General features: G+C 45.1%; 2 protein-coding genes across 2 annotated transcripts in view; both read right to left on the bottom strand.

Moving 5' to 3' along the window:
• Positions 1 to 44,952, bottom strand: part of LOC144115702 (cytochrome P450 4V2-like) — a 48,977-nt gene extending 4,025 nt beyond the window's left edge. The window contains exons 1-10 of the mRNA XM_077650175.1: positions 44,115 to 44,952; positions 42,848 to 42,957; positions 41,310 to 41,398; positions 25,238 to 25,437; positions 20,109 to 20,178; positions 19,079 to 19,205; positions 17,468 to 17,674; positions 14,568 to 14,741; positions 9,360 to 9,426; positions 7,615 to 7,794 (exon numbers count right to left, since the gene is read on the bottom strand). Of these exons, the coding sequence (XP_077506301.1) occupies positions 7,615 to 7,794; positions 9,360 to 9,426; positions 14,568 to 14,741; positions 17,468 to 17,674; positions 19,079 to 19,205; positions 20,109 to 20,178; positions 25,238 to 25,437; positions 41,310 to 41,398; positions 42,848 to 42,957; positions 44,115 to 44,361 (1,471 nt within the window). The 5' untranslated portion in view covers positions 44,362 to 44,952. The remainder of the gene's footprint in view (positions 1 to 7,614; positions 7,795 to 9,359; positions 9,427 to 14,567; positions 14,742 to 17,467; positions 17,675 to 19,078; positions 19,206 to 20,108; positions 20,179 to 25,237; positions 25,438 to 41,309; positions 41,399 to 42,847; positions 42,958 to 44,114) is intronic.
• A 16,806-nt stretch (positions 44,953 to 61,758) lies between these two features.
• Positions 61,759 to 142,251, bottom strand: LOC144115701 (cytochrome P450 4C1-like). The gene is made up of 11 exons (XM_077650174.1): positions 141,962 to 142,251; positions 99,417 to 99,526; positions 88,787 to 88,875; positions 87,262 to 87,455; positions 76,652 to 76,721; positions 74,314 to 74,440; positions 72,596 to 72,799; positions 70,616 to 70,789; positions 68,605 to 68,671; positions 66,041 to 66,220; positions 61,759 to 63,881 (listed from the first exon to the last, which is right to left on the bottom strand). The coding sequence occupies exons 1-11, from the start codon at positions 142,194 to 142,196 to the stop codon at positions 63,712 to 63,714; spliced, it is 1,620 nt and encodes a 539-aa protein (XP_077506300.1). The 5' UTR covers positions 142,197 to 142,251; the 3' UTR covers positions 61,759 to 63,711.
• Between the last annotated feature and the right edge of the window lie 1,928 nt (positions 142,252 to 144,179).

Genomic DNA, 144,179 nt, shown 5'->3' with positions numbered 1-144,179 from the left:
TCCTAATGCATGGCCTACGGATAGACCAGACCTGACCGGGTAGGCCAGTACTAAGCTTACAGCTTGAAATTAAGTTACCAGGGTCTAAATACAGGGTTAATTGGAGAGACATGGAGAGGCCTTACCTCTACAGTGAGAGCAGTCAGGCTGATGATGATGATATATGCTTGCTACTGAGGTGGTGCAGTGTAAACAGCACCTGCCGGTGCCGTAATTATGATAACCGTTAATATAATAAACTTCCCAGCCCCCAAAAAATTCCTAATGCATGGCCTACGGATAGACTAGTCCTGACCGGGTAGGCCAGTACTAAGCTTACAGCTTGAAATTAAGTTACGAGGGTCTAAATACAGGGTTAATTGGAGAGACATGGAGAGGCCTTTCCTCTACAGTGAGAGCAGTCAGGCTGGTGATGATGATATATGCTTGCTACTGAGGTGGCTCAGCATAAACAGCACCTGCCGATGCCGTAATTATAATAACCGTTAATATAATAAACTTCCCAGCTCCCAAAAAATTCCTAATGCATGGCCTACGGATAGACCAGACCTGACCGGGTAGGCCAGTAATAAGCTTACAGCTTGAAATTAAGTTACGAGGGTCTAAATACAGGGTTAATTGGAGAGACATGGAGAGGCCTTTCCTCTACAGTGAGAGCAGTCAGGCTGGTGATGATGATATATGCTTGCTACTGAGGTGGCGCAGCATAAACAGCACCTGCCGATGCCGTAATTATAATAACCGTTAATATAATAAACTTACCAGCTCCCCAAAAATTCCTAATGCATGGCCTACGGATAGACCAGACTTGAGCGGGTAGGCCAGTACTAAGCTTACAGCTTGAAATTAAGTTACCAGGGTCTAAATACAGGGTTAATTGGAGAGACATGGAGAGGCCTTTCCTCTACAGTGAGAGCAGTCAGGCTGGTGATGATGATATATGCTTGCTACTGAGGTGGTGTAGCATAAACAGCACCTGCCGGTGCCGTGATTATGATAACCGTTAATATAATAAACTTCCCAGCTCCTCAAAAATTCCTAATGCATCGCCTACGGATAGACCAGACCTGAGCGGGTAGGCCAGTACTAAGCTTACAGCTTGAAATTAAGTTAGGAGGGTCTAAATACAGGGTTAATTGGAGAGACATGGAGAGGCCTTTCCTCTACAGTGAGAGCAGTCAGGCTGGTGATGATGATATATGCTTGCTACTGAGGTGGTTCAGCATAAACAGCACCTGCCGGTGCCGTGATTATGATAACCGTTAATATAATAAACTTCCCAGCTCCCCAAAAATTCCTAATGCATGGCCTACGGATAGAGCAGAGCTGAGCGGGTAGGCCAGTACTAAGCTTACAGCTTGAAATTAAGTTACCAGGGTCTAAATACAGGGTTAATTGGAGAGACATGGAGAGGCCTTTCCTCTACAGTGAGAGCAGTAAGGCTGGTGATGATGATATATGCTTGCTACTGAGGTGGTGTAGCATAAACAGCACCTGCCGGTGCCGTGATTATGATAACCGTTAATATAATAAACTTCCCAGCTCCCCAAAAATTCCTAATGCATGGCCTACGGATAGAGCAGAGCTGAGCGGGTAGGCCAGTACTAAGCTTACAGCTTGAAATTAAGTTACCAGGGTCTAAATACAGGGTTCATTGGAGAGACATTGAGAGGCCTTTCCTCTACAGTGAGAGCAGTCAGGCTGGTGATGATGATATATGCTTGCTACTGAGGTGGTTCAGCATAAACAGCACCTGCCGGTGCCGTGATTATGATAACCGTTAATATAATAAACTTCCCAGCTCCCCAAAAATTCCTAATGCATGGCCTACGGATAGAGCAGAGCTGAGCGGGTAGGCCAGTACTAAGCTTACAGCTTGAAATTAAGTTACCAGGGTCTAAATACAGGGTTAATTGGAGAGACATGGAGAGGCCTTTCCTCTACAGTGAGAGCAGTAAGGCTGGTGATGATGATATATGCTTGCTACTGAGGTGGTGTAGCATAAACAGCACCTGCCGGTGCCGTGATTATGATAACCGTTAATATAATAAACTTCCCAGCTCCCCAAAAATTCCTAATGCATGGCCTACGGATAGAGCAGAGCTGAGCGGGTAGGCCAGTACTAAGCTTACAGCTTGAAATTAAGTTACCAGGGTCTAAATACATGGTTAATTGGAGAGACATGGAGAGGCCTTTCCTCTACTGTGAGAGCAGTCAGGCTGGTGATGATGATATATGCTTGCTACTGAGGTGGTGGAGCATAAACAGCACCTGCCGGTGCCGTGATTATGATAACCGTTAATATAATAAACTTCCCAGCTCCCCAAAAATTCCTAATGCATGGCCTACGGATAGACCAGACCTGAGCGGGTAGGCCAGTACTAAGCTTACAGCTTGAAATTAAGTTACCAGGGTCTAAATACAGGGTTAATTGGAGAGACATGGAGAGGCCTTTCCTCTACAGTGAGAGCAGTCAGGCTGGTGATGATGATATATGCTTGCTACTGAGGTGGTGTAGCATAAACAGCACCTGCCGGTGCCGTGATTATGATAACCGTTAATATAATAAACTTCCCAGCTCCCCAAAAATTCCTAATGCATGGCCTACGGATAGACCAGACCTGAGCGGGTAGGCCAGTTCTAAGCTTACAGCTTGAAATTAAGTTACCAGGGTCTAAATACAGGGTTAATTGGAGAGACATGGAGAGGCCTTTCCTCTGCAGTGAGAGCAATCAGGCTGGTGATGATGATATATGCTTGCTACTGAGGTGGTGTAGCGTAAACAGCACCTGCCGGTGCCGTAATTATGATAACCGTTAATATAATAAACTTCCCAGCTCCCAAAAAATTCCTAATGCATGGCCTACGGATAGACCAGACCTGAGCGGGTAGGCCAGTACTAAGCTTACAGCTTGAAATTAAGTTACCAGGGTCTAAATACAGGGTTAATTGGAGAGACATGGAGAGGCCTTTCCTCTACAGTGAGAGCAGTCAGGCTGGTGATGATGATATATGCTTGCTACTGAGGTGGTGTAGCGTAAACAGCACCTGCCGGTGCCGTAATTATGATAACCGTTAATATAATAAACTTCCCAGGTCCCGAAAAATTCCTAATACATGGCCTACGGATAGAGCAGACCTGAGCGGGTAGGTCAATACTAAGCTAACAGCTTGAAATTAAGTTACCAGGGTCTAAATATAGGGTTAATTGGAGAGACATGGAGAGGCCTTTCCTCTACAGTGGGAGCAGTCAGGCTGATGATGATGATAAATAAGGGTCTAAAATACGCCGAACTCTTCAGAAAAATAAAAACGATTTACCTGAGAGCACACTCTGTTAGAGCACTGGTGCTTCCCTGTAACCCTGACTTATTCAATGCAGGCAATTCATGTTTAAAAATCTTCGAACTTATCGCTGCTTTGAAAAGCAATAGGCGTCGACAGCGCCTAGAGGTTTCTTAGCAACTGAATGTTGGTCGCACTCGATGTGAGGCTCATCACATTGATCAAAAGAAACACGTCGGCAGACGTTTTTCTTTTCGAGAATACATAGAGGCACAAAGCAGGAGCGGCCGAATGTCCGTTATTGTGACTGGGGCTTATGAATGCCCTACGTAATGTGTATCGGTATGTGTGAAGAGTGACGAGGCCTATACTTAATTTCGCCCAAACTATTTTTCATTTCCTCTTTAAGCTGTAATAACGGAGCGAATTACTCATTGTCATCCACCCGAGCACACCCTTACGGCAACGAATGAAAGCTATACAGCTTCCACAGAAACTTCGTAGTTAAACTAAATTCTTCCTGGCCCGGGGTTCTAACCCGAGACCCCCGCTACACCGGAGCAATCGCACTACCAACTGAGCTACCGGGACGGCTAGAAATGGTGGGGCGAGAGTAACTTGATCAGTAATGGGCCTGTCACACTAGGCTAACAGTCGGCCGATTCGGTCTGCCAAAACCATGTCGTCGTGATGTTTGGCTGTATGTCACACTGCGCCGACTAAAACAGTCGGCACTGTCGGCGTTGGCGCCCGGTCTCCGCCAACACCCATGTCACACTAGCGAGACAACGTGCGAGACGACCCGCCGACTTGGCCCTTTCTCGTTCTCACTCTTTTGTCATTTCCTGCTATGCGAAATTCATGGGCCTTGACGCTTCATTTATAACTCTTTTAAATAAATCCACCATAGTAAAACAAACTTCTTAACAATCGTGATTATGAACCTAGATTGAGTGCAGCCCAGTACTGGGCGGCACTTATTGCTGGGTCAGAAAGGCATGGCTCGAAAAAGAAATCCAGTCGCCAGCGGGTAAACAAGACGACGGGACAGATTATTTAAGGTTAAAATAATACAAAAATTCTTCACCATGCTGATTAGAACCAGGAACCTCAGGAATGAGAGGTTACTGCTATAACCATGACGCTATGGAGAACAGAGCAATTCGCCGGCTCCAGAACTGCTGATAAGTAGCAGTCCGCAGTGGGACACTCGCGACAGAAGTAAAGCTGGCGACCCATGTGCGAAAACTCGGCCGGCGCGCTGCACCGGTCGCTGCTTGCGAATTGCAGCCCCACTGCAAGCAGGGACACACAGAGCAGCAAGTATCGCTGCGCCTCTCGACTCAAGCACTCGAGCTCAAAGCGTGCGCTTTGCCACTCCCGCACCAGTCTGGTTACTGCTTGGCCTGGTGTTGAAGTTCGCACCATAAAAGACAAAATAGCCGTATTATCAGAAAGACCGCCTGCTATACTCGAGCAGCGACAAAGCATGCTTGCGCTAGTGATGCAGATGAGCCGCATTTGGCAGCAGCAGCAAGCGGATATCGGATGAAATTTGCTTGTATCGTAGTTATCACTTCAACCAGCACCTTGATATCGGCCAATGATCCTCAGAAATGATAACTTTTTGGACATTCATCTAAATCAGAGCTTGTTATGAACGTAAACAAAGAGTACCGTAGCGGAATCGTGTTCGTGTCTGGTGAGTGTTTTAGCTCGGCGACCGATATCGAGACGACACAGTCGGCAGGCTAGTTTTGTCGGCGTCGCGGGCGTCAAAGCATGTCACACTGCGAAGCCATCTGGTCGTCAGACGCGTTGGTGTCGTTGTCGGCCTAGTGTGACAGCTTGGTCTGCCACAGACACGGTCTGCCGACCCGGTCGGCCGATCATCGGTGTCGTTGTCGGGTCTGCGCCGGCGTCGTGTCGGGCTAGTGTGACAGGCCCTTGACGCGAAGGGGAAACAGTGTTGGTCAAATGTTTTAGGGGATTTCGCTAAACATTTGATTATCCTGTTTAAAGTATTCAACACTTGAAACGTCGATTCCTCAATTATAACGGTAGCCAAATTCTGAAAAGCAACGCTTGCATCTTGTTTTATTAAATGGCAAGGACCACAATTGGGTCCTTGTGCCCTCTCTCAACGTTACAGAAGCAGCGACAGTTGAAAACTTTCGCCCCTTGTTCCCCCGCAGCGCCCGCTTCCTACTTTACTTTTTTCAAGACTACCCTTAGAAAACTTGCTTCGAGACTCGCGTGCTCTTCAGACTTTCAATTACTTCTTGATGACTTTCTTTTCAACAGTTATTTGTTTTCTACATTACTCTTGATCGGCTGAAACACCAACGATAAATTATTTAGAACAGGAGCTTTTAAATTCTCTAAATTTTGGCCCAATATCACAAGACTGAAGAGCACGAAAGTTACTAGAAAATTGGATTTTTTTGCCGCCGCTGCGCTTACTTCGAGGGCAAGATGTACTTCCTATGCTTCAGTTTGAGATGGCGCAGTGTCGCAACCCCTTTTTACTATTACTGCTCAAGCTACAAGACAATTTATTTTTTTCACGTCCAATGTGTTCCGTAAGCTCTTTTGGCGATGGTTACGACAACTTACCTCTCATAGAACAGTAAATCTCCCCTCTTGGCGTTATGGGGGAACATTCTAAAGGGCGCTCAAAATCAGGCTTTGAATATCTTTAGCACAAATGCTTAGAATAAAAGGAAATTTTTTTGCATGTAGGTTAATAGACTTGTATACAACAACTGGGAGGATCATTAACACCAAATACCTTTTATTTATATAGTAATAAGGCTTTTAGTGAGTGCAGTTAGTGCGCATGTTTGAATTTTGTGGTGGCAATCGTATCCTATTCCTCTTGTTAAATTTCACGTAGCATGTCCGTGTTTCGAAATATTTGCTTTCAGATTCCAACTTAATCTGTCTAATTTCGCATGCAAATCGGTGATGGTCAGCAATTGACTTTTCCCATTTGTTCGCAGCTGCTGAGTGTAGTGTTTCAACTTCCAACGGTGATCTGTAGAGCTTATAACTGCTCCTCTTTCACATTATATATAAAAATCAAACATGAAGCAGCTGCATTGCTCCGGAGAGGAGATTAGCGCTAATCATCATGGTCTGCCATGTGACATAACGAAAATTGAGTTAGAGATATGGAGGGGAATATCCACGTAGACGAACCTGATACGAGAAGTTATACAAACTGAACTGTCTGCGAATGGGACTATTACTAAATTTTTGTTCTAAATATCCTGCTAGCAGCTCTGCCTATCACTTTTACTGAATTTGTTTACTTAGTGATTTACAACAAAGGTTATCCTTTCATTTTATTTCTGCCTAGCCGCATACACTACCTGTAACATCGTCTGTCGTATGTGAGCTTTGTTCATTTGTTTGCCTCTGAAAATTTCTGATTATAACTTTAAACGCCGTGTATAAATGTAGCATCTATAGCATAGCGTGAAATATCTCGCACGGGCCCAGCAGCTTTTTGGCCCCTATTTATAATGAATTCCCAGTGTTATGGACTGCAAAAAGTTTCAGTGACTTCGCATACTAAATGTCGTTCCCGGAAAACAACACAACAAAAGACCTTCCTTCGTTTATTCAAAATGAAAGGCTGAATGCTCACGTGACATTCTCCGCTGAATAGGGAGTAACAGACAGCTTTGGCATACCGTGTACCGGTTCACCGTGACCGGAGACCGGGAGCTCGCCCAACAGCAGTGCGCACGCGCTGATTGGTACCGATGCTGCACGCGTGCGCGCAGCTGCCCGGTACCAGGCGCCATCTCGCGCCCTCGAGATGACCTGCGCATGCGCACTGACGAAGAGTGGGCTCCCGGTACTCCTGCAACGGTAACGCGGTGCACGGTATGCAAAAGGTGTCTAATGAGACCTTAGCAATCTTGCACTAGCTAGAAGTATTTCGCTCTATGATGTTCATGACAGGGCTGGTTTGTTCGATGGCTTGAAGCGTGGAATAGAAGGCTGAAGAATAAACGCATGGCTAAGCAAAAAGGGAGGCGGCAGTCTGAGCAGTCTCGCCGTTTTGTGCGGCCTGCACTTGGGACTGCCTCTTAACCCACGCCAGGCCTGTCCTAGCGCTTCTTCAGTTCTAAATAAAGTGCTTCTTCTCTCGTCAAACCTCTGTACACCAAGAAAATATTGTTAGGACGTAACTGGAACCTTATAAGAAAAAAACGCGGTGGCTTGAATTTTCTGCGGCAAATGACTTCCAAGACGTGCACCATTCTAGTTCATGGCGGCAGTATGAAAATGAACTGTGTTGGTAGACAGAGCACAAACCTATGCAATTCTTCGGGCCTCCTGAGAACGGTAGGTACGAGAAGGGGTGGCGAGTGGTGAACTCTTCCGTGAGGAATCTCTCCGGGATGAATGACTCCGGGTCTTTGAAGTATTTTGGGTTTTTGTGCAGGCTGAACAAGTTGATGAAGCAGTTGACACCTTTCGGAATCCTATATCCATCTAAAAGGGGACAAGAAGGCAGGGAGAATGTCATTTGTACCATACTCGTCGTGGTATTTCGGCAGGCCTAGGTGGGCATCATTTCACGGTCTTTTAACACAGAATTGAGCTTCAGAAAACGTTTCACCTGTATTATCAATCAAAACTTTTTTCCAAGATGTCTCTTGCCTGCTGAGTCGAAATGTATTGCTTTCACTTGTTGTAAATCGGAGGTAGTCCTACATGTAAAAGCAACATTATTGCGATATTGAGCTGACAGTTATGATGGAAAAATCAATGGGTGTCAGGGGCTGTGACTGGCTGAATTATACCGAAATTTTTTGGCATGCACAACACATGAAATCAATTTATTTTGGAATCGAAAACACTCTTTGTGAACAAGAGGTTCCTTCTTATATTACTGGCGACAAATATTCTAGCTGCGGGAAATTCCCGACTGCCATATGCTGCATATCTTGGCGGTAATAATATTAAGTTTTGTTTCAGGCCCCAAGCATTCTGAAGTACAAGAAACCTAAAGGCTCAGAAATGCTGCAGTCCTTTAGCCGTCGTCATTTAGGCTTTTATTTTATTCGCAGAGAAAATTACCTCATTGCGCATTTCTTTTTTCGACCTTATGTGGTAATTATGCTTATTAAAACAGCAACTTTACCATCATTCGCATTATGTGTGGGAACTCTCGGCAACTAATTATGTTCAGAAATGTGGTTCATTCCTATTGGAAGCAGAGTGTGCAGCCGCCACCAATGTCGGCGTGTGTCTTGAAGGTCGCACAAACGCTTCCTTACGGCAGACTGTTCAGCCGCTAGCGCGTTCAACAAATGGTGGGCTTAACAGCACCATGACTATTACAGCTACTTGCAAAATTATACCTTGCGCTGGATGGCATGGTAGCTTTCGCGGGAAAGCGACTAGATTTTGTTGTTGGTTTTTGCAAATGGTTCTTTTTCGGGACGCACGCGCGCCTTAGGGCATTTTCTTTCTGGCTGCATTCTGATGCGCACGCGCGGCAGAACAGAAGGCCACACTCAAGTGGGATTACCATACAATGTCGTCTCAGAGTGAGAGGCAGCGCGCCCACTCGGTTCGCAGTAGCGTGCACAAAATGAAGCACGTTGAAGTCATATGCTCGAAAAACACCCTTTTTGTTTCAGTGCTTAAGATGTGCGTAATCCATTTGTTCTTGGGAATAATTTAAACTCAAAGGCGCCCACTCGGTTCGCAGTAGCGTGCACAAGGTGAAGCACGTGGAAGTCCCATGCTCGAAAAACACCCTTTTTGTTTCAGTGCTTAAGATGTGCGTAATCCATTTGTTCTTGGGAATAATTTAAAATCAAAGGCGCCCACCCAGCTGTTTGCATTGTAATCTTGTGACTGTATGCGTATGGAGTGTTTTAATAGCACAGTGCGCGAGAAACACGCTGGCAGCGAAAGCCACAGATGCGAAATAGGAAATTTCACGCGCCTGGCAGATAGGTGGTTTCTTCTCTTCGAAGTTTAAGTTGTGTGCCGGTTCTGGGAATGCCATCCATGAAAAAAAAGGGATGTAAACACTTTCAACATACCAATCACCAAGTCTTCTTCCAGGTGCCGCCCAATGAGAGGTATCGAAGGGTACAAGCGCAGAGTCTCCTGCAAGCGAAAAAAGTTCCAGTTTCTATGGAGTTTTATTACATATTATATCCTGCTAACAGCCAAAAATTTCTGTCGAATTATATGCTGCTTGTCTAATTGTTGTCCTAGAGATGCAGCAGTTGCATCTTGCTTGCGGTACTTCGTGAACCTGCTCCTGAGCTAGCGCTTAAACTTTTATTGCCGCTTATTTTTTGGATTTGTGCAACTGACACATCACGCACTCGTTTTCCTCACTTTAAGTATGAGACGGAAGAAGACGGGCAGGTGGGAGGCCAGGAATCGTCATCCTCTGTCATGTTTTTTTAGAGGGGTTTCGAAAGGGGTGGACGACCTCCACCGGCTTGTATTAGGTGGCTTGTGTTAGGATTTTGCCAATTTTAACAAATGCAGTATTACGCCATATACCTCATTCTAAAACATGCAGCCTTCAAATCAAAGAGAAATCTAAGGTGGCTTTTAGCGCAACACAGTAATGGCATAGGTCTCAGCAGTACGACGCATGTGGTACTACATGTTGTCACGGTGTGAGCCTGCAAGAGCTTTCGGCTAGCAAAAAATTTGGTCCTATCACGGCCCCTTGTTTGGACACTTCGATAACCATACGACGTTACCACAAAACGGTGGATTGCTTGGCGAGCCGGCCATGTTCTCAACATGAAAGGCGAAAGAAGTGCATTAGTTTCCTCTTCTGGGTAGTCTAAATTTCTTTACGCCCTTCACGTTGACGCATGTGGTACTGCATGTTGTCACGGTGTGAGCCTGCAAGAGCTGTCGGCTAGCAAAAAATTTGGTCCTGTCGCGGCCCCTTGTTCGGACACTTCGATAGCCATACGACGTTACCACAATACGGTGGACTGCTTGGCGAGCCGGCCATGTTCTCAACATGAAAGGCGAAAGAAGTGCATTAGTTTCCTCTTCTGGGTAGTCTAAATTTCTTTACGCTCTTCACGTTGACGCATGTGGTACTACATGTTGTCACGGTGTGAGCCTGCAAGAGCTGTCGGCTAGCAAAAAATTTGGTCCTGTCGCGGCCCCTTGTTTGGACACTTCGATAGTCATACGACGTTACCACAAAACGGTGGACTGCTTGGCGAGCCGGCCATGTTCTCAACATGAAAGGCTAAAGAAGTGCATTAGTTTCCTCTTCTGGGTAGTCTAAATTTCTTTACGCTCTTCACGTTGACGCATGTGGTACTACATATTGTCACGGTGTGAGCCTGCAAGAGCTGTCGGCTAGCAAAAAATTTGGTCCTGTCGCGGCCCCTTGTTTGGACACTTCGATAGCCATACGACGTTACCACAAAACGGTGGACTGCTTGTCGAGCCGGCCATGTTCTCAACATGAAAGGCGAAAGAAGTGCATTAGTTTCCTCTTCTGGGTAGTCTAAATTTCTTTACGCTCTTCACGTTGACGCATGTGGTACTACATATTGTCACGGTGTGAGCCTGCAAGAGCTGTCGGCTAGCAAAAAATTTGGTCCTGTCGCGGCCCCTTGCTTGGACACTTCGATAGCCATACGACGTTACCACAAAACGGTGGACTGCTTGGCGAGCCGGCCATGTTCTCAACATGAAAGGCGAAAGAAGTGCATTAGTTTCCTCTTCTGGGTAGTCTAAATTTCTTTACGCTCTTCACGTTGACGCATGTGGTACTACATATTGTCACGGTGTGAGCCTGCAAGAGCTGTCGGCTAGCAAAAAATTTGGTCCTGTCGCGGCCCCTTGCTTGGACACTTCGATAGCCATACGACGTTACCACAAAACGGTGGACTGCTTGGCGAGCCGGCCATGTTCTCAACATGAAAGGCGAAAGAAGTGCATTAGTTTCCTCTTCTGGGTAGTCTAAATTTCTTTACGCTCTTCACGTTGACGCATGTGGTACTACATATTGTCACGGTGTGAGCCTGCAAGAGCTGTCGGCTAGCAAAAAATTTGGTCCTGTCGCGGCCCCTTGCTTGGACACTTCGATAGCCATACGACGTTACCACAAAACGGTGGACTGCTTGGCGAGCCGGCCATGTTCTCAACATGAAAGGCGAAAGAAGTGCATTAGTTTCCTCTTCTGGGTAGTCTAAATTTCTTTACGCTCTTCACGTTGACGCATGTGGTACTACATATTGTCACGGTGTGAGCCTGCAAGAGCTGTCGGCTAGCAAAAAATTTGGTCCTGTCGCGGCCCCTTGCTTGGACACTTCGATAGCCATACGACGTTACCACAAAACGGTGGACTGCTTGGCGAGCCGGCCATGTTCTCAACATGAAAGGCGAAAGAAGTGCATTAGTTTCCTCTTCTGGGTAGTCTAAATTTCTTTACGCTCTTCACGTTGACGCATGTGGTACTACATATTGTCACGGTGTGAGCCTGCAAGAGCTGTCGGCTAGCAAAAAATTTGGTCCTGTCGCGGCCCCTTGCTTGGACACTTCGATAGCCATACGACGTTACCACAAAACGGTGGACTGCTTGGCGAGCCGGCCATGTTCTCAACATGAAAGGCGAAAGAAGTGCATTAGTTTCCTCTTCTGGGTAGTCTAAATTTCTTTACGCTCTTCACGTTGACGCATGTGGTACTACATGTTGTCACGGTGTGAGCCTGCAAGAGCTGTCGGCTAGCAAAAAATTTGGTCCTGTCGCGGCCCCTTGCTTGGACACTTCGATAGCCATACGACGTTACCACAAAACGGTGGACTGCTTGGCGAGCCGGCCATGTTCTCAACATGAAAGGCGAAAGAAGTGCATTAGTTTCCTCTTCTGGGTAGTCTAAATTTCTTTACGCTCTTCACGTTGACGCATGTGGTACTACATATTGTCACGGTGTGAGCCTGCAAGAGCTGTCGGCTAGCAAAAAATTTGGTCCTGTTGCGGCCCCTTGCTTGGACACTTCGATAGCCATACGACGTTACCACAAAACGGTGGACTGCTTGGCGAGCCGGCCATGTTCTCAACATGAAAGGCGAAAGAAGTGCATTAGTTTCCTCTTCTGGGTAGTCTAAATTTCTTTACGCTCTTCACGTTGACGCATGTGGTACTACATATTGTCACGGTGTGAGCCTGCAAGAGCTGTCGGCTAGCAAAAAATTTGGTCCTGTCGCGGCCCCTTGCTTGGACACTTCGATAGCCATACGACGTTACCACAAAACGGTGGACTGCTTGTCGAGCCGGCCATGTTCTCAACATGAAAGGCGAAAGAAGTGCATTAGTTTCCTCTTCTGGGTAGTCTAAATTTCTTTACGCTCTTCACGTTGACGCATGTGGTACTACATATTGTCACGGTGTGAGCCTGCAAGAGCTGTCGGCTAGCAAAAAATTTGGTCCTGTCGCGGCCCCTTGCTTGGACACTTCGATAGCCATACGACGTTACCACAAAACGGTGGACTGCTTGGCGAGCCGGCCATGTTCTCAACATGAAAGGCGAAAGAAGTGCATTAGTTTCCTCTTCTGGGTAGTCTAAATTTCTTTACGCTCTTCACGTTGACGCATGTGGTACTACATATTGTCACGGTGTGAGCCTGCAAGAGCTGTCGGCTAGCAAAAAATTTGGTCCTGTCGCGGCCCCTTGCTTGGACACTTCGATAGCCATACGACGTTACCACAAAACGGTGGACTGCTTGGCGAGCCGGCCATGTTCTCAACATGAAAGGCGAAAGAAGTGCATTAGTTTCCTCTTCTGGGTAGTCTAAATTTCTTTACGCTCTTCACGTTGACGCATGTGGTACTACATATTGTCACGGTGTGAGCCTGCAAGAGCTGTCGGCTAGCAAAAAATTTGGTCCTGTCGCGGCCCCTTGCTTGGACACTTCGATAGCCATACGACGTTACCACAAAACGGTGGACTGCTTGTCGAGCCGGCCATGTTCTCAACATGAAAGGCGAAAGAAGTGCATTAGTTTCCTCTTCTGGGTAGTCTAAATTTCTTTACGCTCTTCACGTTGACGCATGTGGTACTACATATTGTCACGGTGTGAGCCTGCAAGAGCTGTCGGCTAGCAAAAAATTTGGTCCTGTCGCGGCCCCTTGCTTGGACACTTCGATAGCCATACGACGTTACCACAAAACGGTGGACTGCTTGGCGAGCCGGCCATGTTCTCAACATGAAAGGCGAAAGAAGTGCATTAGTTTCCTCTTCTGGGTAGTCTAAATTTCTTTACGCTCTTCACGTTGAGGACGTCATCGCATTTTTATTGTGGCAATAAATCGCAGTGACGTCGTTTGCCAGCGTTGACGTGGGTGTGGCTGGCGCCAAATATGAACAATTCGGCTTCATTGAAAAGGCATTTTTCTTGACTATCAGATGAATTTGGCTGGTTTTAATGGGGCTGTGTTGACGCCAATTTCGACTGGCGCAGTCGACTTACCCTCTAGAACACCTGCATTTTGACCGAATACTTTTAAAAGTCTGCTGAACTAGAAACTTGCCGAAATAAGTGGGTGTGTCCTGGAAAGCGGTACCTATATTTTAGATAACGCAGAAAAATTGTTTGAGCATTTTCAAGCTGGAGAGAGTAGAATGGCCGAGAAATTTTGGAACAGCTCCTTTACTGCGTAGCTGATGGCCAAACGATTCTCCACGGAATCAATTTCTAGTCCAGGTTCTTAAGGCATCTTAGAGAATTTTTTTTTCAGACTGCACACTTACGGGCATGAACCAGTGCGAGATGAACCATGTATGACCCAGTAACTACAGGAATCGCTCTAAGTTTTCTAGAAATATATTTTTCAAATCGCTCCCTCGTTCTACTATGGCCTACTATACCTCATAAACGGCTCAAAGGAAAGTGAAGTAAAGAAGTATGGAAATGAGTCAGGTATGATAGATTCACTATTAACAAAAAGTAAGGAATTTCTTCTTGCAGCAAAAGAGCGTGCGCAGAGCTAGCTTTGCGCTCTCGAGTGATCTCTTCGGGAATGCACGAGACATTAGTGCAAGAATCGCTGGCCGCGATTTCCCGTAATACCATCAATATATATTGGTGTCTATATTATCGCTTATACATAGCCTCACGATCACTGAAAGCTTGAAGAGCAAAAAGGTGAACTCAGACCATAGTCTCTTTCACACCGTGAAATTTTGCCAGCGCACAAGACCAATCAGCGTCAGCCACGCAAGAAGCTCCTCAGAGGTTGAAGATTTCGCACGTACCTTGATGCAGCACTCGAGATATTTGAGCCGGTAAACATCAGCCTTGGTGACGTCCCTGTCGCAGTCGGAGCCGAACACTTCGTCCAGCTCTGCGTGCACCTTGGCCTGTTTCTCCGGGTGCAGTCCCAGCAGATAAAGGGCCCAGCTCGTGGTCGACGTCGTGGTGTCGTTGCCCTGCAGCAGACACCATTGGAAATTAGCCGTGAGCCGATGCGATAAATCAAAAGGTAACCTGAAGAGATCTGTGCACCATTGTGCATCTCGTGGAAAGCCATTGTCGTCATCATAATCAGACATTGAGAATATCGGTTCACCCCCCGCCGGTTGCATCAAGGCAAATGGACCTTAGACGTTAGAATTGTCTGGAAGTCGTCTCTCTTGACTTGAAAGCCGTATCTCTTGGAAGGACGGAGACGGCAAAAGAACGAACGGGCAAGGGTGAGCAGTGTATTAATGAGGATGGGCCGAAGAACACGCGCCAGGCTGGTGGTGACAGATGCATGCACCGATTGCCCCAAAGCCTGTGATAATCTGGAACTTTTCGTTTTCTCCGGCCCCGTTGCCATTCGATCCCCTGATTGTACAAACTATTGACCTTCAAAGTAGCGGGCCTGGCTAGCCTCGGACCATGTGACGGACAAGTTGGCTCAGCTGATTCGGACGGATCATATTGTGTACGCTTAAGCCTTTTAAACACTTTGTACGCCCCTGTGCACAAAGCGAACTCGCAGCATTTCATAAAAATGACCAATATCTAGCACTGATTTCATTTTTTTCAGGCAATGACGTTGGGCTCAGTCTACAATGTGCGCAAGATGGTCACGGTGAGGCATAAAATTATTTCACATCAAATAGTAAAATTGCACTCCAGGACTTTAAAGCTGTTTCGACCCCAGGTTAAAAACAAAAGCCGTATAGACTTTTATTGATGGCTTCCTAAATATCTCTCAAATGTGGTACGCTTGCGTAAAGCAATATTTACAACATATAAAAAATTGCATTAGAACTAAAAATTCTTTCAAAGAGTATTATGAGGCTGGTAACTGACGCAAAAAGCTGATAACTTGAACAGTTTTTTTAAAGTTATTCTTCCCTCACGAAAATGGGCCCCGTCGAACTGTACACACGTGCTTGTAAAAGCACATAGAACACAACAGGCGCCTATTAACGAAATATTAAAACACACTGTATGGTATGTTGGATAATTCGGTTGATGTTCAGCACGAAAAAATGGGGTACTTAGGTGCACAGTTATTCATTTGTCGGCACTTAAAACAAGTAGGACACATGTGTCCCACTGTCTGTAAATATCTTTTTTTCTTTGTAAGTATACCTTTCCCTTTGCGCGCACGTCACTTCTTGAAATGCTCGTGAAGATGCAAATCAACTTGGCATAAAGTCTCCGGCGGGATTCGGCACTGAGCTTACGATGAAGGTCTCATTCCATTTAGTTCAAGTTTACACACATTGTTGCATGTCACAAAAAACACCCATGTTTTTGAGAAACGCACCACCAGTGGATTGTATCACGCTTGGGTCAGCAATACGAGGGCGAACTTGTCTTGTGGTGAGGTCAAAGCGCCAGCAGCAAAATGACCTGGCCTTCTCGAACGTAAATCCGTTTTGCAAGCAAACTAGAAAATTTCTGGCGGTTTAGCATTGCTACGCACGGAATATTGTGAGCAAGCAGCTTTTTGAAGGCGGACACCACCGCCACGTACCTGAAGCGTGATCGAGGTATCCACTGATCCTGGGATCCAGCTACGCGCCTTTCTTTTCCTCAAAGTGAACGGATTCTTCATCGTTGTCAACGCCAACGCCAATGAACGCCGGCGAACTATTGCTCCAGTGCCGCATTGCGGCCAAAACGTTGTCAATGCAAACGCAAGCAGCGCACATCTCTCGGTCACCTCTGCCACTTTGCTCACAGCTCGATTGAGGTGCCCACAGACCCGGGAGCCACTTATGCGCGTATCGTTTCGTGACTTTTGTGCACAGATGGAAGCTGATGAAGACTACGGCGTACAGTGCACAGCACAAGAGTGTGTTGCAGTTGAACACGAGACGTCATCGGCTGCGCATATAGCCTAGTGCTCTCATGCCGTCGCTAGCGAAGCTGTTCTGTTCGCGCCGCCTCGGGTTCGAAAACAAGTCGCGGCAATATTTATTTTGCTTCTGCGGGTACCTGAGAGGCTTCAGTCAGACATCGGCTTTTCCACGATTGCTAGTGAAATAGCGTCATCGCACTAAAAGCGTGCCTTATAGCCCGGGGAGTGAAAGTAAAAATGATCACTAACAGAGGCTAAATTTCCGCGTGATTGGTGAGAAGGCTCCATATTTGCTGAAAAAACTGCTTATAATTACAAAACTGGGTCGTCCGGAGCAGGGCGAAAAAAAAAAACTAAACGAAGAGGGGGTGGAGGTTTCCCATTCTCTAAAGTGGCAGTGAAATGGGCAAAAAGAATCTAAAAAGGAAAGATATAAAAACTGTCGACAGGCGTTTATGGGCTCATTACATTGTGACTCTCTATTTATTAGACAAAAATCTCCTTAGCACAAAATGCATTCCTCTGAAACACTGGAGTGTTTCCTAATAAAAGAAAATCCTGTCCTTTCGAACGTTGTTCAGAAGTGTCACTGTGAACAAGAGGCAGCATAGAGCCTTTATGAGACAACCGAAGCGCAAGCCTGGCTTCAAGCTCCAGAAAAATGCGACTGCGCGCCTTTGCTGGCCACGCAGAACAAGCCTTACGGAGGATTTGAATGATCGCTTTACTAAACCTACTGGTTCACCGCGAAGGCATCCGTCATTGTGCCGGCGCATTCTCAGTCACCAAGGGACGGCCGCTAGTCGGCATCTATTTGGACCAGAAGGTTCACAGGAAAACATAATTACTTACTCCGAATATTATTGTGTCGATATCTTTTTTGACCTCGTCGATGGTGTAGCTGCTCTCTTCGAGATGCTTCCTGAGCAGGTAGTCAAGGATTATGGACTCCTTTCCAATCGGCTGGTTCCCGCCCTCGCAATCTTTGTCCTCGTCCTCGTCACCGCGATCTTCATTCAGCTCCATCTGTTGTAGCTTTTCTTTCCTCTTCTGCATGACCTTCGTGTACACAAAACGAGAGGAAATGCTGTTATATGTACACCTCAAATCTACTTATGCAATGCGCCCTGTATTATTGTGAGAAAAGACTCCTTGCTAAACAGGGAGAGTTTGTGGGAATAGACTCCTGTTTAGACTTCCGCTAAACAGGAGTCTACTCCCAAAATGATTGTTAGTTTATATGAATAAATTTCAGAACCTCTCGGAAGCATATATCATCCCGTGTTATTTTTTCGCGACAAATGGTGTTCCCAAAGCAAACTAAATACTTTTTACATGCCAGTACGCATCGGTTATTAAAAATGCTTGTAATAGATAGCTCTGGGTGAACTGCGAACGCATGGACCTCTTCAGCATCCCCCAAAATCTGAGCAGACTGTCGTATTTCTTCTCGTATCCGTCGAAATGAGGCTGTCTAAACTGGGCATGCAACACTGTGAGTGTTCTTCAGCAGCCGCACACTGTAAAAGAAAAGCCAGTGAGCAAGGTACAAGCCGCACTTTTTTCTTTACAAGTACATAAGCATTCATAAAAGCCAATGCTATTTAAATCGCCTTCGATGAAGTGATTACGTATGCCCCCTTGTTACAACTGCGCATAAAAAAGTAGCCTTCCGGGCGTTACTTGACGAATGCCGCTAATAATAAATGGGAAGAGAACTCGGGAACAGTTTGCAAATTCTTCAGCACGTAAGACTTGGGTGCGATTCTCCAGAAAACAGGTTATTTTAACTCATTATTATGGCGACTGAGCGGGTTCTGGTTAAATGAATTGAAACCTGATACTCCAATGCCCTCTGCACCTTTTATTTCGTCTACAGAAAACAATAATAAATTTTACTCGTGGCTTGCTCTTGACACGAGTTCTCACGAGAGAACCTTGATACCAGTGGACGTAGAAGAATTTTCAACATATCTTCTCATCAAATCACTGCGTGGTTCAAGTTTTTGTTGACGTATTCAGCTTGATTTTTGTGCGTGAGATCTAATATTCATTGGCCGTGACTTCTGCTCCGCTCATAATCAGTGGAAGCTGCGCAAGCGTCGGCCTCTCCAAGGTGAACTTCAGTACGTACAGCTTTCCAAATTTTGCATTTCTTTTTGTAACAGAGAAGAGGCGCACATCCACACTTCCAGCCACCTACGCTTCGTTTTTATGCGCCACAGCATTGTTGCGTATGAGTAAGAAGAGAGTATTCGAAATGCGAACTAGCTACTTCGTACACCTTATTCAAAGCAAGTTATTGTATTGTATTTATGTTTGTCAATCCATAAATATGGTACAACCCTAGAAACGCGTGTGGTGAAAATGCGAAGCTTCATCGCATACCGTGCACTTGGGTTTTAGGCTAGAATCCACTCTGTCGATATTTGAATTTCCATTCGAAAAAAATGTCATACTTACCGAAAGGCTGAATTTCTCCATGTCAAGAAGGGTTTCCTTGAACATTTTGCCTTCGTACGTGAGGTCATATATTTGTTGTATCCACGTCCAGGGCCTGAACCCGCGTACGGCGATCAAGAAAGACAACCTGACAGCGAAATTGTATCATGAAAATAAATTTTATTTGCAAGCACACAATCTATGGAATCACGTAAATTCGGTAAAAATAATGCTTCATTCGTTTTTCCACTACAAAGCCTTTCAAACAGTAGCGATCAAAAAGGCTTAGTAAACACTGTCATTCAATACGTCTCTGCGTGTTCTGGCGGCCCAATCCAAAGCTTATTTTAAGGCTTTCATTTGGTGGCAATACCACTTTCATATTCGTACAACTGATCGGGAAATCATGTAAGCGCTATGGTTACTCTAAAGTTTTATTAGCGAAGTATTTGGTGCTAAAATTTCATTCTGTAGTAGTTCACCAAACTTGAGGCTGCTACTCTCCCGTTCGTGTTCACATAACGAGGGAGCAGGTAAGGAGACAAGCAGCGGCCTTACGCATGCCTTATAGATATGCGAATTCTTCGCCTGAACGCTGCGAACGTATTGTTTCTAGAGACAGCTCCATAGCGATAAAGTTCGTTGGTTTTGCGACTGCACAATGTTTCCGAACGTAGAGTATATTTCAAATGCTCACTATAAGAGGCGTCTCGCTAAAAGAATGTTCTTTCTTTGTAGGGTTTTTCACGACTGCTCAGTGTTCTCGTGTGTATACACTTTTCTAATCATTTCCTTCTAAATATATCCTTATTAAAAGAACGATTTCGTTGACTTTTTTTAGAACCTGCATAGAACTGCCAATAAATTTGATGGTTTATGCATAATCTAACAAAGGTCTTTCCTCCTTATTGAAGGCTCACTCTTCTCTGTTCGACTGTTTTTCCGGCTAGAGCTTTATTCACAGCACTCGTTTAGTAACTTGCTGTCGAGAAGACCGGGGCTGTTTAGTTCGAAAACTTAAATACGTTCTCATCACTTGAAAAAATCTTACCTGTTGAGGTTTTTACCGAAGGGATTCCCTGTGTCAGTTTGCATTCCTAGGACCGTTCCCATAGACACTCCTGCGAAAAAATAAGCAGCACATATAAAATGTAAGAAAAATGACACATAATTTTGTATTTTTTGAGGACATAATTTGAAATAGGAGTTATGCATAGACAGGAGTCCTGAAAGTATTAAAGCCTGTACTGTGAAGTGGCGGTGTTTGCGACCAAGAGTAGAGCCTGAATTAAGAGAAGAAGGCGTCCAAGAAGTGGATAGCTTTCGTTTTCAAGCAAGGTAGAAACATGCTTGTTTCCAAACTGCATGATTGATTCGTATCTTTTCGCTGATTCCTACCGCTTCGCGCTAATCAGTTTCTTTGAATTAATAATTATTTTTCTAGGGTGGGGGAGGGGTTGTGTAAGAATTAGTAGAAGACAAAGAGGGAGCATATTTTGCTTTATCATGAAAAGCGACAGCGCAAAAGGAAAGGGACGACAGCAAAGAAACTTAGATCACAGGAAAGACGCGGACTCTATATTTTTTACATTTATATATTTTTATGTCGATCTATTTTAAATAATATATGAAATCTATATTAAGGATTTTTTTGCCGCACGGCTTCCGTTCAGTCATAGCACTACACGATCGGCGTGCAGTTACAAAGAATTTAGTGCGGGCAATTTAAGGAACCTCTTGTTCAATCGGGGAGCTTAAGAAATCCAAGACCAAGTTTTGCGACCAGTACTCATGAAAGGCCATTCGGCTTAGATTACAACCAAGTATTCTAGAAAAGGTAGGTAGTAAGGGTAGGTAGTTCGAATTTCTGTATATTTTGCGACCTCGTTTGATGTCTACCCTTTTCAGTGATCTTTTTTACCCAAGCGGGTCTTTAAAATTTTTATACATATCTAGGGACGTGCGAATTTTCCAAATATACCAATAGCGAGTCGATTATTTCCCTATTCAGTTCGCTGAACAAATCAAAAAGCTCACGATCAAAATTATTCGGAACGAATCGAATATGTGGTTTTCGAGTATTTATTCAATAGCTGCTACGAAATTTGAACAACGCATCCAGTAGTTTTCTTTGACCATTATTTCGAAAACACGATCACTCCGACGTCGCACAGCATACTTCCGCGATCGATCAGCATGAAATGGATGGTTTAGCACCGCGATGTCCATATATGGCCCCCAAGATTCGGCAATCAGTCAGTGCTCTGGCATGTTCATCAAACTAGCGGGCCTCTCCTTGATGGCCGTTCCAGTAATCCATGACTCGTACGTAGCGTTCGCCCCTCTCATCTACTAAGAGGCGAGGATAGTTTATTTGCTTATGATGTATTCGTGGAGATCAATGTTGCGTCCTTCGACAACTGTAGCTGTATCTCCTTCAGTTATAGCGCTATATCGCAGCGCCGTCGGTCGCGCGTAACTATTTCGAACGGTTTTTCGTTTTGTACGAATATTCTCCCAGATAGCGAGTGTTCGCAAAGCATTGATTTTATGTCCGATGTGATTCGGCTACTAATCAATTTGTATTTGATTCAGTTTGCAGCTCTATTATTCGCAATCGATTGGGTAGCAAATCTACACTATTCGCACGCGGTTCGGTTTTGGAAAAGGTCCTAATCGCACACACCTACAATTCTCTAACCTTCAACGCTGTGGAAAGGCGAGAACTAGTTTCTTTACTGCTCAGTCTTGTCTAGAATAAACCGCTTGTGCGCTTAATTGTTTTTATTTTAATCATTGTAAACGGTGGCGTGAAGACGTGAAGTGAGTGGTTGATCGCTATGATAGCCGTGTCTTGGGCTAATGAAATGGTGTGACAACACCAGGTAATCGTACGCAGATATTGTGAAGAAAGCTCTCATTACTGATTCAGTTAAGAGCAAAACTTTGTTGTTATGTGTTCACCGTTGAAATACAGCCGCCATTAGCTGTTTGTCGTCATCATCATCAGCAGCAGCAGCCTGACTACGCCCACTGCAGGACAAATGCCTCTCCCATGTCTCTCTAATTAACCCTTTTCTTTGTCAGTTGCGGTCACTACATCCCCGCAAACTTCTGAAAAAAAAACTCCGCGGGTCGATGCAATTGCATAATTAGACCTGGGGTGCGGCATAACCTCGGTAACCAGAACTGACAACGTATCCTTCACCAGAGCAGAATTTGGCAACCCTCGTGTTGTACTTGGCCACAACCTTCTTTGAACAAACCAATTAGCTGCCTGTGCTCAGCGGTTTATACACACCGGGTGGCGTTATACTGCTAGCAGTGCTTGAAAATAGGTTTTTTGTGTTAGAAGCGTGCTTTCTCCGGCACAGCATTATCAGCGATGGAGTGCATTAGAATACAGTTAATACTTGTTAACTATCGGGATGGTTAACGAATAGTAGCTAACATTTAGCTATTACACTTAGTCTCCTTATTTATTGAGAGGCTTGTAGCCCCTCGCAAATAATGTCCATATCAATTTTGAGGCACCAATCTCCTCAAAACGCCATTATCGCTTCCGCTGGACCACAAGGATTTCTGGGGCTGCACAAGGATGAAGTCGAAACTGCGCGGCCGAAAACAGCGCTATAGCCACGCCTTCGAGCGCGTGTCACAAAGCGGTGCGCATGTCACGTGCTTTTTGTCCGCTCACCGGTCTCACCCGAGCACTCCGAACCACAAAGTAGGGAACTCAGAAGTTTCACTGCCGAAAAAAATTAGGAGGAACAGTTAAGCTCCGCCTTAAGAGTATGACGCCATAACGTTAATGAGTTGATGCCCATATATGCGGAATTGGTCATTCTTCAAATCTACAATCATAGGTTTCCTGGGACTCTTCTCAGCACTCCTCGCGCAAAGTTGCACCGGCTAAGGGAAGCGCCACTGCGCTGCAATGGCAGGTGCTGCCACCGGTGGGTCTTGTGCGACCCAAGTTGCTCTCCCTGAGCAACCTCTCGTGGTTAGTCATTAATTTATCCGCCACCTACCACGGTGGTCAGTTTGCTCACAATCCGATGGGCACGTTGTGATGACGACAACAAGGTCAGGTAGCCTAAGTGGCCTACCTATGTTGCTTCTCCAGAGGGTGAGCACCTGGGCCACCCTACGCCACCCTCACAGCGCCGACGACGAGGCCAACGACGCCATAATTTCTGTAGTATACGAGAGCCTTAACGCTATCGCGTTAAAAAATGCTGGAGGATGTGACGCTGTACTCTTACGCGATGACTAAGAATAAACTGAAAGGAGATGTTGCTTTCGATAATTCCAAAAGAAACGGCTTGCTTTTACTGGCTATGGCGGGATGGTTGACACCAGAATATGCTACCGAGAAAAATTTGATGCCACAGACGATACACGTTGTTGCTGCATGCAATACAAGAAAATTATAGAACTTTTTGCTACCCAGTGAAGAGTCCTCTAGCCCACAATACGTGATGCCTCCAGATATCTCATATGCTGTATGGTTTAAAAATGGCCAGCGTGTTGTCAACTTTTAAGGAGTGCCAAAAAGTAAAAAGAGGTCAGAGGATTCTTGGAAGATAGCGAAAAAGTAGTTTAGATAAGGGGAGAAAGAAATTTACCCAGTAAATTCAAAGACAGTTAGCACATTAGAAAATAATAGCAACGTGAGAATTATCTGGCGTTTCGGTGGAAAGGGAATGTTAATTATTATGTATCTATGTCCATATCTATTCAATGCTCAGTGTGACACCATTGCTAAATCTCATAGAAGCAAATTCTTCTTTGCTCAATGGAATAACCGTTTAGGTAATATGTGTGATCAGGATTCTATAGAGGAAGGATTCAAAAGATAATTTCTGCGGTGGAACACCGACAGTTTCCGAATTTTTTTTTTTTTTGCTAGCCGCATACGCTGTAATTTCGCTCGCTCTGGTCCTTCTTCTAAGGGTAACAGCGCTGGCGCAGCGCGGTTCGCGTTTCGTGACCATCAAGAATGAAGTCCCGGAATGGAGTGTTATTGCTTTGCTTCTCCTGTTTAACGCTTTTGTGACGGCCCTCTTCCTACGTCGCTTCTATGGATAGAAACATCGAAGCTATCACACAGATGGAAACAGACAAGAGCTCCTCCACGTTGCAGCTGTATTCAATAAGGCTGCTGATATATACACTTCGCTAATGCGCAGTGCACGCATAGCTTGTTCATAGCTTGTACAGTCGCGAGTAAAAAAGATTGTCACTATAACGTCACCGGAGCGGTGAAAATCGCAACGGAAGGCTGGCGCGGCGCCGTGCTTTGCGAACACACCTGGCACTATTGTTATCGGCGTGTTAGTAACCGCCGTGCCGAGCGCTACTGTCTGCCGCTCCTGTGGCACGCCACTACTACTACTACTACTAATAATAATAATCATAATATGAATTGGTTTTGAAGTTTGAAGGAAAGGAAATGGCGCAGTATCTGTCTCATATATCGTTGGACACCTGAACCGCGCAGTAACGGAAGGGATAAAGGAGGGAGTGAAAGAAGAAAGGAAGAAAGAGGTGCCGTAGTGGAGAGCTCCGGAATAATTTTGACCACCTGGGGTCTTCAACGTGCACTGACATCGTACAGCACACGGGCGCCTTAGCGTTTTTCCGCCATAAAAACGCAGCCGCCGCGGTCGGGTTCGAACCAGGGAACTCCGGATCAGTAGCCGAGCGCCCTAACCACTGAGCCACCGCGGCGGGGGAACGTCACTAGTGCTAATCTATCTTTACTCGCGACTGTACGCATTGCATCGGGATCTTGCATTCATAGATACACACAATAGAACAGAAATAGCTTTGTGCTACAAGCCATGCTACGAAATTGAAATGAAACTGGATGCAATATACAGTAAATGGTGAGGTTAACCACAGCGCTCTGCCAACAGCAGGCGACCAGATCTGACCACTGGCTGCCATTGGTAGCGATATGCAGCCAATGGTGAGGTCCGGTTGCCAACCACCCAATGGCCGAGTTGGTTGCCATAGACGCTTGAAAGCCGCGGGTACATCTGAGTTACAAATGACAGGGAACCGAATGGACTTGGAATGAAAAACGGAAAATGGACACCTTATAGAATACGGGCCCAGGTTGTCGATTGTCGTCCCATAATATTTATCTCGTGCAGAAAAGGAGCATATGCTTACTGCCAATGATGTCGAGCGTAAGATGCTGCATGAGCGGAAAGGCGGCCAGCGCTTCATCGGGCTTCTCGTCGATATGTTTCTCGAGGATCTTGATCAGCACGTTCCCGTTCTCGTTGAAATGACAGATGTAATTCTCCAGGACCCGGAAGTGGAACGCAGGCGTGAAGAGCCGCCGCTTGAACCTCCAAATATCGCCAGTCCTGAAAAAGGAAATTCCTCCACGTACAACCCACTGTAACAATGACTGTTTTCGTTTTTTTTTTGTGTGTTGCTGTTGTGCTCTACAAACCGATTCAGATATCGAGGTTCTTCTAGCAATTAGTAGCCAATATTTTAAATATAACTGAGAGGTTTTTATTGAGGGAAAGAAACTTGGAATTTAGGATATTTCAGTAGACGGCTGACAATTTTAGACCTCGCTAACTACTTAGCAGAAAATGCTAAGCTTGCCTGACTTATCGTATGTAATGATCTAAGAGCGAATCACAAATTCTTGGAAGCACCCTAGTGTAGGGTTTCTGTAATGCTAGGGACAGCATGCTCGTTCCGTTCTTTTGCGTGTTCTTTCAATTGTTAAGGTGCAAGGAGTAGGAAACTTTGGCTAGTTCCTGTTTCAACTAATTCATCGCACGAGGTGAGAGGAGGAGAACTGCTGTCTAATAAAAATGACGGATGATTTAGCGTAGTTAGACCAATGCAAGTTATGTCGTTCTTCTGCAGTGTGTGTGTGTTTTTCGGCGCTGCTGTTTTCCTTTGTCCGTGCTCCGGTTTCGCTTAAGCTCCTCCTTAAAGTTAACACGCGCCAGCTATAGTGGTTTATGCCCATATATGAGGAATTTGACATTCTCTACTTTACATTCACAGATCTCTTGGAGTCCGAATGCCACTTCTTAGCACTTCTGGCGCAGTGGTGTGTCGGTTAAGTGATGCGCCACTGCTTTGCGACGGCAAATGTTGCCACTGGTGGGGATTGGGAGACCCACGTTTCTCTTGCCGAGCAACCTCTCGCGACCAATCCACCAATCATTAAACAAGCTGCCGCGGTGGGCAGTTTGCTTAAAATCCGGTAGACAGGTTATCATGACGTCACAAGGTAAAGTGACCTATGTGGCCCACCTGCCACTTAGGGAGGCCACCTAGGGCAGGTTGCCCACAACCCGGTGGGCCCGCATTGTGACCTCACAGACAAAGGCTAAGCGGCTGCGTGGGAGCTCTAGTGCGCATGCTCTACAATGAATCATTCGTGCCCATGCACGCAGCCTCACAGGTTTTGGCGATGGCCTCACTGGCTGAGGCAAGGGGAAAAAGCTATTTGTTTTCGTCGGCGGTGGTTGGAATCCACCTCGTAGTTGAAGTTGTTTTGTCTAGATAGCGCTGCCATAACAACAAAACGACGCTCCGGTTCCCTTTCCTCCGGCTACTAAAGCAACAATTGGCTCTGACATATGGCCTGTCTGAACAATCATAGAGAGGTGTCGCAGCTTAATGTAACCAAGCCTTTAAAAGAGACGGAGTGTTCTACCCCAGCGAAACCAGCTGAGTGTTATTCAAGGTGGCGTGGCCTGGTCTGCAGTGTTATTTTTTTCGTTTTTCAATTAGTGCATACAAATTAGCTAACTTCTTAATTATTGGCTTGAGGACCAAACTGTCAATACAGAAGTTGAGATATGTTTTGAAACCAGCTAACAACGTTGTTTTCATCAAGGTAGGATTTACGTGGCTTCATTTAGTGGCCTTCAAAGAGACCTATCACGTGGCCAGCTGCTGCTGACATCTCTGCCCCAGTGTGCACGCAAAGCCTCATCGGGGAGAGCACTCCTGAAAAAAAAACTGGGATTTCGTCTCTGAGACGCGTCTCGGGACGTTGAAGTGACCCTGTTTGTCACGTGGAAGCTTTTTTTTATTGTGCGAGTTATGGTTTAGGGATGGTAAAAAAAAAACTACTTTAGCTGTAGCTTGGTGCAAACATTTCAGTCAGATGTTTTTAAAGACGATCTCTACAACTTGTCTTTTGATACTTTTTTCCTGAAGCCAATATTTTAGAAAGTTAGCAATTTGATTTGACTATTTAATAAAATTTGGAGACCGAAAAAATGCTGCAGAATAGGCCAGGTGACTCTCAAAAGAGCGCATCTGGTTTCACTGGGTCTGGGACATTCCATGTTTCCAGAAGCTTTGTTAGATTTAGCTGGGACACCTTGTTATATAAGAAGTTTTCTACCCCTGGCTGTGCCAGCAACAAAAACCGAAAGTCTTCGAGATTAAAACGAATACGGCACGACAACACATAACTACACCCTATCTTCAAGTACATCGAAAGAAAATTGTCGGGAAAATTTTTTGGGCCTTTGGGTTTTTCTTTGCACCTTTTTCCAGTTCCTTCCGAAAAAGTGGGATCTCTCCATGGTAAGTCATTAACTCCAAAGGCTTATGCCGACACCGCTTTGCCTTTCTCCTGCGAATGAAACGAAAGAACAGTTTTGCCTGCATGTGAAGTAGTAGGGCGTCATAGGCCATTGAAGGCGCGTAAAGTTTCATCAGGGCCCACTTGAAAAAACAATGGGCCCATTTGGATGATAACAGTCTTAAGGCTGATGTAGGAAAACAAAGGAAAAATCCGCGTTGGCCTCCAAGGCCGTTTAACGGAGCCGCGGGTGTGCAATGCGAATTTCAGCCGTTCTGCGCGTAGAGGAGCAAAGCCCAAAGCAAAGCCTAGCTCCATGCGGCAGTTCTTCGCTGTATTTTTTTAAAGGCCTCCTGTTGAGGGCTCGCCATTGCTTTTAAGTGTTCAAGAAGTGTAAAGGTGATAAAAACAAGGGAAGCCTATTGTTTTATCTAACCACTAAATTTTGAGAGAAAACAGCGGTCACAATGAATTTGTGGTTATCTAAGTTGTGCGGCAACAAAGTTGAGATTGACGTTGTTATCCCAGCTTTCGAAAGACAATTGTATTTTGATAACCTTAGCAGTCTGTTTGACGAAGCATCCTTCAATCAGCTATGCAAATTGAATTCTGAAGTTAAATTGTTTTTATCACATTTGCATACATGATGTGCGTATTATGCCTTGATGTGCACGTTTTGTTCAATGTTTGGAACTTTTATTCTTTTGTTCATTTATTTTACTGCATGGGGTGCGGGCCTTGTCAAGCCTTTTTTAAGGCTTTTTGCTTGCCGACCCCCCCCCCCCCCTCCCTCATCAACATCACTCCTGTCCAGTGGACGTTGGATGCTGAAAAATAAAGTTGACTTTGACTTCGACATTGTAGCTAATTTTAATAGTTACTGTGTGCTCTATTATTGTCACACGTGTTTGCCGTTCTTGTACTCTTGTAACCTGTGAAGTAATGATTGCGATGGCCGCTCCTCAGTAAAAGCCAACCTGTAAGGAGCCTGAACCCATGTCAAGCCGTTGCCGCGGCTTTTAGTCCTGTCTCCTACTCTCAAAAAGAAATAAAGAATTGAATTGAATTAATGTAGCCGCTCTTTTATCATTTCTTTTAACACTTACCTATTGTTGAACGTTCATTCCTGGGGAGCTTAACCTACTTAATTTTGCGCGATCTTCTTTCCAGGTACCTAATCAAGGTATTATACGGCTAAACGACCATTGGAATACTGATATGTGACGTCACCAGGTTTGTGACGCCTAGAGATAAAACCTGGAAAAAAGCACGCCACAGTGACGCCACAGAGCGTCACTCATTTCATTACGATGGTAGCAGAGAGCTCATGCGAAAGCGAAAAACGTAAAAATAACAAGAATTATACACCCAGCGCCTATTCTAAAATGAGGAAACTACGCCAATTATCTTCGCAGAAGCGCAGCTCAAGACCCTCAACTGCACTTTCACCGCTGTTCGCTCGCATTTTCCTTATGTCTCTTTTACTTTCACCTGTTGAAAGCTCGTTGCGAGGCAGTGTGTGCCATGTCGTTCTCTCACACATGCGCGAAGGTTGGCCAGTTGGTTCGAATTCAGTTCTACAACAACGCAAACGATTGTACAGGGGAAGCAAGACGAACAATACGGGGAGCGATCTGGTGGTGATCATTTTAAGGGACGCATAATATAAGCTTAGAAAACAGTGACAAAGACAGAAACACATAAAACCAGTCCAGTGTGCAAAAGTTGCGCAAAATTGTTTTTTTTTCTGATGGGGAGTAGGTGACTTTTCGCGACTTCAATCGCAACGACGACCGCAAGTGAACAGCAAAATTAACAAAATGGTGCAAATTCGCAACTATAAACAAAACAAACGGAACACATGGCGAAAAGCAAACACGTGTACCGCCATGCACAAGCGTCATCTAACCTTTATGTCGACCACTGTCATAGACGCTTAGCTCCATGTATTTTAGCTCCGCTGTATAGCCAGCGCTTGTGCGGTATTTCATTTCATCTTCCACCCTTGACGCTCATTTACATATCATTTAATTCTCTGGTCTCGCGTTCCATTTCGCAAACGTACCACGTTCTTTTAATATTTTTGAAGAACCTGCTAACTAGAACCATTTTGAACCATCTTTGGTAGGCACGTTTGTTTCCCTACGCGAGGGTAATTTTCCTTTTTTGCAGAAAACATAAAGACTAGTTAGAGTGGCTGACTTCAAGCTAAACCACCGTTATCGAGAGACGAACGCGTTCATGTGGCACGAATTCCCCCCCCCCCCCCTCTCCTCCCTTAGAGACGGCGAGCAGCTGTATGTGAGCTGCCACTGTCGGGCCAAGATAACGCAGCTCCACTTCGCCTTGAATGCTTTCCCCTGGCCAGCCTCGAAGCGAATCTCTCCAGACAAAAATACAAAGCGGTTGTTTCTCCGTCTTCCTTCCCAGAAGGCGACAGCAAAATAAAACTGTTTCCTCTTTAAAACAGGGGACGCGAAGCCTCGTAAGTGGTGCTGACCGCCGCTCTCCACCATTCTCAGAAGTGGTGGCCTTGGGCAGGTTTCACACGACAAAAGCTGCGAGGGCTTGGAGCGCCCGCTCCCCGAATCTCTCTTTCCCAAGTCCCTCATTACGCACTCGCGCCCAGCCGCTTGAATTGTCACGCCACGTGCAGCTCTTTTTTAATGTCTCGCAGCGCAAACTCAAGGTCGCCAGAAGCGTCGTGTGCTGCTTTAAGACCAGCGGGGCCGCTGTCGTAGAAAGGCAGTTTTTCTTTTGTCGACCTTTCGGCCCCTTTGTTTAATTCAAGTGCAGCTTTCCGTACACCGGGGACACGCCATAGGCGTACCCTAGCTTCCCACCTTGTTCGCGAAGGCAACTGGTGTTTCTTAGAGTAACACTACTGGAACGTTGTGGTGGGGCGCAGCTGCTCGAAAACATCGTCAAAGTTCCTGAAATGAGCCCTCTTTGGCTCATGAAAGTAGCATGGATCAGTCTAGCACGAACAAATTCCTTTTCTAGTTTCGAGGTTATAGAAGAAAGCGCTTGAAAGATAATACGTAGTTGCCTAACCAAACTTCTACGTTTCCAAGGCGTTTGTTTCCGGCTGTGAATAAAAAAAGAGCGGGTGATGGGCTTCGAAGGCAATCACAAATTCCCAAAAACTTTTCTTGGGGAGTTTTCTGCTTTACTGGAACAATTTCAAACACAGTACTCAGCGTTCGTAACGAAGTTGTTCCTAACTGTGCATCTCATCAGCACCAATGTGTTACGCGGAGGTCGCGCACATGCGATCCCTTGTACCGTTCTATTACATATATCGACACAAGGCAGTGAGACTCTCACACAGGACGGAGTTTTATTGCAACGTAATAGCCTTAGTGCATATTCTTAATAAATGTGAGGTCTCAGAAGTGATCAAGCACTTGTGTTTCACTTGCGATTTTGCCTAATACGAAAGGTTATAAACAAGAAGAAAAGCTGCTGCGTAAAGAAAAAAATCTGAACAAGGCAATGCCTTGGTGACATCAATATTAGAGGTCTTCCGACATGTTGAGACCCCCGATGGCGTAACATGGGCATCAGACTGGACGAGAACTGAACCACTGAAACGCAAACGAACAAAGATAAAAAATTAGCTGCATGATATACTGGCTAGATTTGTTTACTTTTTCAAGGAGCAGTCATTACGAAGTCGAAATGAAAATTACCTGCTCGAGTATTTCGTCTTTCTCAAATAAGATCATGTTTATTTTGCTCTTCGCATTTCATTGCACAATGACAGTCCATAACAAAACAAAAGTGTCCAAATAACGCGTTATCTGCGTACCCAATCGGGATTTAATGTCGTGTTGCTCCAACCGATTTTAATGACCACGCACCATGCCTCTTCAGAGCATTTGATTCAGAGACATCTAGCAACCATTATGCTTTGAATTTTGTGGAAAAAGCGGTTTTGTGTTTTTTTCTGATCTTTAGTCGGAGTGGGTGTATTTGTTTGCGCAGGAGATTGAATGACATGTCATAGTTTTGTCTTCATATTTTCCAACTCTCCGCCATGAGTTGGTATACCTGCCTGAAGAAATACCACCAACCCAAAAGAGCCCGCCACGACTGTCCTGTTGTACTGATGCTCCTTCAAGCCCTGCAACTATATATGTATGTTCTGTTTAGCCCCGTATGAAATTTGTTGCAATTGCAATTTTGTAGGAGCCTGAATGAAACCAACTTTTTATTTCGCGTAGTCTGACGTTGCGTTTCTTCTATGAGAGCACTTCAATACTGCCACTGTCCTGTTTCCGCCTTCCAGAGGTTGGCATGCAGTGTTAAGCATGCAGCAACAAATGCCAACGAAGGGCAGTCACGAGGAAAGGGAAGCTTGGCCGAGAAGAGTGCATCGCATACTTTTTCAAGCTCCACGTCTTCTTTTCCTCTTAACAGCATGCGCACAGTTAGACTCAGTCCTGCTTTATCCGTGCTCCCTTTGCTCAGAGACGGATCTACCTGCCCTTCTTGGCTCTTCACTCGATGACACGCATTATATAGATTATATGTTGACGCCACGCGATGTTTTCGTTACAAGCTTGGCCGAGAAGAGTGCATCGCATACTTTTTCAAGCTCCACGTCTTCTTTTCCTCTTAACAGCATGCGCACAGTTAGACTAAGCCCTGCTTTATCCGTGCTCCCTTTGCTCAGAGACGGATCTACCTGCCCTTCTTGGCTCTTCACTTGATGACACGCATTATATAGATTATATGTTGACGCCACGCGATGTTTTTGCTACCTAGAGATAATACCAAAGGCTCTGACGTGAAACACACGAAAAAAACGAAAAATTACAGGCAGGCGCCCGCCCTCACACCTGGCGAAGTTCCTAGAGTTTGGCCTGTAGCCGCCTGTTTTCTTCCTCGTCCCCTGTTGATTTTGTGTTTTTTATGTAGCAGTTAGAAACTGCGTTTCTTTGAGAAATTGCGTTGGTTTGATCACAGCTTTTAAAATCTGTGACTGCCATGCTGGTGCCAATTTCATCGAGTGAAAAAAGACAACTTCGATATGTCTTCTTGCAACAGCCTTAATAGTGGGCTTAAAAGCAGACGCGGCGGACGGCAGAGTAGTGAACTAGTTAGCGACGATTTGTTATCAGAATGAAGTCATATTTCGAAAACTAGAAGAAGAAATAGTATATATAAGGCGCCTTGTCTTTTGCGGTGCTAGCAGCTTGATACGCGATGCTCAAATGATGTAATATCTGGACTAATCATCACCCGATATTAACTTCGACATTATGCATGTGCAGTTATCTTTTCCTGTAACATAAAACGCTTTCTTTTTACCCAGTAGCAAAACGCCGTAAACGAAGCCGATGCCTTAGCCGAGCTAATCGTTATGCGTTCTACAGTTCGTTAAAACAGGTTCGCAAGCGAAGGCGAGTGGCTGTGCTGCGGTGGTGCAACAATTCGACTTTAAACCGCATTCCTGACATCGTTCATGACAAATGGAAGAAACAGGCGCCGAGCAATCCCACCTGGTGATGATTAAATATTAGAAGATAGCGCCAAAGAGCGTCATGTGTAGCCCGTCTGCAATTAGGCAGTCAAATGCACGCTTTCATGGCCCTCCCGCGAGCGCCTGCAGTTATGCTACTCTTCGCAACCAGCATGCAACGCTGCGGAGCTGCGAGCCTGAGCGTCTGGTAGAAGCGCGGCAGCATCGCTGGTACCCTAGCGAAATGTAGTCAGAATGGAATTCGAAACCCTCAGTGATACTACGTGCAATGCGCAGTCGTGATTGGATGCTATGTAATGGGCTGCCCAACCTTGTGTCACGTGTGCATCGCAGCTGGAAGCACGCGTGGTCTGTACGGTTGACGACGAAGCCGACAGGCAGGTCGGGGAAGGAAAGACCGTATCGGTATAGGCAACGGTGAACTAACAACAGCGGAATGGGCGCTGTACCAGCGAGAAATTTGTTGGGCCAACACTCCTATGGGATGTAATCAAGATGCTGTGGCGCTGCAGTCGCCAGCTGGGACTAACACCTTGGGGTAGGATCGACTGGATTGCAAGTAAAAAGGTTTTCCGAGGAGTTTTTTTATTCGCGCTGCACCTATGATGCCGTGACTTTGTTAACACAAGCAGAGTGCATCATATAGCTAGGGTCGCTTACGAAACGCTCTCATTCTGAGGACAGTCTCAAAACAGTCTCAAAGCCGGGCTGCTATTAGTCGGCCCTGGCCACGGTCACGGTGTGGACCGGACCGATCAATAGGAGCGGGCCTTCAATACGGTTTTGAGACTGTCCTCTGATTGAGAGCGTTCCGCAATTAGGAGCGGGCCTTCGATACGGTTTTGAGACTGTCCTCTGATTGAGAGCGTTCCGCAATTTGGCCCCAGAACACACAGGTATGAAATGTCATTTCAAAGCCGATGCATTTTTAAAGTACCCCATTATATGAGCGCCGGAGCTACCGCCGGGCTGGGACAACTGCGTGAGTGAGGCCCATAGAAGCAGTTGTACACAGAACCTTCCAAAATTAATTCCTTGTTTTACAGTGCACCTTTGAAAGTGGCTGTTAGTTATCGGCTCGCGAGTGCTTGCAAAGATAACATAAAAAGTATGTAACATTGTTTCGAAAGTGATACATTTTAAAATGTCACGATGAATGTGTGTTGTGATACCGCACATATGTTCCACATCTGAACGCTGTCAGCTGTGTGTTTCTCTCTGCAGCGGGCAAGCTTGTCGTTCGTGTAGTCCAACATGCTGCCTCGTGCGCTACATTTGCTTGCAAATAGAATCGTTCAAATTAGACAACCTAGACAGGTCTACATGAAAGACAGTACCCAAACAGCATAATGAGCGAACCGCGTACGGAAGCAGGTGACAGCATAGAAGATACCACCAGCCACCTTCGACGACTGCAACCCCATATGTTTATAGGCACGATGCTGGTCTATTACGCTTACGAATTACCAGCCACCTTCGACGACTGCAACCCCATATGTTTATAGGCACGATGCTGGTCTATTACGCTTACGAATTACGCGTCTTCGACTATCACAACTCATGCTGGTAATATGATGGCGGCCGCATTTTGTAAAGCTTCAGTTCGTTTTCGTTTCATTCAGCCCGGTGCCATTGGTCGCTGTTCCCGTTGATCTAAGGCTTGAAGGACGACGTCACACCTGGCGTTGTTCGTCGGCGCTACTTTTGCCTCTGGAATGAAACTGCGAGACGGTTACTGGACCAATGGTGGAGCGTGATGCCTGTCACTCGGCCGTATTGATGCGCCGGAAGCAGGCTGCTTGGTGGCGGCGCCGCGACCAGCCTGGTCGTTCTTGTGATTGGTGTTTTGTTTCCTCACTTCCTGTTGCTCTCGTCTCAATTGACGTCATGACCAAATGAAACGAACACACAGTCAAACCTTACAAAATGTGGCCTCAAACAGCTTTTGAAGTAGCGGCGACTAACTCCACATGAAGCCGATGTTGAAGCCTTCGTGCGACAGCACGGAGGTTTGTTCCAGTTTAAAAGCCAATGCGGATAGAGACAGTTTTATTTGCTGTCTAGCAGCCAAAGAGCTCTTGTATACGCGCAGCATGAGTACGCGGTCGTGCCGGTATAATGACCCAAGCCCGCATCATTAGTTGCCGCAAGAGAGTGAGGTTGGATGCTACGCATGAATTTTCGGCCAACAATGTTTGCCACCATTTCTTCCGTTTTCCTTTTCACACCCTGCACGGTTCGATTTCAGTTTTTCAGGATCCATTTAACTTCTCAGTACATTGATCCATACATCAAAATATGTACTGTGGGCATGTAAACCAAAATGTACTGTGTGCAGGTAAACGCTTACTATGTACAGCCAACAGCCATCCCAAATTTGTTTCGCGCGTGGGCGCAGTCCATACTTGACTCACCCCTTTGACGAATACAAGAAGTACTACAATAAGACGAACCTTGACCAGCCTGCTAAGAATACAGAAACGAGTAAAAGAAACTGTTGGGAATTGTGGTTTACAGCCAAGTCCAACAAAGAGAGGTGCCCTCTTAGAGTAATGATGTCAGAATATGCGTCTTGGTCGAAAACAGTTGCTATTGGTCTGTAAGGAAAATTAAATCGGTTGGAAATCAACGATTCATTTGTGAAGAATTCTAAAGGTCTCCAAGAGTTTTTTAGGAATTAATTCCACTAAGTGCATTACTGAAATATATATGTAGACATAAAACACATGCATTAATCACTCCTTCGAATTTCTTGCATGTGTGAAAGAAAACATTGCTTGTTTTGGGTCTATAGCATTTCACAGTGCCAAAGGGGTATCAGTGCCAGGGTTCATAGAATTGACAGATTTTTATCTAAACTCGGCCTAAGCTGAATGGAACCATGACGTGTATTTACAGAAGCGTGCTGTCTGTATAGGAGCCTGCATAGCTCTAGTTCTTAGCGATTTTTTTAGCTCATTTTTACAAGTAGCCACCTATGTTCAGGTTTGCCGACGATACTTAATTGTATTCACTATAGCCGAGCTAACGTCAAACGAGACGTTAAATTTATTTTATGCGATCAGCGTTTTAAACCGTTTCAGTTAACCCACGAGCCACCGCTTGACAACAGATTGCAGCTTCCAGATTTCATGTTGATATTTTCGGTAACCTACTTCAGTTGTTAACTGCCTCTGTCCTGTTCAGCCTCGCATAAGAAGCTTGCCAAAAGGGCAATAGTGAATATCCGCTTTACCAACGCCACGAAAAAACCATATCCTTTCTTGATATCTCGGGGCATCCGCTAAGTGCCTAATCGTCTTACTTCGGCTTGTTATCCCAAGGATCAGCTTTTTTAAGTAGTGGAAGTTTTATTGAAGAGCTATCGAAAGAGCACTTCTGTCCAGTGCATCGTAAGAATACAGACGGCGGTGATTTCTGCACGTGCAGAGCATTTCACACAGGCTTAAGAGGGTTCTCAAGAGGGCAAATGTGTGCTTGGTTACCTCTGACACAGACAAGTTTTCGAGGTTGTGTAGGATGACGTACCCGTTTCGCAGCTGCTCGAGGGAATGTAGGAACGCACGTTTGTGGAGTGCACAGAAGGCCCGTGGTGTAGCGTATTTCTTTTAATTTCATTTCGTGTCGTTTCATTTTATTACCTTAAAGGCCCCATTGATGGGGTATTGTAGGGAGAGCAACATTGGGCTACCAGTAGAGCATATCGCGGTGCATGGGAGAGGCCAGTTGTGCGCATGCGCCGTTACCATGGCAACCGAAGAGGAGCGAGGTGCGGCGTGCGCTTCGCCGTCACCGCGGCCGCGCGCCCGCTCCACCGTTGGAACCGAGCGTGACGTCACGCGGATGAGCAGTTGTGCGCATGCGCCGATGCCATGGTAACCAGAGACACCCCACAGCTGCGCCGCGTTCTTCGTCGCCGCCTCGCCGTACGCCGCTCTATCACCCGAACCGCGCGTCGCATGCGCAGGATTGCGTATAAAAGGCGATGTAATGGGCGTCTGTGTCACAACGTTTGACATGGATGCAGAGAAGGAGAGTCCAGCCGCTGCTAAACGGTGGCATAGACAAGGGAAGATTAACTCTTCCGATCCTAAGGTTGTCGCCTGGCGGTTGGCTACTCAACAAAAAGAGAATGAGCGTCAGAAGGCGAAGAGAGCAGCTGAGACGCCCGAACAGAGAGAGGAACGCCTTGCCAAACGTAGATGACAGACTGCCAAGCGTAATAGACGGCGCATAGCCGCCGAGGTGGAGCCTATAGAAGGCGTCAGTCAACGGGAACCAACAGAAGGGGATCTGAAGGCCCGTCGTGTGACTGATCACACCATTCGAGTTTCCGAAAAACAAGCTCAGCTCGGGAAACGTACCTCTCGCTACGTATATTCTGGCATAGCCGAGCTAAGCCACTGCCAATTTTTACATAAGGGGTGAGAAGTATTGAATTGCGATCGACTATACACAGGGCGTACAAGCAGAGCCTTAACGAACGACTGAAGGAACACAAGTGCAATGTGGCGCAACCAAAAAATGGTCACCTGTCAGAGCAATGCTGTGAATGTCCCTGCAAAATGTGCAAGCCCTTGTTCAGTGAGTGCATAATTGAAGATAGGAGTGAAGACTGGTACATTCGTGAGATAAAACAAGCATGCATGGTTCACAAGAAAGGAGCCGGGTGCATCAGTACACCGTCAGTTATTCTTTTGGAAAGGAAAGGGGTCACGCATGCGTTTGATTTATCCCGTCTTTGTTTTTGTGCTTGTTTAAGTAGATACAGTATATGGCTCCGTGTCATCAATAGAAATCAGACGCAAGTTAGAGCTGCGTCATGCCCTTCTCATGTCTCCGTCAGTTTTGTGCTTAAAGAATTTTTCATCAATATGAGCCTTGTTGAACACACGTAAGGTGGCCCGCAGAAATTTCCCCTATTGAGGCCAGAAAAGGGGAAAATTAAAAAAATTATTTACGCCTAAACAAAACAACCACCGGCTGAGAAATTTGATCCACCTTGAATATAACGCTTCGGGGATCCTATCTTGAATGCCTCCTGAGCATGCTTGGTGATGAACGAAAACATAGAGTTGCCCTTCAAAGGGTTAAATTCCGTTCCTGCGACAAAGTGCCTTGTTTAAAAACGACCGAAGCTCCAAATTTAACCTATACATTCTTATTGACTCTCTGTATCTACACAATTTCAAAAAGTATTGAATAAAGTTCCACATGAAAGACTACTTCTAAATCTATTCTGCTTGAAGGGGCCCTGAAACATCTTCCGAGGAGCGTACATGAACTCGCTCTATCACTTAATTCTGTTGTCGTGAATGCCTCAGCTGAATAATACACTTCTACACGCAGCAGACAAAACATAATCACACCCGAAAGTTGACCCGCCCTTTACGGCGAATTTCTGAAACTCTCGCTCCGCTCCATGTTGAGCGTCTGCGTATGTCGATTAAGAAACGGCCATTGATTAAGAAACAGCCATTGGTTAGACATTTTCGGACGTCGCGCAGCTACCATAGCCGCGGCCAGTCAGTCGCGTCGCTCCAGTGTGTCAGGACGCTCCGGCCCAATGGAAATTCCCGCGCGCGACGGCAGCCGGCGACTGAGCCGAGCGGGTGCGGCCGGCGGGGGAGCGCTGACCTTCCAGCGTGCAAAAAGTGAGGAGAGGAGAGGTAAAGGCGCTAATACGCTTAAGTTAAACTTTTACTACAACTTAGCTTCTAACAAACGCATTAAAAAAATTCTTGCTGGAGGATATTTGTGAAGAGGTGTCCTTGAACATTTCAGGGATACCACAACTTTCTTTACAGCCTCTTTCAGAACTCCTTGAAACAATAACCATTTGATAAAGGAATGGATTTCCAGTTTTTTCACTTACGGAGGGCAATTTATGTATCCTGAAAATTATTCCTCCCGCCTTTTGGCAGTTATTTAATGTATTACGTAAGGCACGATGCTTGCACCTTTGCTTTTTCTTACTTACACAGTTGTTCTACCTATAGATATTTCCTCAAAGTTGCGGATGATTTCGTAATCATCATCCCATCATTAAAAGAACTAAGGCTGACATAATATGAGTTCTTGCCAGGATTTAACCAAGTAGCAAGAGCTGGTTAAAGTCGGTAAATATTACCAAAACATGCTTGATTTCTTTTTATAGCAGGCTGTCGGACCTTAATGCGCTATTACCTTAATATCTTAATACCTGGCTACCTTAATACCATATTACCTTAATACTTGGCTATTACTATAATGCACAATCAAATGTGGTCATCTCATCTCATGAACATCGCTAATAAGGGCAACCGCACCCTTGTTTTTCTTAACGTGAATTCTACGATTTCCTTCTCGCTGCACAAATTACTAACATTTCAAAATTTTGTTCGTCCAAAACTAGAATACGCGTCAGCAGTACGGGAGCTGGAGCAGTCTGACCTTTCTTTAACCTTTTAAAAAGCAGCAAATCGCGCAATTCGTTTCTTTTGTTCTGATTACTGGTATTAAACTGGTGTCTCTGCTTCAAAATTTTGAGCCAACCTACCTGTGTCCCAAACATGACGGAACATTTCTTTCCCGAGTTTAACAATTTGATCTGCCTTCAGGGTCATAAATCATATCACCACCTCATAGCACTTCGACCCCAATAAGCAACATCAAGGGCATCTAATCTCTTGCTGCGAAAACCGCCGCTCATCGTTGGTAATTTTTCGTCAAAACATCTCGGCACTGGAAAGATCTGCCCCAGCGCCGTACACCATATAAACCCCCACCATGCCAAGAATACCATCGAGGTCGTTATCCTACCTGTCATGCCCATACCTCATGTGATGCATCATACGTGGGCCATTTCCGCAAATAATTAAATAAATACAAGTGAATTACCTTCGCTCAGTTACTTCCCTCTTAACATAAGGTTTCAGTTCAATTTGCTCAATCTGATGTTAACATCCCTAAGTGCACAGGCCGTGTCGGACCAGGCGTGCAACAGGCAACCTTCTATCCGGAGTGCAAATCTGATGCTTAAGCTGCAGACATAACGGGTGTTTCAGCGAATAGTTTGAAAAATTCTTAAATATAGGTTATTCGAGGCAAAAAAGAAAAACACTTCAAAAGAAAACTGCTAGTTTCGGCGGACATCATTGTGAAAGACGTGCTTATTAGTTACTGGTTAATTAAAAATTACGAATTATGTTTATATTTTGCGAAGTTTGGAGGGTTTTGTCAATGGCGAGTTTGTAGCCGCGGAGACGACGATGCCGTATTAGTTTTTAAAGCGAAGAATAACACGTTTTACAAACACTAGCAGCGCGAGAAGGTCTCGAGTTTTTTCCCGCGCCAAACCGAAAGACGGCGCATGAGGAGCGCCGGAAGCCTAGTGCGAACGCAACATCCGCTGATGACGTGTTGCAATGACGGCAGGTGCCAATTCGAAATGAAGTCGCTATTTCTCCTGGGTAGGAAGCTTCGACAAGCACCACTTGTAAAGTGGTAGAGTTCAATTACGCGTGCTTTCTTTTTGGCCCAGTTAAGAAAGGTACCTAAATGGTACCTTGCTGCATTTATTTCAGCCAATCGTTTTTCAAGGTGATCTAAACGTTTCGTACTTGCCTTTATATTCCCGAAATTGATATTGAAAAGTTAGCTAATTGATCATAACTAATTAACATTGCAGAAAGAAAAAATCCTGCCCACTAGACACACTACTCTAAACAGCAGTTTGTTGGTGTCACTTGCATAGGAAACTTCATCTTTTGAAAAACCTCGTTTGCATTTAGCTCCTACGCCTGGTATATAGTGCCGTATTTTCAGTGACGTCATCTTTTGTTTCCCTAGTTTTTACACACAGAAAAGAACGCAGCGCATTTTTAAGATAAGGTGCATTAGGTAGTATATGGCCACGACCGTTGTGGGCTAGTCCTGCATTGGTAGCAGATATGGTCATCCCTCTCGCCAGGCCTCTGAGAGGACACCGAAACTGAATGTTTGCATGCTACGGCAGGGAGAAAAGCTGAACAGTCGCAGAAATAACCTCTTGCGTCACAGCAGTCTTTACAGTGGGCGTTAAGCTTTGGTGTCGGCGTACAATACAATACACCTTTACCACTAAATCTGTTCTCTCTTTTTTGGTCCGTTATGCTCATTACATCAACCTTAAGAAAAATGTCGAAATTTAATCGACTTACGCTGTCACCAGGTTGTGTGGGCCCAGCCAGTTGGACAAGAAGCTGTACACGTATGGTTTCCGGTGGTTTTCCTTGCTCATCAGCAGGGTCTGCAGAGCGCAACAAAGGTGAGGGAATTGCCCATTCGGGACCAGCAGTACGACTAACAATGTTAAAGCAAGAAAAGCCTAATTTCTTGTTAAGCATGACAGAAAAAGTATATTGATAAGAAAAGCATGCTTTTCTTGTAGTTCCGCATCGCTCAAGCCTTGTGCTGATGAAGATCGCATAGTAAACTAAACACTTCTAAGATATTTGGAATCTGAATACGTGTTCACTACGAGAGTTACTTAAAGTAAGCGACTTTAGTAGGGAACACAAACACTACAGTAACCGCATAACTTCTTCAGTCCTGTCTTTCAAATCTAAAAAAAAAAACTTTTAGTGGCTTCGTTGAGCTCACCCGGGGATTTGTAAAGCTGTATAGCTCATGCATGGGTTAGCCTAGATGTTAACGCTAAAAAGACGCATCAGTTTTGGTGTCATTGGTATAGAAACTGCTACTGTAGCGTGTTACCAGGGGCAAAGGACAGTCTGCAAGAACGCCAAAAAGGCGCTGATGAAACAGCAATCTGACTAATTTTCATGGCAACCCGGGAAAATAAATAAATAAATAATAAATAAATAAATAAATAAATAAAAGAGTGCCAAAAGAACGGAAGGTGGAGTGTTCTAGTCGTCCTATTTTCTGCGCTATTTTAATGAAAGGGGACCGCTACCAACTGGGCCAACTTACTTTAATTCTACAGGAATCTGACGTCTTTGACATGTTAATTCCAGCACCAGGTCTAAAGCAAACAAGCTCAGCGAGAGGCTTGGACAATTATCGTGTGTGTACAAGTTGGTCTCTGAGGGACATTTGTCCTTTACGTCGATTGCTGCGCTACAGTATAGCATCAAAACAGCATCAGATTGCTGCGACGCAAGTCCGAGCGTTTGTACTGCTAGGGTGTATATCATATAAAAGGGCGCTTCCAGCTTAATGGCAGAATTCATGTTCCACAGCAGCACTAACTATCCAGGACATTTGCTGAGAGCAGTCGCTTTCGTCTCGCGTCCGGAACAAACTGCTTCCCGAAAACATATGATCATCGTTTACATAGAGAGACTGCGACATTTTTGCTGCCTCTGCTTAGTCCATGGGGTGGCTCTCCAGTAAGGTCAAAGTGCGATAATAATGAATCAAACTTCTGTTCTGCTGATGCAGAACAGTCACCGGAACAGCGGTGAATATTTTTCCTAAGCCCTTTGGTGAAAAAAAAAGACTTCTGCGGCCTTATTCGCAGAGCATTTTGTTATCATGATCAGACAGTGCCCGATCGCCGACTGAACTGCTTCCCTCTCGTATTCTGGAAGCAACAGTGATGATTCTCTGTGAATCGAACTCCGGTAGCCACCTATTCAGCACTAATCTGCGTCAAAAAGCATTGTTTTTGCACACGCAATCCTCGCCGTCCCATCTATCCGCACGTGCAATGCATGACCAGGCTGGGAGTTACCTCAGCCGCTTCGGGAGTGTGTACGACCACGACGGGCATCGGGCCGAGATAAACCTTGAATGTCCTCCACTGGTACTCTCGAGTCAGCTGGTTCACTATTGTCAGGAAGCCTGCGTTTTGAAAGAAGAAATGCGGCACATCACTCTTGTTTCATCTGTGACGCGGTCGGACGAATTCAGAATGAAGTGTTCAGGCCGCCGTGAGGAAGTACCGAAGTCTGTGAAGAAAGAATGCATTTTGCGCATTCGTTACTATGAGAGCACAGTTAACAATGACGCGAATTTGGCGGTCGTTTTCTGGCCACGACAAGTTCTCAATAGATTCGCTTAAGATCAACCTCATGAGAGCGGATCGAATAAAAAAATAGCGCTGACGCAGGTCGAGCCAACCATGTTTACACAGGTTCGCATCAAGCGGGCCCAGATCACAGCGTCCTCTTTCTTTGAGAGGAAGCAAGAGGGCGTGGCAATAAAAATTTAAAATTTTCACAGCGGCTCTTCGCTAAGCTGACTTGATCCGGCCGCGTAACTGACCGTAACCCGCCCGTTAAGATTGATCCTAATCCGCTATGCAGCTTGCAGAGCTGGTCAGGATTGGTCAGCCTACCACATTGAGGCGGGCTGACTCAGACCGAACCGATGCTGGCTCTGCTCGATGTGGTAGCGTTTACATGAACCCGATGAGCACTTTTTATTCAGAAATGTCGAACTGGCGCGCTCTTGTCGACTTCATGAATGCTCACTCAGTTACGTTCACGAACTGTAGCACTTTCCACCACACCAGCGCGTACATAACTGGTGTTTTTATTTGAAGAGGAGAATTGCAGACAGTAAAAAAACAAAAAAATGAAGGGGCTAGCTTCGATGCTCGTTAAATTCACAATGAACATAAAATAAAAAAAACACCCGCTCATGTTCAAAGAGCGCGAAACGCAGATGGAAAAATAATTCAAGCAAAAAGTCTGATCACTCTTAGGAGTCACACGTCTCTTGCCCAAAGCAGTGATAGCATAAAGTGACAAATCAAACTGAGACACAATGAAGATTAAAAAAAAACTGTAGTAAATGAGAATGAAGAGCACTTGTTTACAGAGATTAGGCAAAGGAAAAAGAAAATCCCTTAGTGATGTGTTGAAGTGCCAGTCTGAGGTCAGGCAAACCGCCACTTCTACACTCCATAATAAGTTACCATTCGGGCACCCGCTACAGCACGAAGGACGTCTCCTGTTTTTACAATCTGCAGGATGATCTCAAAAATTCCGACTCACCGACAGTAGCGTCCTTGACTCCCGTTGTTTTCCTCATGTTCCAGTACGCCTTTACGGAATACCAGAAAGGGATTCCGTCCCAGGGACCTGGCAGAGGTCGGAGGGCCACCCATATTTTCACCCACTCCACGACAGGTCTCGCCAAGAAGATGCATGCAGCGAGAAGGACCAAGAGCGGTGACACTCGCGCAAGTACGCCTAACTGAGACGACAGTGACGGTGACTCGGAAGTCCACAGCACAAACATGTCTTGCACGGTGCGTCGGAGTTCAGTTCCTTTGTTTTCCGTGTGACCCAGGAGCCGGAAGGACGCTTTGACGAACACCTTTCTGTGCTGCGAATTCGCCACCGGTGGTGAGCAGGTGGGCTAGTAGCGCCTACGATTGCTTTAATTTCGTGAAGGCACGAACAGACAGTGTTTCCTCTTGAGTACTCAGTGTGGGGGATGAAAGGTCGCCCGTGAGAAGCAAGCCGCTCGATGACGTTGCCGATAGCCTCAATGACACGCACGGAACATCCGCATGTGGGCTGTGCTAGCAGCAAGTTAAATGAAGCTACAAACGTGAACCGAAGATGCTCCTTGCCTGACCGCAGGTTCACTTGCCACGACTTACAACGCACTGGACTGCAATACACGTCCTGCTGAAGCACGAAGGACTATCTCCCGTGGAGTTTTATCGGCTTCTAGCACAACGTGCTACCTGTCTTAAACCCCTTGTCGTCCATTCTAGACGTCTATATGATGCTGTCCTCAAACGTCTGGCCCAAATTGGCGCCTTTCGCTAGCAGAAAAGGAGGTGCGCATATATGTCGAGACTATCCAGTTAGGGTGCTCTGTTTTTTTGAAGTACACGATTCGCCGTCGTGGTGTAAATACTCCACGGGGTTAGTGTGGAAAGGAGATCTTCGTACTTTCTCATGTTCCGGTTGGTTGACGTTAATCCGTTCTTTTTTTCTCATACATTCTTTTCCCAGTGGCTGCGGTCGCGCAGTAAGCTGGCGAGGGTCAGCGGTAATAAGAGCGGTTCCATTGTTTGTGTTTTTGTTGTTAAGGCATCGCCGCGAACGTGAGAAGAATGTTTTGCATGAAAGAGAGACATACGGAGACAAAAGGAAGCATGCAAAACACGAAGAGTCCGAGAGAGGAAGTGGTTCCAGGGTCAAACTCCGCAACGGCCAATTAAGTTGCCCGTTGACTCTCTGTTTCTAACAAGACGCACAAGCATCTCGTGAGCGGCCCGGGTGCATTGCGTTGCTGGAATACGTTGCTCACATTCGTGGACAATCTCTATTTGAGAGCTAAAGAGGGCTTTTGCTCTTGCTGGAAATAATTGACGTCAACGCGTAAGCTAACGTAACGTGCAGGCTTGGGACCATTCCGTGCTGTTAGAAGAAACCCCCGCAGCAGAAAGGAAGTTGTCGTTAACAGTGAAATCTTCTCATACTTGCAGGAAAGCCCAGTGTCCAATTTGAGCTTTTCTGCCTTTCAAGGAGCCCACGCCACGCCTACCTGACGTGGAAGCGAAGAGATCACATTAACGCAGTGGTTCGCTGGAAACGATTACACACGCTTTTTGCAGAGTGACGGAGTGAATGCTTGCTGAAAGCCTTTGTTTCTTAGGCTTTTAGAGAATCGCCGGTGTACGCGACGTCCGCTTTGTGCTTGCATGCTTTGCATAATGTGCTACACAGGTGAACACACTAGCGTTAAGTGCGCCAGAGTTACAAATTAGAAGTTGAAGAGGTCACGTGACACTAAGCTGTCATATCTAACAATATTTTTCGCGTACGTTCGCATGCATTCTCATGTGTAGAGATCGTCGGTTGCTTATATCCCGGGTGTTTCGCCTAAGATGTTCTGAAATGTTTAAAAACAGGCTTTTGGAGTTAGAAGATATTCGGCATAAAAGTTTCCACATCAGTTACCATCATCGCTGTGGCCCAACAAATTCTGGCTATGTCGAAGAGTTACGTGCACCGGAGGGGCTGCGTTGCCTGGAAGCTTCTCGAAAGCGCATGTGTTTTGGCCAGATGTAGCCAGAATTTGTTGCAGCGCAGCGCTGAGGCTAACTGTGTTTTCGAAATTCAAAAACTGATATGAATATAACTTGCCGCAGACTGCACGCCTCTCAATAAATAAGAAGACTAAAAATAATAGTTAAAAGGCTAAGTATAAAATATTAGTTAACCAGCAGTATTCTGATGCGTGACACTACTGAAAACGCTGTGCTGAAAAAAGCCCTCTTCTAACTCAAAAAGCCTACTTTTAAAAATTCTAAAACAGCTTGGGTGAAACACCCGGTTTGTACCGCCTTTGCCAAAGTAACTGATCAACAGAGTTTGCTTCTTGGCCGTATAGCAGGACTATAATGGGAGCATTTAAGCCCTAAGTCTACGTAAGGCGAAATAGAACCATTGTTCTTATTTTTCGGGACCTTTTAGGCCTTGGGAGTGCCGCAAAATCTCCACAGTACCACTGAGAAGCAAACCCAGTTGCTCGGTTACTTTCGGCAGAGGAGGTACAACGCTAAAACAAACAGCAGGATACATAGTGGGCCAATTGAGCTTCAAGAAGCAGAAAGATGCGGTTCTAAAGAAGACAGCAGTATAAACATATTCAGAAATTATTCAGCGGTGCATAAAAAGTGTCTTCGTAAATCATATCCACTGCATTTTATGTGACAAAAAGAGAGAACCGTTCAATGGTAGAGGCGTGACTAACAGACTGTGCATATCTCTTGCGGTGCTCACCTGAAGGGCGGTGGCTGACCTCCACCATTGCCGACGGAATTTATGCTTATACGGAGTTCATTGGGTATTCTTACTTCGCATTGCTTTGATGAGCTTTTCTTTCATAAATTCTGTTTGCAATCAAAATGAATACCACATTGTCGTTTCCTCACAACTTCACTGAGACACTCATATGATCCCGAAGTGAACAAAATCTAAAAATGAAGCGCTCCGTAGGTCAGGTTTCCCGTATTTTACCACTGTAGTGTTCGTTCACTATGAAATCATGTTTAAAGCGACATATTTGAGCCACTTTCCTTACAGTTCACAAACTCTCTCTTTAGTGAACTCCAAGAGACCTCAGGGAAATTCCGCTCAAGCGAAAATTCACTGAACCTAATATTCACGCATGAAATAGCACAGAGCGCAACGCACACAATTATGAAGGCTGATAAAAACTATTTAGTCGCTTACAAAAATCTGTACAAAGTAAGTCAACAAGATACCTCCATAGCTGACGCCATGCGTACGTATTTGCGCGATTTATTTGTAAAAAAATATTTTCCCGGATAAACAAATAAAAGCGCTTGTTGGTGTGACTGACCGAAGTTTGCCTATCGATTTCGATTTTCGGCCTCGCTATTGACGACAATGTTCATGAAGCAATGCCTCATTCGTGAGCTAGCCCATTTTTAGGCCACTCGATTTAGAGCTACTCCGATGGGACCAAACGGTATGTTGGAGCAGAAAATGAAATAAAAAAAGAAGCGCCAATAAATGCGCTTCTGTATTTATTCATGTCGAAATTGTGCAATGAATCCATCACCATCTACTTGAAATTACCTCCAAGAGTAAACTGACAGCTGATGATTGTCCAAAAAGAAAACCTTCACGGAGTTCACCTTTTATGAGCGACCCTGGCATGTGCTACAGATGGCAGAAATATCACGCCGCTACCGCGTCCGCTTGAAGAGTAGCTTGAAGTGCTACAGGCTCGGCGTGGAGTGCAAAAGTTTGTTAAACCGATTATAAAAACACTCTTGGGCCCAGCTAAGGTTTTCGCTCGTTTGAAATATGCACGATTATGATCTACGAACGAGCCCTGCAGAAGACACTTCTACGATATACGGTCCTCTGATTTCTTTTTATGGAATGAATAAGGAAACGGCCGGGGAGTGTTAAAAAGTTCATGATTGTGAAATATTCGTTAAACCGAGGTTCGCGCAGATGACAGCTTACTTTACGTGGTGTGTGATGGATCAAAACGGGAGTAACATTACCCCAATCGACTTGCCACACTGCTTGACTAGTGGGTTGCAATTCATGCAAAATCGGGCCACTGTCCTCTGACCAGTTCGCAATGAAAACTGATAGAATAGTTTAGCTATGTAATAAAACGAGCTTTTTATGGCTTTGGTAGCTGACCAGCTTCTTTTATATAGTGTTTTAGCTCCGATCTCATTTCATAGTATCAAGGTAACACTTGCCCGGTATTTAAAGCATTTCTTTTCCTTGGCATTAGTCAATGAACCACCAACCGCAAAAGTTCTGAGGCTAACGTATTGGGTCCTGAATTGGGCCGGAGACACACACTGCAGCAAAGGAACGACGCGAAATTTTTTCGAGCAATCTCTGCATGGATATTAGGGTTTCTCCTCAGCATATTTAACTGCTAAGCTAGTAAGTAGAAGCAACCACTGCAATCCAGTAAAGAGGCTTTGGCCTTGGATGTTTAGCGACAGGTGCTACTGGGCGCCGCACATGTTTTAATCTATCGCTCCGGCTTCGTTCACTGTCATTGCAATTAGAAATGCCCTAGCCATTCGTTAAGCGCAAGAAAGTGCATTACGCACAGGGCGCTAAAACGCAGAAACTATAGGTAAGGTGTATAAACGCTGGCTGTTTCATTATTTCTCTGGCGATTGTGAGGTTTGTTGAAGTGTATGCAGAGAGTAAATAGCGGCATTGCAAGTGTCAACCTGGCCATCGCAGGTTGGTTGAGGGAGTGCAAGTGCGACGTTTTTGAAAGAGGCGCCCACTTAGCTACGGCAGCAGTCTCGTCCAATTACTAGTGTAGCGCGTTATTTACATCGAAAACAACTGTCACGATTCTTTAGTTCTGTTAAAACATATGAATGGAGCCCACAGTAATTGAAACCAACAAAAAGCACAGGGGAATTTTTTATGGGTTTGGTTTTGACCAAAGAACTATACTAAGTGTCTAATCACTTTTGGATAGAAGATAAATGAACACATAGTAAAAAGAAAAGACAACCACATCTCGCCTGTGGAATCCAAACCTACGATTTCCACATGTCAAATACGCTGTTCTACCGAGCGAGGTACTGTATTCCCCTGTGCTACTTGGTTTCGGTGACTTGGCTTCTTTCACTGCGCTTACCTTTCGAGTGTATTTGTGTTTCGAGTAGCCTAACGTTGAGGGTGTTCACCAGTGCCATCCTGAATAATTCCAGCAGACGTGAAACCGCCTCGCATACGGCAGGTGCCAGGTAGAATATGGTTGAACGGCGAGGACGGCATCTATGCGAGACAGAGATTTATTCACAGAGAAAAGCAGAGAGTTAGGCCGTGTGAATCATTACTACTCTGCATTGCGGAAGGGAGAGAGGGGATGAAAGAAAGTTATGATGGGTGGCGATGTGGATAGAACAGAGAGGATAGTATAGCATGTAAGCACATCAGGAATGCGTCTAACCGCAACCGGAGTCCATATACGTTTGCAACAACCGTTTTATTCTGCCTAAGAGATGAAGACTGCCAAATTAGACCATCGTTAGGTGTTCAACAGGAGAGGATAGGGAAATAAGGGGCGCGTTAGGATATTGTCGTGTAAAGTGCGTCAGACACCCATCACCTGATACCGCATCATCACGTACGATGGAGCACGTCCGATCCGACAACAGCCATACCATGTTTCGTCTAAACAGGGCGAGGTAATTCCAACTCAGGTTAAATGGTATATGATGGTTTTATTCAGGCTTCGAAAACTCCCTGGTCTTCACCGGTGGTCCTTGTTAAAGAGAAGGATGGTACACTACGCTGCTATGTAGTCTAGAAAAAGTGAAACACGGGTATTGAAAAACACGTGTACCCTCTGCCATGAATTGGCGACTCGAAGTACAAACACCGGATTGTCAAGTATTTTTCACGCACTTATTCGAAAAGTCTATATTGGCAGATAGAGGTTGATGACAGGATTACGAGGGGCCTGACAGCGGAGCTTCAACGTATTCCCGGCAAGTGCCATCTGGCAATATGCATTTTAAAGAAACTAACAGTCACGGAAACCAGGACAAGCACAGGGGGTGAGGATTTTCTTTTTGTCGTTTTGTTCAAAGTGTGAAATAGCAGTGTATTCATTTTGCGGATGGAAGATAAATTAACACGAAGCAAAAAAAAAAGAGATGCGAGGACGAAGTGGGTCATCACAAAGCTGCCGCCCTCATCGTTCGATCACGTTCGACGTGGCGCTGGTGTTATGACGCGACGTTCCGCCTCCCCTGATATGGTTGAGGGCGACACTGTTGAACACTCCCAAGGCTAGGCTAATGCGAAAAAATACACTCTCAAATAGAAAGCTGGACATCCACTATCATACCTCACGTCCCAGAGCGCCGTGTGTGGCTTGCGGAATTTGCGGGCTCGGATCCCACCCCAGGCACGGGTTGGTGTTTACTTCTACTTTCAGTTTATTTATCCGCCGTTTCAAAAATGAGTACGCTTCTTATTTTTCATTTTCATTACCCCCCCCCCCAAAAAAAAAAAAATCTCACAATCCATTGACTGTCTGCTTTAATGTCGTAACCAGCCCCTCATTTCCTCACTTCAGCCTGTTCAACAGTTCTGTGATCAGACAGAAATGATTCTCTGGCGTCCTTGGAATGCATCATGAGGCTTCACGTATGTTACCAGGCTGTTGTTCAGCGAAACAAAAGCCGTATTTTGTGAGTGAGCCCCCATCAAAAATAGCAACTTCCGGTTATTCAATTACCGATCCGGTTATTCGATTACTGACCGAGAGACAGGGGCGGATTTATGCGTTATGCGACTGCCTCCTTATCTCACAAGAGAGAAATTTTCACTAGAAAATCCTCGTTGAGCCGAACTGTTTTTGCCAAAAATGTCCATAAGATACATGGTTTATATGTGTCCAACCCCACCCTTCCAATCTCCTTCCCAAAAGCGACACATAAGTGCTCCCCTGCTGGGAGAAAGATAAAAATGAGGGCTTTTGACTCAAGCTCTCATCTTTCATTATTTCTTGTTTATTACGCCGCGGCATCAGGTGCAGGCGACAATGATATTTGCTTTTATTGAATTTTGACGCTGAATTCAGTTTAAAGTATTATAGGTCTTAACGTCCCAAAGGGGGTCAGGCTATCAGAGACGCCGTAGAGGAGGGTTCCGGGTAACTGCGACCACACGGGGTTCTTTAACGTGCACTGACATCGAACAGTGCACAAGCATCTAGTATTTCACCTCCATCTAAATGCGACAGCCGCGACCGGGATCAAACCCGCGTCTTTCGGGCCAGCAGCCGAGCACCATAAACACTGAGGTGGCTTGTAAAAGTGAATGAAATGGGCTAATATTTAGGAGTTCGATTAGCCCCATACGTGTGATATCAAACAATTAGTATGGGTAGGAAATGCTGTAATGATAGTGTAATGAATAAGTTCTTTTTTTTTGTCCTTAGTCATTTGTGGTGCCTACGGAACTCTCAGTGGAGGCATGCGATTTAAGCACTATTGAGAGATTATTATTTTGATATCCTTGGCTTCCTAAATGGAGCTTTATGGTTTGTCTTAGGAACACAAATAGCCATCGTTGACGGCTCAGCGCCGGCAAACAGGTCGGCAAACAATGAATTAGGCTAGTTCTTCTGTGGCGCATTGGAGAATGCTGCACAATTCCAGCAGTAGCCGTATATATATATGATGAGAAAACTGTTTCTACAATATGATGTGTACTTTTAATACCCAGTAGTTTCATGCATTGCAAAACATTGAGAAGCTAATTAGATCGATATAGACGACATAGACGCTACATGGCTTATCTTTAAACGCGCTGTACAGTACTGTATGACTAACTTTGTCCCGCTCAAGAACAAACGCATCGCTAAAAATAACCCTTGGATCACTAGAGACGTCATTCACGTGCAGCGTCAAGTAAAGAGGTTACGCAAAGCTATCAAGACCAAAGGTGGTAGTCATTTGAGGAAATCTAAATTAAAAAGTGCCGTTGAAAAGCTCAAGCAGGTCACGAAACAAGCGAAAGACTACTACTTCAATGTAACTTTCCCAAGTTTTTTGAGAAATAATCCACACAGGTTTTGGAGCCATTTTCGTGGCCAGAAAACGGTGCAGCCCGGTCTCTCTGTAGAAGATAAGGACAATACTGCTAATATGTACAACGATTTCTTCTTTTCAGTCTTTACTAAAGATAACGGCATCATCCCCGACTCCTGCAATTTGCCCCTGCTAAATATTGAACCTCTCAGAATTACCGATGACGAGATTTTCAATCTTCTGCTGAACCTAGATCCAAAAAAATCAACAGGTCCGGATGATATTCCAAATGAGTTTTTAAAAAGATATGCCGAATGGTGTAGCAAGTACCTTGGTATTATTTTTCGCAAGTCTGTTTCATCATCAAGGCTGCCCAGAGACTGGAAAATGGCAAAGGTCATACCTGTTCATAAATCAGGGGACACTACCTCACCCTCAAACTCTAAGCCAATCTCTCTTACAAGTACATCATGTAAAATTTTGGAACACATAATTTCGAAGCACATAACCTCATGCCTGGAGCGCAATAGTATATTGACACCCCATCAGCATGGATTCAGACGCGGGTTATCAACCGTTACTCAACTAACAGAGGTTTTACACGATCTAGCACTTAATATTAATAACTGTAGCCAGACAGACATAATATTGCTCGATTTCTCAAAGGCATTTGACTCTGTATCACACAATAAGTTGCTAGGAAAACTAAAAACTGTTATCGGGGAAGGCGAATTACTATCTTGGTTAGAAGATTTTTTGTCAAATCGGTCTCAGTTCGGGGTTTTTGAGTATGTTTCATACAAAACAGTTCCAGTAACGTCAGGCGTTCCTCAGGGATCAGTCCTTGGTCCATTGTTATTTTTGCTCTTCATCAATGACATAACTAATGACATTGATTGCAGCGTTAAGCTCTTCGCAGATGACTGCATTCTTCAGAAAACAATTAACAACCGCGAAGACCATCTGTCGTTAAACAGTTCTCTAAAAAAAATAACAGAATGGTGTAACACGTGGCAAATGACAATAAACACTAAAAAATCCGTTTGTATGACAGTCACAAGAAAAAAATTCCCGTTTTGCTTTTCTTACTCTGTAAACGGCGTTCCATTAACGAAAACTAAACACCATAAATATCTAGGTATTACGCTGTCTTCTGACCTGAGGTGGGACTCTCACATTGCTAATATCACGTCTACTGCTTTACGGAAACTTCTCTTTATCAGGAGACGCTTGCGGTCCGCACCAGTATCTTCCAAACTCCTGGCCTACAAAACCCTTGTAAGGCCAGTCTTAGAATACGCGAACACAGTCTGGTTCCCCCAATCAATAACTAACATCACAAAACTTGAGGCTATACAACGCAAAGCCCTACGAATAATTCACAATAAATACAAGCGCACAGATTCCCCAACATTGCTTGCAACTTCATCCAGTCTCCAAACACTATCCGCAAGAGCAAAACAAGCGCGCTTAAAATTTTTGTTTCAATTATTACACGAGCAGTACAGGATAGATGTGCAAAAATACGTGACGTACTCACAATCGCCACCTTCACGGCACAAACATATGAACACACTAACCGAGTATGTGTGCCATAATGACACGTTTAAGCATTCCTTTTTCCCTCTCTCCATTAGTGAATGGAATCGCTTAGATCGTAACATCACCTGCACTCAATCCTTATCATCATTCGTGTCACAGATAGAGCATTTGTCGTAATGCACAGTGGCGATGCAGCAACCGTGACCGCAAATCTAGGCAAGAAGACAACCCCTTCTAACTTGTCATGTATGCGATTTTGAGTGCATTCTTAAATTGTGCCTACCATTGTCGAAGATCTGTTCTGTATATCCTTTTGCTATGGCCAATTCACTTTTCCCTACCTTTGCTTTTATGCCATGTTTGCTGCCTTTGAATAATATGTTTATATTTGTTTTCTTTTTTGCACTGTACTAATTGTCCCTGCTATGGTCTTGCAATAAGACCAGCAGTATTGTAAATAAATAAATAAATAAATAAATACTAGTGAAGTACTCGGTCGGTAGCTAAAAGCTTAGAACTCATTTCCTATAACGATCGCAGCAGCCATGTCCCTATTTCTTCACGTCCTTGCTTTCCCGTCCTTTTTCCGTTTATTTGAGGGGAACTTATATTATGGAGGTGCTTGCGCGTAAAAAGCTCCTGACAGGCCAAGAAACAATTCTTTGTAGAATATTTCCCCAATGAAGAGAAAGGCTTGGCGGAAACTGAAAAGTGACAATCCTGCTTATCTTTTCCTTTCCTCTTCAGACATGAGAGACACGTGAGCCTTGAGTTTTTGGGTTCCATTTCCTTAATCCTAATGCAATGACTAGCTATAGTTGAATAGAAAACTGTTGAATTGCCTTATTTTCTTCAGAAGAATGAATAATAATGACTGAATAATATGGCTGTTTTCGGAGAAAATGGCAACCCTCGCAATTACAAACTTTCGTCGTCAAATGTAAGCATAGGAAACTTTTCCTCTGCAGTAGGGCTTACTTCAGTCAAATATTCTTTTTTAAGAAAGACAGTGGGAGAGAGGAGCTTAGTTCGACGCCCATTGCAAGTTTTCTTTTCAAGAATTTTTTTTCGCGTTTAGGCTTGCGATAATGTTCGTCATAAGACTTGGCACAAGTGCAGGTTGTGACCGTTGCGCTAAGGGTAGTTCCTATGATAAGGAAACTGGCGACTCGTGGAAAGCAATATACTATTTAATTCGTCACACACCGCAGAGGGGCGGGCGCCCTCGGCAACATTCCATGTCAATGGGGGATAGCTTCTTCCATTGTGCTCCTAACTTTTTTTTTACATATAGTAGTGGCGGGCTGCACTTTTATCTCTTGGCAATGTTGCGGCGCCGAAAAAGGGCACCAGATCTCATTTTTAAGAAGTGACATAATACAAAAATTGGGAGGAAGTAGCTGTGAAAACCAGCGATTGGTCGTATTTTTTGTGACCAAATGAAGTTTCTTGATATTTATCCAATCTGAACAAGAAATTTGCTCTTGTTTCTTTCACGACATATCGCACGTGACTTGTTCGCCGCACTACATAAAACTCACCAAACTATGGCGGCCTGACACGGAACAACCCGGACCCACTACGATAAACAAAAATTTTTGTAAAGAGAAATGAATCCAAGAGAATGTTTTCTGCAACCCTTCATCAAAGTAAAGGTTTTCGTGGAGAACACCACAGAACTGCATCAGATTTCATTAGTGGGGGGATGTCCAGAAGTGGTCCTTATCTTTATTGAACAAGAGCGATCATGTCCCTTTCGGTTTTTAACAAAGAGTAAAGGAACGCCATTGTAAGTGGACAGTTGATTGAAACAAGCCATTATAACGCCCGGAGCACTACGATAAACAAAAATTTTTGTAAAGAGAAATGAATCCAAGTGAATGTTTTCTGCAACCCTTCATCAAAGTAAAGGTTTTCGTGGAGAACACCACAGAACTGCATCAGATTTCATTAGTGGGGGGATGTCCAGAAGTGGTCCTTATCTTTATTGACAAGAGCGATCATGTCCCTTTCGGTTTTTAACAAAGAGTAAAGGAACGCCATTGTAAGTGGACAGTTGATTGAAACAAGCCATTATAACGCCCGGAGGGTTGCGATGCCAAAACCAGTGCGTGAACGGTGAAGAAAACCTCCTTAAAACCGGTCCTGTTTATTTTACCTAGGGTCGCTTATCATGCTTACGATTCTTTGTACATCGATATTGCTCTTAGCTATCGCCTTCAGCACACACTCGCCTTAAGGACAGCGCACAATTAGTACGCCCTCTTCTCTCCGCGTCTTCTATACGTGAATTTCGTATTACAAGTTTCAGTCCGTCTTATACCCTGTACGTAGAGCACTAACCCGCTGTATTTGTCTATAGCATGCGCCAGGCATACTGCTCTACGAAGAAAGCGGTGACCTTACTGTATCTTTTAGCTTGCACAGACAACGCTTGCACGTAAGTTACAAGGTTACAGAGATAACGTACGAAGATTTGAACAGAAACAAACACCAGCACCATGCCTCGAACCAAGCAGTCGCGGGGTTCAAGTTCGGGAGAGGGGATAAGTTCCCTTTGCTCGGCGCGCCACGTGTAGGAAAACTTAAATTTGCGTACACCCTTCACTTCTCATGCTTTTTTTTTACACCGTTAATTTTTACTATAGGCGAGCATGTAAGTGCTCACTGCCCAGGGATACAAAAATATATTGCACTTAGCTTCAAAAAAATGTCTTTCCATAGACTTGAAGATGGCGCATTGTGCAATTGTGAATCGATCCCAATCTCTACGCGGTTTCTGGTACTGTTCGATGTTCTTTATGTCTGCGGTATAGTTGTCTGTAATCAGCCTTTTTTCTGGGGCTCAAGATTAACATCTCTTTGAGCATTACTGCCTTTCGCGCAAAGAACACTTTCGGTTATTTTTCAAAAAACATAAGCATCTATTTTATAAGCTCATTTTATGTGTTTACCCTTGTTATCTACCCATCATTTTCATCCCTTCTGTCCCTTTCCGCTAAAGAGTAACAAAAAGCAAGGAGCAAAGTATTGCTGACATGGGATAGTGTAAACAGAGAATTTTTTTCGCACACCGGCGCACAGGCTTTTACAAAGAAAAAAAATAAATTAAAGTTGCATTCTTAACTATAGTTGCTACCCTCGCCCTATGAAGCACACCACAGTGCATCACCTTCGGGTGACAGTTTCAAAATACGGGGTTCTGTGCAGTTAATAGGCGTTTTCGCATTTCTCCTCCAGAAACATACGCAGCAATTCCGGACAAAAACATTTTTAAAGGAGAAAATGTTTATTTGCGCATTTTTTTCATATATTATATGATTTCACTATAACAATCAATATATCTGTAGATATTCTGTCGGCAAGCTTGAATTGTTTTCCTTATAACGTTCTTGCTAAGGCCAAAAGCGTTCCCCATTGCTTTTCTATGGCAGTAATTACTGCTCGATGCAAGCGACAGAAACACTATAAAAGATATTGCTACATATAGGAAGAATGGACCATTACCTTCAATATTTCTATTCCAGTGCATTAAAGTTATCCAATGTTAAACATTTTTGTCCAAGAATGTTGGACATGAACGGGCGGACCAGGTCTCGTACTCTTAAAGAAAACGCCTTCGTGACTGAGTTACTGCCGCGATGTACGTTGTTTGGTCATAATCACGGTGGCCGTTCGGGCGACTTAGTTCGCCATGACGAAACCCGTAGCGCTTCAAAGACACGCACAGATACAAGCAGTGCATGCAAGTCCAGTATTATTGCATAACAGTTTTAATTGTGAGGCAACTGTAGAATAGTGTAATGTTCTGACAAGGGAATATTGCACGTAATGGTCCATTCATCTGATGTTTAGCAAAAGTTTTCGTTTAGAGTTTTTCCGTCGCTAGCGTCGAGTAGCTAAGATGTCATAAAAATAATTTCTGAACGATTTTAGAGATAGTAATTACGTTAACAACAAGAAAAAATCCAAGCCTGCCAAAGGCATATCTGTGGAAAGATTGATTATTATGGTGAAATCTTGCGATATATGAAAACATTGCGTTCATAAGCAACACGGCGTTGAAAAATGCTCTTGTCCAGATTTTCTGGGTACGTGTTGCCGACTTAGTATCTAGCCACGTCTTTCAAGCGCTGCAAGTTAAGCTTGCTTCATCAATTCGCAAAAATCTAAAGACCAAATCACATCATCAAGGAACATTCTCAATAATATAAAATTTATATTTCTTTCAGGGGTTCAAGTTTAAGCTTCCACGTTGTTTTTGACAACAAACAGTGAGCGGTCCGCGGAAGCAATTTTCATGTCTATTATTGTATAATGTTGTTTCTTTTCGTCGTTAATTTTTTCGGTATTGTGTGCTGAGTTGCGTGTACCTCAGGGAGGTTTTCTTTTTGTCAAAGTGTATTTTACACCCACTCCTGCTTAAGGCTTTGCAATAAAGCCAGCAGTCTTCTGTAAATAAAAAAATAAATAAATAAATAAATGTTCTGAGAATGTGACCAAATTTAAAGTGCAACAGAAGTGGCAATCAATTTTACTGATGACAACTAGTTATTAAGAGATCGACGACGGCAGTCATTATCTCACTTTGTGTTTGCCTAGCCACACAACCTATGGATAAAAACGGCTTTCAAGTAATGCTCATTTGTTTCGAAAAAATATGAAGACCAAATTTCCAGCACCCTGAATTCGATGTTTATTCACTGTGAAACAGTAGAAAAGATACTTATCCACGATATCCATCAGAAGTTTTAGCAATACGAACATCTGCGCGAAAAAGATGAATTCAAACAAGATAAAGCTCAGTTCGCTTTTCAACAACGAATGCCTTGAATTCGGTTTTCGGCAGCTGAGGCAACATCAAGGAACATAGGAGAGGCGGTTTGGTATTGACACCCTCGCGCGTACTGGCGAAGGCAACGTAGAAATTGAAAGTGAGAAAGAACATAATTATTGTAAATGGTTTCCTTAAAGTGAATTTTGATGTGATGCCATTGAACCTTATAGAAGAAATCATTTACTTTAAATTTAATCGTTTTACCATATTACACACAAAAGTTGAAATCCAGAAAACATTTGTTACCTTGTGGAATACGCCAAAAAACCAGCTTTATAAAAAATTGAATACGGAAAATTTATTCTGAATCGACCGCACTCACTGGAGAAACTACGCAGTGCAAAATAAACTACTTGCATATAGCTTCGCATCAGCTGCATCAAAACACGGAGGGTGTACTTTTGATGAGAAAGTCGACAGTTTTTATTTGTGGCGCAAATCATCACATTTCATCATCAAATTTCATCCCTGTTTCTACTTTTTTCAGTGAATGACTTCTTCGCATTCAGACTAAGCAACCAGAAGCTTCGAGGACAGCACATAGAAGTTTTCATCAGATATAAAGCCCGGTTTGCACATACCATTTACCTTTACCAACGCTTCACCCGGCTTGGTTATTTTTCAGCATCACCATTAGCCTGCCTATGCCCCCTGCCGAGGCAAATGCCTCTTCTATGTCTCTCCAATTAAATGTGGCCTTTGCCAGCTGCGGCCACCGCATCGCAGGAAACTTCTTTATCTTATCCGCCCACCTAACATTCTGCCACCACCTGCTGCGCTTGCATTCTCTTGGAATTCATTCCGTTCCCCTTAAGGGCCAGTGGTTATCTTGCCTTCGCAGTACATGCCTTGCCCAAGCCCATTTCTTCCTGTTCATTTCGACTACGATGTCATTAACAAGCGTTTGTTTCCTCACTGACTCTGCCCACTTCCGGTCTCTTGACGTTACACCTATCATTTTCCTTTCCATGGCTTGCTGCGTTGTTCTTAAGCTGAACCTTTTTCATTAGCCTCGACGTTTCTGCCCCGTAGGTGAGTACCGGTAAGATACAGCTGTTGTACTTTTCTCTGGGGGGATATTGGTAACCTGCTATTTATGATCTGAGAGAACCTGCCATATGCGCTCCACCCCATTCTTATGCTTCTAGTTATTTCCCTCTCATGATCCGAATGAGCTGTCACTACCTGCCCTAAGTATATAAGTATACCTATTCCTTTACTACTTCCAGCACCTCGCTACCAATTGTGAACTGCTGTTTCCTTGCGAGATTACTGGACCTTACTTTGGTTTTCTGCATGTTGATTTTTCGACCAACCGGTCTGCTGTGCCTGTCTAACTCATTGGTCATGCTTTGGAGTTCATATCCTGAGTGACTCAGCATGGCAATGTCATCAGCGAATCGCAGATTATATGGATATTCTCCATTAAATCTTATCCCCAACTGTTCCCAATCCAGGCCTCAGAATACCTCCTGTAAACAGGCGGTGAATAGCATTGGCGAGATCATGTCTACTTGCCTGACACCCTACCTTATTGGAATTTTATTGCTCACTTTATGTAGAGCTATCATAGCTGTGCAGTCGCTATAGATATCTTCCAGAATTTTCACGAAATACACTTGTACACCCTGATTCCGCAAAGCCTGCATGAATGCTGAAATTTTCACTGAGTCGAATGCTTTCACGTAATCACTGATGATTTTATATAGAGGTTGGCTATATTCTGCGCATTTCTCTATCACCTGATTTATAGTGTGAATATGGTCGAATGGCGAGTGTCCTTTTCGAAAGCCTGCCCGGTTGACTGAAATCTATGGTTGCCCTGACTCTATTAGCGATTACCTTAGTAGATACCTTGTAGGAAACAGACAGTAAGCAGCTTGGTCTGTAATTTTTCATGTCCTTGACGTCTCCTTTCTTATGAATCAAGACAATGTTAGCGTTCCTCCAAGCTTCTGGTACGCTCGAGGTCATACAGCATTGTGTATGCAAGGTGGCTAGTTTTTCTAGCACATTCTCCCCAGCGTCTTTACACAGTGCTGTTGTCTGATCCTCACCAGCTGCTTTCCTCCCTTGCATTGCTGGTAAGGCTTTCTTTATTTCCTATTTCGATACTGGCGGGACGTCCCAGTGCTGTGGGCTACTGTATCTCTCATTAACATTCTGATTACATTGGCTACTGTATAGATTTGTGTAGAACTCTTTGGCTACTTCGGCTATAATTATACCCCTTATTCGTGCATGCTACCAATCACTTAGGAAACGGCAACAGTTCCCGTGAATAGTGCAGCAGTCTTTACTCTGAGTAGACTATTAAGCAACAGCGGCAAGCGCCTCCAGAACAGCTGAGCGGCTACCGAGCCGCATAGAACACCGGTACCAGGCGCTATTCTTCCAATTCTTTCTGCAAGAGAAGAAAACATGCGGAGCGAACTGACACTTCCGCAGGAATCGTTCGAGAATCCTGCGTGCAGTTGTATCTCTTCAAGCGGACAGTACGCGCTCAAACATGGGGTGTAGGTACCTATAGCAGCGACAGTGCAAGCAAATCTGTTTATTAGCATCTAAAAAAACAGAAATGCTTACTGAAATTATTGGCTGCTTTTCTCACAATCGCAACCCGATTCACCCGAGAAAACTGCAGAACAGCCACAATGTTTTCATTCTCAGTGAAAAAGTTGCAGCTTCTCTTAGCGGCTGTGAACGCACCGTGGTGACCACTGGGGCCAACGGACCTTAGAACCATTGGGCCTTAGGACCGTAACTTGGGGAAATAAGCTTCTTTCCTTCGGCCTCCCTCAGAAATCATGCTTCATTTGTTCAAAAAGAGCGAATACCAGTCTGCGTGGCGTGTTTCGCACAATGCTCTGTACGCTGAGAGCCTTTTTCATTTGACTTTTCTTGAGACAAGTTTCCTCAAAGAAGGTAAAAATGCATATTCATAGCTGCGCTCCGGAGCCTATGACTTCACTGCATTACTTTTTCTCGAAACATCATGAACATAACTGCGCCCCCACAAGTGAGCTTAATTACTGCCTCTATATTGCTGAACATTAATTTGAGCGCAAAATCAGTTATGTTCGAAGTGAAGCCTACGTTCCTCTTCTTCATTAAGAGCTTCAGTAAAACGAGGTTTCTCTCCAATTTTTTTCAGGAATGATACGTTACACTACCTCCAAATTTAGTGTTAAAAGAAAACAAACTCGGTTTCTGCATGCCTCTGAAAAATATTTTATTACACTCGCACGAATTTCAAGACAAATCAATGCAGTTTTTGGATATAAACAAAGCACAATGGTTAGAAGTTTTTTTTTTTTCTCGACAAAATAATAAACGGCTTTGCTTCTATGAGAAGAATATGAAATTTGGTCCTACGCCGCACAAAGATGTGCTCCTGATTTCTTGGAGATTTCTTTTTGAAATGAGAGAGAATCGTGTCTAAAATTTTTAGTTGTTTTTGTTCTTTTTTCATTTAAATTTATCGCATCATAGCTAGACTTGTGCAACACAAGTAACATTGGCGATTAGAATCGACACATATAACCACTGCTGTAATGAAGGCAGAGACGATTCAGTGTGTGGGTGTTCAAAGGCTTCGATCTGTGCACACACACAAAAAATAGCTGTAAAGAAAGGCTGCGGAGGGTCAGCACTTACGTTGAATTTTCTAGAACCCTCACAGCGCCATTTACATCACTCTTCCGAGTATATGGGAATGCCCACGCACTTTTCCCCGCTATCTTTCCTTCCGTCACCTTAATTAAGCTCTCCGCTTTTCAAGCACGCTACACAGTTTACACAATGGTGCGTTGGAGAACAATCCATGCCCGCGAAAACCTTCGGAGTCCCACGTCACGGCAGAGCTGGCGTAATTGCATTCGCATGACCATGACGTCTGCGTTTTAAACGCGCTCGCAGAAGTCTACGTTGTCTTTCGAGTGTTTTTTGAAGTCGCGTTTCAACGGGCCAAGGTCCCGTAATATGCCGCACGTTGTCCTATGGGAATATTATTATGTTCTTGCTGAGTGCTTGCCCTTGGTTCTTCTTATCTGCTGTGCTATGGTCACGTCTCACTTTCTCGGCTGGTGATAAAAAGGGATCTCTGGCAATTTCTTTTTTAAGCCCAGCCCGGCAGTTTGCCTAAAAATATGAATCTTGTACTTTTTAGACCATCAAAAATTTGCAAAGTACAAGAAGCTGACACAACGTGAACATCTGGAGGTAAAGAATGATAGAGATGACGTAAGAAATATGTTTAACAGGTATAGGACAGTAAAGGATGTGCCAGCGGGGAAGTTGCAGATGTTCGGATTACAGTTGTGCAAATAATGTGTACCGCGCCTGATTACTATGCATTAGAAATGGGCCGTTCAGCATGAGAAGAAAAAGTGGGCATTACGGCGGTTTCTTCGATAGCTTGGTCACTGCGTACGACAAGCGCAAAAAAATTAAACACCAGCAATCCTTCATCCCAAATGTAGGGCGTTCAAAGGGCGTAAATTATATTATTAGAATATTAGAATACTAGAATTAGAATATTCGAATTAGAGGAGTATTACAATACAAAACTCGTCATCTCGCAAAAGCTAAAATATGCACTCACTCAACATTCCAAAAATGAGCGCTGGCGCGGATGTGAAGTATCGGAGAGCACATCTCGTACTTTTACCCAGCCATGCAACCAAAGCAGGCGCAGTCTTAATGGCGATAGTGGAGGCGTAGAATCCTTTCCGAGTCCGTAATAGACACGTAATCCAGTGGCTTGAATAAAAATTTAACGAACAGCAGTGATCACCCTACTAGTCCTGTTTTGGTGCCCTGCGAAAATGGGGCCCACCACAGAAGCTGGAATGCTACGTTTTTACAGATGCTTTAGCCCTGAGATCGTAACTAATGTCGCTGTTCGCACAAAGACGGCTCTCAGGATGGAGACGCATAAGTCTAACGTAATCGCGGGTCTTTTTTTTTTTTTTTACAGTCGGCACTCTCGAACGGAGTAGGAACCGCGCAGTTTGTGGGCGCAACGGTTAACCTCAACGGTGGAGTCACCAGGTCACGGGGACTGAAGACGGCCAGTTCTTCTTTCGCGCTGTCCCACTCCCACACAAACACTCACAGGCACGTGTGCGTGTCGCAGCAGAAGAGCAGGCGCTGACAACTGCAAGTAGTGGTTTCAAGCCTACTGGTCCAGCATCCTGCGACGGACCCAGACACGGAGGCCTCCCTTGACCTTGGTCACCATCTCAGTACTGAGCTTGAGTCGGTCCAGAGGCCAGCTCGACTTGATCGTGAAACTCCGCAGAACTTTCGCCAGAATGACTTTGCTCTCACGATACGCGAAGCGCTGACCTGCACGCAGAGACAGAAACCGGTTGCATTTCGTATGCGTGGTGTAGCATCAAGCTTTTCGAGGGTGCAGTCATGGCCAAGATAAACTGAAACGAAAGAACGACGACCGAGAAGTAAAGCGGTCTTCGGGCAACCAAGCGAATATGAACTAACAGCGAGAGAAATGCCGGCACAAGAAGGCGGTTGCGTCCCTTTCGAGATGAACGACTCTGCACTGATAGCGCTTGTGAAGGCACTTTTCCGACATTTAACAACAGAACCGAAGTGCGGAAAAGCTATAACACCAGAAAACGACAGACGGGGAAAGTCACTTTCCGCTCTGCGACCGACAATTCCCTCAATTAGACCGCAAAAATTTTCATTTCAGGCCACATTTCTCTCCAGAAGCTTGAAAACTCCGGCAATTTGAAGAAAGTCAGACAATTTTGGTTCTCAAGATTATCTGAAACTCCATAAGAACTCCTTTTCGCCAAGATGTGTTGTGTCCTCAAATTCTATAAAAAAAAAGTAACTTCCCCGAATGAAACATCACACGACGAATAGTGAAAAAACTTGGAGGACTCGTAATTACCATTGGCTTTGACAATGCGATAGCAAACAACCTCGTTGTGAGCTGCAACAAACTACCACATATGCCATACAAGTGCAGAGTGGCAGGTGGCAGGCCGCAGATGGCCCTTCCGTGCATCAGTATTGGCAGATGGTAAATGGTGACACCGGTGGCAGGTACGGGAACATGAGGCACTTATGCTATACCATAAAATGAGACCACTAGCTAGTACATAGGCGCGCCCCTTCACTCGCCTAATACCGATGTTATACACTAAGGAATGCTTGTGTTCACTCTCTAGTAGTGGCATGGTAAACATGGGGTTTAACAATCCGAAGCAATACATTGGCTATGATACACGCCGTAGTGCGGGCTCCGGATTAATTCGGAACTCCTCGGGTTGTTTAACAAGCACTGACATCGCACAGCACGCAGCGAGTTTTACCTCCAGCAAAATATTACTGCAACGGTCGGGATTCCAAACCTCGACATTGTGGTCTGCAACCGAACGCCATAGCCACTTAACCACTGCTGCGGAGGCTCTCTTGCTTCCTTAACACTTCGTATTCTCCCCGCTGCCTAGCGCTACCAGTAGCTTTTCGTAGTAGGTACAGTATCATAGTCCATTGTTATCCATAACTGTACATTTATTTCCAGGCCACTGTCTGCGCTTCAGAAATAAAAGCAGTTTGTTTTCATAGTACTTTTAGTTCGCCTGAATATTAACACGACTATGAAGTACTTACTAAGCACGAATTAACACGCACGAGTTGAGTCAAAAGAAAGGTAATTGCGGTGTTGTAACTTAACAGTGCTGACACGAGGCACAATGGTCATACAGAAGCGTAGTACACCGGCACTACCGTAGTGCTTGATCTCCCAAACGCTTGCACGGACAGTAAGTTCTACAAGACAACGTTACAGGAACTTTTGATATTAGAATTTTGTTCCACTTACATGCGGCGCCACTTCAAATGGAGATTGCTAAGCAGAATAATAGTCGTTTATTCACCTCAACAAGCAATAAGAGCTTTGCAAGCCATTTGGCCAGACTTCATTAACGAGGAAAAAATGTATTTTTGTCGCGAAGCATTTTCTGTTCGTTTTCAAGAGCTCAGCGCGCGCACACTATTTCCGTCACACTTAGCGATTAAAAGACACAATTTTACCACTCCCTAGTTTCGGCAAATCCGACAGCGTTCGTACCGAATGCAATCCATAGCGAGCTAGACAACTGCAAAACTCTTCTCGGGGTTTTTTTTTCCTTCTCAAGTTGCAGGTTGCTTCAATCGAGGTGTACATGCATTTCAATGTTATGAACTATTATGAACTCATGCCACTTGTAACGGGGGAAATTTTCAGCTTCCGTATCGCTGTTTGTGTGCCTGCGTGTGCGTGCATGAAAGAAAAGGGGAACAATGTTTTTTATAAACACCATCTAATACGACAGTAAATCACCTAAACTACATCAACCGAGCTAAAATTATCACAAGCATGCCAGAACGCCACAGCACGACCAAGGATGAGTATCAGTGGTAATGATCATTTAGTCTATCTCCTGACTTATTTACTGGTGTTATAGTACTGTTTAACTGTTTCTAAACCTCACCGATGCAGTTCTTTGCGCCAGCTGAGAAAGGTATGAATGCGAAGGGGTGCCGTTTTTTGTCAGCTCCGTCTAGGAATCTGGCAGGAATAAATTCTTCGGGCTTGTCGAAGTGATTACTATTTCTGTGGAGTCCAAAGATGTTGATGAAGACTGTGACCCCTTTCGGAATCACCACTCCGTCTGTAAGGAAAAAGCAGTGCTCAGAAAGTACGTGACAAGCCATCACATAAGTGCAGTAGAGTTATGCGTACGTACAGGCACCTTTGCTTCAGGCCTGCAAATTTGGCCATGACAGGCTTCAGCATTTAGTACCACGCAGTGAACTTGTCACAGCTAGCATTTTCAAGCATTTTCAGGACACTTATCGGTCTGGCTTGCGCAATGTCAATTATATTTCTTCTTAATTGTGAACGACGTTAAACAGATTCCTCAATGAATGCGCGTGTATTTAAGTTTAATGCGAGCATAACCATACTTAATCAAATACTTTGCCGCTTACAAAATTTTTGTTCGTTCACTGGTTGGACGTTAAGCCTGCATACACATAACCATAAACATGTTTTTTATGCAAGGAGCATTATATGCACAGGAACACCGTAATTTTAAAATTGCACTAAAAATTACGGGAAAGGACCCGCACTAGAACTGGTTTATTTCAGAAAACATATGCAATTTATTTATTTACAACACAAATGCGCACAAGCAGTGATGATGTCACGCATGCAAGCGTTAATAACTGGTGCTCATGTACTGAACAGGCTGCATATACCGAAGTAGCATATAGTAGTCACAATACACAGTGCGTTCAAAAGAAGTCCTACTGCCTTATTTCTAGAACACTCGGTTAGCATGTACGCAAAAGCCATTTGCGCACGGAGATTATGCGACCAGACGGGCACGAAGTGCGAGTAAATTGTAATCGACCTCGGTATTATTTAAATGAATGAATAATCCTGTTGAGCTGTTGGAGTTGACACTCATGCTTATTTTGGTAACTTATAGGCGGTCGTATTCTCAGACGGCATTAGGCCCTATTTCCGGAGCACTCAAGTAATCCGAGAGATTGGACTCCAAACTGTCGACTAAACCCATGAAATTACTTTTGTAAGTTGGAGGCGATCGACGTGAAACTACTCCCTAGTATAACGCGGCTTTTGAGCATAGTGTTCCTTCGAATTCGCTAGCCGAAAGTGGAAGGAGGCACTTATCAGCTTCACTTACTCGTCTACTCCACTGGGAGACGAAACTCCAAAAGGAACAGCAGCGTCACGCGGAACAATTTTTTCCAGCTACAGTCACTGCTTGGGATGCGTAAATTACGCGGATTGGCCAGACGATGATAGTGAATTTTTATGGCGCAAGGGAATCTGCGGACAAAGAGCGCCATGGCACAAGGTATTTTGGTTTGCTCAAGGCGAGATCAAAGACCCGTTTCCCAAGAATTTCACCCTGTTTAAACCGAGCACCAGGCCAGGGGAAAGCTTGTACCCATTGTAACACCGGTGGGTACCCGGCGGCACTGGGGATCGAACCCTGCACCTCCCGCATGCGAGGCGGATGCCGAACCACTAGGCGAACGCTGCGGTTATAAGGCGCATTTGGAAGAACAAGTGCGTTGGAGAATTTGGAGAATAGAGTGGCATAGGAATGCGACCGAGCCTCTAAGTTTTCGGTATGAAGGTGCTCTTTAAATGCAATGATGAAAAGTTTCCTTACTTTTTAGTCCATAAAGTCTAATTTTAAACACCCTGCACTAGAAAAAATCTGTGGGCAAAAGGACACTAAGGACGACTCCATATATTATTGTTAGTACAAATGTTTTCTGTGGCTGTTTCCGCCTATGTTGACGTTTGTACGACAGTGAAAGAAGCGGGTATCGCCTATAAAACTGCATTTAGATAATATCCTGCCAGTGCATTCAAATTAGTGGCGGCTTTACTGAAAAAGACTGGTTGCTACCGTCTTAAAGTGAATGGCGGCATAACGTAGTCTCTGGTATCCGCACAAACTCGGCTAGCCGCATCCACTTTACTTCCAAAATCGACCGGTGGTGGCGACACCTGTATTCAGTTTTTGGTCTTTTCTAGCTTATAGAAGTTACGTTTCCGGGGAAAGCGGTCTCTTTGGGATCAGAACTCGGTACCCTATCGACAAAAGAGAACTTATATTTGTCCTCAGGGTCTCACTAAGGCAAGATGTGTCTCTAATTCTCAGGCCGCTTTAATGGCAGAATTGGCTGTGCTTTTAGCTTCATATAGTTACTTCGGACTTGTAATGTTTCTTTTGCCATTGATGCAAAATACATCGCGGAAAATGCCCTAAGCGCTGTGCTTACGAAGCGCTGACTTTTTCCTTCAAACATAACGAACAGTGCACTTTCAAATTATTTCCTCACTTTCACGGCTTTAGGTCCCCATTTGTGAACTAGCAAAAACGCATTTCCGCTCCGCATTACACAGTATAACCCATTTGGCTCTTTCAAAGCTCGTAGTTCAAGCTCTGAAATCAACATACGTTGTTAGACGTACTGTGCACAGTCATTAAAAAGAGACATCACCACTTACCAAGTGCAATACTCTCGTCCAGAACTCTCCCTATGAATGGTATCGGTGGAAATAGGCGCATGGCCTCCTAGCAAGGCGAAATGAGAAATGCGAGGAATGTAGACAGCTTCTTGAGATCGACATCATAGTTAAAATCAGGCAGAAGAAATGGGCATGGACAAGACATGCAATGCGGGGAAAAATAGCCGATGGTCCTTTAAGGTAATGGAATAGATTCCTAAAGGGGGAAAGTGAAGCAGGTGGAGGCAGAAAGTTTGGTTTGGATTGGCTTAGTTTGTGAGTGTTTAACGTCTCAAAACGATTCACGCTATGAGGAACGCCGGAGTGAAGGACTCTTGAAATTTCGACCACCTGGGGTTCTTTACCATGCACTGACATCGCACAGTACACGGGCCTCTAGAATTTCGCCTCCATCGAAATATGAGCGGCACGGCAGGGATCGAACCCGCGTCTTTCAGGACAGCAGCCGAGCGCCGTAACCACTCAGCCACCGCGGCGACTCGGAGGTATATAGTCGGGTGGGCGGATGATATGAGCATGTTTGCGGGCATACGATGGTCACAACTTGCATACGACAGGGTTAATTGGACAGGCATTCTAGGTGCAGTGCACAAAGTTAGGCTGATATTGATGAGATAATGCCATAGCTTTAACAAATACGTCGCATTTTATGTCGGCTCAAAATAAAGAAATAATCCAATCCATGAATTATTTTCGCTCTTTTTTAGGGTCGTGTCTTCTGGATATTGGTCATTTTTCGCAAGCGCTAAAAGAACATGGACAAAGAGAGAACACACAAGGACACGCGCTCGTCCATGTCTGTTCCCTCTTTGTCCGTGTTCTTTTAGCGCTTGCGAAAAATGACAAACGTACAGCAACTAGCCTGATGCGCCACTCTTCTGGAGATAATTTTTTTTTACATCACCTATTGGTTACTTTAGACTGGTCGTTCATATCGGCGCTAATATACGAGTGCAAAGGTCTGCGCCCACTCTGGCATTACAAGCCAGGCTCACCGATCATGGAAGTCAAAAAGGTGGAAGAATTAATCGGAGAAGAGACCTTTACAAAACACACCTCTTGGAGATCTATTTTGGGACGCCTGTTTTCCCAATTGATTATTTGACCTCCTTCTACCAGTCGTAACTACCACCTTATACGACACGACTGATTATACTAGGTAGCTCTTTCAATTGCCACCCAAGCAGTTTCAGGACTTGGCTGAGAAATGGCCAAGAGGCGACAGAATCCATTGGGCACCGAGTCATTAGAAAATCTAGCCACTGATGCGCTCTTCTATTCCTGTCAGCTTACGAATATTATCACAAAAACGTTCCATAAGTTTATTTCCCAGTGGCAGCGTCTCATTAATCCTCGAATTTCGGGCAATAAATGTCAGGTCCAATGAGTCAGCAGGAAATCTTTTCGTACCCACACCCAGTGGCTGCCCTGAGATTCTTGGTTATTACCGGACAATGATTACACTGTCACGCTCTTCTGTTCCCGCTGCCCGCTATAGAACGCAAAAGATGCGAAAAAGGCGCACCTTCACGCCATGTTCTAAATTGCAGCACCCTAACGCATTATAAGTCATGCGACCCTTGGCTGCATTTTTTATTTAAAGCTTTTGTAGTCATAATTGTAAGCGCAAAAAAGATGGGAGGAGGAGATATACACTGGCTATCAATCACTGCTCATGCGACGTTGCTTTTCCAATCAGTAGCTTTAACTTAAGTCCACTGTACTTTTCGCTTGTATGTTATGTGCGTCTATAAATGTTCATTTGTGAAAAAGCATGCCACCTGGGAAACTTTGCTGCTTGCCGCATATGCAGAAAGGAAGTGAAAATCTGCAAGCTCTCTGAGTCCCAGTGGGCAGAACAATTTTTCTGAATTATTTTCATTACTCGTTTTGTGATATCTTAAATGCTCGATTTGACAGACTTATTCCACAGACTTCCATAGATATCTTTAATAAGCGTTCTAGCCGCAGAAAGTTTTGTTGCGTTTACCTTGAAGCATGCTTCGAGGAAAACCATGCGATCGGTGTCCTCCCTTGTAACGTCTCGGTTAACATCATCCATAAAAATGGCATCCATTTCTTCTTGCGCTTTTCTCTGAAGTTCCGGGTGAAGGCCCAAGAGATACAGCGTCCAGGCTATAGCAGTTGAACTAGTATCGTGCCCCTGCGTTGGACACCAGTAAGAACAGCAAAAAGAAAGAAGTTTATTCTATTGTTAAACGCAACAAGTGAGAATAGCAACATTGCACTTTGAATTCAGAGCCAATCCAAGTTCCGGAGACCTGCTTTAGAGGCAATAGAATAGTGATCTTTGGACGTTGAGGCTAGTGAGCTCGTAGAGCAATAGAATGCATATAACGAATTCTACACTTGAGAAAAAAATTCTAACACGCCATGTTTTCTACGCATTGTTTCAGTTACAGCCAATATAGAAGCCATGATTTTTTATACAGAAATACCTGATGTGATAGTGCAGTATCACAAGGTTATACAGAGTAATGAAAATTATGCTTCACTGATTTCTTGAAGTATTACGATTAAAAGTGCGTGACATAAACTGCTGCATATAATTTATGCCCCCTGGGGACAGAAAGCGCGATGAATTTCACCGGCAGGCGTTGAATTTCATAAACATCAGTTAATCAAACTTTTAATGAGAGCAACAAGCGTGCATGTTTCTACTGGAGACGTGGTGGGAGTCGTATTCCTAGCCAAATTCATGCGGTAGAATTCTCCGAGCAAGCGTGTGTTCTGAAATATTCGCTTCCAGATTTTCAGGTCGACCGTAATTGCGCATGCTAGGCAGTGACGATTGCCGCGAAACTCCAGCCGGCATGACGCGGCGTTTCGCCATGCAAACGGCGGAGAGGCGGAACCGGTGCAGCTGATAACTGTTTCCCTTTCACTTTCGGCGACTGAAATGCAAAAAAAAAACGCCCGACGCAACAGCTGCGTCACGCTGAGGAGGAGTTTCGTGTCGACTGCCACCACCCTGCCTTCGTAACTACGCGGAAATCAATGGAAACTTTAGTAGCGAATATCTCAGAAGAAGACTGCTGTAGAAGAATTTTACCAAACGGAGTAATTTCGATATGCCAGCGCCTCTACGTTTCCGGTATAAGCGCTCACGCTAGCTGCAGGGCCTAAACAGTAAATTAATATAGTTCATATAATTAGGTGTTTCACAATGACAACTATTATCTCGCTTTGTGTCTCTTTAGCGGCATAACACATGGGCTGAGGTAGATTTTACGTAGCACCTTTGCCAAATGTAACCAGGTCGCATGGTTTCCTTCTCAGTCGTATAGTGTAGCGCTTAAGACAACACTCGGACTCTAAATCCCTGTGAGGTAAGGAGAAACATTTTCCTAACATTTAGAGACTTGAAACAAACTAATCAGCCCCGTTACTTTTGGCAATACCTCTCAGCGCCTAAATTTAAGAAATCTGTAAAGCTAAATTTCGATCACCAGTACAAAACACCCGTGAGAAGGAACGGTGACCGATATTCTTCGCGATATTCCAACCGCTGTAAATTTTTCCCGAGTTTGGTCATTTCAAACAGCTCTCATTTAATATTCTGCTCTTCTTTAAATATTTTGGAGCAGAAATATCTCCTACAATGTAAAGCACCGTAAATGTTTATACGAAAAACAGAGAAAGCCGGGCGTTAAACCGATAATGTTTGGAATACAATGACTGACAAAGCTTTTTAACTTCATCACCTCTGACGAAATTAGCAGCCGATGGTTGCAGCAGCAACAACAAAACTGCAAAAACAAATTTGAAAGCAAACGAACTTCTTGCACTAATAATCAGCCCAACTACCTTTGCTGAAGGGCCCACGAAAATTTACTTCTCGGTCACCTTACGGCTAGGAGCCCTTTCGCAGCTATTGCTGCAGGAAGGTGAGAGAACGATGGCGATAAGAAAACTGCCTACAAGAATGCGAACCTCTCCTCTAACTTACCGCGAATAGAAGCAAATCAATGTCCTTGCGAATCTCCTGCATAGTGTAGCTTGGGTCTTTGAAGTGCTTGTCGAGCAAGATGTCGATAACTGCCATGCGTCTTTCCGGCTGAAGTTCCCTTTCTTTACTGTCCTCATCTTCGCTTCCACTAAGGTCACCCTGGTTTCTGTAGAGGTGGAATGTCTTCTTCCGCTCGTTCATAATCTAGCAGAGATCGCACAAAAGAAATTGAGAACAGGTGGCACCACTGATAAAGTACCCATAAAATAGTTGAAAATTGCTGTCTTTGCTGTAAACGAAGGCTCTATCATTTGTGGTGCTTTATTACCAAAGGGCTACTCCCACTTCGTCTCTTTCTCTTCACCGGTGTGTTCTGTAACGCGCAATTTATTTGGTATAAAACTGCCTGCTCAAAAAAATTCATATGCTGCTTTGAAAGCACTATCACAACTCAACCGCATTTTTTGGGCAACTTTTTTATGTCAGTATTGTAAAGTTTATGAACACTCGTTTCTGCCTGGTTTTATAAGCATTACCTGAGCCTAAAATTCTCCTATGGCCCACTGCTTTCGCTTAAAAGACAGTACAGCGGCGCAGGAAGCACTTCAACCAGAATATTTTTTCATCCCCAACGGAAGCATATCTGGATCAGCGGCGCATGAAGTATTGAAAAGAAGTTGGAAGTGGTAAAAGCGAAGGGGTTTCTCGGCTTGCATTGCGAGACAAGCAAATGCAGTAGTGTGTGATATGCACCAAGGTGCCTGTTTTATTGAAATAATAGTGAGCTGCACTGTAAAGAAATGCTCAGAAAAGTGCCAGCAACACTGCATATACTCCTAGTTTGCGCGATGAACTCCATACTACTCCTTCCTTTTTTGTGCGTAACCTCATTCCATCAAGCCTATTGATAAAATCCTACCGCAATTTTTATCTTCAAGAGGTCTCTAATGAAGAGCACTATTTCTTTCTAAACAAGCACCTTTGAACCTTGCCCGGAAAAAAACCTATGTGAAAAGGGGCACTACAGATTTTATGTTCCGCGCAATTTCTTGGCAGGATTAAATTGCAATCGCCATTCAGTTGCTTCCTATCGGCAACATTTTAAAATCTTAGTTAAATTTTGTGAAGCCGATGCCTTTCCAGCGTTTAAATTGGTTGGCAGTTATGTTTCAGGAGCACGAGAAATTTCGTTCTAGCTCTTCTATCACTCGTCGCTGTTGCCGTGGCTGCAAGGAGCACCACGTACGTAACCCGCAGCATGAGTTCTGTTTCCCGTGACTGGTGCATGTAACCCTAAAGTACTAGGCCACTCTTTGCAATACTTCTTAAGAATAAATTCTTTAGTATTTAGAGTGATAATTAGCGGACGCCGTTCACTGAAACCTATAAGTAGGCACAAAGCTGCGTCGGCCAGTGTCGAGCAGCGCACCACAATTGGACACATGGAGTCAAAATGCTTCCTCAAAGCGGTAATGACGGTATTATTTTATTACATGGTGTTAGAAAGGGCTCTGGTAGCCAACACTGCTTTTCTGTGTGCCGGCAACAAAGGGAAAGCCTTATGCTTCAGACTTCCTGCCCTTAAGTGGAAAATGAGGCAGTCCTTGCTATGACATATGACCGATTGATAGCATTTGAGAAATGTCAAAGCTTTCGAAAGTTCACACCCGGTAGTCTACTTTCTTAGGAGCGACTGTACTCTTTATCGGCTACTTTACCTTTGAATTGAATGAGTTGACGCCGTTGACCATTTTTCTGAACCACATGCCCTCAATGGAGATGTTGTAGATGCTCTGAAACCACATCCACGGCCGGAAAGCCCGGACGGCCATCAGAAACGTGATGCTAAAATAATAAACGACAAAGCGAGGCATTTATTACATGTTGTACGCCCAATGGCAAGAAAGCTTTAAGTTCAAAGATCTTTTAACGAGGATATTACACCAGCTATAAACATTCGCCATAAATTTACCTTTTGTTTTGCGATTCCACCAGGTAGTGCGTGCGCCTTGTGACATTTCTGGGCTAGGTCGATGGATGGCTGATCACTCACCAGGTGACCTACATATTTACCTTGTGCCACTGCGGGTGGCATAGCCGCATTTTCAAACAATGTACGCTATTATTTCCGGAATAGTTTGGCTTATTTTGATTTGCAAAGAAAAGATGAAAGTTAGGCAAAGGTGGCAGTATTCAACCTAAGGGTCCTTAACCCCAGTAAAATGACAGCAAGAGAGAGCGTCTGCGCGCAGGTTTACACCTACCAGGGTGTGAAACAAATACACGGGCTAAAAAATAATCATAATATTAAAAATACACTCAGCATATTTTTTTTTCAGAATACGTACTGCCTTTGCGAAAAGTAATCAAGCAACGTTTGCTTCTGAGCCTTTATGCGGAGCCGTTGCGGCACCATTGAGAACCAATAGGCCTCGAAAGGTGGGGAGTTCTGAGGCATTGTTGAGATAACGGTTTCCCTGCTTTGTAAAGCTTATCTTGTAAGTTTCCTATTGTCAATTGCTTTTATTTTCCTAGTGCAGTTACTCTGCAGCATTGGACATCACGCAAGGGCGCTTTTTTTCATTGCCTTCAGAAACAGCTTAAATGAAACAAAAAGTATATAATAGTCAAGGGAACTGCAGAATTAAAATCAGAAAAAAAAACTAGACCAAAGCATGGCACAAAGAGATCAAATGCAAAGTTTTATTGCCTACTTCAATGGCGCCATGTTGTTTTACGAGCCATATCTCCAAAATTTTACGCGCGGTTTCCTCCAATAATGACGATGCGAGAGAGACATTGTGCAGGCTCTGAAGCAGATTTAATGCATGACAGATTTCAAGTAGGAAGTATCATTTTTTTTTGTATATACGGGAATAATTTTTTTCTTTCTTAAAAAATCTCTTCCAGGGCGAAAAATGTTTGCGCTGCTAATTTCCCATTGGATAACGCCACAAACTAAAAAAAAAACATTAGCGTTCCTGTATGCTTTTCTCGGTTTGAATTACTGTCGACCTTCTTCATAAATATCAGCAGAGAATTTTTTGACACCAAGGACTCGCATTTGGCTCGCAACAAGAGCGATCGCCTCTAGCACAGCGATGACCAGCAGTCCTCATGAAGCGCTGTTGCGACAAAACCTGCGTGACACTGTTTATTCTGAGATCATTAAGCCTCGAATGGACACTGAGGAAAAAATTCAAGTTTGCCTGCATAGGTATATTACCCTGTTTTAATGACAAAGAGGGTAATTTAACTGAAAACAGAGTTTTTATGATCTAGGAAGAGTCGCGAAATGAAGCACATGTTTCGCTACCACCGGTAGCTTTCGCAAGCAAACTACGGTGCATTTAGGCAATTTTTTATCAGATGCGGATCTCTGAAGGTTGGCTACGCCACCATTCACTTCCAAGCGATGATCAAGGAATCCATCTTGACGTCATGAGTTTGAATCGAGTGGCGGGCGGAAAGATTTTATATGCAACTTTCTTAGCGCTAAATTCGTCTTTGGCTGCCGGACAAGCAGGAACATAGAAAGGAAGAGTCATGCAATCGACTTTAAGAACAAGCTTTCTCATTGCCTCCGTAATGTATCGTACCAGTTTTGTTCGAGTTGGCTTGCTACATTATGACTGATAACCATAACAACGACTTTCACACATTACCGATAGCAGGTCAGAAGAGTGCCCTACATCGGCATGTGATTTAGTGATAGTTTTCTCGTGGCAACAACGGCGATATCCGATACGAAACTCAGGATCAGTTGGTACTTGAAAGGGAGCACGGTGATACACTGGTACACGAGAGGGTGAGTCGGTAACACATGGTAATACGGGACCTCTTTCTGCGCCTCTCAGCTGGGAAGAAAGTTTAAGCTGAAAGTAGCAAAAATATAGAACAGTTGTGAAGCGAAAACATTCCGTCAGCAAACAAAAGTTTCCCCAAGTGCGTTCAGCTGCACGAAGTTGCTTTTCGGTATATATGCATGGACGCCTAAATAAAACATTAAGAAAGTTTCGAGAAGAGTGGAGATATTAAGAAAAATATAAATATTACCCAGAAATATATTCGTTGTACTGGCTGTTTTGGTTCTTCTGGGTATTCAAGTTGAGGCCCATCAAGACCTCTGAAAAAAAAAAAAGAAACCGCGATGGTATTTTGTTAAAGCTCAAACGTGGCAGACCCAGTACGAAAATGCAAGTCAGTGTCTACTCGGGAACTTGTGCGGCTCGAATGAACATCGGCACCATTTAAATGTTTTCATGCAGTATGGCAAGTGTTTGTATTTATTTAGGTTCGTTCCTTGCAACTTCTTTATTAGTGCATTCACTAATGTTATTTGCTTGTTCCTTTACAGGTCGAGCGTAAATATTTGCACAATTTGGCAAAAAAAAATGCTCCGAAATGTTATAATATACAGCAAACGAACAGAGGAGGTATCAACAAAAGTAGACAAAGGAAACAGGAACCGCGACTGGGAGAAAAACTGGGTCAGTTGCAGAAGAAAATAGCGATGTGCACATCTAAAGGTCCAAAAGGCGCATATCTCTGCTTCAATATTATCGTGCTTTATAGCACCATATACATCATAATGTCATAAATTTACTAGAGAAGTAGCTGAAAAAGCAATTGTATCATCAACACAACTTCCAACGGTTTAAAATGCCACAATATCATCTCCCAGACCATATAATAGTCATAAAGGCGACTGAAAAAGGGCGCAATTGAGCGGTTTGCACCTCCACAGTGCTCTTAGGACGCATTTGCTGCGATCTCCGATTGCTGGAGAAACAGCTCGCTGTCTTCAGGCAGCCATTTTTTTTAATGCTTCCAAGGTATGTAAAAAGCAAGTAAAGGTACAACGCACAAGCCTCCTTTTGTTTCGGACTGCCTGAAATGCGTCGGCCTATTGTATTCGTTTCCACGCGAAATTCCTCGCAGGGGTAAAAAATTCCTAAAATTTACGTTTGTTACGTTACTAAAGTTTACGTAAAATTTACTCTTGTATGCGAAAACATTGTTTGATTGTTGTTCTTTTTTGTTTTAATCTTTCTAATGACGCACCTATTCATTAGCACACAGTCGTAATGCAACGCATATAAAGTCGAACCTAATTATTATGAAATGGTCTATAACGATACAATGGACATAACGAAGGAATGACGATTCCCCTTGGAAGCTCGGTCAACACGGGCTATAACGAAATAATCACCGGGCTCCTTTAACTTTACTATAACGCGGTTCAAGTGTACTAGGTTAATCTTTGTTCACCAAACAAATAAAACGGTTTTGTGGCCAATAGGTTTCGTGCTCACCTCGCAATCTGGAATCCCTGGGTTCAATGCCCCGCACCTTCGGAAGCAATTATATTTCTATACCACGGTGATGACATCCGGGACTTTCGTGGCCATTTTTACGGTAAACAATGCAAGATTTCATGGTCGATGAGCCATGTAATGCTTTTGCATTGAAAAGTGAATCGCGGGGTAGTGTACACACATTAAGCAGTCGACTCCGGTGTGCAGCTGCGCAATTTCTTTTAGTTCGGCTCTCTTAGGGCTCAGTTCCCAAGCGAAATCCTTCAGCTAATTTGAATCGATTCCTACAGATTCAGACGTGTCGCAGAAGGAACAAAGCAGAAAAAAAACTAAAGGATGTTTTTTTAGACATTTCTCTAGCGGTTTGTTCAATTGCTACGTGGAGCCGGTTTAAGTACTGAGAACACAAATATTGTTTTTTCGCGCAGTGAGGGTCAGCAACTGTGTCTTAAGCTTGGGAAAAAACTGAAGTAAGACAAATGAGCGCTTACCAGAGTGGTCAATTTAAAAAGAAGTTTACTTGGTCTTTCAGTTTGTCAGTGGCGTTCAAACTGAAATGGCACATTCGGATTATTTTTCTCAATTGTTGCCTACTACTAGGTCACTTTGATTGAAAAACACTGCAGGCTAAATAAGACTTTTATAAGGCCATCGGTTTTTCTTTAAGCCATGATTTAGACTTTGAGGCAACAAAATAGTCCAAAGCATGATAGAGGGGTCCTGAGCGCTGCTTTGATGACCCAAATAGGCGCGTTTTCATATGCTTTCAGGTCACCTTGCTAGCTGTCCAAAACTTACCGTCGCCTCCTTTTCGAACATGTCACAATGGGGAAAGTACGCAGCAGTTATTATTAAGGCGAAAGCATTTAATGGCTCATACTCGCGCGTCCGATGTAACGCTGTCTTCCACGTATGACGCGGCAGCTAATCAGTGTAGCAGAAAACTAATGGTAGCATCAGATAAAAGGAGCAAAATGTAACCCCCACGCCAAGTTTGATTACTGTGGAGTGATTAGTTAATTATTGCCAATTATAGCCAAAAACAAAGAAAACAACCAAATGCGTCGATATTGCGCGGACGTCCATACAGCGACGGGAGAGGGTGACGTCAAAACCGAGGTCGCCCTGGTAACGGCTCGCGCGCTGGTGGCGCCACCTGCGCGCCACCACCAGAGAAGCCAGAAGGCAGAGAAGAAAAGAAGGCCGCCAGGAGGAAGGAGGAGGAGGAGGGAGGAGGAAAAAGAAGGAGGGAGGCCCGCTCGCTGATCGAAGACAGAAGACTGACGTGCTTTGCTGACATGCCCTTGCTGGCTGCTGCTGTTCTCTGATTCTCCTGGTGGTTCATGCTTGTTCATCATTGGTGAGGCCGTACTACGGGGGGGGGGGGGGGGGGGGGCAAGGCGTAGGTTAAGATGCAGTTCATGCGAATCTGAGGGTATGTTTTGCTGAGAGATGCCTTTGACCCCACCCCAGATGGAGGGTTGGCAGCTTGGTTTGCCAGCTTGCCAGCCCAAAGCCTGCCGCTTGAGTCCTTCAAAAAAAAAAATGGCATTGATGCAATTCCCGTGGCTCTCGTTCCAATCGGTGAGGGTGTGATCAAAATGGAAACCCCCAAACTAATTCAACAGGAGCTAAGATCATTGCCAGCCCACTATCTGCAGATCTCTGAGAGGCATCCCTTTGGCCGTAGAGGCATTGTGTGCAAGTCCTCAGACATCGCTTGTGTTGCAGACTTGCTTCAGTGCAAAATTTTCAGCTCACTACCGGTTAAAGCATTCATTCCCTAACAGGTTGCGTATGTCAAGGGTATTGTACGTGGTGTCGACCCAGCATCTTCCCCGCAAGAAATTCTATAAGAATTTCAGGATGCAGGAGTTGGGGTCCTTTCAGTTTGTCGCTGCAGTAGAGAGGTAAACGGCTTGCGTGTTGCTACTGAGTCTGTAATAACAACTTTTGATGGCTCTTCCTGCCCTCCTGAACTAAAAATTTGGCCGATTGTATACCGTGTGGACACTCTGGAACCCCGCCCTCTTCAAAGCACCAACTGCTGGCGGTTCGGACATAGCGGCAAAGCATGCAAGTCGGAGACCCGCGGCCGTGTATGTGGAGAAGGTCATCCTGCTGCTGATAACTGCACTTCAGAGCAGCCTCATAGTTGCCTCTGCGGCAACATCCACTCAGCTGATGATGCCGACTGCGCAAAGCGTAGTTAATAGCGTAGCTTGTTGGATATTATCAAAGAGAAGCGGTGCTCAAGAGCCGATGCTTACGCTGTTCTTAACAGGAAAAAAGGCTCATATGCTAGTCGTGTGCGCGCTTCTGTTGGGGACATTGAGTCCACCTTGACTGCCTCAATTGTGACTACAGTAGAAAATGCCCTTAATAATGTGGTTGAGCGAATGCTAAACACCTTTTCTGAGGCGTTGGTTCAATGTGGTGCAGTTCAATCTGTGTCATTATCAACATCCGTTCTGGCAGCAACGCCTGCATCTGTTTCAGCTTATGCAGCTAGCGCTAGCCGCTCAACATCATCTCCTTATGCTCCTGAGGTCCCACCTAACATCTCTGTTCCTAACAGTGCACGTCGCGTCGACATCTGCACAACTAATGTCGAAATGTCATGCCCTACACAGATGCGCCGTGATTCGTCGTCACCAAGAAGGCCTTGCTTGTAGGCCAGTTGGTATATGATGACGAGAACCTCGTCACCATCTAAATCTAGTTCTCCACAGATGAAAGCTAAAATGAAAAACCCAAACTTCTCCCCATGTTGATATCCTTAAAGAGGCCTTTTTTGCCTCTTCAATTGGTCAATATTCATGGCAGATATCAAAGTGAACTGCTGCTCCGTATTGTCTTGTCTTAGTGATCTAGAACTACGTATTCACAAACTTAAACCTGATATTGTGCTTTTACAAGAAACGTGGTTATCACCTTATAAATCATTTTCAATGAAAAACTTTCGAGTTTTCAGGTCAGATCGAAATGTTCGCAGGCGAGGTGGATTTGTAACCATGCTATCTAAACATATATGTCATCAAGCACCTAAGAAAATTCTGCCTGACTGAGCTTTTTGCGATCAAAATTTCATTTCCGCATAGTGTCGTAATTACAATTGATAATGTCTATTTTCTTTTAGGTGTACACAGTATAGACTGTTTAGACAGCTTGATGGCTGGCAGAAGCAGTGCAGTCATCACAGGAGATTTTAATTCTCACCATAGTGACTGGGGAAGTCGTACTAATTCCTGCGGCCAGCTTCTCTGGTCGTGGCTGTCTGCAAATGTTGTACGCTGCTGCAATGCCAGAGAAATAACCTTCATGCGAGCGGTTTGCTCACTCAGCAATTGACTTAACGTTATCAGCAGGCAGGCTAGAGGTGACTGATTGGTCGGCGATTCGGGTATATCTAGTGACCACTTTCCTATAAGTTTCACTATCCGGTTATCTACGCTCAAAACTAGTCGTGTAACCTATAAATCTGTCAACCGAAATGTTTATAAAAATCTGATGTCCGCCTCACTTGCCTCTATAGTTAGTACAAGCCGGGATGACAGAGCTCAGCAGACGGTTTCAGTTGCAAAATGCAGTTGACCACTTAATACTCAATGTGCCCGCAGCAGCCTCTAATAAAAAGCCATCTCCTTGGTGGACAGAAGAATGTGAGAAGGCCTATGGTCGCAAAACAGCGGCCTGGAAGAGGAAATCCTGCAATCTGAGTCCAGCTAATTGGTTAAATTACAAATTCTTCTCTGCATCTTTCAAAAGAACAATTGCAAAAGCCAAGGAGGAGTATAACCAAATTTAAACACATATCTTTCAAATCCCCGTAATCGGGAGGCCCTGTATAGATTCATGGAAAGTAATAAGAGGTCTGCAGTCCCTCACCTCACTAGTTCAACAGTGTTATCACCATAAAAGGCTTAAGAAACCCTGGAGCGTATTGCTCAGGGATTGACGTTTCGTTTGCAAGCGCGGAGAAACGTCCCTTTGAGAACAATCTTACCCTCTTCAGATTATACCGAGGTTGACGAATCAGAGCTCCTCTCAGTCCTGGCAATGTTGCATCCTGAAGCTCCCGGACAAGATGGTGTCACTGTTGGTATGATTAAAATTTTAGCCCAGGATTTTACAAGTGACCTTTTAGTATGGTCAGTGCTTCCTCGGAAAATGCATGGATTCCAAAGATTTAGAAGACAGCGAAAATTATGTTATTGTTGAAAGATGCAGGGAAACTGTATATCTTAGATAATAGTCGGCCAATTGCGCTAACATTAAATTTAGTCAAATTAAAAAAAAGAATAGTGCACAGTCGCCTCACAAAACATGCTCATGACGTCAACGGTATCAGCTCCGCCCAGAGTGGATTCCATCGCGGGTGCTCTATATGGTCCGCGCATGTGGATCTAGAGAGCAGAATCCGGCTCTTGGTACGCAGAAGGGAAGTTTCAGGTTTGGTGACTCTTGATGTAGCAAAGGCCTATGACAGTTATACTCTTTTACTTAACAGACTTGCTCAATTACATCCTCCAACCTACATTTATGCGTGGATATCTGAATTTCTGAAGGACAGATATTTTACTGCACAGAGGAAAGCCTACGTTCTAACACATATTATCAATCAAGAGGTGGGCCGCAAGGATCGGTGCTATCCCCGCTGCTTTTTAATTTTTTGGTCAGTGGCATCCCCATTCGTCCTGATATAACAGTTTTTGTGTATGCAGATGACATAACTTTTTTCGCCTCGGACAGGGATATCCACTCCCTTTGCCAGATTCTGCAGGGATATTTGGACGCTCTTGGAGTATGGTTGCGCGGTATTAATTTATCCCTGAATGTTGACAAATGCGGCGTTTTGGTATTTCCTCCAGACACGCCTTTGCAGATTTCATTAGTCCATCGCTCTAACCAGATTCCACAAGAGGAATCCGTTTAATATCTAGGTGTTACTTATCACCCAGCATTAGATTGGAGCCTTCATATAAAGAACAATGTGTTTAATGGAGAACGCACTCTAGGCCGGCTGACAAGAGTCGCCAATTAAAAGTTTGGGATGCGCCGCGACACATTATTGTCACTATCGAAAGCCTATGTAAGACCTATACTCGAATGTGGTTGCATTCTGTTCTCCGGTGCCGCAAACTACAAGACTCAACCCTTAATCTTACTGGCAAGGTGCGCTCTACGTCTCTGCCTTGGTCTCCGAAAATCAGTTTCAAATGCCCTGCACTGCTTTATCTGGAAGCCCGTATTCCTGATCTAAATTTCCTCTTTCAAACGCTCACGGTGCGAACTTTCCTCAGGTCGTTGGACCCGGTGACTGATGTCAGTACTCCTGTTTTTGTGTCTCAGCCGGCCTTATTATTTTCTCATCATTGGCAACGGTATCAAATGCCACAAACTGTGTTAACTCAGAACCTTTCAGCACCGATTGGTGTTTATCTCAGTTCTTTGCAGTGGGTTGATGACACGCTGGCAGCAGTGGAATTCCATTTTGACCCCATCTTTCCATGTCATGCGAAACACCCTGCCCGCAAATATTTTAAATGATCTTCCCTCTCATCACATAGAGGAATACCCCCATCATTCGGCGCTTTCTACCGATGCCTCCGTCAACGTCCAAAAAGCTGCAGTTGGCATCTTTTAGCAGGATTTGGCATGGAGCTATTCTGTCCGCATCCCAGATTATATTCATATATTCTTTGTGAAATTTTTGGCTCTTGGAATTACCCAGCACAAAATTCGATGTCATGTGTCTCACGTTATTATCCTCGCTGATTGTTTGTCAGTTTTAGTCGCCCTTGAAACTTCACAAAATTATATTTTGAGCCGTTTCTTGCGATTTTTTGTCCCATGCAATTTGAACGAGGTCCGTTTTGTCTGGGTCCCTGGCCATGCAGGTATTCATTCAAATGAGGTGTCTGATTACTTACAAAGTCGGCTCTTGACGGGTCAGTGACACATCCCGTCCCGAATTTCAGCCAGCTGGCGATTTCCAGGTTTCAGCGGTTGAAACACATATCAACCAAGTTACGTGATCCCTTACACAATAGCACTGATTATCAGCACTCAGGATATAATTGGAACGTCCGTTCGGGTAAAACCAGGCTGTGTGAGGTATCAATGACGTGGTTGCGGTGCAGGATTCTAAGTTTGAATTTATATCTATGCAGGTGTGGGTCGACACCGACAAACAAACGTGACGCATGCGGGGAAGTTGAATCTGTAGACCATTTTCTCCTCTACTGTCCAAAGTTCGCACTTCAGAGAAAGATTTACCTGGAGGTCCCTCTCTCCAGGTTAGGGCTCCCGTTATCTCTGCCAGTGTTATTATCGTTCTGTGCGAGCGCCAAAGGATTTGCATTGGGTTCAATTTGCGGGATTCTCTATGATTACATAGTTGCAACTGGTAGGTTGATTTGCTAATTCTTTTAATATTCTACGAGCTCTTCTTTTTTCACCAAAATTTTGTCTGTTATCTAACTTTAAATATTCTTGTGTCGTTTTTATTGATACATTTTTCAAAACTCACGCTTGGTGCTAAAATTTTGTCGTAATCTCCTGTGAAAATTTCCTTGTTTATGCCACTACACCTTGGCCAATCCCTTCATGGGGGTATGTGCCATGTTTTAAGAGGAGGAAGAAGAAGAAGAAGAAGCTGATCGTAGGCGCCACAGTGCCATCGTATTTGAGGCAACAACAACAACGTCGTGTAGCTCGAAAGTGTGGCAAGGTAAAAAACCTTTGGGAGTGCCACTGGTATGGCAACCTGCGAAGCTAGAATCGCAGCCGGTCAGGCCAAATGCTTTCGCCTTGCCACACTTTAGATTGGCAGAGTGCTCCCATAATTTTCTTTATTTTACTTAGTTTTTTGCAGCAGATACCCCGACCAGGCCTATCTTGTCCAAGAATAATACGCCTATAGAGAACTTGTCTGTCTTTCACAACCACTACACTGCGGGCATAAAAACCCTCACTCCTTCCTGTACAGAGCACACCGCACTTTCTTCGAATAATCGAATCACTTCATGACACAGTGATTAACCCAGCGGACAGCATACTTGTTGCAGTAGACGTCGCTACTTCGTGGAAAAATATTCCTATAAATGAATGGATCGACGCGCTTTCGAACGCTCTAACTAAAAAAATCACAAGCGTATAAAAATGATGTTAATCTCGCGCTACTTGGTACTCACGCTCAACTATTTTGGGTTCAATTCTTCTAATTGCCTTCAAGTTATTGGAACACGTATGAGCACAGAAATATGCAGACATTTTTATGTGGTTACTAGTGTCTAAACTTCTGAGTACGTTATTAGCAAAAACCAAGAAGACAAGCTCACTTGTACAAACGTTGGCTAAGCACCCTGAGGCTCCCCCTCGCTTGTTCACTTTTTGTGTTGCTATCATCTAAGTTAGCTTGTAGTTTAGGTGACATTTTCGTTACGCTCAGCAGCTTTCTTCATGCATATCTGCGTGATGAGAATTCGCGTTTTGCGATCGGAGTTCTTATTCTGTCCGAAAAGAAAAGTCCCGCCTGTTGCACCAACCAAGCGGGCTCAGTCCTATCCCGAGTCCTTTCGGAACGGTTAACCCTGCAGTGGTGCAACGTCGCCGGTACAACAAAAACAGTGTGTGCGTGTGTGTTTGTGTGATTTTCCACGCATGTGGCGCATGTGACGTATGGTGTACTTGGACCCGAGTGTGCTTACGCGACACAACCGAGACAGCCCCGTGAGTCCTCGCGGGGCGAGCGCGCACATCTGCCATCCGCGCTCGGCGGGCTGGCCCGCCGCAGCTCACTCTACAGGCGAAGAATAACCGCAGATAAGTCTTGTCCAGGGCAGCGGCTCTTGCATGCGTCCTACACTCAAATTCGACCTGGTTCGGAGCAAGTTGCAAACTGGAGGGAAAAAGGCGTCTTAGTTTCGGTGTCGGTAGAAATACGCGTCCTATTCCGATTTTCACTTCCATGGAGGGTTCGGTTCGACGCCCTGTCCTGGTATAAAAATCCTATGGTACGACAAGATAGCAGATTACCTGGATCCATAAGCAAAGGCCACAAAGATTTTGTACTTGCAGTAAAATTTTGCTGCTGCTTTTAGCGAGTAATTCCTGTTTTACAAGTGTAGCGGAGTTGTTGCCCGAATACCTGGAAGTTTTGTTAATAAAGTTGGCTTATGCAAAACTACCTTTTAGGGGCGGTGTATGCGCACTCCCTTTTAGGGGCAGTGTATGCTGCTCATGCTCCGGAGCAGATATCAATCACAAAATATACGAAATGCTTAATCCTGGCAACGGAGGCTTATTTCATTTGCAAAGCATAGTAACGTGATTGATTTAGCAATGGAAGGAGGTTTTTAAACACGGCACCTGAGGTTTGAAGTTACCAAAAGGATACATCAAAACCTCGTTTAAAACCTTCGCAACTGCTACAAATTCGCATCTTTTGAAGAGGGAACTTGTTTTTGTTGCCAACTATAAGTATTCTTTATGTTTGTTGATGGCAACCTTCCGCAGATATTGGGCAGAATACCCTGCCCCTTGAAACGAAAGTGAGCCACAGAACAGCTTACTCGTTTTTTACTTCTTTTGTGTTTATAGAGTGTAGGTTTATTCGAGCACGGGCGAATAACACACGCCTGTTCTCGAAACACCAAAGGTATTTGCGCAGCGAAACCTGGGGAGCCATAGAACATGCCCTCGTCATCTACAACCTTGAAGCAGTAAATGACAACTTATTGACTGCATATATTGGTGTCTTCTCTTGGCAGTCTTTAGGGGAGATATGACATCCAAATAAGCATGTTATGATGAATAGGTTTTGTGATACTTTTCTTCAAAAAGGGAAGAAAAGTGCAGTCACGTTCAGATTTTCTCGACTACGTTTCTCGGGGAGCTAATGGAATACGTGAACACCTCTGAATTCGCATACATCGTTCATAACGCACTTTTTTTCTGAAGGAAAATAAGAGCACACAATAAAAGGGGACTATTTGTGATTCGCATGAATGTAATTATAGAACGTTCTTGCGGGCTAGTTGGTGCATTCCAGAAAAAAGGGAGGAATGCGTAGTCCATTCGCGCAGTCCTACTTCTTTTCTGTAATTCTAACCCTACATACATTACTTACGTAGTGGCCCATAATCATCCAGGAGGAAGCCGCTTGAACAGTGCGACCAACACCGAGCAGCTAAATGTAGTATCGCGAAGAGTTCAGCTTCAGTCACACTGTTTACAAGAGTTATTTTCACAGTAATTTTCCTTAAAAAGTAACAGACAAAGCTAAGAGGCATCTCATGCACTCTTCTGTCAGCTTGAACAACGAGCATTGCTTTGAAAGTTTACCTGCGATGACGTCCAGCGCACAGCGTTTTGTGATGTCGTGAATGGGAGCCAGCTCTCGTTTGTTTCCGGCCTCTTCTAGACGCTCGCTCATGCTGTCCGCATGTTCATTGAAAACGGCCATAAACTTCTCCATCGTCTTGGAGTGGAAGGCAGGCATCTGCAGTTTCCGCTTGTAGCGCCACACATTGTCCGCGCTGTCCGGAGAGAACGGGACGGTGAAGTTGATATTTCCACCACTTGGTGCGCACATGCATTTGATTGGGCTCAAAGCTAAACTGCGAAAAAGCAGATTTTCTCCGTACTATGTCAAGCGAATGCTGGTGCACAGGATACTAAATAAGGAGCTTCAGTTGCAGTTAGCAAACACATCAAAATGAAATTAAGGTCAATAAAGTACCTTGAGAACTTGTCTACCTCGTTGTGCATGTATCGAGCAATGCACTCCACCGCTACTCTTGCGTTTTTCATGGATCATGTTAACATTACGAGGTTCAGTAGGTACTATTAGTGAGATGCGATACACTTTTACAGCTCGAGAAGCTTTTAGTGCCAACATAAATTCAGAAGAGTAGTTGCTTGTGAGATCGCAAGGAAAAGAGGCTGGAGGAGCTAGGGGAAGAGAAAAGTACAACACCGTTAAACGCAACATTGGCGCTGCAGAAATGCTACGATGCAATAATAATGCATTCGAGACTTCTGAAGCATTATATTTATATCCTCGATTGTGGCGCATTTCTATGTTTTAAGCAGTCGGTTTAATTGAACAGAAGAAGAAAGCTCTCTAGAGAAAAGTGCGGACATACTCGAGGGCATGTGTGGCCAACGCTTCCTGCGGAATTTTAATTTTTGTGCAGATGTAAAACAGCCTGTTCTCGTTAAGTTGTTCGTTCTGAAGCATCGTCTCTCCTTGAGCTCAGAGAACTATGAAAAGCCGCCTAGAAAACGGACCTGTGTGACCTATTAAACTAGTCTGCTTCGTGTCAGTGAACATTGTAAACAGCGGAGGGAAAACCGCCCTAAGGAAGCCAGGACAACGCAAGTGGAGGCTCACGTGAGCCTCCACTTGCGAGACCTAGTGCTGTCATCGTGCTGAAATTTGAGTACTCTTAAGCCCACAAAAGTTATTCGCAGTGAGGTTTGTTTCCGAAGGCTTTAATAAAAAAATGGGGAAGCTTGCTCATAATCAGAAAACCGGCTATTCCTCAAAATTATCGCTCTTGTTTTGCGTTTCGTCCTCATCTAATTCGAGTACAGTTCCCTCGTGCAAGCCGCTATTTATTCATATTGTACAAAACATTCACAGCTATTCCATTCCAGCCTGGGTCATACTGCTCATGGTGGTTGATGAGGTGAATTCAGTATTAACGTAAATGTCCCTCTCTGGAAAAGTTTTCAGAGAGCGCCAAACGGCATTGCAGTCTACATCATCCCTTAATCTGCGCAAAATATGCACCAAGTAGGACCTCTAGGCTCTATCCAGAGGTCCAAGTGTCAATCCCATGGGCTGAAAGACGAATCGACTCACATGTAAAGCATATTTCTGGGCCCCAGCCAGGGTATAGTGAAGGAATAGAACAACGGCTTCCGAAGATTCTCTGTGCTTGAAAGAAGAACCTGCACAGAGTGTGTACGAAAAAATTGAGTTTTTTATATCAGAGACTTACCGTTATGCAATGCTCCTGCGTTCCGTTCTGCGTTTTCCTAGGCACGAGGGAACCTTCAATGTGTGTTTTATTTCCATTTTCGCGATAAACATATGCGCTTTGGGTGCTTTCTTCTTGTCTTCAACCACACCATTTAAATAAAGTAATTACAGTCTTAAGCTAGCATAATAAATAAAAACAGATTGATCTAGCGGCCACATAACGATGCTCACACAAAAGACCAGTGCAGACCTAAGAGGGACGCTCAAGCACCCATTTTGGACTGACATCATTGGCAGTGAGCGTTGGCCGGTAGGCCCGAGGCTATTTTAGGGTCGCAAGCACACCGGGCACCATAGTCTCGCACCCAGAGGCCAGCGGCCAGCGCTCAGCGGCGCAAATATCCGTTCAAGCCACGCGCTCGAGCGTTCGTGGTTAGAGGAACGCGGCTTTGAAGACCCACTTTCTTATTTCTTAATTAATTTTGCTGAAACTTTTTCTTCACATTATCAATTCCTTCAAACTAAAGTGCAGGCAATTTCCGCACTGTATATGGCGAATCTTTTTTACACGACTTTTTTCCTCTTCTACACCTTGTGAAGCTCCTGCAGACTAGACTAACTGCGATAGATTGGCTCAACGTTCACTGCCCTTCTGAGCGCATGCTTTGCGCGATGACATTCTTAGATTGTTTTGTTTCCGTGAAACAAAGTATTGTTTTCATTTTTACAAAGCAATTGGCACAGACGTGTTATGAATGTAAACGTGACGTCACACCACAATCTACAATCCATCAAAATGGAAAACCAAGAATGTAATGACATAGAGCGGAGCTTTTTGAGTGCAGCAAAACAAACGGAGTCAAAATAGGTAAAACAGTCATGAATAAATCTGCTGTGCAAAGTGGACATCCAGTAAAAAAACTGGAAAGGAGGAAAACAACAATTTTCGGGTATTTCCCCGATATCTATTGTCATCGCTTGCACGAACCAAATTTCTTAGCGTACTTCCCGGTGGATTTCACATATGAAACTTCAGGACAGCATAGCAACCGAGGCTTACGAGCAGATACGGGGGTTTTCAAAAAAATATCTAAAGACTTTTTTTTCTCAACTATCGCAGTTTGAAAACCTCGTCCCCCCTTAGGTCCGTGGGCGGTGGTACACTTTGTAAACTTGTTGGCCTGTCTGTAACATTTTCGTTTTCGTAGGTGTGCAAAAAACACTTCTACGGTGCTCTGCGCTACGGTTCCGGTTAAAATATGTCGGCAGCCAAACTCACGGCATCTAGTTTCTTTTTTTTAATGTTGCACTATATAAGGATGTCCTGATTTTATACATTCGGATGTGAATATCGGAGGACTAAGAAAAGTAAACCCGCTCCGGCGCTATGCACACGATCAAGTACATTGTGATTTGTCCTATTTTTCTCGTATATGCTCGAGCTAGCAGCAACTTCGCTGTTTGAAACGAACTTATGGTTCTTCGAATTGAAACTGGAGTGCATTTTTATGTTCTTTAACAAAAGCAGAAAACAATATTTCTAACTAGATGCTGCTTGCTAGCAGCCCTTCGACGTATACGTACTTATGTAGATGAATTCTGTCACCTGTTATAATTTTTTTCTTAACTTGTACAGTAATGAGCATATTCAAAGAGAAGTATATGATTCCCCGATACTTCAAGTAAAGAGCTGACCAATTCTGGAGCTTTGATGATAAAATTTATGATCATATGGGAGTTTCATATGTGAAATCCACCGGGAAGTACGCTAAGAAAATTGTTTTGCGTCACAAGCGTGTTTCTTAAGGCCCGCATAGACGATATACGATGGTAGAAAATTGTTTTGAACATCAGTGTCCTTCATCCACTCTAAGGAATAATGCAGAAGATTGAGAAAAGTCGTTTTACAGAGAACACCTCCGCACTAGCAGTGAACTTCGCTTCAGATATTTGATATAAAAGAGGTTGTTTAATTGATAGTTATTATTAAATTAAAAGCTTTACTAGGCTATGTCGACAAGGTCGTGTCAAAAACGTGTCCGCAGCAGTTGTGAGGAACTTAGAAGAGGTAGCGCCAAACGAATGGTTGTAATCGAAAGAGGATGGCGTGAGGATGCTGCACAAAAAAATTATGTCGCTAGAGTGATTACTTAATTAATTAGAGCCAAAAATGTCCAAAAAGTGGGCGGAGCCAACGCAACATGTGGCGCGAAATTTGAAAAATTAGAAGTGTGGGGGGAAGCAACGCGTGGCGCCAAATTTGAAAACGAAGAGTGGCGCCAAGTTTAAAACTCAAAATGGGCAATTGATGGAACTTGATTAGGTAAGACAAAAAATATTGTGGTAATTGGGAAATTGGACGAATTTACATCAATGCTTAATCGAGTAAATGTGAGGAGAAGCACAAGTGAAAGAAAGAGAGGTGACGAGTGAAGCGAAGAGAGGCAAAGAGAGGAAAATAGGGGCAAAGTGAAACGAGGCGGCGTCAATTCTTTCGCATTCCTCCAATGCCGGTTACCGTAGTGACCTTGAACGTATTTCTCTGCTTCACTGTAATTCTAGCTTTGCTATTTTTTTCTGAACCAGGCAGATTTTTCTGTAATTGAAACTTCCTAAAGTTGGTACATAGGTTCAAAATTTTACTACGAAATATAGACGTCGCTCTCATGCCTCATTTAGCAAATAGCTTTCCTCTGGGTATAACTGCCTTGCAACGAAACGGAGGATGTCCAATAATATCCCCCACCATAGTAGGAAACTCATTCCAACAGAGTGTCAAGCAACCTAATTATCTCATCCCTCTTCGTCTCGCACCCAGAGGTGGGCATATGCCCTCATTTTTACTTTTCCTCATTCACCCTCATTTTTGGATTCATGGCCGCCCCTCACCCTCATTTTGAAAAGTTATCCGGCCCTCCTTCACCCTCACCCTCAATTCGAAAAATGGCTGGCCCTCCCTCGCCCTCACATTGTCGCCCCTCCCTCACCCTCACTGACGGTCGTTTTAAAATCCGAGTTATATTTTCTAGTCGGCGACTTCTGGCTATATTACTGAGTAATAAACATACAAGAGAAGCCCTCAAGGCTCTTCTGAACGAGAGGTTAGATGCTTATACTGTTGTGTGTGCGGGTACGTGCGTGTGAGCTGTTTGAGCTAATACGTGGCACAAAACGGAGACAGTTACGAGTAGAGCACTAAGATATCACTCGGGCTTTACTTCTGGCACGCACTGCATGCATACATGTGCCATGCACTCGTAACATTTCAGTGTTATCTATCTTTTTTTTTCTTATACTGCAATGCCCACTGGGGATTTTAACAGGGTACAATACAGATAAGTAAAAACAACGTAATAACACAGGGAATGAACACAAGAAGAAAGAATAACGTAGCTTGAAAATTTTGAGAAATAAGCATAGAGAACACATTTCTAAAAAATAATGAAAAGAAATGAGGACATAGATGATATCTAAAGTTGGGCATTGGTTACGAGATTCCATTCAATTACGGTTCGTGGAAAGAAAGAAAACTTTAAAACGTTTATTATGCGTGGTAAATGGCGTTATTTGGCGGCTATGTCTTTGCCTAGTGGCGTAACCAGATAGTGGCTGTTAATAAGTTGAAAGGAATTTTAGTCGTGACACACGGTTTCTTTGCGTTAATGGTGGCATGTCCACTTTAGTTAAGAGTTCGGTCACTGACTTACGTCCAAATTTATTACAAATGAAGCGATTTACTTTTCATTTCACCATTTCATCTTATTAGTGTAAGTTTTAGTGAAAGGGTCCCAATTAAAGTATGCATAGTCTAGTAGCGGCCGAATTGCGATTCTGCATGCGAGTAGTCGGAAATAATGAGTAGAAAGTCTCAACGCTCTCCTCAGAAAGAACAACTTGCAATTAACATTAGTCATTACGTAGTCAATGTGCTTAGTCCAAGTGAGGTCATTGGTGATCAAGAGTCCGACATACTTATAATGTATCTCGAGAAAAGCTCGAGAAAAGTTTCGATAGGATGAATATTTAGGTTTCTTGTCTAAAGCGGAGTCTGCTTTGTGGTCCGATATTCCATCTACCATCTGGCAATTCCTTTTGGCAGTAATTGATCCGCTAACAAAAAATTGGTCGAGAATTATTGACGAATTTACCTGAAATATGATATTTTCTTCTACAATCTGCAGTAAGTAGCAGCCAAAAGCAATGCCCGCCCAACATACCTTCACCTTGGGGGTCATGCTTTTTAACTAAAAATTTCACCAGTCTACTTCAGGCAAATTAAAATATCCTGACAGTATAATGCGATTATCGGGTTTAACAGTCGCGCACAAATATTTTTTCAATTCGTCTAATCCGGCAACGGTAGAGTTAGGGGCCTGTACATTGCTCCAATAACTTATCTAACGTTTCCATAGTACGCTGTACAAAAATGCACTCTACATTGGGCACACCAGGCATTGATAAAATTCGCAGGGATGATTTAAACGGAATGCTGACAGCTCCACCTCCACCATCACGGTATTTTCGGTACGGACTGTAGCCAGCGGGAGCGAACTCACTCTCAAACACTGTAGTGTTAAGCCAAGTTTCTGTCAAAGCCGCTTTTTCAAAGCCATGCAAAAGCAGAAGAGCCTCCAACTCAGTTGTCTTGTTTATGACACCTCTACAATTAACATTTAGTATTTTCAGGGTCAGGGATCTCTTAGTCGGGCATTAGTTTGATTTCTTTCTAAGCCTAAAGCGAGGCGAATTCGTTTCATCCCAACCATACAGTACGCTACCAAAGCTTAGCTTATCGTTAATTAGCTTTAAAGCTTGGCGCCCTCTTTTCTCTCTTCCTCAGAGCTTTTACATAATTCTTTCCATATTCCCCTAACTCGTTTATAAAAGACCTCAGCTAATGATTTTGAGATTTTTTGGTGTTTGAATTTTGAGCGGATTTTGGTGTTTTTGAGTTACTGGCATGATCGTAATGTTGACATTTTTTCACGGAAGTCGAGTTGCAAAATGACTGGTCGCGCCTTATTTATATCATTTTTACCCACCCTGTGGCATCTTTAGACAGCACTCACTGTCCAACCTAGTTGTTCCAGAAAAACACCAAAAACTTCCTTTTCCAGATCCTCACTAGTCACCTCTATAAGCTTTTTTATTCCGTAAATGATTAGGTTATTTCTCCTGCCTCTGTTTTCTCAATCATCTGTCTGGTTCCTACCTTTACTAAGCTGCACCTGAAGTTCGTATATTGCCGATTCCATGTATTTTACCTTCTTGGCTAAGACATTAAGGGCCCGACAACTGTTTCTCAATACCATGAATTCGCTCAGTTAAACCGGAAAATTTATCCTCAGTTATGTTTTGAGACGCCGGCAGACCCTCCATTGTTGAATTAATCTTGCTCTGGTCTTCTAGCAATTCTGATAGCATTTGTTTTTCAATCGGGCCAGGATTAGTTTCAACACCGCCACAAGACAACAGATCTTTTGATAATGCAATCACACAAGAAAGGAAATGCTGAACACAAAGTGGGCAGGGCAGCGGCACTAGAAAGCGATCGTCACTGCTGCAGCAATGTGCAGATTTGGAATCACTAACCTGGATAGCAAAGCAAAAAGGTTTGGTGGGCATGCCGCCTCGTTTGCTGCTGCCATGCCCACTGTGTTAAAATGACCTGCTAAAATGAGTCAGCGCGTTGTTGTGTCTGTGTACAAAAACTAATGTACGGCAACAATATTTAGAAAACAATTCAGCAGCGTTTACCACGACAATTACAATAAGTGCTAAGCACAGAATAGACTAAGAACAAGTAAATTTTATAGGTCCCTTAATTACCATTACCCGATGACACTGCGATAGCACGGATGGGATTGGAAAACATTTAATTCGTCAGAAAAGGCAGAATGCAGACGATCCGCGCTAGGTGGCTATCAGTCCACGGCTGACAGCGACCTGGGTAGCCCATTCAATGACCCGGGTTTGAACTCCCAAGTCTGAGCTGACCAACACGGCCTCCCACTGCTCGAGAGTAGGAACCTATATTAGAGATTTCGGGGGCGGCTCCTCTTTACAATTCCACAATAGGTGATCATAAGTGGGTAAATCACCACATATTGTACATGCAGGGTCGTATTCACCAGGGTAGAATTTTGACAACAGGTAAGGCGTCATGAAGGATCGCGTCTGGAGTCACCTCCAAGTGGTCTCGTGCTCCTTATTAAAGGCTTTGTCTGGAGGAGGGAATATCCTCCTTTCAAGTTTAAAATGATTAGTAATATCGTGAAAAGATGATAGGCCGTCCTTCGAAAAACTCTCAGCAACGACAGCGTCCCCTGCTCGGCTGACGAGTCCTCGAGCTGTTATGTGTGCCGCTTCGTTACCAGGGTTCCCCGAGTGAGCCGGGACCCATATCAATTCAATAATTCTGTCTAAGTCTTTAGTTTGACCCAATATGCTCATTGCTGCCTGAGAAATTCTGCCCCTCGCATAATTGCGTATGGCAAATTTAGAGTCGCTGAGTATGGTAGTAGCTTCTGTGTTAATGATAGCAAGGGCGATTGTCGCCTCTTCTGCCGTTTCCGAGGATTTCGTTATGGTAGTGCCGGAGACTATCAGTCTACCTTGCGTATCCACCGCCGTTAGTGCGAACGCGATAGCACGGGGTCTTCTGAATTTCGCTGTTTCTAATCTCCCGCCATTTCGTGCGGTTTGCTGCATGCGCGTCTGATGACGCTTCCACGCGCACGGATAGAAGATGATGAAGACTACGCTTTTAAACTACAGCGTGAGAGACTGGCACTTTCTGCAACAACACGCGTGAACGCGGCTACGTGACGAATACGACGGCATTGCAAGCACCGCATGAGAGTTTGGCAGTTCGACACAGGCAGGGAGTTAAGATTTCTCCCAACTGATTGTTCTCGGGGAAGTGTATGAACCAACCGACTCGTGACCGGAGAGGCACTTGTTGGTGATGCGCTCAGCCTTACCTCGTGTCTACTGCCCTGTTGCTGTGTCTTTTTTGCGATGTGTTTTGTGGCGTTTCCTAAAAGATTTGTAAATAATTTAGTTAATGTAAATAGAATATATTTTGAATGCATTAAATATCACGCCTAAAAAAGCTGTGGCGACGGCGTAGTTGTCTGAAGCAGCGGCCAGCGGAACTGATTTTTTAGTGTCGCCGCAAGTTTGGATCCCGCTTACCCAGCTTTAATTTTTTTTATTTCTTTAGTGTCTTCTCCCGGTGCGTGCGGTGCCGGCTCTCCGCTGCAGTGAGGCTCTTATGCGGTCGCTTAAAGTAAAACATTATTGAGGCCACTTGAAAATCGAACAGCTCACTAAAATGCAGCATTCGGGCTGAATAATAGCAATCACTAATTCCTCGAGTCTCATTGAAATCTTCCTGTGGTTGCCATTTTAGTCCTCTAGCGCTTCCAATCCGCCGAAAAGTGGTTGTCTTTCTGCCCGAAGTCTGCTTCTAGCACGTCGGCCACCCTGGTCACGTGACGTTGTGACGTAATCAGAAGCTGTCCATCGGATTGTGAGCAAACTGCCCACCGTGGCAGTTCAATTGAATGATTAGTCGCGAGAGATTTCTCAGGAACAACATAGGTCTCACAAGCCCCACCGATGGCAGCACCTGCCATCGCAGGGCAATGACGCGTAGCTTAACCGCTGCACCTCTGTGCCTGTAGCGGAATCAGGACTACCGGGTATCTGTGAATGTACCCCGCTTCTACGGCAGCACAAGTAGAAAATGGTGCAATATCACGCAAACTTACATCATATGATACATCAACCAAAGTAAGCACGTTCAGGCCAAGCAACAGCATAGAAAGTCAAGGCAAACCATGCGAAACAGGACTGATGGTGCTAGCGCACAATAATTCGTGGTTAACCCCGAGCTAAACAGCCCGTGATTTTTTGCTTCCACGTCTACGCCTTACACAAACGCTGATTGTTATTTCCCTACCATGCCTGCTAGAAATATGGTTCATAAAATCGAGTGCGTGATTACGCAGTCACAGGTCTTATCAGGGACAGAAATAAACCAAGAGATGTTCATGTTATTTGGAGAGCGGTACAACTTTTTTTTTCCTTTTTAGCACATCTTAAAATAAAGAACGAGCGAGCTATGATTCAGACCAAGGTGGTTAAGCTGCTGCTTTATTTTTATGGCAAGACTGCAGTGGCCGGCTATGCCCACCACACTGCGGCACCACTTTCCTGTACCGCAGTTCCGGAGAAAATAGAAAATAGAAAGAAGAGATGACTGTACTGAACTACTCACAGCGTGAATGAAAAAATTCTACACCAACGCTGCCAACAAGCTTTGATTTCACAGTGGAATTTTGTAAAAGCATTTTTTTGCGGCGCAGCGAAATCTGTGAAATCTCACTGAGCTGAAATCGGACTTCGTTCCGGCAAAGAAGGCCTAGAACTTGGGAAGTCAACAGCCTTACCAGGTATAATTTCTATGTGTTTTACTCTACGCTCTGATCATCCGGCAGACTCGGGGCTGATAATAAAAATGTTGCCTCCGGTACCATTGTTCCCGTTAGAATTGCAGCCCCCCGCACAGCCTAGGCAATGGCTCCATGTTAACGCATATTACAGGGTGTTTCACCGAATACTTTACACAATTTGTAAAAATAAGGTTTTTGAGTTAGACGAGCTCTTTTTTTCGGCGATGTAATACATCGTGACGGCGGATAAGGTGTGCGGCACCCACGTTTCGTGTTGGCCTCGTGTACCTCTAGAGGGCAGAAACTACGTCTTCCCCGGGAATATTCACCCTAAGAAGTAGCGCTTTAAAACGGTAATTCATAAAGGGCTGTACACACAAAAGCGTTAGCCCGGAGTACAGTTCGGGCCACCACCCTGGCCTTCAAACAGTGAATTTTGCACTCCCTCACCCTCACCTCGTCGTGTCTTCCCTTCCTCGCCTCACATCACCATGGCTTTCATCCCTCACCCTCGCCCTCACGAATTCTCATCCTCCCAGCCTCGCTCACTCTCACCTCACAGAGTGAAATCCTCATGAGGTGAGGGTGAGGATGCCCTCATGAGGGCTCGCCCTCGTGAGGCTGCCCATCTCTGCTCGCACCTGGAGTCGAATGTCTTTTAGGTCGATGTTGTTACGTTGAAAAGCCTTTAGTAAGAACGGGGACGTGCCACACGTCCGATGTGTGCTGCGGGTACCTTGCGAGTACAACATTTGATCTCTTCGGTTTCCGCTCGCTCCTTCAACGATTTCACGGCTCTACTCCCGTTACAATACTGGCACCAAACTATATGAATTCAGAAGCTTTGCTACGCACGACCCAACGCAGGTTATATGTCTACGCGTTGGTACAACTTCCTTATGATTACGTTTAAACACGTTATCTGCATAGTGTTCATGCATACTTCAATAACCGATGCTCTATGTCATTGCTTGCGTTGAAAGGCTAAGGCAGCAGTGGTGTGCTACTCTTCAGGGGCTTTCAGATCGCTACGTTTTGTTGCTGCTCTCGATAGAACAGGCATTTTAACGAAATGTATGGAGACTGGGCTTTTTGAGTGACCCGAGTGCGCGCCCACCGCTGACCTTTCGCTCTTTTGAGAAACCCATCGCGGGTGTCCGCGTGGCTTGTCCTCCTTTCCAAGGGAACCTCCTTCGAGAACCGCCGTGAATCACCCTCCTATCCGTTCTTCCGTTTTCGCCCTGGCGTCCCCATTGTGTCACTCCACTCCGAGTGACAGCTGGGTGCGTTGTTTCGGCGAGAAGTCCCGAGCGGGAAGGGAACGCTGAGACCGCCACCGACTCGGGCAGCAGAAATGTGCGTAGAGTTCGTCTCCCGGGGGCCCCGGCCTTTGCCGGGGGGACCAAGAACGCGGGCGGTTTAACGCGCGCACCTGTATGTATGCTAGGGTCTGGACCTGAACGGAGTCCTGTTGACCGCATGTGCGGCGCTGACGCTTCAGGGTCGAGAGGTCCTGATTCGTCTGGTTCTCCGTCATCATAGGCCATTGCCGGTGACGACGCGCGATGAGCCATCGACGCGCGACCTGCTTCGCCAAGATGCGCTCCGCGCATTCCCCATCCTCCCTCATCTTGTATCGAGCGCGATTTAACCCTTTGATTGGCCGTGCGGCATCTGATCGCCCTTGGGTGTGCCGTCACGCGTGTTTTGTTTTTACTTTGCGCGCGCGGCTCCGTGGACCCGCTTCCGGGTGCTGGGGCAGGGCTATGGGTTGTACTGAGGTCTGGGGGTTTTAGCAGCGTTTTGCAATGTAGTTTACTGTGTAATACGCACTTGTTCTCTCAAATAACTGCGCCTTCCTTCCCTCAGAGCGAGAGCGCAGGCGCGCGGCGAACTCTGGCTGTGCTTTCAGCTTGCTTTAGCCCGAACCCGCGCTATGTAGACGAAGTGCCACTCACTTAACACCCGTCAATGGTAAACACCACAAATGAGCTAAGATTTCAAACCCCACATTTACACTAATAAGAAAACTGACGTGGCTCTTGACTTACCTCTGCGTCTTCGGGATTTTGTATGATGACGAACGGGGACACACCAAGGTATGTCTTGAACGTTCGGTTCTTGTACATTTCGCATAATGCTCGCAGTAGATAGGAGAATTCTGCGATTAGAAACAAACAGATTACAAAGACTAAATTGTTGTTCTTCAACAAAGAAAATGTATTTGTCGGAGTTGCAAAACGTCCGCAACACTTCGTGGGACGAACGGTTGTTAGTGTTCGGTCTAAAAAAGCGAAACCAGGTGTTAGGGGAACTTGCCATATCCGCCGTGATGTACCTAATCTGTAAGCAAATAAATAGTAAATAACACTTGTAACGCGGTGGAAATTCCTGTGAAAACTGACAGTAGTTATAAAAATGTGATCGATGTAACGGCAAGCACAACTCAAACACTCTAGACCCAGTTATGGCTCAAGTCATTTTTTATGAATAACCTAAACGGCACAATAACAGGTAAATGTGAACAAAAAGGTTTGGAAATTGTGCTGGATGTATTCGTACATTTTGTTAAAGGGGCCACTAGTACTCACCTACAAATGCGTTTACTTGTCTTTCCAGCTTCGGAATTGTAATTTCTGCTCTGTGTTTATGATAAAGAAAACAGTGTGAAAGCAAGGTAAATCGCAGTAAAAACACTTCCCAGTCCTAATTTGTTTCATAAACACGGTTTGAGATTAGGAATGATCGGCACAAAGAAAGGCGCCAGAAATTGGTCCGTAGTAGAAGCGTGGACGCCGTATTTATATAACAAAGGGGTACCTTTAAGCCAGTGATTATTCTTTAATTTGTGCATTCATAAAAAGCATTTTTGAGAATAATTGTGAAATGTGACAAAAATGACATGTCGGCTTGCCAGAGGATACCCTAGGCGCATAAAAAAAACGCAAGTGAAACGCTGGTAAGGACTACAAGCGGTTTAATTTCGAAGTTCTTCAATACCGTGTCAACGTTCTTACGAACGGACGTGTCTTTGGCACCCATTTTAACAAGTACTGTTCTAGTCTTGTCGCAACGGCAGCCTTCAGGTGAGACACCCTTAGTCTTGTTGGTTTAGGCTTCTTCAAGCACCATTATGTAGTCTTAGCGCACGGAAGCCATTAAATGTTTCTGAATTTTCAAGAGATAAACTGCAACACCCGTCCTGTATCAAGGCAGTTTATTTATTCATTTAAAATGCTTATCTTCAGCCATAAGTAGGTACGAAAGATACTAAAGAGAGAAAAAAATGATGGAACAACCATTTACATAGAAAATGTAGCGAGTGGTGCTAAATGCGACAGATATTTGCAAATCGTCGCCATTATTTATTATTTACACATATCAAATAGAAAATACCACCGAATAATTCCCTACTGTCCTGGCTTCACTCTCGTTGAAGTCAGTAAAAGTAGACACAATAGTATCTAATGAAATTTAAAGCTTCTAAATGTGGCACTTGCTTCACGGAAGAGGGCAAAATGAGGCGCCCTTACAAAATCACGATATTGCTCATCCTTCCATTGAATGCGCACGAATTTGGCTCAGTGGACATCTGGAAAATCTTCGTACGCCTCAAAAGGGATAATTGTTGGGCCAGTTGGTTCATGATCACACTTGCCAAGCATGTGACAACATGCAAATGCACTCCCAGTTCAACAGAAGCAAAGTGTTGCGCACGTACGCAAGCCAACAAAAACGAAAACTGTACGAAGCTTTCGTCATGCACACGAGAGGTGACAAGTGCTTGAGCGTGCCGTCTCTTAGCTTATCGAGAAAAGAGATAGCCTTTTTAGATATTGACCTGCAAAAGTATCAATCTTATATCATGGTGTTCTTTTAGTTTATTTTATGTGTACTTCCTGTATTTATTGCACTTTCGCATGAAATGCACTTAGTTGTAAGTTCGGTGCTGTGTGTGTTGCTTCTCTCTATATTGTCCCGTTTTTCGCGCCGTTTTCAGTCTTGATTGGTAAGCCTATTCGAGTGACAGACATTCTACTAAGACTGAACCTTGCCTTGGGACACTGATTTTCGCGCCTTCTCGACTGCTTTCTGTTTCACCAAGGCTCACTTCGCAAATGTTTTCCCTGCTTAGAAGAAGCTTATCTGGTTGACTTTAAACTCGGTAGTTGCGAACATATTCCTAACTACATTGGCTAAATATCAAGTTAATATGATAGCGCCTTTAAAAGTTAGGGGGCGCTAAGTAGCAAAATTATCCGTTTTGCGTTGTGTCGCGTTTTGCCGCACTCTCCCCTATCCCATTTCTATGGACCACAACAGGAGTGTGCGACAAGTGTTGTGGACCGCACAAGCATGCTTTGCGTTGTTTTTTCCTCGGCCAGCACACAGAACCAATCGAACTTCGGGAAGCAACGAATGTGGAAAAAGCAACGCCCCTGTGCTAGTGAAGCGGACCGTATGTATAAAACAGGTTGCATCAAACATCGTTTCTTAGTGTTCCCTGTGCGCGGGAAACACTGCACCTTGCTAATGTAAGTCCACAGAACGCCAAAGCACAAACACCCTTATTATACAGAATGGGGCCACGAGGCCTTCTGTCTTCCTTATTCTCATATTTATATTTTAATTCGCATTCAGAGAATATTCCTGTAAGCCGGGCAGCAGACAATTGGGAGGGCGGAGCGCGTTTTGGGTTTTTTGTCGGCGCCTCGACCTTCCCACTGCTTAGATGGTACAGAGAATTCCCCCTTCTTATAGCATTATTTCCAGCCCCTCTTCTTAGTATGCCACGGAAGGGTACCTTAGGCGTCGTCACATTTCTATCACCTTGCAACGCCTCCACTTCGCTGGCGGTCGCCTTAGAGGTAAAGACGTCCACGAAACAATGGAACACAGGGAACACCGTCAGCACTGGAGAGCGAGGATGTAGTGAGCTGACACGGTTTGTCAGCGCCGGCACAAAAAGGCAAAACCTGCGCTTAAGGCGTCCTGCATGCCGTAATTATGCGTTGCCAACCCCAACGGTCTTGTCTGTTTTTGTACTCGCCCATCGCGCAGCAAAGTTAAATACTCGAATGAAACTGTGCGCAGTCTGTCGTGACGGATTTTGAACACTGCAGTAGCAGTGCACGATCAGAGGGGAGGAAAGATGAGAAGAAAACCATCACGCGAGGGGTCTAGGTTGCAGACAGCAACGTTGCGGAGCGTTAACGGTGAAACCTGACAACTACGGCATGCACTTCACGCAGACATTTGTCACAGATCTTTCAACTAGCAACTGCTGTGGCTGATATCTTTAGTTTTACCACCGGGCACATAACGAGGCTACGGCACTTGACGCCTGTGAAAGAAGGCCGGCTTTCTGCGCAAAGAAAGGCACAGGAATACTTGTATACCTTATTCTAGGGGTAAATTAATTGCTCTGCATTTCGCAGCAGAAGAGAGATATTATGGGCAAGAGACAACATGCATAAAAGATGCGCGTCGTGACCAGACCTTCGACCGTCGTATGTTACACTGAGTGCTAAAAAGCAATGACTGATCCTTTCCACTTTCTTGCTAAAATGATACTCGTGAACAATTGACCGACAAAAGTGCGAAGCAGCGCCACTCCTAGGCATTATTGTGGATGTGCAACATATTATAAGCAGCGAAAGGTAGTCTTGAAACACAATCGAAATGAGTACTTGCAATAGGTGTAGTATTCAAGACTAACGGCAAGCGAAGAGATAAAAAAAAAAACGAGCAAAGTTGACATATCTCTAACGGAATCAACCCACGATGCTTTGACACTTGTTGTGACTATTCAGAAGGGCTCCGCATGTGAAATGGTCTTAACCAGAGTTTGGCCCTTAGCTGGGTCAGTTCGGAAACAACAAAGTTTGAGATACATACTGGTTATCGCGGAATGCGCTGATTTGTTCCACTGTGCTACAAAGCCCGAGGTCCGGGTTTGATTCCCGTCCGCGACATCCGCATTACTATGCAACCTAGATGTAAGAAGCATTTCATACTTAGTCCAGGTCACTGCTTATGCATACGCCATGCGCAGCGCCCATATAGGGGCACCACTGAAATCCTCCTAGCGGCAGCCGTTGGAACCGTAGGCGGGCCGCTCGCCGCGGCTTCCCGCTGCCACTGCAAGCTTGGCCGTGATGCGCGCGCGTCAATTGCTGCCCGTGGGCGTCCTGCACAGTTAATTTTGAAGCAGAAACATACGCAAGGGAATCGTACTGCATGAGAGTCGAGCTGTAGCTGATGCTACATCTCACAGGGACGATAGCATTTGCCGCAGGCGAACGTCGCCGAGCCTTGATAGACGACTAGCTAATCATGGTATGCCGCCTCTCCCGATAGGCGTTTACCCAACGAGAAAGCTTTATCATTTGTTTATCATGCGTACAATTTTAACCATTTACATTGAAAGCGTAGATTTCTCGAGTGTTGAGGCTGTGGCATCGGACGTGTGATTAATTGACGCAGGAACGGTGTTTGTGAAAATAGCGATAATAAAGCTGGGAAAAACGAACGCTCTTAATTATTCGCAAGCAAAATTAACTGCTAATTTTCTTAGATGGTAACTACGTATTTGCTGCTGAACTAAAATGAAATAAGCCTCCATTTCACGTGCGTCACTATATTCATCGCTTGATGGAATGTTGACAGATGACATATTGTAGCAATTGAGTTTGCTATTAACGTGTAAAAGCAAATTATTCAAATTATTTATATCAGAGTAATTCCAATGTCGCTGGTGAATAGCACGATCAGCCTGATAAGAAGGCACATAAATGAACCCTGTGCCGAAAGAATTGTGTGCCATAAGTATGCCGTGCGCACATTTTAAGTGCTCGCTCGTTACAAGCGCGGAGTGAATGTTTGCTCTTCTCAGGGTAAGCAGTTGAGAGCCATATGCCAAAAAGGAATATTTCTGAAACGGTGCCCATCTGACAAGAGCAAACGGTTTCTATTTTAATCTTTCCGTTTAAAGGGTGGGTGCGTTCGCTTAGAGCAGATAAGGGTGGCTTTCTAGGCGCGCAATGCCCAATGTACAGCACGTAAGAGCAAGTCCATTTGGGTCTGATCTATTCCATCTCATCACTAAACATCATGAATAGAGTCTAACAGCATTACCAAGCAGTACCAAAGCAAACGAAGCTGCGTAAAGTTCGTGAAACTCTACATGGCGCGTACATGACAATATGCGACGGCTTTAGGCACTATAGCTGCAAACTTCAGGCTCTTTGGACTAGCATGAAGTCATATTACAAAGCTCTCACGAGCCATGTAACGTCGCTAGAGTACAGCGCTCACAAATGCGGGTACAATAACACAACCGCTTGATCTCCAGTGGCCGTTTTAATAAAGAGTGCAGCAGGCCCGGCAGATTATCAACATGAGAATAGTAAAGAGTGCCAACCAATGTTTTTAAATTAACAGGCTGCATTTAGTTGTAACTTATATGATGAGTGACAGTCAGTGCCACGAGCCGCCGCAGTGGCTCAGTGGTTATGGCGCTCGGCTGCTGGCCCGAAATACGCGGGTTCGATCCCGGCCGCTGCGGTCGAATTTGGATGGAGGAGAAATTGAAGAGGCCCGTATACTGTGCGATGTCAGTGCACGTTAAAGTACCCCAGGTGGTGGAGATTTCCGGAGCCATTCACTACGGTGTCCCTAGGGCATAGCCTCAGTCGCTTTGGGACGTTAAACTCCCACAAAACCACAAAAGTCAGTGCCGTGATAGGTGCGGGTACGCCATCTTGTGTGGTGCACTCTTTCAGCCGTCACCTGGTTCTCGATATAGGTAACTGATTGTTAGAAGCATACACAAGAAGTCAGCCACTCAAAGCTTGGCTCCGCGCCCCAGGCCTTTCTCGCATCGACTTTCTTTTTCTTTAAAAGCGCACTTACATCGAAAGGCGGGAGACCTGTCGCATTTGCCCGTTTTGCACCTTGCGAGCCATAACTAGGCGACCAGGCGTGAAAACGACCAATGGATAGGGGGGGGGTGTAGAAAGACAAGGAAGGCAGTACACACTCCAGCATGAAAACTGAATACTACGCAACCTTTTATTTTTCACGCGAACAGCCACGATCTACCGCCGTCGAACGAAGGCGCGGAGAGGACACAAGAGCATGTTCCTGGGGAGTTTTAAAAGTTTTCGAGCAGCCAGCTACGCAGAAGTGCGTTCCTTTACGTCACTGAAGACTTACATGAAAAAAGATTCGCGACTAATCAATACTCCACAAGATGTAAGCTATCAAAACACAAGCGCATCGTGAAAGCGCGTTGAAAAGAGCGGGGAAATCGGCAGACGCGGCCCGCTCACGCTTCGCGGACTTGCCAACAGGCAGCGCGGCCATCGTCATGCGTATGGCGTATACACTGCAAAACAGTACCCGGCTGTTTCACCTAAAATGTTCTGCAATTTTTAAAAGTAGGCTTTTTGAGTAAGAAGCGGGCTTTATTTTTTTGGCGTGACATTGTCAATTGTGTACCGCATCGATATACACCAAAGACATTCTAAATAGTAAGCTGTGTAACAAATATTGCTTAAATAACCTTTGAACTATTACTTTCAGTCTCCTGATTTGCTGTGAGACGTGTTGTTCATGGTAAGTAATATCCATATAAGTTTTTTAGAATTTCGAAAGCAGAGTTACTCTCGGCGCTGTGGCACAATAAATTTTGTCTATATGGACGATTTACGTGCAATGAAGGAGTTGGTTTTGCATGCAAGCTTCTCGACAGCGCATGCATTTCGGCGCGATGCAACCAAAATGTGTTGGGCTACAACGTCGAGGGTAACTGCATTATCAAAATTCTGAAAATTTATGCGGATATTACTCACGGTGGGCTACACGCCTCTTAATAAATAAGGATACTAGCGGTATTAGTTATAAAGTTAACTACTAAGTACTAACTAATCAGCCTACTAATTGGCATACCAAACTACATTCGGATGCGCTACACCGCTGACAATGCTATGTCAAAAAAAGTGGTCTTCTACCCAAAAAGCCAATATTTTTAAATTTTTGGAACGTATTAGGTGGAACATCCGGTATATTGGACGTACCTTAAACAGTCTTTCCAGTCAGCATCGGCACAGGAGACATTGTTGAAATACAATGATAATCAGGCGCGCTGAAAAAGTTGGGGTTACAGCAATTGTACAAAAATCAGATTACTCTAAAGGAGACCCTCCCCCATACTCTTAATTAGGTTTAACTTTACAAGCAGCTTCCGAACGACCCAACACACCAAACAGCGGCCGAAGTAGAGGTCAGTCGCTGTCACTCTCTAACATGCAGCCAAATGACCGACGCAGTCTTACAATCAATGGTGCTCAACAACCAAGTTCACGGCCAATTTTATTTCGTTTCCAAAATGGGACTCTGGCAGTCGAGTCGTAACCAGCAATGAATATGTGATGGAAAAAATATCTTGTTCTGTTAATTTTTTCATGAATGACTTCCTTACTAATTTGCATTCGTACATCAAGGGCAGGAGTCATTCCCTTCAGGAGATTTCCAACTTGACTATTTCCTCAAGAGGCCTTCTGGCGGCCATAGATGTTCGCCCTTTGTAAGCAAAAACCTCGCATGCAGACGGCATAGTGACGACACTGGCAGCCTTAGGAAACTCTAAATCCTCGATAAGTATGGACAGCAGCACCCTCCATCGCCTTTTATCTTGTTCTAAAGATCAATAATTTTGAATTAGAAAAAAAAGCACTACCCACAGATAAGAACTGCGATGGGAGAAAAAATGATTTGTAACAAAGCAAGGATCTTTGTGGCCTCACCAAAAATCCTCGTCTTTTTCTGTAAGCGTTTTCTAAACGACATCATTCTAGTATGAAAACTTAATGAAGCAAGTGGACATCATTTCGGGAATTATTAAGCCGCTTCCATAAACTAGGTATGTTAAGAATATCTCTGACTTGAGGATTGGTTTTCTATACGCGAAGATATCAGTAGCTGGTAACTAACCACCTGAATGCAAATACAATACTGCCCATTATTCCCCAATACAGAAAGCATACGGATAGATTTAATATTGCTACGGTTGTGCTTGTGCTTGGAACGCTCGTGCTTGGTGCGCTCGCGCTTGGAACGCGAAGAGGACGAAGTGCGTTTCGGCTGCTGGGCTTCGCGTGCCCGGTTGTTCGGCTGCGTGGCTGTAAGCTGTTTCCCTGTAAATATATTTTTCCCTTTTGGTGTGCACATCTTCACGTTACATTATTGGTGGAGGTGCTGGGTACAGCCACAGCAAGCACGGAACTTCGCAGCGGTCGTCAGCTCGCCGGCTCTTCAACCATGACCAGCGAAGGGGCCGCTCCGTCGGCGTCCGCCAACCCGGCGTTCATCATTGCCCATCCGAGAGATCCTGGGACCTTCAACGGAACGGACGGCGTCGACGTGGAGGACTGGCTCGCAATGTACGAGCGCGTGAGCACACACAACAGGTGGGACCCGACCCTAAAGTTGGCCAACGTCATCTTCTACCTGACGGGCACTGCCAGGGTATGGTTCGAGACCCACGAGGATGAACTCACCAGCTGGGATCTCTGCAAGCGCAAGCTTTGTGACCTGTTTGGTAAGCCATTCGGGCGTCAGCTCGCTGCGAAGAAGGAGCTCGCATGCCGTGCACAAACGTCCACAGAGTCCTATGTATCATACATTCAGGACATATTAGCTCTCTGCATGAAAGTCGACGCCACTATGTCAGAGTGCGACAAAGTAGGTCACGTGCTCAAAGGCATCGCAGATGACGCCTTTAACCTTCTTGTATACAAGGACTGCGGAACGGTTGACGCAATCATCAAGGAATGCCGCCGGTTCGAACAAGCGAAGAGCCGCCGAATTTCTCCGCAGTTCACGCGGTTGCCGAATACGACTGCGACGTCGTCCTGTGTAGACTCGACTCCACCGAGCCGTCTGCCGACATCTGAGAGCCTGACACGACTTGTGCGCCAAGAAGTAGAGGCAATGTCCCCCGTTGCGTTTCATCCACCCGCAACAGACAGTACTCCAGCAGTATCCCTTATACAGGCTGTCGTTCGCAAAGAATTTGCCAATCTTGGGATTCAACCTGTTTGCTCAGTTAGTGCCCCATATGCTCGCCGCATGTCCCCGGAGCTCGGTTCTGAACGTGCATACTACCCTCGACGCAGCCGCAATCCAGATGAATGGAGAACACCTGATGACAAGCCCATCTGCTTTAACTGCTCCCGAGTTGGCCACATATCTCGACACTGCCGAAGCCGTCCGTCCTCGACCTACAGCCGCTACCCGCCGGGTTCTGCATATTCCCGCCGCTCTCCCTCGCCCTCGGAAACGACCTCTTCTGGCCACAACGCTCAGACCCCGCTTACCAACCGTTCGTCGTCACCTCAGCGCCGTCGATCTCCATCGCCCCGACCTCGCCGCCCTTCGTCGCCGGCCCCATATGCCCGCTCCCGGTCGGAAAACTGATGGCTGCAGCGTCTGGGGGTGATGCTGCTCTGACGACCCGACCAGAAAACCCTCCTTTAACTCTTCATGCTCATCGGAACATCCTTAACGTCGACGTGGACGGGGTCCCTGTTACCGCTCTGATCGACACTGGAGCGCACGTCTCAGTCATGAATGCTCGTCTTCGCCGTCGCCTAAGGAAAGTGCTCACTCCTGCCCCCTCAACTGTGGTCCGTGTTGCAGATGGCGGTATGTCTATTGTCGTCGGAATGTGTACTGCTCGTGTTTCAATAGCCGGCCGCCATACTTCTGTGCTCTTCACTGTCCTCGAACACTGCCCTCATGACATCATTCTCGGCCTTGACTTTCTCACCGACCATTCCGCCCTTATAGATTGCGCCACAAGCATCGTTCAACTCGCTCTACCTGTTCCTTCAGAGCCACCGGATCCAATTGTTCACCGACTGTGCACCGCCGACTTTGTCCGCCTGGACCCCGATGCCGCCACTTATGTCCGTTTCTCCTCGGTCCCGCCAGTTCCCGATGGTGACTACATCATTACTCCGGTTCCTGATGTGCCCTTTACACGCAGTGTTGCCCTTGCGCATACAGTTGCCACCATGTCGGCAAATCAAGCGTCCCTTCCGGTTCTCAACTTTGCCTCTTACGTTCAGCCGCTCCCACAAGGTATGTCGCTCGCCACGCTGTGCCCTGCTGCCGAATGCGTCGTATCGGCGGTGAGAAGCGTCCCACCCTCGTCGAACTGCCGCGACTCTGACGTCCCACCACCTGATGAATATGCAAAAATGATTGCTGCTGACCTCTTACCAGGGCAAGCTCACGACCTTCGGTATCTTCTGTCGTCTTTTCGCGACATCTTTGACTTCGATGACCGCCCTTTGGCTCGAACATCTGTGGTCACGCATCGCATCAACACCGGTGACGCAGCTCCTATTCACAGACGACCCTACAGAGTGTCCAGTACAGAACGCACCATCATACAGCAAGAGGTGGACAAGATGCTCAGTAAAGACATCATAGAGCCCTCGTCGAGCCCTTGGGCCTCACCAGTTGTGCTGGTTAAAAAGAAGGACGGCAGCTGGCGCTTTTGCGTTGATTACCGGCACCTAAACAACATAACAAAAAAAGACGTCTATCCACTCCCAAGAATAGACGATGCTTTGGACTGCCTTCACGGAGCCAAATTTTTCTCTTCAATTGACCTTCGGTCCGGGTATTGGCAAATCTCTGTTGATGACAATGAGCGCGAAAAGGCGGCATTCGTCACACCGGACGGCTTATATCAGTTTAAAGTTATGCCATTCGGTCTCTGTAATGCGCCAGCTACCTTCGAAAGAATGATGGACTCCTTGCTTCGCGGCTTTAAATGGTCCACATGTCTATGTTACCTCGACGATGTTGTGGTTTTTTCGCCCACGTTTACCACGCACCTCGAAAGACTGGCGAGCATTCTTTCTGTCTTCCGTCGAGGCGGGCTACAGCTCAATTCGTCGAAATGTCAATTCGGTCGCCGCCAACTCACCATTCTCGGACATCTAGTCGACGCTTCTGGTGTCCGCCCGGATCCTGTTAAAGTTAAAGCCGTCAAGGACTTCCCTATTCCCCAGTCGTCTACGGATGTGCGCAGCTTCGTTGGCCTCTGCTCGTACTTCCGCCGTTTCATCAAAAATTTTGCCGGCACCGCTCGCCCCCTGACCGACCTTCTAAAGAAAGACACCCCTTTTACCTGGGGCCCTGCCCAAGAGGAGGCCTTTTCTTCGCTAGTCGACTTACTCACCTCCCCACCTATTCTGGCCCATTTTGATCCGGCGGCTCCGACTGAAGTTCGCACAGACGCCTGCGGTTATGGGATTGGCGCCGTGCTAGCCCAACGTCACCAAGGGCAAGAACGCGTTATTGCATATGCCAGCCGCCTCCTTTCTACAGCTGAGCGAAATTACTCAATTACAGAGCGCGAGTGTCTAGCTCTTGTTTGGGCCGTAGCTAAGTTCCGACCGTACCTGTTTGGCCGTCCATTCTCCGTAGTGACCGATCACCACGCCCTTTGTTGGCTGTCTTCACTGAAAGACCCCACAGGCCGGCTCGGACGTTGGACGTTGCGCCTCCAAGAGTATTCTTACACTGTTCATTACAAGTCAGGGCGTCTCCATCAAGACGCCGACTGCCTGTCTCGGCACCCTGTAGAGCCGCCTGATCCTGGAGACAACGACCTCGGCCCGTGCCTCTTCGCTATCTCCGATCTGGTTAACATCGCGGACGAGCAGCGACAAGACTCTTCCTTGCGTATTCTCATTGATCGCCTCAACTGTGCCAGCCGAGATCCTTCATTGCAACTGTTCGTCATTCAGGATGGCGTCCTATACCGCCGCAACCTTCGTCCTGACGGACCTCCGCTCCTGCTAGTCGTTCCCCAGCGTCTCCGTTCATCTGTCCTAGCGGAACTACACGACCTACCGACCGCAGGCCACCTCGGCGTCTCCCGCACATACGATCGGGTCCGACGCCGCTTCTTTTGGCCTGGTCTGTACCGCTCTGTTCGGCGTTACGTTGCCTCCTGCGACCTCTGTCAACGCAGGAAGAGACCATCAACGTTGCCTGCTGGCCTTCTACAGCCTATTGACGTACCTCTCGAACCATTCTACCGTGTTGGACTCGACCTTCTCGGACCTTTCCCGACGTCCTGCTCCGGCAACCGTTGGATTGCTGTCGCGACCGACTATGCGACCCGGTACGCTATCACGCGTGCGTTACCAACAAGTTGCGCAACCGATGTCGCCGACTTCCTATTGCAGAACGTAATCCTTCACCACGGCGATCCACACCAATTGCTGACGGACCGCGGCCGCTACTTTTTGTCCCGAGTAGTTGACGATATCCTCCGGTCCTGTGGCACGCAGCATAAGCTCACTACAGCTTACCATCCCCAGACGAACGGGCTTACCGAGCGCCTCAACAGGACTCTGACCGATATGCTATCCATGTATGTCTCGCCCGACCACCGCGATTGGGACGTTGCCTTGCCTTATGTAACATTTGCTTATAATTCGTCGCGGCATGATACCACCGGCTATTCTCCTTTCTACCTTCTGTTTGGTCGGCATCCTGCGCTGCCATTGGATACATTACTACCGAGTTCTACTGCCTCGACCACAGAGTATGCACGTGACGCCATCTCCCGAGCAACTATGGCCCGTGAAATCGCCCGAGACCGGCTCACCGCATCTCAGACCTACCAGAAGTCAGTTTACGACCGCCGGCATCGCCCAGTACACTATCCGCCGGGCTCACTCGTCCTCCTTTGGTCTCCTTCTCGCCATGTCGGTCTCTCTGAGAAACTTCTACGTCAGTACAGTGGCCCTTATCGAGTTCTCCGTCAGGTGACCGACGTGACCTACGAGATTACACCTCTTCATGCTCCGACGTCGTCCACTAGCCCTTTGACTGACGTCGTTCATGTAGTCCGTCTCAAATCGTACCACACGCCTGCTACATCATCCACTTAGCACCGGGACGGTGCTTTTGCCGCCGGGAGGTATGCTACGGTTGTGCTTGTGCTTGGAACGCTCGTGCTTGGTGCGCTCGCGCTTGGAACGCGAAGAGGACGAAGTGCGTTTCGGCTGCTGGGCTTCGCGTGCCCGGTTGTTCGGCTGCGTGGCTGTAAGCTGTTTCCCTGTAAATATATTTTTCCCTTTTGGTGTGCACATCTTCACGTTACATTATCTTCACATCAACAGTGACCACTCCAAACACTGCAAAACTAGTACTCTACACTCTCAGGCACACGGATGCCGGAGTATATGTCTAAGCAGAGAGGAGTGTTACCAAGATGCGTGAAACCTGAGGCCGATTTGTCACGGCAGAAATACTCGGAGAAAATTATCGATTACGTACACGATTGAACGCGCCCAAAGCTTTGCCCAGACATCTACTCTGTGAAAGAAAGCACTGAAAGACGACCGCCCTGCACAGAGAAGCCGAATTCCGCCCACAATGGCTCCCTGAGTAATTAACATTCTAAGTCGCCATTTCAATATTATCAGGCAAAGTGATCGGTGGTCCTTAAATTTCAAGGAGCCGCAACGGATAGTGTACGAAACGCACTGGAATTTGATATGCTTTTTTGTCAACGCTAGAACAGATCCGCAAGGTCGTTCAAGGTGGGTGCTACCCATGCGGAAAACCCCGTTGCAAAGTCCGCGTATAAATTTCTTTCATCAAACTGGCCAAATTCAAGTTATTTCGTTTTGTCTTCTAAAGAAACACCTCGGCTGTGATTCAAATAATTTCGATTTACTAACTTTTACTGTGACGTTCATCATTGCGCCTTTGGCTTAAAAATTCCAAAGTTCCCATGTCATCCCTATCCCATTTTCCCTTTCCAAACACCTGTGTCTGCCACTCCAAAACTTCGAAAACTTTCGGGCCAATCTCCTGTCGGGCTTCCCTAACACGTATATCAAGCAACAAAGGTAATCATATTTCATGCATAAGTTTGTCAGACTCGCCCATTGTCATGAACGCTACTCCTGAGAGATTTTCCTGCTGGAAACCAACGCCTTAGGATATTGCACCATTCATTGGATTTGCGCAACGAACAGCTGAGGACGCAGGAGCTTCCCATTGAGGACTTCTGCAATTCCCCGTAAGTTAGTGGGACTCCAGGCGTTTTTTTCTCAGTGACTTCCTCTTTTGTACCAACGGGTTAACCTACAATTCTCTCCGTAGAAGACGCCTTTAATCCCTTCAGGATTTAGCTCACTGGATCCAAGCGGCAGCCACGTGGTATATGCCTTTCTTCGTCCCTTAGTTTATTCGACCACTCCTTGCTTGCCTTTGTTTAAATTCAATGATGTTCAAATTTTTAGCTGATTTTTTATTTTTATTTTTAAATTTTCTTACACATTTTAATGTGTACACATTTTGCTGACATCGTACTCACATCTTACTGACATTTTGTCACACATTTTAATGACATTTGCCAAGTACAAATCCGTGATTGATTTAACCCTCGAGACCATACCGGTATCGAATGTACACATACTGTGCCAAGCCTCTTATTGTTAATGTGGTCGTTTATATTTGTTTTTTGCTACATTTCCTAAATAATTTTTGGTCTTGTTTCTCGCTCTTTCTTCTCATCAGGCATACCACATTATTTCAGCAGTTTTATTTTTAATTTTATTTTATGATCTAAAATGAAACATGCTTGGGCTATATAAAAACGAATATTGCAAGAGCTTCATAATTTGAGCTGATTAGCTAATTCGGTGGAATTAAAAAATATGCTCAGAGCCGCGCCTCTCGGCGGCGAAAATATGTTGCTGATTTCACCTACCTGCCGTACACCACTTTACGGGACACGAGATAGCCTACGAGACACATAACAATTATCATCATCAACTTAACTAAGTCCACTGCAAAACAAAGGCCTCTTCCTTATCTTTCCTATTTGCTCTGTCCTGTGATAGCTGCGGCCACCTTATCTTCGCTAACTTCTTAATTTCATTCACCCAGCCGAACTTCTCCCACCCGCTGCTACGCTTGCCTTACTTTGGAATCCATTACGTTATCCATAAAGATCATTGGTTTTCTTGCATTCGCATTACATGCCCTACACGTATGCATTTTCTTCTCTTGATTCTACGCGATACCCTGCGATAGAAGAGGAAAGCTGAGCTCGTTTAAAAAAATGTGTCTCCAAAGCACTCGGGAAAACATATCCATTGATCTGCGAAATAGACAGACGCGTGCTGCCTCTGAGTAGAACTATTACACTAGTTCGTTTAAGAAAGTGTCCCAGCGTGTTCTGTCTTAACAACCTCACACCTCCGAGCAGATTGCAGCAAGACGGTTCGCAATTGAAGCGTGAAATTTATCAGGTAGACGAAGACAGCTGATTGAGCAATAATCATGGTTGTTTAGGCCTCCATAAAGACATAGGCGTCGCACACACACACAAACGCGCGCACGCACGCACATATCAATCTAAACAAGGGGTCGGACGTCTGACCTGAGCTATATTAAAAATGCAATTCTCGAGATTAAGTAATCAATGGTTTCTCCTCCCACCAAAGGTAGCTCCTCCAAGGTGGTGTACAATGTCTTCTAAAACCCGTTTCGGGAGATCTATGGTATAAAATTATTTTTGGAATCCTTATTGTGTTCTTTCGAGAGTTTTGAACAACAGCGGATTTATTTGGCCTTGAATATTCTTTTAGGACACGTGCATGGAAGACACTTTTATTGCCTTCTTGTAACCAAACTATACGTGTTTGTTTTTGGGCGGAAATCATAGCAGCATTTTTTAGGCGGCTCATGCGCAACCAACTTGCTGAGTAGCTGGGCGCATCCACAATGGAAACTCAGCGCATGCGCAGCCCGCACCGAAGGATGCCACATCGCGAGCGGGCAGCTAGAAGCAGCGAGGCGGGCGAAGGGAATGGCTCGCTTATTCACAGGCATGGATAGAGCATGAGTTTCTTCCTTTTTCACTGAAGTGCTGAATGCACTTGCTCTCTTCTTAGGATATTGGTCCACTACGCTTACGTTCCCTTCCAGTTGTCGCATTACGGATGGAACGAGAATACTCGCAGTTTTCTGTCTTCCTTGAACCGGAACTGAAGCGGGAGAAAGAGTGTGCTACGCCCGCAGCCTGTAATGCTGTTAAGCCAAGCCGGGCGAGCACTCAGCGTCTGATTCATGATATTTTTGACCCATTTTGAAACGAGCTTTTCGCTTCACTGTTTTGTGTTTTTGTTCTGATCTCTTGAGCAGGAAATTTGCAGATCAAAGAGAAGCCGTCGCCGGAAGAGATCATCAACGCGCCACACCGACATTAGAGTCTTTTGTTCTCATTTCAGAGGATGAGACTGAGAAGTTTAGATACAGCGCAGCGAGCTATAGAAATGAATATTATGCGTCTAACGATAAGGTGAGGAAAAGGTCACTGTTGACCAGGGAGCAAACGTATTTAATATCTTATCTGGAATCGAGAAGAAGACGTGCATGGGCAGGGAATGTAATTCAAGAGAAGATTATCTACGGTCCCTTAGCGTAGCGGAGCAGATTTGAAGAATGCAAGCGTATCAGGGGGCCACCCAGAAACAGGTGGGCGGATGAAGTTATGAAGTTTGTGAGGATAAGGGGAGCGCATGTGGCACAAGATAGAGTTTATTGGCTGGGTATGAGAGAGGCCGACTAGGGTTCTATACTGAGCAAAAGGAATGTAAAATAAAATGCGTTTGCACAGGCAGGGGCATCTTGTTTTTCAATCCTTTTCCTCACCCCAGCATAATTGTTGTCCTGTAGCGGATGTGGTTTGGCCGATGATGACGGTGATACCTTGCGAAGTCACAGGCGCTGTCATATGTTTCAGCCCCGAATGGAGTTTTTAGCTGCTTGTGTTGTAATGCATATTGCGTTGCGTTCTGCGTTGACAAAAAACATTCGTGCGTGCAATAGAAAAGAGCGACATGCTGACGTCAACTGACTCAGTGCCTATACACATAAAAAGGAGCAACTTTGAAGCTGCTCTTCTCACTGGATAGTGGTTCGTGTTTATTGGCCATTATAGTATGTCCCTTTCGTATGTATCTCCAGCACTCCCCATTCTAATGTGTGTAAATTCTTCAGTCAAAATTTGTAGTTTTGTGCAATTTTTTACAGGTGTGTTTTTCGTTAGAACGTAAGAGCGCAGCCTTAAAACCACGTGAGAATAACAACGCGGCAATCCCCGTATAGTTCGAAAAATGCGGATGTTTGCAGGTTTCGCACTTTCCCTGTAGCTGAGGAAAGTTATGTCCATCCTTAGGGCAGACAATCGCCATTTTTTGGGCAAAAGTCAGAGTGCGCGCCTGTCGACGTAGCGCCAGGCTTGGCTTGCTCCCTAGAAATCTTCATCGTCGCTGCATCATGTTTTAGCGCCTTGGTTTTACTTGGGGTCGAAATGAATGGGAATGTCCACAGTGCCGGTTTCCAAGGGAGCGAGCCGCGTCTTGTGGAGCAGCCGCCAAATTTCGAAACGCACCTTTGCACCTCACAAGTTGGCGACTCTCTTACGTCAGTTTTTAGAGACTAAATGGGACTGTTTGAAGACCAAGTAACTGCTTTCGTGAGCGTAGAGCCTGTGCTAATAAAGCAGCATTACAGGGGAAATAGCGTGCAAAACCACTGTCTGGTGGCTTGTTTTTAGGGTGTATGAGAGTCTAAATTTATTTTGTTTTAGTTAATGTGTATGTACCCGAACGCTACGACGGCGACCTTTTAACAAATATGATGTTGCTTAGCAGCTATTGAAAATGCTGAAGAGATTGTGTGATGTTTTGAGTAGTTCAGCTGAATTTGACAATGTCATGTTAAAGTTGACTAACTGACATATTTTAAATGAGTGCATAAGGGGGATATCTCTTTGAAGCCGTTGAACCGTCAAAAGCAACACGGTTTAGCTGCTGTGATTTTTCACTTAAGCTAGTCCAAAGTTGCTTCAGTAATATTATATAGTGCTTGAACTCAGTTTGATATATCGTCATCTGAAATGGGAGCCGTGTGCTGCAATTTCTTTTCATTGCGATACTCATTCACAAGTCTCAGTACAATATTTTTCAAGAGTTCAGCAGCTGTTAGTGGTGATCGGGAAAAAATTTCGTCTACAGGGACATATTCAGTGCAAGTTTGCGTGTGCTTTCGAGCATAACAAAGATATTGTTTTGAAAACGTTTGTTTTCATTTACGTGCACAACTAGCAGTTGATGCTAACATGAAGCTTGCAGCATTGTTTTCTCAATGCAGTGTGCAAGCTTGGTGTAAAAAGACACCGCTTATATTCCACAGCAGAGAACTGGGAGGGCTCGCGAGCGCAAGAAGCTTGTAACGGTCTTACATTACTCGTCCTTAATAAACATGAAGCTTGCAGCATTGTTTTCTCAATGCAGTGTGCAAGCTTGGTGTAAAAAGACACCGCTTCTATTCCACAGCAGAGAACTGGGAGGGCTCGCGAGCGCAAGAAGCTTGTAACGGTCTTACATTACCCGTCCTTAATAAGAATTCCGACCTGCCTAGATTGGGATTGGTAAGGTCTTAGTGCAACTGACCTATAAACGGGGTTCTCGCCCGTGCCTGCAAGTTTGATTACAGGCCGTCTATTGACCTTAAATTATGCGAGCCCTTTGAATTATTCGCAACTTTGCAAAGTTGGTAATCGGCTATTTTTAACGCTTTTAATGCACTCGGATAGAAGTTTGGAGAATACTCCTACCGGGTTTGAGCTAGCTACATGGGCGGTGGCGTACGTAAGGAACCAGATGAAACGATTTAGTTAATATGCTGGTAAACTAGCACTGGGTAGTGAACTTTTTCAACATTAAACTTGAGCGTTTTACTGTACTTAAATTGGCGTTTTCGAAAAAAAAATGCTGTTGCAGAGATTACTAACGACGAGCTACAAACGACAAAAAAAAATCAGGCGCCTATGTAGCTGTAGAAAATCGACTGCTAGATGAAAGTTAATCCGTTCTCTTATTACCACGTCTCGCCTGATTTTTTTTTTCACGCAGGCCACTAGTTACACTGCTAACAAAGCATATTTTCGTCCAAGGGCCTGTTTTTAAATTGTACTGAGTCTTAGTTGGAGCACCCGCCATATAACGTCACCCGGCGAAGAAAAAATGAGGTTACAAATTTTCTCCAGTCTCGCATAGTAACTGACTGGTTCTGAGCTGTTTACTCTTCTACTGGCCTTGTGCTGCAGCCATGAAGGCTATCAGATAATAAAAAGGATGTAAAAAGTTAGAAAAGACCGCTTGTCACGCCAGACCTAATCGTCCGACAAGCACTGAAAATTTGTGCCAGGCACGGCCTTCGCGTGAAGAAGCGCGCCGCCATCTAGTGGTGAGTTGCACAAGCTGCTAGAGAGATTTAGTTCTACTGGCTCTAGGTGGCGCTGAATAAAAGTTACGAAAACAATGGAGCGACAAGATGAGATGTATTTCTCAACCTCGTAAAAGGAAAAAGGAAAAATTTTCGACTTTGAACAAAAGCAAGGAAGAGGTGAATGCAAATGTTTTTCATAGTTAGGACCATCAGCTTTACAAAGCAAGAATGAAAAAGTGACAGGAAGGTCAGAAGGGCGTAGCGTAGGCCGCATATAATACCACAATTCGTTCCACTTGGTTATCTTAAACTGTTGTCATCCGCCTCGCTGACTGGCGAATTCCGGTGATATCGAGGGCATGGCAGCGGCTCAGCCAGTTTCGAAAAGGTAAAAGGAACACAACTCGAATGAACTCGTTATATTATGCCGGTCCGAGTTCGCGCAGCGAGTGATGAAAATCAACGCGACAGTCAAAATCAATGCCTGACGCGCAGATCGCTAAAACTCGCTTTATCGCATAGCTTAAGTCATCTCGAAAGCGACACAGTATCATATGTGCAGCATTTATTAAAAGTGCTAGTGTACACTCTTCAATATTGTTTTATGGGCCACGCGGTGCTAGTCCTCCTGGAGCACCAGCGCTCCCAAACTGTGAAAGGTGAAATGAACTCTCGTTCTCACCTCAGGAGAGCTTAGAAGCTGACCGATTGGCTTGGATATTTTTGACAGAGGTGGTGCGTCTTAGCGAGTCTATTTTCAGGTAAGGAAAAAGAAAAAAAAATGTCTGAATACGTTAACCTGACTCCGTTGACAATGAATATGACTAAAAGCAAGATGAAACGCAACGCTGTTCGGGAATGGGACCAACTACCTGCTGCTAGCAGTGGTGTGTTCTAGTCGTAAGCATTGGTCCACTTTGTCTAAGTAACATTCCCATTCGAATCGCCGGACTTCCTATAGCAGTGTGAATCACTGAGCTGTCAATAAGAACCCCCAAAATAATTCGTGGAAAATACTTAAGTACTTTTCCTGTGCAAAAGTGAATCTCCTGTGGCTCCTGTTGTAGCAGCCAGCAAGCAAATGCGCAGAGCAAACACACGACAAATCCTCCACGCACTGCAATTGCAATGGTTTCAAGCGTACACCTTGTAAAGAATGGTCTCACAACGCCAGATACGGGGCAAAGGCCTCTTTCATTTATGTACAACGCCCATGGTTACAGCCAGCCGCAGACACGCTGTATAAGTAGGCCCCGAATCTCATCATTCCCTTTTCTAGGTCTCTGCCGCCGTCCAGTACACTACTTCTCCCTTTATGTGCTCTATGTCGTTCTAAGAGTGCTCCGGTTACCAGTTCTACGCAAAGCATGCACGGCGGGAATTAATTTTCTGCACTCAACTTTATTTCAAGCTTGATCAGCAAACATTTTTTTTGTAAATGTAAGCTTATATCTTTTACACTTTTAACGGTGGAACGGTCATGTTCTGCTGGAGGGTGTCGCTTGTGAGCCCGCGAACTCATAATGTTGCTGAAATATCACTGTTTTTTGTTCTTTTCGTGGACGGGTTTACTTTTTTTTCCCGATGTCTGCAACAAAAAAATGTTATGGCCTCTCACATACTGTCAGTATCAGCATTATCCATGCTGGTATAGAAAGGAAGGTCCAGCCTTTGTATAGCGACAAAGCCCTTGTCTTCGAATACTTCTTCGCTCAATGTTTTCTCTTTTAAGAGCAGATGTCCGTAGCGCAGAGTTTGTATTTTTCCTTCCTGCCAGGTTGAAACATGGCAGCTCATTGCATTGGATGCTTGTAATACTAGCCAGGGTCATCATCGATGGGCGTGACTTCATAATGCGCTTGCCTTATTAAGTCAGGCACCGATGATCAGGAACGTAAAATTTGTTCTTGAGGAAAGAAAATGGTGCAGTAATTGTCTCACATCTCGGTGGACACCCGAACCGCGCCGTCTGGGAAGAGTGGAAGGTGGTAGTGAAAAAAAAAAATCAGAGAGAAAGACGTGCCGTAGGGAAGGGCTCCGGAATAATTTTGACCCCCTGGGGATTTTTAACATGTAGTGACATCGCACAGCAAATGGGCGCCGTTGCATTGCGCCTCCATCGAAATTCGGCTGCCGCGGCCGGGTTCGAATCCGGGAACTCCGGCTCAACCCGCCGCGGTGGCTCAGTGGTTAGGGCGCTCGGCTACTGATCCGGAGTTCCCGGGCTCGAACCCGACCGCGGCGGCTGCGTTTTTATGGAGGCAAAACGCTAATGCGCCCGTGTACTGTGCGATGTCAGGGCACGGTAAAGATCCCCAGGTGGTCGAAATTATTCCGGAGCCCTCCACTAGGGCACCTCTCTCTTCTTTTCTTCTTTCACTCCTTCCTTTATCCCTTCCCTTACGGCGTGGTTCAGGTGTCCAACGATAAATGAGACAGATACTGCGCCATTTCCTTCCCCCCAAAACCAATTATTATTATTATTAACTCCTGCTCAGCAGCCGAGGGCCCTAACCACTAAGTCATTGTGTGCTTTTTTTAAACTTTATTGCAGGGAGGAGACGTACGATGTTCTTCGAATGCAAGTAGCGCCTCGTTTCAGTAGCTAGACCTGGAATTAGCAAACTGCACGATGGCAAGAAACGTAAACACCGCACAAGTATAGTCGTGAAAGTCCTCGTGTTAGCGAAAACTGCTTTGGGCGTCGCACTCTACAAGGCAATTTTAAAAAAAAGAAATTTTACATAGTCAGTAATCTACATAGTCTACACAGCGCAAAAATTTGACATTTAAAAATGTATGGTCTCTTCAGCGTACACCAAAAATTGTGGTATTAGGCAAGAATATCAGCAGCAAATCGGAGGTTGTTGATTCTGGTTCCTGATTTTTGCTAACTTAAAACTCGTAAGTCTTCTTGTGGGCATGCAGCCGATAACAACGCAATCGTCCTATCGCTCCAGAGCCTTCGTGATTAGTCTTCTCCCGCCTCTTGCGTGAAGCCCCGTGTTAGCGGTGCATTCTCGGTATATCTTTTCTATACAACTCTGCTTGCGCTTCCTTCATGCCCTGGTTGCAATGCGCTCACGAATACTTATGTTGCGACTCAACTGGGTGTGCATTCATAATCCATAAAGCCATAAGGGGACGAGTAATATTTCGCGCATTTTAACGCATCAGTATTTTTTTTTTTGCCCTTCATCTCTCACTTCCGGAGTAGGCCTGACGATCAGTTGTACAACGGTTAGTTCGTCAGTGCATAATTTTCTGGAACTATTCAAAGTACCATATTCGTTTCAACGGCGCCGTCATGCTTCTGATTCGCTCCGCGCGGTCACGTGGTCGCAGCGCCACGAATGTTCCGACGTATTTCAGGGCCGAGGTGCTGCAGTTGGAGACTGGCTTGCGCGCCGTGCTGCACGGCGTATTCCATTCCGCTTCGCATTGTGAAAAACCAGAGGAGGGGATGTGAACATACAACTACGCGAAGGTGTTGCGCTTTTCGAGTGCAACAACCGCCAGAAATGCGACAAAGCCATTGTTGCAATCCCAAGCGGTAAGCTCGGCGGTAAGCGACCTGCTACTCGGCTACGCTAGATAACGCGGAGCAAATTGGTTGCCGCGAGCAATACAAAACTCGACGAGGTAAGCTTTCGGTTAGGGCTTGGGCTTATTGATGTTCTAGAAGTGAAAAAATATCGGCGTCATCTGGAAATACGGAGCTGCATGAAAAGTAAACACTGAACATTGCAATGCATGACAAGCTGTGTTTACCTGTCAGTCGCCACAGCGAAATCAATACGTGTACCGAGGCGGCGTGCGTCCTGTGGGTAGGCTTTGTCCAGGGAACGTTGCAGTTATAACACACACTATGGACTGAATATAACTTGATCGTGTATGTGCAGAAAACGAAAAGCTTGTTCTATGAGGCATATGGTCTGATGTGAACTTTTGATGTATGCAAACGATCGACGCAATACTCATATAGCATTTCCGACTGGAAGAGCAATGTAGAAAGCGCCCAGCCTTAACTAGGGACATCTTAATGACTACATATCCTCCTTGTATATCCGTTTGATTAAAGCTTGCTATCTGTTTGAATACTCATTGCCGCATTGGCCGTTATAATATTAGGGCCAATACGGCAATACCGTTGGCCGACGTACCTAGTCTGTTCCTGCAAGCACTAGTCTTGTTCTTCCTGTGCTGGAAGTCGAAGTTCAGGCTGGTACTTTGAATTTTTCCGGTTAAGAAGACGAAGCCTCCAGTACATGGCAGGTTACATTGTACGGAATATGACTAAGAAAACCGAATTCTGCCACATGCACTAAAACTTTGTATGGCTTAACAAATGACGCCGGTCGGTTTCTTGCACAGAAAAACCGCGCTGAAGGCGCGCAGTTTTTTGCATTGTTTCAGGAACTGTATTCTCTCTCTCTCTTTAAATATAGGTAGGGCCACTTCAAAGGTAGCGAAAATAAAAACTGATTGACGGAAATCTTAGCGTGGAGTTGCTTCAGGTTAGCGTAGAAAAGAAACTGCAAGCTCTTTCACCTTCAGCTCAATCAGAGGTGAAACCATGAAAAAGGGAAAAAGAAATTGAATCAATATCCATGACCAGGAGGCGGACCCGCGCTGAGACCACTAGGCTATCGCCACATTAAACAAGCCTCGTGTTAGACTGCACCACACTCTCGCGCTGTGCATTGCAGAGCGTCGTCTTCATCAACTTCCATCTGCTCCGTTCCGGGGCACTGCCTGCTCACCGTCGTCTTATACGTAGCGCAGCTCCGTGCTTTTGCTCCGTCTCGAATGTAGTAAACATTATCTGTTGTTTTTTAGTCACCGCTAGGGTACCTCGATGCCCGCTCGCCTCCGCTTTCCATCGAGGCACCCCAGTTACCGCTAGTCCGTTAATAATACAGCGTGTTCTGCAATTCAACGCGCGCCGTAGAATGTTCCTCACAGCTAAACCGGTTGACCGTTCGAGCTCAAATTTTGCACAAAAATAGCATTTTGTCAGCAGAATCGCTTTATACCATATTTGTTTCGGGGTGCTCGCCTGAATTAATGATAAGTTATGTCGGACACTCGCATCACCTGCGGCGATGACGAAACGAAACAGACTGCTTTCTCAGCGATTGCACCGGTGGCGCCATCTGGTTTCTCGTCCGTAGAGATTCGGCAAAGGGAGGGGTGTGGGTGGAGTGTTTTGCGGGAGGTTTGAAGATGCTGTACCATGATAGTCTTCAAACTTAGTGAAGTTTTGGCCAAACAAAGCTTTTGTAGTCATTGATAAAGCATTTAAAGATAAGAGTCTTCAAACCTCCCGCAAAAGACCCCCCTTCCCCCTCCTTTGCTTAATATCGACGTTCGACCAACGAGATGGCACCACAGGTGGAATCGCTGAGATAGCGGCCTGTTTCGTTTTGTCATCGCCGCAGAAGATGCGAATATCTGACTTTTTCTTGTTCATGCAGGCAAGTGCCCCAAAGAAATATGATAGAAAACAATTCTGCCAACAAAATGCCATTTCTGTGCGAAATTTGAGCTCGAACAATTCATCGGTGTAGCTGTGAGGTGCATTCTACGGCACGCGTTTGATTGCGGAACAGTCTGTAGTTACCACCTTTGGTTACTGCTCAGTAGTTCATTCAGGGGCTTTAGTTACCGCTCGAATTTTCTGCCACCTCTCCAACGATGCCAAAATTTGGCGTGCAGCAGTCGCGGTACGCTCGATAGATGGCAGCACCGTGCCATTTTACGCAATCAGCGTATTTTTTTTTTTTATTGACAAGTAAAAGGTCCTAATATGGGGATATTACATGAGAGGTGAGCGTGTATATGGCAGTTATTACTGACAGCTTTTTGGTAAACATGGCGATGACAAGACAGCTCGTTCAATGGCAGTCTTGAAGTGAGCAGGATCAGGGACGAGTGCCAGATGGCTATCAAGGCCGTTTCACTCGTGAGCGGTTCGTACGAAGAATGGATCCGTGGTACGCAATTGTTTGGCCCTTTGGCGGGATCACGCACTTAGGATGGCCTGTGCGAGGTGTTCGATGTACTGCTTAGATGTGTAATAAGGGAGTAATTACTCACTGAACGCTGCTTAGATCTGCTGACTGTCACGGGGTCAAGTATGCAAAAACTTAAGGTGGAGGCAGAGGCTTGAAATTTGGCAGCGATTGATAGTGAGAAGGAGAAGTTTTAACTGCGATTTCAGGGCTTAGAGGCTAGAGTAGAACGAGTAGTCAATAAGAACTCAGCTAGTGGCACGATTCTGCAGAGATTCAAGATCTGTACTTAGGTTATATTGGTGCGGATCAAAGGTAGCGCTGACATATTCAAGTTTAGGTCGCCTAAAAGTTTCTTACACTAGTAGTTTTTCAGAAGAAGGTTCCACGGACAGGTTGCGGTTGAGGTATAGAGTAGTTCGGTCAGAGGAATTTATTATGCTCTTTACGCGGCAAGACCATAATAAATCAATAGTGAGGTGATTACAAAGGTACTTAAATGAGTTGGTGGTAACAATAGTTCTAATGTTAATTCTGTGGGTGAATAGGGTTTAACGTCCCAATGCTACTCAGGCTATGAGGGGCGCCGTAGTGGAGGGCTCCGGATAATTTCGACCACCTGGTGTTCTTTAACGTGCACTGACGTTGCACATTACACGAGCCTCTAACATTTCGCCTCCATAGAAATGTGACCGCCGTGGTCGGGATCGCATCCGCGTCCTTCGGGTCAGCAGCCGAGTACCATAACCACTGAGCCATCGCGGCAGCTTTAATTTTGTTATTAAGATTTTACGTGTTTATTTGCAGTCTGCTGAATAGCGGAAGTTTTCCTCACTGAAGGCACATGTGCGCGAGATGAAGACACTCTGTCACTTGATAAATCTTCGCATTTATCAGCAAGGGAACTGCAGGGGGAAACAAGAGGAAAGTGCACGGACTTGTCTGCTGGCAGCAACTGGGCCCCTACAACTGCCGTGTGAGAATAGAAGTTGAAAGGAAGAGCCTGGTTTAAGAAAAAGGAGAAAAGAACAGACGCGTGTCGTTACCACCGTGTGAGACGGCAGTTGCAGCGGTGGCTGTAGCCAAAAATCTCGTGCGCCCACGTGTCCCTATTACGTTTTTCGATTTTCCACCGATGAACTGTAGATAGGCGATGCTATGTTGATTGAGACATAACGTTGCTTTGATTAAAATGTATCTTACCTGCGTTGATACATTTCAGATAACAGACAGCAAGCTATTCAACCTGCTTTTGCCGGCGCTCGGAGTTGCCCTTGTATATAGATCAGTGTTGCGTTGTCATTTTTCCATGTCTCCGGAACAGTTCGGGTTATGAAGCATTCAGTACTGAGTTTAAGGCCTTACGAGAAAATATTTCCGCTGCCTTACAGTAGACCTTCATTCATTTACCATCCCCGGCCGGTTTTAGCTACTATAACTAACTAAGGCATTCCTTAGCTATCCCCTTTCATCACGGACAAATGCTGTTTCCCTTAATTCGGTGTCAGCATTTCCAAGATTATCTCTTTGGCATGTCTTGGAGATTTTACAAATAACATGAAATTTTTACGCTAGCTAAGCTGCTAATACTACAGAAAACGTCGCCTGCGCTCATGTATGTACAGTTTCTACGAGTTCCCACTTTCCTCTTTCTTTACTTCAGGCTTTACTAAAAATTTAACCTTCTCTGAAGGCTATTTATATTATGCTTTCGGATACCACTTCTCCCTCGCCTTACAGATAAATATTCATTGGTCCTGCGGCTCTTCTAAATCACTGGGGTTTCAGATCAACATGCTACGGCCTTGCCTAAAAATGCTCCTCTATTTTCAGTAAGAACTGCCAGGAGTTCGGCCCGTGTGCTGTGCAACTTGTTGACTGAAATGCTCTGCCTATTTTGATAGTGGTCCCGTTTATTGCCACTACGTTTCGCTCATCTTCGGTTAAGAAGCAACATATATTTTCTTTGAAGACCCCGGAGAGCTCTGTATTTCCTGCTACCACAGATTTCCCTACCTGACTCTTTCCAAACGCTTTCCATTCAATATGTTTTCATATGCACTCCAATCTTAAACTGTACCAAATATTAAACAAGCGTAGTTACGCCCACTTGGTAGCGTATGGCTCTACCGGTGTGCTTGCCAACTAGAGAAATGACCTGCAGTTGTAAGATGTGTTGCCGTTCTTGTTATTATTCTGCTACCGACCTCGAAGACAGAGTAAACGTCATGCGAAATTCGACTGACCAACAGTAGAACTGAAAACATAAGTGCAAAAGCATGACTGCCTTACATTGACTTTCCATGCGGTAACCGAGATTTCCCTCAATTAGAGGGAGAAATTCTTATTTTACGCTAATCGTCGACGCAGCAGTTTGAAAACTCCGACGAATTGAAGTAAGTGAGACAATACTGGCTCTTAAACTTACCTTTCCGCAAAATCTGACAATCAAATTCTCTGAAAAAGTCTAGGGGCGATCAAGTGAATTGATGGTGAGGAAGTGCGATAGCATTTTTCTTTCACTTGCCAATCTAATTGCAGTTCTGATTCTATCGCAATTTCGATTTTATTCCAATTCTAGCTTTATTCAAATCGTGTTCTATTTCGAAGATGCTTTTATTTTTATTTCATTTTGATTCGTAATCGCTTGTTTTATTCATTTTTGCTAAGTCATTCGTAGCCATTCTCATTTTTGCCGAATCCTTTCTTAGTCCCTCCTCTTCCCTTCAAGTGTAGAGAGGGATTTGCCTCTCTCCATCTACCACTTGCCGCGATTGGCAGGAAGAGGCTTCCTACAGAAACCGACGTCGGACAGTTGTCGCTTTCGTGGCTCTCCGAATGCTAGCGGATAAAAAGAAAAAAGGTGACGAAAGGAGCATCACTGCTGCCATAGCACCCCATTGGAATGTTGTACAACTAGAAACTTCTGTTATTGTTTTTTTCTTGCCGATAGACACGGGTTTCCTTGGAAATGCGGCATTGGCGAGTGCGCACGAGCGCCTCGTTGCTGCCTAGAAAATGTCGGAGAAGGCTACACAAAGTATGAAGTCACGACCTATCATAATGGATAGCTACAGTCAGGTGCTCTTTATCCTTGAGCATTGCTTCGGTTCAGACTGATAGCCTCGTTTCTTCAAATAAAAAGCGCTTAGTGGTTTATAGGTAAGAGGGTAAAGACTGGGAGAATCATTTTCATGCTAATGGAATGAGCTGGTGAGGTGGCACACAACCGCAGCGATGGCCTAGTGGTCTGAGCATCCTCCTCGCATGCGGGAGGTGCGGGGTTCGACCCCCAGTGCCGCAGGGTAACTACCGGTGATACAATGGGTACCAGCTTTCCCCTGGTCTGGTGTTTGACTTATTTAGGGTGAAATGCTTGGGGAAACGGATTCCTGACCCCGCCTTGAGTAGAAGAAAATACCTTGTGCCATGGCGCTCTTCGACCACAGATGCCCTAGCGCCATAAAAATCAGTCATCATCAAAGGTGGCACACCAGGACAATCGTGTGATGTGCGTAGTCGAAATTCACTGATTATGTAGGAGTGTTCTGTTACTGTGTTCTTGTCGTTGTGTAGCCCGCCTAGCTATTGTTTTAAGAGCTATTATACAGCCTTGCCAGTGCTCACCTAAGGCGCCAAGGAATGAAGGCTACAAGGAAAAGTTCGGGCCGCGAGTGAGCAGTGGAAAGGGTAGTGAGAACAGGTAACTTTGTAATACAGGAAGAGAGCCGCGTGAGTTGGAGACCAAACAATAGCTGGCCAGAGAAATGGTCTTAAGCTGGACGTATAATGCGGAAAGCAGATAAGCCATAAGGCTCTCTTAGCTAAACAGACTGGATATAAAAGAAATTAGGAACTGTAGTCGAGGCAGGAGGAAGTCGGGCTGCGAGATAAGGGAAAAATCGTATACGGAAGGAACCGAGGTACCCCTGTAGAAGAGTATGTGGCCGTCATAAAAACCAAAACGACTCGACGACTTGCAACCGCCACCAAATTACTATTTATTGTGAAGGGACGCATTTTTTAAATATACCGGACGTTTATATATGCTCACTGTGAGGAATATCAGGTTGCTCACTGGGAACGGAAGTGCTCCTTTAGCTCGCTGAGGGAGATAGCTGTAATCCTTCAATAAAAAGCTCCCTTTAGCGAAACGTCCTTTAACTTTCTCGTCTGGTACCTGGCGCAACTCCTTTTATATAAAGAAACATTATCTCAAAACAGCGTAAGTTGCCCGTGTGACAGAGGCATCGCAAGCGCTAAATATTGCCACGTCTCGGTCGGGGAGTGCAAGGCGCAAAAACGAAATCCACATTTTCGCAGTGGTAACGCAAGTTCCACCCAAAGTGCTGTCGATTCCGCACCGCCAATCCATATCGGAGTGGATCGCCCGCGAAGCATTCCGTAAATTCAGAATTATCAGCGCTGTTGCCCCACAGCGCCACAAGGAAAAGAGATTAAGGAAAGAGTATTCACTCGCCTTTAAAATTTTAATGATTGTTCGTCCTGGCCCTCTTGGAAGATACAGGGTCGGTGAAAACCCGGCGCTACAGCTGTCAACGTTTGACGGAATATATGTGCCAGTTGGAGATGTTATTCTTCCAGTGCCTCCGGGAGTTCAACCGAAGTGAGACATGCAGGTATATACCACCGTAACCTCGGGCCTTCCGGAGGCACTCTTGTTGGGAGCAGTCCCTCCGGTTCCCATACTCGTCGCGGCATTGCTTGAACAAAATCAATGCTTACGAGTGGGCTGCATGAAGGAATGGGTAGCACGCCTAGCCAGCGATCCCTCATATGCCCTCCTGGCGTTCCGTGACCGAAAAGTGCCCGAGTATGCTTTATGATATTTCTCCACTGTATCTATGGCTTGATGTCAACATCCGCAAATGCGCCAATTCTGGTAAGCAAGTGACGCAGTATGCAATGCGTGCAATTTATTTCCGTGCTCCTGGCACAATGAAAACTTCGTGGAATTTTGATCAATGTAACGACATATGCATAATGTACTGGCATCGTAGCACTGGCGATCTCAATGTTTTCTGCGCTTCAAAAGAAAAAAAATGCAGATATATCCGCGACATAACTGGAACTAAACTATTGCAGAAATGCAATTCCACCGATTGCGGTGACGGACTACCGTGCATTTCCCGCACTGTTTTCCATTTCCCTTAACAAGCATCCTTAGAAGCACATCTACTGTACCGAGGCTAACTTCTTTGCTACTCTCCAAGCCCGCGTGGAACAAATGGACGCTCTAATGAGGGTGAGCTTAGATCCGGATTCATTTGCAAGCGAGCTCTGCACGGCCGCCAGTGCCACGAAAGCATGGCGCGCAAGCCGGGAAAATGACCCCAAAATATATTCTGCCGCCCCCCTTCCCTACCCTCCAGTGAACGTGGACTCGTAATATGCAACGATTGACTTCGTCTTCATTTCATTTAATCCGCTGCCATTGGCCGCTGCTGCTGCTGGCGTAGGCAGCGGCGGATGACGTCGCGTTGTTGGCGGCAGAGACATACCGATGACGTCCTTTTTTTGCAGAAACGTGCCCTACGCCCATGCTGTAGTGGTGTAGAAAATTGGTTTTGAGGAACGGAAAGGCGCAATAGCTGTATCGCTTCTGGCTAGACACCCGGACCCCACTCTGAGGCAGGGGATGAAAGGAGCAGTTAACAAAGGAAGAGACGACCTGAGGTTCGCCACCCGCTGAAATCGCACGACACACGGGTGTCTTTTACCGTTTCCCCTCCATTAAAACGCTGCCGCCGGGGCAGGGACCGTGTCCGCGTCCTTCTGTAGCGGACCGGCGGCGACGTCGAAGAGAGGCGGAGGGCGACGAAGCATCTGACACGCCTGACGAGCTTTACCGGCGCTAGTACCGTCTCGGGAACGAATTTGTGCGGTCGCGAGGAACTGGCGGATCATGGTTCCTTTGGCTTCGCCGGACTGGATGCGGCGGCAGCATAGGGTGGACAGCAACTGCTACTCGTCCGGACCGGTCGTGCCTGTGACTGGTCGCTTGCATTCCTACTTGTTTCTTCCGTCGCGATTTACGTTGAGACCAAATGAAAACGCTATGAATAGTTGCGTAATGCGGCCTTGGATATCGTTCTCTTCGGCGCATGCGCGGGAGGTCAATAGCGCCATACGACGACAACGCCGCTTATCTGTAGGAGAAAGTTGTTGTGCTCTCACAGTGAAATGAAACGCGGACAAGACAGTTTGCAAGTGAGTAAAAAAACGAGATGATAACCTATAAGGGAGACTCAACAGTAGCGCAGGCCGCATTCACTTCTAAGGTGGAGGTACTCATGGACCCCACTCAATGCTCTCCCCATCAACCAATATATCTATATATTGCGCTCGCGTTTCATTTGGCGCTGATTACACAGCTCTCTTGCCGAAAGGACGAAGTAGAAGCCCCCCCACTGTACATGCGGTGGAAAAGCGGGCCGTAGAAGAATAACGAGCAGCTACATGCGGCCCCCGTAACTGGAGCACCGCCGCCTTGACATCACCGGAAAACCAAAGAACCACGTTGATGCAGCCCTGTGCCGGTGGCACACGTGTGGGCATTGCGTGCGTTGGAATAGGGGACGAAGTACCGGACTGCTCGCGAACTCTTCAAAGTGCAGGTTACTCGTCGAGCTCGCAGCCAGGTTTTGACATGCTGATATGTATAGCGATCTCGCTATGCCACGAGCAGTCGCAAACTTTAAATTCTTTCAATCTTTTTTTCCATCGGTTCGTTTACGGTTCCGGGTCTTATCCCCTCCCGAAAAAACCTTGTGCGAATGGCACTGATTTCTTTTATTGAGAAGAATTTTATCCACGATGCTGAAAGCAATGGCATGGAGAGGAATTGCGGAAAGAAGGAATGAAGTGAACCTTGAAAACCATGTAAACGATAGCACACTAGCACTAACAACAAAACATTAGGCTCAAATTAGCTGCCAAACATTGTATGGAGGTCATATGCTTCCTGTGCACATCTTCAGAACATTTGCTACCCTTCCATAGTTTCCTTGCAGCTGGAGCATTTGTGGTTATGAGCAAATTCTTTGTTTTCTTTGTACCTTCTTGCGCACCAGTATTCCGGCACCTATGCCACCGAAAATAGCTAGTCAGGTCTACGGCTCACATTTAGATGGTATAGAGGGAAGCCTTTTTATTCAGAGCGACTGGTTACTGGTGCAATAAAGGCAGGCGGTCGATATCACAATCTCCAGCGGACGCGCTTGTTCTTCTGACCGTCTTATTAATGCGAAAGCATTATACAGCTCATCGGCAACAAGGCCAGCTGATTTGACCAGCAGCAATTGCCCGAAAACCCTCTAGTGATGACACCATCGTCTCGCATGAAGTCAAAAGTAGACCATAAGATAGTGACGTCTACAGAAAAGAAAAAATTACGAGCGCACTGAAGCCTGCTTCAGTGAAGCATTGCGTTTGTTGCAGCTGCTGCGTGTGACTACTATACCACTCCGGCAATGTCCGGTTACGACATCCTTCGACACTTCGTTATATTAAGTCTTGTTCATTATGTCCGATTTTTAGTTACATGCTACGACACAAAGAACCGTTGCGTCACAATTTTATACCGAAAATTGGTTTTGGGGGGAAGGAAAGGGTGCAGTAACTCTCACTTCTCGACTCTCGGTGGATACCTCAACCGCACATTAAGGAAAAATGTAGTCTCAGAAAGCATGCAATTGAAGGTGGATATGTCACTGGTCCGATTTCCTGTCGCAAGCTAGCCTCCAACTTGACTAAATCATCTAAGCTGTATCCTTGGAGAAATGCTATGACACCACTCGGAATGCTGTACGACTAAGCTGTATCCTTGGAGAAATGCTATGACACCACTCGGAATGCTGTACGACGAACGGTTGCTAAAATTTTTGGTGAATGTATTGCGGAATACTGCCACCTCATTGTGGTCAACCAGTGATGCTTTCGCTGGGATTTCGCCTGCAACTGCAATGTATGTTGCTCAAACCAGCGTCGTCGCTTCGGCGGACGCGGTTTTGCCGCAGCGCGTCTCCTTTCATCAATCCTCTCTCCTGTCTGCACGTGGCAGCGATTGTGACTCAGCTCGGGTGTGACGTCATCACTCTGGTGTGGCCTCGTCGACCAACTTGTCCACCAACTTTTTCTTGCTAATTAGCAGAGATTTCTTGTGTTAATTAGAGCTATTCAGTCACCATAATTAATTACGTCATCATAATCATATTATACTGTACTAATGCGATATTAATTATCCACAGTTGATGACAATAATTAACATTATTTAAACTAATTTGACGTTAATCATCACTACAATATTAATTTAATAAGCTTCCATTAGTTAACGACATGACGTCATGAATCTTCGTCCCCACATACTACGCGCTCATTAACTGCTTACTCAATTACGCCAAACTTATACATAGTTACATATTCAAGTTGTGTCGTCATCGTGCAGGTACATTTGCGGACACGACCCTTCGAAGTGTGCCATATAATTCTTTCGCATTAATAAAAATTCTTCCGAGGGTGCGAACCCAGGACCATCAGATTGCGAGGCGAGCACGCAACCCACAGGCCACAAAACCGCGCTGCTTCTTGGTGAACAGAGGTGAACCTAGTGTGTGCGTTTCAATAACGACTGTATGCTAATGAGCCGGTGTGTCATTAGAAAGGAAGGAATCATTAATGAACTTCGCCACAGCGCTTACGATGAGACAATGCTTTCGCATTCAGGGAGCCTAGGTAGCCTCCGTAATTTTAACCATTCCAATAGCCGTAAGTTACTTCGGTAGTCTGATACTTAGCCATCTGGTCACAGCAGGCAGCTTAAGGCTCACGTTCTCGTTTACTTTCTTTGTGCGCTGCAGCAGCCGCTGGGGGAATACAGCCCGCTTATTCGTGACCACAGACGCAGCCTGTACGCATGTGCCCAAGCTGCACGACCAATCTGCTGTACTATGTCAGTTTGTTGACACTAAGCTGGATGCGGGTGTTGGTGTATGGAAATGAAGGGCCCGATTTTCGAAAGCTGTTCGAGCGTTTCAACTGTACGTTAATGGCCAGTGGAGCCAGTGATGTCGGGTTGTGCAGCACTCCTTATAAGCCCGACATGCGCGATTTCGTCAGTCGTGCGACAGATGCATTTATTGCTAAGAGATTTGGATTCGAAGCTGCAAAACATTTCCCCGCCACTGCGATACAAATTTGAGATTCTGTGATGACGAAATAACCGAAAAGTGACGTAAACTAATGCAAACGTGGACACCGTGAGTGCTGAAGCTGACGTATTTCACACGCCAGCTTACTACGAGGCATACTGAGAATTCTTGAGGCATCTAGCGTCTCTGATTATATACCAGGTGTTTCTGGGAAGACTTTAATTCTCAAAAACAGCTCTTTTGGGGTAAAAATATGGCTTTTCAAGCATAGTATTACCGATGTTGGCAGACACCAGAAAATCGGTGAATCGTCGTAACTAGTAAGCTGGTTAACTAATTTTTAATAATAACTTTTTAACTATTTGACTTAGGCGTCTAGCTGCAAGTAGCAGCTTGTAGACTGTCGTCAGTGTTAGCTATATAAGTTTTCAGACTTTCGAAGACGCGATTCCCCTTGGCACTGTGGCTCGACAAAATTGGACTTTTTTGACTACTTACATGCACTGGAAAGGTTACTTTGCCTCCATGCTTTTCGAAAGCGCAGGTATTTTGGCACGATGTAGGCAAATTTTGTCGAGCCATAGCGCCGAGGATAATCGCGTTTTCGAAATTCTAGAAACGGATATGGCATTACTGACGACCGCTAAGAATCTCTAATTAAAACCATTTGTCTGGACTATGATAGTTAAAAAGATAATTATCAAAAATTAGTTAACCGGCTTACTACACAATTCACCGAGTTTCCGGCGTCCGCCAGCAATGGTAATACTATGCCGGGAAGGCTATATTTTTACCTCAAAAAGGCTATTTTTTAAATATTATTTAAAGACTTCCAAAACACTTGCATAAACACCCCGACGCTGCCATATCCGCTATTTTTCAAGATGATATACAACTTCTGAATTGACACTTTTTCTGGAAGCCAATGATGAAAAAGATTGCAAATTATTTTTACAAATTAATTAACTTAGGAGAACAAAAAAAAACGACAGCTTTTTAAAAGTTTGGTTACCTTGAGCTTGGAGGCCTGGTATATTTACGAAGTACGCAAAAGAAAACATTTGACAGAAGTCTGTCTGGTTGGGAAATTAACTTAGTAGAAAGATGACTGACGCCAACCAGGTTAATTACAGAAAACCAACCCACACGGGACGGTACCTCCATTTCAATTCGAATCATCCCACTCCCCACAAGGCATCTGTCATTACATCTTTATTGAAGAGAGCCGATACCATATGTTCTTCACATGAAGAAAAAAAGAACCGAGAAGAACTGAGTAGTCTCCGATCTCCAAAAAAATGAGTACCCCAGTTCATTCATCCGACGCGTCAGCCAAAAGCAAAAAAACAAAAAACAATACCAGCTCTATTCCTTCCGCAAGCACACACCAGAACCGGAGACGTGTTTGCTTACCATACGTGAAAGGCTTGAGCGAGACGCTGGCTGGAATTCTCGGTAAAGAAGGGGTGCTACCAACGCACAAACCGGCTACCACCATCGGACGCTTCCTCCCCCGCCCGAAAGACCGTCACCCAAAAGAAAGAGCCCAAGGGGTTGTATACAAGATTCCCTGCTCAGTCTGCCCGGCCTCGTACGTGGGGGAAACGAAGAACTTCGCCGAAAGAATGAGGCAACACAAAGAGGACGTCCGACAAATGAACCGTCAGCGCAGCGCGGTGGCCGAACACTGCGAGGAATGTGACCACCGAATTGACTTTGACGGCACTATTCTACTGGAGACCGAAGCTAACCAGCGCAGGAGGCTTCTGCTGGAGTCGTGGCACATACAACAGACACGAAGGAATGTTAATCGCTCCCTGGGGACACTTCCTTCGTCTTACATTCATGGTTTGTGGCCATTGACCCGGAGGTATTCAACACGAGGGCTTAAAAAGCCAAGCTGCGCCTCGCCCGTAGTCACACCTTAAAGAAGGGACCGAGCCGGTCCCGAAACGTCGTGTTTTTCAAAAATTAACCTGGTTGGCGTCACTCATCTTTCTACTAAATATTTACGAAGTAAATTTTCTGCAGTACACTACTATAAGACAACTAAGGCTACCTTTCATGGGCGTCCTCGGCGCATGCATTAACTGGTGAAAATAGTAAGCCTCGCAAGCATACTCGTTGATTAATCCAGCTAGGTATCATATTCTCTTATCGGACAACTCGTCCACATTACGAATGAAAAAACTGGTGCGAGAAATGGGCATACGTGCGGACGTTTTAAAGCGCCAATATGCGTACGTGCAACGAATACATACTTGAAAAGCGAGTGTTGAAATGAAGATGGTTTCGTGATGCCTGCACTGGTTTTACAACTAGGCAGACAATAAAAAGTTCTCGATGCGAAGCACGCAATTGAATACTAAAGGATACATGCGACGTAAGAATGACAGAACGGGGGAGTGGGGAGAAAGTTTGGCCTGCACAGGAGATGGACTAGCTGCGTGCTTTGAGGGCATAATGACCTTCTTCCGGTGACGAGCAAGCCGGGACTTCAGGTAGCATTGTGTCTGTCATCAAGGCGCATTCGCCAGCGAAATTATTACCTGCTTGGCCCGTGGCTTATCAAGAGAGCCACTTTTCCTTGTTGTTTTATTCATCGCCCGTCAGGCTCCGTACTTTCGCGCCGCGTTTTCTTTCTCGCCCAGGCCCTTTACCTTCCCATTAAGGAGCCGACACCGTATCCTTGACACGCGCCATGCACCGCTTCTCGCGGGTTCCACTCGGTTGGCCGTACAGGGCCAAGGCTGTTTTACACGACGTGTCCGGCACATGCGGGCGACCTACTGCGGGCAGTAGTCGAGCCCTGACGTGGCTAACAGCTGCTGCACGCCTCCCTTGCCCATCAAAAGAATCGCAAACGTACGTTTTTCTCCATAATTACCGATTGCGCTGTGAAACCTTTTAACGCGTTCACTAAGAGCTAGTACCTCTCCGCAATTGCTGCACGGCTGTCCTAAGACCAGGGGTGCGTTCACAAACGAAATTGCAGAACCTGAGTGTTCCGTCTGAAGCACTGAAATTCCCAGAAGCTTTGTTCATTCAGTCCAGAGAAGGCCCACAGGGTACCAGGCCAGATTTGTACATCTGCAGCCGACAACGTTTTAGTTCTCGTGTTGTTTTTGCTCATATATATCGCATCAAAGTTAAAAAGAAAGGTTCAAAATTCAACTGCGTATATTTCTCCCCATATCGCAACAAAAATCTACCGTTGAAGACTATAGTGCACAATGGTTCTCGTTTCTTGCAGTTTACACTGTGCACGAAGCGGGCATGTTCCGTTAAATATGCAAGGTAGACATCATGTTTGGGTTGCGCAGACAGTTGGGTACTGCCAAAAAGAAGGATCTTCTGGACGGTGGCTATCGCTGCGCTGACGTAAGAGGACCATGAAATTTGGCGGGCGCGTAATTCCTTTTTTAATTGGGTTGCTGACTAAACACTTATTTTCGCAGTCTCTCTCGCACTTTGCCACCTAATAACCTGAATTACTCCAACTCACTCTAGACGCTGACTCTAATGAACAGAGCTATGCAATTTGTGCCTCAGCAGAGAACCTTTTTTTTCTTTACCCCAGAGAGAACGTGCCTCTTGGTACATAAGTTCTTGGAAGAGCATAGTCTATTTTTTTTTGCTGAATTTTTTGCGGCTAAAAAGCGTCTCCGGAACAATGCGATTTCATTTCGCAATGGTTGACAGCGATGTTTCGATGGCTTCCTCTAGACTCCAGAGGACCACGGAACCCAGAACACAAGCACTCGTGAGAAGGCAATATCGTCACGGCGCATGGAAAGAATAGCGCTCATTTGGCATCGAAAGCATGTGAGGTGTAGTGCATTGTTCAGCCTGTCACAGTGAGATTAGGCGCTGTGTATTTCCTGACTCCCTGCCGCTTTTGCTTGTAGTCCATCTATGCGACATCTTCCGTGCGCACTGCATTATTCGCTGTTTCCTCCTGTACCGAAATGTTGGTTCCTGTCAGCAGTGAATTTCAATGAATGCGATGCCTAACCTCGTATTCCTAGACCGTTGTGCAGAATACCTTCGGCGAGGAGAATAATTGTTTTTTCTCTGTAATCGTGGTATTATATATTTTTTTAAAATCTCTTCGTATGTCGAAGTGGGCATTGCGTCCCATTGTTTCTTTTAGATGCCCCGAGATGTTGCAGGATATCACACGCAAACAATGGGCTGCTCTTCTTTCTCTGTTGCAACAGAATTTGAAAGCTAAAAAAAAGGACTTGGCCGAATTATACCGGTACGCAGTGCAGCATATAAACATGAAAGAATGGAAGTGAATATTCAGCCACGCCTCCGCATAGTAAAGAACAATCGTTCCTCATTTCAGAAATGAGGCAGCAGTGAGGACGCGGCGAGAGTCTTCTAAAGCGCGTTCAATGAGGCATTCCCCCTTGATGTGTATTATCAAGCCACCCTTAAATGACAGCTCTGCATTGTCATGCATAATGCTGAGGACCCAAAGCTGGAAGAAGAGAGTGCTTGTCGACTCATTCGGGAAGAAGGCCATTTATTGGGTCGGTTTGTGGCATTCATTTCTTGCCGACCAGCCTCACGAGGACAAAAAAATTTGGTGGAGGCTAGCGAAAAGGGATCAGCTTAAGTTAAGGACAACACAGCGAGCCATGGAAGGAAAAATGATAGGTGTAACGTTAAGAGACCGGAAGTGCGCAGAATGAGAGAGGGAACAAACTTGTGTTAATGACATCCTTGTCGAAATCAAGAGGCAGAAATGGGCTTCGGCAGGGCATGCAAAAGTTTACTCAGTGTCTGTTTATTTCGAAATTACAGACATTTTGGAGGAAAACCGTTCCTATAACTGCTATGGAATTAATGTTGCAGGATGCATTACAGTGAATTAAGTATTTTATTACGAAGCACATTATGACTTTTGTCGAAATTAATAACATCATTGATTATAGGCAGCACGGGTTCCGTAGAGGGCTATCGACTACAACGCAGCTAGTCGAAACTGTTCACGACATCGCAGCAGTTCTAGATAGGCAAGGCCAAGTTGACATGATTTTCTTAGATTTCGAAAAGGCATTTGACCGCGTGTGTCACCAAAAGTTGCTTCTAAAATTAAAACCGATATTAAAAAATGACTCACTGCTACAATGGATAGAGGCATATCTTTCATCAAGGAAACAAAGCGTGTTCATTGATGTAATGTGTTCAAGGCCGGCACTTGTTCGTTCCGGCATCCCACAGGGATCTGTTCTCGGCCCGTTATTTTTTCTTATCTTTATTAATGACATAGTGACGAATATGCCGGTGAAAATCAGGTTGTTTGCAGACGACTGCATCCTTTATAATGAAATTAACAGCCCAAGAGACCAGGCTGTATTAAATTCTTCACTTACCGCTATCAAAACATGGTGCTTGATATGGCAAATGAAGATAAATACAAAGAAAACAGTAGCAATGACAGTCACCAGAAAACGGCAACCATTACCCATTAAATACTGCATCAATGGACAGGTTCTCTCTTCTGTACTAAGTTACAAATACTTAGGTGTAATTCTAACCGACCTCAGATGGAATGAACACGTAACCTACATCACAAAAAAGTCCATGCAGAAACTGGGATATCTGAGGAGATGTTTGCGACACTCAACACAGAAAATAAAACTTCTAGCGTATAAAACCTACATTAGACCAATCCTTGAATATTGCTGTATTATATGGGATCCATGGACCCAGCAAAATATCAATAAGTTGGAGAGCATCCAAAGAAAATTGGTAAGATTTATATTCAGTTCCTATAGCTGGCGCACTTCACCAAGCATACTTGTTAAACAGGCTGGCTTAGACCCACTACGAATCAGACGCTATCGGGAAAGGTTGAAGATCATGTATTTACTGTACCATGACAAACTAGGAGTAGAAAAGAATAAGTACATTGAACCAGTCACTAGACGCCCAACGTGATCGCATCACTCAAAAAAATTAAAGGAATAATCTAGTAAAACCGATGGTTTCAAAAATTCATATTTCCCACGAACGGTCCGAAATTGGAACTTGCTGTCTCCAAACACAGTGGAAAGTCGATCGGCCGAGTCAACCTGGAGCGCGCTAAAGAAAAACATAGGTATGTAAATCTTTTATTGGAAACAGATGAAGTATAACCTGTTTTATTTATTTGTTGTGATTTTCCCTACCACAGCGATGGTCTACAATTAACATTCATGTGCCTACATTTTTTTTTACATTTTTATGCGGGAACTGTGCTAAAAATGTTTTGCAGTGCTTTTTATGCTGTGTTATGTTTGTTTCTATCTTATTTCCCACTCCTGCCTAAGGCCTCAAATAAGGCTGGCAGTATCTTCGAAATAAATAAATAAATAAATGACTAAAATATGCCATTCTTATTTCAAATAACCGCTGACAATCGCCTGATTCTCTTCGCGCAATATGCCGCCGCTTTTTAAACGCCCTTCCCTCTCGCTGGCGCGCACACCCTGCATACGTGTAATATCAGGGGTGGGTGTACGGGGGGAAGTAAATCAGTGTTTTCTTTTCACGCCCAGTTGCACAGAGCTCAGAAAATTATTTGTTCTCAAGGCACACTGGAGCCTCTGAAAAGCAAGTCACGCGATATCCCAACCAGCAAGTGGTCAAAATACTACCAAAGGTTTCAGTCGAAATTGGAGCCTGCAGAAATTGCTTACAGTTGAATCCCGACGATGATATAATTAACTGAAACACGAATGCAAGAACAGTGCTGTGTCGCTCAGAGTGCATTGTAAAATGCCTTTCTGGGCTAAACCGCTGCCTTCAAATTTCGCAATTGTAGGCCTGGAATTTGGCAGCAACCTTTGTTTCCTCCTGCGTTTGAATCGGACACTCGCCTGAGAATTAATCGAACTTTCGCATTTCCCGCAGCGATGCCGGACCAAGAAAGACGCCTTACCAAAAGCTGTACTGGCAGCGTCAGATCTTGACGGCGTCAGAATGACGGAAGCAGACGAACGTGAGACGAGAAACTAACAGTGCTTCTCGACTCTCTGGGAGCAAGAGATGGCTCTGAGGGTACAGCTGTTGCGAAAAGGTGTTTTTTCGGTCAATCATCGCCGCATACGATGCGGGATTTCCGTTAAAATGACGAAATTCTCAAGACACTTCGTAAGCGCTCTTAGTAAAAGGAGGTACTTGACTAATTATCAGCCCGAATGAATCCAGCCTCACTGATGTTTTCAAGGTGTAAGTGTTAGAGCCTTTGCTACTTGTCAACCTCCGGGACGCTTTACGAGAGTCAGTCAGTCTGTAAATGTACCCAAATACTAACACGTGAAATTTGGGTCACGTTAATGACATTAAGAGCAGCGAACTCCCTATCAACGCACTGCTTTTCCACACAGAAAAGACGCATAGTGTTAGTGCTTTCCAGGGTGTATGATAGCGTGTAGCGACAAAGCTGCTGTGTGAAGAAAAGAAACGTCGCCCGCCGAAATTTTCTCTTCCATGCCACTCCTGGTTCGAGCATCGCGCGAACAGAGAAATACAGCAAGTTGGAACAGAGTAATGATTATACTGGTGGTTCGAAGCCTTCTCGTGCTAAAGCATGTGTAGAAGTACGGTGGTAAGTCAGGTATCAGCCTTTTTTACGTCACTACTGGCAATATTAGGCATAGTCAAATGAATGGAGATAGAGAGAAAAAGGGAACAGTTTCGCCTCCATGCGCTTGCCATTTACACCAGTAATTTGTACATCACCATATATATTATAGTACCGCGCACGTAAATACTGCGAAACGGCCAACCACCAACTGCGGAGCTTATTCTGAAGTCATTACCATGTGCAGATCTTATATATAAAAACTGCTTTTTTTTGCGATTTATAGCTCGCCGATGCATTTAAGTACCGCTCGTGAAGTTCTGACGTCGATTTTGTTTTATAATACAGTGACAACGAAAGTCGCATGATGGTGTTTAAATGAATGTCGCTTCTCTTCTCACGCCGTCGTGAGAAGAAAGGCGACGATCGACGGTACTATATGACACTGCTGCCAATACTGTGGCACGCCCAACAATACTACTCACCGGTGCCGGCCGTCTGCTGTGTGATCACTGCACGTCTAGACCGGTACAGCGTGAGCATTGTCCAGAAAGGCACGGCGTCTGGAGGGCCAGGAAGTGGCTTCAGTGCCTGTCGCACGCTCCACCATTGCCGCACAACGCCGAACACCCACGAGGCAAGAAAAAGGAGGATACCGTGAACGACCCAAGCTCGCACATAGTGCACAAAGAACCCGAGAGCCTCGGCCGAGGTCGCCATTCAATCTCCGCTACAGCTGCTGCCTCTGTCGGACGCGAATGCCCAGGAGCGCCCGGGTGGCGACACTTTTAAGAGTTAACATCGAATGAGCAGTGGTCGTTCTTCATTCTGGTGATACGCCCCGAAGCCAGGGCACATCGAGCATTGCATTAGGAACGTTTCACCCTCTCCTATTCGCCTCCTCCTTTGGCGCTCATCTCATTCTTCCTACTGAGGCGAGTGTCACTCTCCTCCCCTTTCGCCTAAGACTTTCTTTTCATTCATTCGACATGGGGGGCCCCGCTCGAAACAAACCACACGGAGACGGAAAGCTGGAAGCGTTCGCCCACGGGCGGAGAACATAGCTCACGCCTCCATTGTTTCGGTGGGGGGCCCCAACGGCGCGCCTAATCATTGAGTGCGTATAGGCCTCGCTGGGGAATTTAGATGGAAAGCGCATCCGCACCGAAGAATGGCTTTTGTGCGCGGCTTAGACTCGAGTGGTTACTTTTCTTTTTCAGATATAAAAGAGCACACGAAAGCAGCACAGTGGAAGAATGAGTTGGTATAAAAAGGACTGGAACACTTTAGAACGAAACTCGTGCGTACTGGAGATGTGGATTAGTTATAAGCGGGGCGTAACTAGGCTGTGACAAAAGGCAGAGGGGCTCCAAGCTGTGATACGTCGTAACAGGAAACCGTGCGCCCAACTTGCATGCTTAAAACATGGGCTGCTTTCCCCATGGCAATGCACACTTCCAACCACCGCAACATTGCTTAGCTCGTGAGGACATGCAGAAAGTGTAGCCCGTCCGCCCTGATGCGTGAATACATTAAGTCTTAACTAGATGGTGCCTTGAAATAAAAGCAAACCAATTATAAATGGTTTTGTTGTACTTTTCCTCGCAAGCTGTTTTTTTCCTTTACGCGTGGTCCTTGAATTTACTTAATCTATGAAGGACGGTGCTCTGTTCGCTGGGAATCGTGTTTCACATGCTAAAAATGACTCTATTATATTATAGTTATCAGGCTAAATTGCTATATTTCTTCGGTTAGCAGCAGGCTTACGTGTAAAGGAGGTAACTTTGCTAGTGCGCGACGACTTTCCTGTTGTTCTTCTGTAGCTTTTATTTATTTTGTTTTGATTTTTTAGGGGTGCTTGCATAAAACGAAAGCACCCTCTTTTCTTGGAAACAGTTTCAGTTGTATAAAAGCGCAATAACCGACTCAAATAATCTCCCCTTGTTTCGGGATTACAGCAAACTCTTTTAGTACGATGCGCACTGTCTAGCTCACCGCTTGCCTAGTGCAGTCGTACTTGTAGATTGGCCAGTGCAAAGCACTAGCGGCTACCAAAAATTGGTTTTCGTCCTTCTAGACCAGGCAAATTTCGTCCAACAAAACATGAAACACTGCGTTTGTGTCTATCAATTGAGGACCACTGCGGTCCATGCTAAGTCGTAAGGAAATATGCAACTGGTAAATGAAAGGGAGCAGGGTGTGTTGCTGGGAGAGTTAGTTTCACATTGTAGACACTGGGAACGCAATAAGAAACTCGCCATTATTCGTTATGTACACCAGATTTCTCACAACCTAAAAAGGATTGGACGAAAAGCAGGAGTGAGCGTTGTTTTTTCAGCCCCTTAACACCTCTCAAGACTCTGCAGGAGAGTGAACGGTACCGGCGAAAAAGTTCGTGAATGCACAGTTCCGCATCGTGATCCTTTCGTAAGTTGCAGCACAGGAGTTGTGTACTCCATCCCTTTGTCTTGCGGCAGAGAATACATCGGTCAGACAGGTAGATGTATTAATAAAAGACTGCTCGAACACAACTGTAACTCCAGAAACTTAGCCGTCCACGTTCGTGACTGTAGTGCTTTCCCCAGGTGCCCTCCGATGTATAAGGCATCAAAAATTCTGGCAAAGAGCAGCAACCAACTCACTCGGGAGATCATTGAGGCAGGTTTCATTAACAAGCAACAAGACGTCTGCGTCAGTACACCC

This window comes from Amblyomma americanum, chromosome 1 (assembly GCF_052857255.1).
Source record: "Amblyomma americanum isolate KBUSLIRL-KWMA chromosome 1, ASM5285725v1, whole genome shotgun sequence".
Lineage (NCBI taxonomy): Eukaryota > Metazoa > Arthropoda > Arachnida > Ixodida > Ixodidae > Amblyomma > Amblyomma americanum.
This window is presented reverse-complemented; position numbering and strand designations above follow the sequence as displayed.

Coding starts and splice junctions, on each gene's coding strand:
- LOC144115701 (XM_077650174.1), bottom strand. CDS start 142,196: ATGGCGACCTCGGCCGAGGCTCTCGGGTTCTTTGTGCACTATGTGCGA. Junction 76,722..87,261: donor TGCGCTGGACGTCATCGCAG/GTAAACTTTCAA, acceptor TTTTTTTTTCAG/AGGTCTTGATGGGCCTCAAC. Junction 68,672..70,615: donor TCCTCGAAGCATGCTTCAAG/GTAAACGCAACA, acceptor TCGCCTTGCTAG/GAGGCCATGCGCCTATTTCC.